The 114,760-nt window shown below is 38.5% G+C and overlaps 1 protein-coding gene across 1 annotated transcript; it reads left to right on the forward strand.

The window, feature by feature from the left end:
* Positions 1–36,620: 36,620 nt before the first annotated feature.
* Positions 36,621–109,904, forward strand: il1rapl1a (interleukin 1 receptor accessory protein-like 1a; the record flags this gene model as incomplete). Its single annotated transcript, XM_081367877.1, has 11 exons — positions 36,621–36,705; positions 68,520–68,805; positions 72,323–72,509; positions 73,168–73,321; positions 85,618–85,692; positions 102,189–102,321; positions 103,287–103,432; positions 106,244–106,390; positions 106,558–106,728; positions 107,343–107,387; positions 107,557–109,904. The coding sequence occupies 11 exons, from the start codon at positions 36,621–36,623 to the stop codon at positions 108,276–108,278; spliced, it is 2,151 nt and encodes a 716-aa protein (XP_081224003.1). The 3' UTR covers positions 108,279–109,904.
* Between the last annotated feature and the right edge of the window lie 4,856 nt (positions 109,905–114,760).

Here is a 114,760-nt window from a genome sequence, read left to right on the forward strand (position 1 = left end):
CAAAATCTGCATTCAAAAGTCAGAGATTTCAATATGAGCGTGAATATTTCTCATTAAATTCTTCCAAGACCAAGTATCTGGGCTATGCTGTAAAAATGAAAATATACTTGAGAAACCATTTGGAGTTCCTTGGATCACACTTTCATATTCACAGTGCAAGAACCCTTGCATTTACATTTATTCATTTAGCAGAGGCTTTTATCCAAAGCGACTTGCATATGAGGAATACAACGTAAGCGAGGCAGTGACATAAGAAGTGCATCGATATTCCATAGCTGTTCAGATAAGTAGAACAGAGATGACAGTGAGAAGTATAAGTTTAAGATATATATATATATATATATATATATAATAGTGCATTGACAGGATTTCAGTCAAGTGCTCACCAAACAGATGTATCTCTTCTGGAGGTGCCTCAAATATTCTGTAGTGTACTTAAGAAAATTATTTATATTGTCTTAAAGCATGATGGCGTACTGCTATATGCAATCTTTAGGATTTAGGCCTATAGTTTTTGCAGAAACGTAGGATTCTGTTTTGTTTGTAATGGTGCAATCCTTTAATTTTTATAGTGTTGGTATTCTTGTGTAGTATGTCAATCTTACTTTGTCAACATGTATCATTTTGTGTCTTTTTTTATTTCTACAAAGGACCTGAAGAGACATCTCAGACAAAATTGATTGTTAAAGTTGCGATGAAACTGAAATTGTGCCAGATCTTTTCTTCCACATTGTAAACGTGTCAAAAAATAATAGATTATTTTTTGTAAATGTAGGGTAGGGACTCGGTTGTCGATTGAATGGAGGTCAGAGAGCTTGCAGACAATTGTAAGAAGTGGATGGGGTTTAATCAGACTAAATCGTTTGAGAAAAATCTGTCATTTCATCGGAAGGTTGTTTTGATTAAAAATTATGTTATCAAAAAAGTGAAATGGGCATGGATGAACTGTTCATGAGAAGTTCAATAACATCCATTTAGAAAATAGAAATTTAATTTTAATGCTGACTTTAAATGATACAAACATAACACACAAAAAAAGCTACACTAAGTCTCACAAGCTGAGGATTTTTAAACACCGGACAGCACAATGTATTTTTTTGCCCCATCCAAGTTCATTTATAAAATTAAATATAATGTTTAATGAAGTGATTTTTTAAATGAATACACCACATTTGGTATAAATACTACTGAATGTTTAATTCTTCTACTTGTAAACCAAAATATATATTTTTTTAATCCAATTACAGGTCCTAGTTTATGCTAAATATGTGTTAACATTCTCATACACAGCGTTATATAATTTGCAGTGATATACTGTGGGACAAATGTCCTGTTCTCTGGGCTTAAATCGCTTCTACATCCTAACGAGACTCCCATCAGATGGCTTCTAGCAGTCAGACACCTGCTTATCTGAGAGTGTGTGTGTGTGTGTGTGTGTGTGTGTGTGTGTGTGTGTGTGTGTGTGTGTGTGTGTGTTAAGGGTGAACTTCCTCCTAATTAGCTGTCATTTGCTCAGTACCCATATCAGGAGGTCATGTTATCATTGGGGCTGATGTATTCTCTGTAAAACCACACCACTCCTCCAAAGGGTACATTTGAGGGGGTGGAGGGAGGCGACGTGAACTTGGAGAGTTAATGAGGAATCAGACATAATTTAAATGCAGATGTGTGTCATTAATCTTGGTGTCCTCCCTCACTCTTACGGCGTTTTATTCACTCACACTTTTAGTCTTCTGCAGCTTGCCTGATGTAATTTGGGGGGGGATAAAAGAATATTGCACAATACATGATGCATTTACGATGCCTTCAAGACCACCAGGGATTTCTGCTGAAACGCAGTGCATGTAACATTACCACTACTTCCTGTTTAGCTTCTGTGCAAACTTTTTGTCTGTTCTGTTTCTCGTCCAAGCTCGCGAACTTCTCTGTGCCCACCTACACAAGGCTGTATGGCTCGCAGATGAGAGTCGAGATAAATGTGCAGTCAGCTGGGCTCACATCCCAGAATAGACCGGTAACTACGGCGACTGTACGTTGGAGTGAGCGTACAGGAGTTAATGTATCCACCCCTCCAGTGCTCCACTCTCTCTTTTATGCTCTCTTAGAGTAATTGCAGGTAATTGACGTTCCACTGAGAAGGCCATTCCACGGTGTGTCCGTCCCTTGTCTTTCTTTGATTGTGAAGTGGATTGCTCGGGTTGTGTCACTGATAAGGAATGTGTTTAATCGATGTTGAGAGGTAGCCGTGGTGATGACATGACCCTCTCGATGGTGTACAATAATTATGCCCACCCCCAGCATGCGGCGCTTGATCGCAAACAATGTTTGATTTTTTTTTTTCACCTCTTAATTATTTTTTAATTAGCAGCCTCTACACAAGAGAGAATTGGAAACACTAAGCACCAGAGATAATTTTGCAGTTAATTACCACACACACATATACCTACACCCACATAATATAGATTTTCTGCATATTGTGTTAAATATCAATATGATATGCATTACTTTGCATATGTCATCTTGTTTGTCGGTTGCAATAACACAAGCATTCCTTTATTGGAGTGAATCGACGCACATATTTTCAGTCTTTAATCAGGCATTTTAAAATCAGTGCAAGAAATTAAAGGAATAACGGGCTTGTCTGCAGAAGATTGTATCTTATGATTCTGAATCTCCACAATCACACTCTTTATGAGGCTCTGGTTGGGTGATAGTTTCTGTCCTTCTGTAGGTGTTTGTGTGGTGATTAAGATCACCATGACAACAACGAGCAGCTGGGCCAGTGCTTAGAGCCTGCTACGTATTACCTGTTTCATATCCAAACTTATTTCAATACAAATAGATGAACAACTATTCAAACCCTCTGAGTTATCTAATAGCAAACGTTAGGCATGTATCATGTCTGATGTAATGGCAAACATCAGAATATATCTCAAATGTATATATCAGACCTGCCTGTAATTTGTATCACAGTTGTGATTAGTAATATCTGAAGTGCTTTAGCCTATATTCTCCCGCTTACCGTTTTGTTAAATTTTATTTATTTTTTATCCAGCTCATTGGAAAAATGTGCCTGTGGCATAATTTCTGCTAAATGATATTATGTTGCTTCTTGCACATTTCTCAACACTTTCGAAGTGAAAGTGTTGCACAAAAACGTGTTCAGTTTAAGTTAAAACAGATGAACATGAATATGCCATTGTTTTTATACATTAGTTTACTACCTACACCAAACCTATACAATAATGTTAATAAGAGGAGGAAATGTAAAATGAAAACACATTTGGTAAAGCAACCATGCCATTTTAGCTTGCTTCTACAAGTCAGTGAGCTCTTTTATCATGACTCATGTTTCACTGGACTGTACCAGATGAGCTACCGAGCAAGTTTGGTTATGTGATAAAATGTCAAAATGTTTTAGATTACAATTCATGCACTATAGTAAAGTGTTTTGTGGTCATAACAATCTATTGCGCAAGGAAGGAACCACACAAAAATAAGTCTTTATTAATCACTGTAATCCAAATTTGTGTGAACAGGAATAGAAGTTGTTGATGTATGTACACTCACCTAAAGGATTATTAGGAACACCTGTTCAATTTCTCATTAATGCAATTATCTAATCAACCAATCACATGGCAGTTGCTTCAATGCATTTAGGGGTGTGGTCCTGGTCAAGACAATCTCCTGAACTCCAAACTGAATGTCAGAATGGGAAAGAAAGATGATTTAAGCAATTTTGAGCGTGGCATGGTTGTTGGTGCCAGACAGGCCGGTCTGAGTATTTCACAATCTGCTCAGTTACTGGGATTTTCACGCACAACCATTTCTAGGGTTTACAAAGAATGTTGTGAAAAGGGAAAAACATCCAGTATGCGGCAGTCCTGTGGGCGAAAATGCCTTGTTGATGCTAGAGGTCAGAGGAGAATGGGCCAACTGATTCAAGCTGATAGAAGAGCAACTTTGACTGAAATAACCACTCGTTACAACCAAGGTATGCAGCAAAGCATTTGTGAAGCCACAACACTCATCCTTGAGGCGGATGGGCTACAACAGCAGAAGACCCCAACGGGTACCACTCATCTCCACTACAAATAGGAAAAAGAGGCTACAATTTGCACGAGCTCACCAAAATTGGACAGTTGAAGACTGGAAAAATGTTGCCTGGTCTGATGAGTCTCAATTTCTGTTGAGACATTCAGATGGTAGAGTCAGAATTTGGCGTAAACAGAATGAGAACATGGATCCATCATGCCTTGTTACCACTGTGCAGGCTGGTGGTGGTGGTGTAATGGTGTGGGGGATGTTTTCTTGGCACACATTAGGCCCCTTAGTGCCAATTGGGCATTGTTTAAATGCCACGGCCTACCGGAGCATTGTTTCTGACCATGTCCATCCCTTTATGACCACCATGTACCCATCCTCTGATGGCTACTTCCAGCAGGATAATGCACCATGTCACAAAGCTCGAATCATTTCAAATTGGTTTCTTGAACATGACAATGAGTTCACTGTACTAAAATGGCCCCCACAGTCACCAGATCTCAACCCAATAGAGCATCTTTGGGATGTGGTGGAACGGGAGCTTCGTGCCCTGGATGTGCATCCCACAAATCTCCATCGACTGCAAGATGCTATCCTATCAATATGGGCCAACATTTCTAAAGAATGCTTTCAGCACCTTGTTGAATCAATGCCACGTAGAATTAAGGCAGTTCTGAAGGCGAAAGGGGGTCAAACACAGTATTAGTATGGTGTTCCTAATAATCCTTTAGGTGAGTGTATGTACTGCACACTATGCAAATTCTCGAAAGCCAAAATACTGTACACCACATTGCAATGTTCGCGACAGGACAGTTTCGTACAGGAAGCAGACAAGAAGGTAAGTTTTAAGTGCTTTATTTGCAGAACGGAACGGATCCAGTGGAGAATGGTGAGTATGCAGATAACATAAACAATGGTAACTTAACTCAATGATAATAATGTCTCTATTGCAGGTGATGATGGCAGATGACAGATGAACCAGGCTGAAGAAGATCGGGAAAGCAGGTAATTATCCGGATGACGAGAGGTGAGTCTGTGTGTCAATGTTAGAGACGTGTATTGACAAGACCAGACAAAGAGTGAGTAACTGAGTGCTGAATATAAAGGTGAGCTGGTGATGGTATCCAGGTGACGGTGATTACTACTTAGAGGAGAGTGAGTGCAGGTGTGCGCCAAGGAGGATTCTGGGGAGTGTAGTGCAGAGACAGATGAGGAAGACAAGACGGTGGATGTGACATTACTCCCCCCTCCCGCAAGGCGCGACCCACACCGAAGGCGACAGAACACGGGAGGGGGGGTGGGAATCCTGGAATATTTTTTATTTTTTTATTTTTTTTCACACCTGGGATCCCCCGTGAAACGGTTCACATTCGTGCTTGAATAAGGCCGGCCGGCAACACACTGGCTGCGTGGCGTGAGCGTCTCAGCTGCGTGGCATGTCCGTTTTTATTTCGGCTCCCATGTTAACAGATTGTAGTTTGTACACTGCCTAAGTGCGCAGCTCGAGCCACGCGGAAAACGCGTGCATGCTAGAAATAGAACCGACGCCTGTTCCAGCAACGGGAGTGTTCTCTGGTTAGAGCGCAGAACAGCGGAGTTTGTGTGGACAGAAGTGCATGCCTGATCTTGTATTTTGGGTTAAGCTGCGTTGCTTTGACATTGTGGAAAATAGAATAATAGAAACAAAATGTATTAGCCTTTTTACCCGTTATTATCAATCTAAATTAATCTCGTTTTTAATTTAACTTAATTTCGTTTTTCTTTATTTAAATTTCGTTTTTCTTTATTTAAATTTCGTTTTTTCTTTATTTAAATTTAGTTTATCTTTATTTAAATTTACCCTTTACTGTGTCAGTAATTTGTTAGTCAGAAAAATATAAAAAATATTAGACTACCTTAAAAGTATTGCTTAAGTTAACAGACCTGTGTGTGTGTGCGTTTTATATCACTAGTGCAGTGTCCGTTAGGAGCATATAAGCCCTGCCCGCGTGAGGCGCGCCGCTTCCCGCTCGTGCTGTTCTGTAGTTTACTAAAAGTTTATTAATTCTGAATGTGTGGCGTCTCGCATGTCCATCTATATTGCACCAAATGCGACACTGCACTCCCTGTGAAGTCGATTGGATGAACGGTTCTCGAAATAATCAAAATGCAAATGGACATACAGACACATAGAGATTCCTGCCTTTATTAGAGAGAAGAAGACTATGTTCAGCCCCCTCTCTCCGAAGCTTCGAATATTCGATGTTCATTACGACCGAAGCTTCGAAGTTCAAAAAACGGTATTCGGACCAGCCCTACGGCCACGGCGGAGCAGACTGATCAGGGGGCCATGGCGGAGTAGGAGACCACCCCTCGGGCGGCCATGGTGGAGACGACCCCTCAGGCGGCCATGGTGGAGACGACCCCTCGAGCGGCCATGGCGGAGACTTCCCTTCGGGCGGCCATGGCGGAGACTTCCCTTCGGGCGGCCATGGCGGAGACTTCCCTTCGGGCGGCCATGGCGGAGACTTCCCTTCGGGCGGCCATGGCGGAGACTTCCCTTCGGGCGGCCATGGTGAAGCAGGCTGAGGAGGTGGCCATGGTGAAGCAGGCTGAGGAGGTGGCCATGGTGAAGCAGGCTGAGGAGGTGGCCACGGCGAAGCAGGCTGAGGTGGTGACCACGGCGGAGAGGACCCTTCGGGTGACCATGGCGGAGAGGACCCTTCGGGTGGCCATGGCGGAGAGGACTTATTTTCTTGGGGAGGTTAACGGGCTTAGGCTCCGGGTAGGAGAAGTCCAGCGGCGATGGCGGCTCTGGGCTGGACAGGACCAACGGCGAAGAGGACTTTGAGCTGGGCAGGAACAACGGCGAAGAGGGCTCTGAGCTGGGCAGGACCAGCGATGAAGAGGGCATTGAGCTGGACAGGACCAGCGGCGAAGAGGGCTCTGAGCTGGACGGGACCAGCGGCGAAGAGGGCTCTGAGCTGGACGGGACCAGCGGCGAAGAGGGCTCTGAGCTGGACGGGACCAGCGGGGAAGACTGGCTCTGTGCTGGACGGGACCAGCGGGGAAGAGGGCTCTGTGCTGGACGGGACCAGCGATGAAGGCTCTGTGCTGGACGGGACCAGCGGGGAAGAGGGCTCTGTGCTGGACGGGACCAGCGGTGAAGGCTCTGGGCTGGACGGGACCAGCGGTGAAGAGGGCTTTGAGCTGGGCAGGACCAGCTGTGAAGAGGGCTTTGAGCTGGATGGAACCAGCGGTGAAGAGGGCTTTGAGCTGGGCGGGACCAGTGACGAAGACTTTGTGCTGGACGGGACCAGCGACGAAGACTTTGTGCTGGCCGGGACCAGCGATGAGGGCTTTGTGCTGGCCGGGACCAGCGATGAGGGCTTTGTGCTGGCCGGGACCAGCGATGACAGCTTTGAAAACTCTGGCTCTGGCTCGGGGAGAATGATGCTCACAGACTCTGGCTCTGGCGGGCAGGCGACTGGTTCTGGCTCTGGATCGTCAGGGCCAATGAGAGGAGGAAGATCGCTGAAGTCATCAACCTCGGACATAGGCTTGGCTTGGCTGGGCAGACGGCTGACTCTGGCAGCTGAGCCAGGCTGAAGAAGATCGGGAAAGCAGGTAAGTATCCGGATGACGAGAGGTGAGTCTGTGTGTCAATGTTAGAGACGTGTATTGACCAGACCAGACTAAAGCCCTATTCGGACGGGACTAGTTTTCCAAACGACGTTTGAGTTACAATTCTTATCAACCTACGTCTGTGATTTCATGTACGGATTCGGACGGGACTAACATCTCTGTGTTTATTACCGAGGTAGGAGTGTCTGTTTTACATGTGGGCATTGCAGAAGATCACGTGTTCAGAATGCGTGGATTGCGTATGGTCATTTGAAATTAAGTACTTTTAAAATTAAGCACTTTGAAATATAAAGTAAAACGTCCTAACGTATTTAGTGTTTTGTAAACCTTTTATAAAAATTGTAGTATAAAAAAAAACTAAACATAGATTTATCATCATGATTTTATAGAACTGGGTTCTTATAATAAACCCACCGGAATAAAAAGTTTTAACTTACACGTTAAATATAATTTACACGTTATGTAATTAAGTGCAGAAATGAAAGTAATCTTACCTGAAACTGATATTACAGTAGCCAGTCTTAACAGTTTACGTGATTTGGCTCTTCTTGTTGATTTCATTTTTTATTTAATTTTTTCTTCGCAGTGTAGGCTACCAAACACATTTACATCCATTATCGGTGCGCAAAAAGCAGAAACTTGAATACCGGCGCGATAGTGAGAGATTGTATGGCAGTTCACGTTGACCAAAACACATAAGAAAAAGCGTTTTGGAAAAAAAATGTCCGGTAATCACAGACATTCGCATTCGTACGGGATTAGATTTCTCTGAGGACCGCCGAGTTTGACGAAAAACAGTAGGTAATTTGCTCTGGAATTTTTACAGAGGTCGTTTGGGAAAAAGACAGACATGGCAGATTCGGACAGGATTAAAATCTCAAAGTACGTCTGTGAAACAGGTATTTCTCTAACGTCCCCCTGTGAAACTAGTCCCGTCCGAATAGGGCTAAAGAGTGAGTAACTGAGTGCTGAATATAAAGGTGAGCTGGTGATGGGATCCAGGTGGCGGTGATTACTACTTAGAGGAGAGTGAGTGCAGGTGTGCGCCAAGGAGGATTCTGGGGAGTGTAGTGCAGAGACAGATGAGGAAGACAGACAGTGAATGTGACAGCGACCTTCCTTCTGCATTGTGACAAATCAACCATGATTTTTTTTACACTTTCCCATTCCAAACAGAATAAGTAGGAGTGGAAAAAAAAATGTCCAAACAAGCAATGAATTTTAGAGCAAAAACAAACTGAGACGAACTGCAGCTCTCAGTGTGAGCAAAAGGCTGAAAGGGTTAGTTCACCCAAAAATGAAAAATCTGTCATTAATAAACTCAACAATTTCTTCTCTTCTGTGTTAGTCTCTGAAAGTGTTCACGTTGTAAACAGTGCAGTGTTCCGGGTTCTACGTCAGAACGCCGGCTCATTATTGGCTGGCTCCTGCGTCAGAATCACACGCGTGCATTGTGGTGCTAACGTGAACAGCGTCAGAGACTGACACGGAAAAGAAAAAAATTGTTGAATAAAGTCTTTTTTTTTTTGCGCACAAAGTATTCTCGTCGCTTCATAAAATTAAGGTTGAAACACTGTTGTCACATGGACTATTTTTACGATGGCTTTACTACCTTTCTTGGCCTTGAAAGTGGCAATAATGTTGCAGTCTATGGGGGGTCAGAAAGCTCTGGGATTTCATCAAAAATACTTATTTGTGTTTTCCGAAGATGAATGAAGGTCTTACAGGTTTGAAATGACATGAGGGTGAGTAATTAATGACTGAAATTTCATTTTTGGTTGAACTAACCCTGAAAGAGTGCAAACCAGTAACAATGCTTAATATTTTGATTTGATTAAAGTAAAGTCCATTTTAAAGTATTTTTAACTCTATAATGTAAAAAAAAGAGGAACTTTTGGGCATATATTTATTTTTTGGTGAATTATATTAACGACATGTCATGACAACAATGTTACTTTCTACTGTTTGAAATGTTTGTCGTTTCATAATGCATATTGGTGCATTTTTTAAATAGCATGTATACAGTAAATAATGTGCAGTATGCATTGAGTATGCTAGTATTTTATTTTGAACGTAGACTTTGTTTGCTAGATTTAAGTCTGCGATATTTGGTGCTTGTGAGGTTGTCTTCCTGTTGTTTTCCACTTCAGGATCTGTTTTTCTTTGGAGCAGCTGTTGATTTCATTGTTTTAGCATTCACATATCAGAGTACATAGAGCCAGGCCATATGGTGGCGAATCACTGAGCCAGAACTAGAGCGATAGATAAAGATGGAGAAAACCACACAAAAATCCTTTACTTGCCCTTTTTCTTTCTTTTTCTTTTATCATTAGCACTGTTATTAGTCACGCTGTTGTTATGGATGTTTAAGGTGAAGGCTGATTGCTTTTGGAGTGTATTTATGCTCTGCGATGCCGAGGGTGTAGGCAGGATTGAGTGTGTGTGTGGACAGGCACATTTTTCACCTGTTCACCTCCTCTTATCCGGGCTGCCGTTCAAGGTCTCGGGTCCTCACAATGGCTCAGACACAAATGCAGGCACCCAAAGAGTGAATTGACACAGGCAATTTCAACATCCATCTCGCTGCATTTATTGACTATATACGAGAGAAGTGCTCCCGCTAGAAAGCTATTTGTACGCTTTGAAATCCAGAAAGGCTAACAATGGCCATATTTGTACTGCAAAAAGTCTGTTTGAGGAATGATATAGGCAGCTGTGAACCTTGGGTTCTGTTAAAAAGTAAAGACAGGCCTCCTCAACCATAAATCAATAGGTGTGTGTGTGTTGTTTATCTGTTTACATGTATTTGTGTGTGTTTATAGTGGTTTATTGCTCTTAAATGACAATACACTTCCATCTTTGATAGAAGGAAGACTTTGACAAAAGAGTAACTATAGCAATCTTACTCCTTTGCTTCATTGACAGAGTGACGGTTTTAATGTTTCTGAATGAAATGCGGCCAGTGAACTTTCTGAATATGTCTTAGATACGAGTTATGAGCCAAATCTGGGCTTGAGGAAGGAGTTATGGAGCCGTAACCAAGGGCATGGATCAGAGGGGTCATCTATCTCCGGGGCGGACAGGCCCTTGCCTCCGGTGTGTTTATTATAGCCTGTATATTATCAGACGCTGTGGATTCTACTGGTTGTCCCTAAAAAACTTTGAGTTCCCTTTATGGAATACGAGGAGAAATTCATAGGACGCCATTGTCTAAACCTCAAACTCAGAGCCAAATAAAAAGAAAAACAGAATAAATCTAACAGCATTTAATATCTAACAGCAGTAATATTCTGGAAAACACTCAAATGACCGAAGAATGTAGTAACAGTGAATAAACTTGTTTTATTCTAGTCTGTCACATCTGTGGTAGCCAACACAGTACACACGAAGATGAACAGGGCATTCCAAAATATAAGCTACTCTTTATTTACAAAATCAACTTGTAGGAGGAACGCAAACAACACATTAATGAGATCCGACAAAGAGTAACTGCTACATGGTCGGGGAGTATATACAGTATACCAAGGGAACCGGAACTAAACAAAGGAAGGAAACATGGGAACTAAAGGAAACACAAACATAACATAAAATTATTAATTATTATGATTAAATCACCTCTTTATGTTTAAACTTTATTTATTCACTTTTTCCTAAATTATTTATTTATTTTAAATGATTATTATTATTATTATTATTAATTCATTTATAATTAACGTATTTCAAATGTATTTGTATGGGGCCAGTACAAAAATATTCTTAGCTGAAACTCAAAGACTAAACAAATTATTGTTATAAAATTATAGCACATGCTCATTTGCTTTTTAGGTCCCTAGAAAGTCTTTTTTGAGGAAAGGAATAAAATGCAGAAGCAAATTACCACTTTTTGCTGTGGGGGTTATTTTATGAAAGGGGTTATTATATGTAATATGATAATTACATCATAATGTTTGAGTAGCATTTTTTGCAATATTCCGACCAGATTTCCCTGCATGTGGCTTGGCTGTTTAATACAAAAAGTTATACAGGAAGAGGTCTGTGAGAGTTATATAGTTTTGGACTATATGAGAATTACAAAAATTAAATGATAAAATCTAACAAGCGTCTGTCTATTTTTATTTAGTGTTAAAAAGCATGAGTCTCTGTGATTTGTCTCCCCCCCTCACTCCCTTCTCTCTTTTTCGGTGTGAAGTGCTTATTGTAAATGTTCCATATGTTCGATTAGATCTGGGCTCAACTGTAGATAGATGCTAATATAATCAGCTAAACTCCCTAAGGACTACGCACCCACCCCCTCATTATTTATATTATCTCCTGCATAGTCATTAATGTCATTAATCAGATATTCTACAAACTGATTTAGGCTAGTTGGTTTGAGAGGCACTTTGCAGGCAGTGTTTAGACAGTATTGCATCTGGGTTCCAATTTATCAGAAGTCGTAGATCGCCTTTTAGAGTCATAATGAAAAATAGCTTGTTACTATTTTTATTTTTTATTTTTATAATTTAATTTAATAACTTGCAAAGAATTTGCAACATGCTCTTTTTCCCCCAAAAAAAGTCCCAAATTACATTTTTGGGTAGTAATGATGACATGCTGCTTGATTATAAGTTTGTTCATGCATACTTACTTACTTACTTACTTATTTGTGAGTGAGTGTATGTATGAGTGAGCGAGCGAGCAATACTTTAAACTTCTTTATATTAATAACACCCAAAGGGGTTATTTACAAAATGTCTTCTTCCAGTCTTCAGATGTCATTGTATGTCAAAGCATTGAGATTTTTCCTCAGTGGAATAGCTAAACCTAATTAGCAGGTAGTGTCAACATACATTTGGCCAATTGTGTTTGGCTTCTCTGTATATTTCTTGTCAGCAGTACTTACTTGTGTCTGGGTTTAAATGCCGTGTGTCATCAGGGCAGCTAGTATTGTTGAATGTTGAGTGATTGATTCCCCTCTTTTCCTGAGAGATTGCCTGTAATGCAGATTTAAAATAGCCCACCTTTCCTTATTGGCTTTTTTATGCCGATTCTGAGCATGCAACAGTCGAGTGTTACACTTATCATCCCCCGACTGAAATGCATAATGTATTGTTTTATGGATTGCTATGACAGCGCTCGTAAGAGAGCAACGACAGAGTCGGCATTCATTAGTACCTTGAGGATGTGACAATCGAAATTAGATCCCTGTGATGTACCGGTCCATATTTCATCTCAAACCTGGAGGCCTTTCACTGCTTACATCCCGTGTTAGGTAAGCCATGCTTCATGCAAAATGCCACTGTCAGAGTGTTCTAGCATGGATTAATGTGATATTCTGCACATTCGATTTGTGCTTCTGCTGTTTCCTTGGCTTTATCCCAGGGTTTTTACCTCGCCCTGTCCCTGCTCTCCGTTCTGGGTCAGCGAGCGTGTGTTGGTGTGAAAGCAGGGCTTGTTCATTTGGTGTCACCCTGCTGTTAACCAGATACAGTTACTGAGGTTAAACCTTGTCATCTACCACTGCCATGGTCTAACAGAGCCAAGCCTGTGGTTTGTGCACAGGAGTGCTGTTAAACTAAAAGACATGCCAAAAATGGCACACACATGCGCACACACTGGGCATCAATGGTAAAGACTCATCTGGAAGAAAAACAGACTGTGAGTGTAGCCAAGCGAGTCTGCACCAGCTGATCGGTGTGTGTGTGTGTGTGTGTGTATGTGTGTGCTTGGAGATAAAGGAAAGGAACAGTCAATTTACTCATCACACCAAAAAGTCGAAACTTTGAATCCTTTGTCCACTAATGTGACACAAATCAATAAACTACACATGATGTCGATAGAACGAGTGCTGTTCTGAAACTCAACTCACAGCTTGCAGCCTCATTTCTAAATGCACGGCCAATATTATGGCACTCGGCATGCATTTTTCTGCAGAGTAGTAGTTATACATACATACAACTGTCTAAACACCATCTGCAATATTCAGAGAAGTCAGAAATGCTGCAGGAGTGCAAAAATAACCCATAACAAATTCATAGATACCTTAGATTTAAATTTTCTTGCATTGATTCACTTTCAAAAATACAGACAGGCAATGTTTAAACATTAAGAAACTTATTTCCAAAATGATGAATTTTGAATTTCAGAACTCGATGCTAGTTCAAGCATAAAATTCTATGATTAGTACATATTTGTGTTATTAAAAGAGTCATCTCTCTTCTCTGCACTGTAATTTTTACTTTTAAAGACTTTACTTTTAAATATGTGTCATGGTTGGGTTGCAGGAAGGGAAAGTAGATGTAGGATCTAGTTGCAGCAGTGAAATTGCTTAAATTGCTCCAATGGGAGGACATTTTTATAATGAATTTATGTACAGGGGCATCATGAATTAGCATCAATTCATTATACTTTTTAATGTTTTGAGATTTTTTAATACTTTTATACATCATGACTTATTTTGTAGATTTAAATAAAAATAAATGTTAAATTGGCAGCCCTACAGCTCATACAATAAAAATTTTAAATTGCGTTAATTGTTTTGTAATTAATTATTAAATGCATTATTTTTTACACGTTTTACATGTTTTAATAATTAATGATTGTTTTCCATTTAAAAAAAAACTGTTTTGATGACTAACTTTGTACATTTAAAATGTATTTTTATAATTAACCATACTAAGTTATCATGTTAAATTGACAGCCCTACAAAAAAAAAAAAATAATAACAATAGCTTGGTGAGAAAATTAATGAAGTTTCAGTCATGATTCACAGAAAATTGTCCCCTCTGCAGTATCTCTGTAATGTGATTGTGATTGTTTGTGATTCATACATAAACCAGTGATGTTGACGACATTAGATGTTCTCAAGAACATCTTTTGTGCGCCATGGATTATTTTGTTTTATTAATTTGAAATTACTTGATGGCATATTTGATGAACTGTTCCTTTAAAAGGCTCTTGTTTGACACACACATAATTACATTAACGCAGTTCTATCCCTGGATTCTGGAATCTAACGGACACTCAAGTTTGGCAAGAGCTGAGGAGTTTTATATAGACTCACATTAATCTTGTGGCCTTCTGAAAAAAAGGCCTTATTAACCCACATAACCAGAATAAGATAATTACCTTTGTTACTCTTCTTCTGTGTTTAATTCTCGGTGGGGTTGAGATGTGTGTGTGCGCATGTGTATAGGATGGATACTATAATCTATGAATTATTAATACATTATTACCTCTTGTTTAAGACATCATTTTTCTGACATTTTAATATCGCAGATGCCAAAGAACTGTTGTTTCTTTTTCTTTTTTAAGCCTGAGGGGTGTCAAGTCAGCAAAAACAAAATACGGTGCAAGAAACAGTCTGCAAGCTGCACATGAGGAATTTGCAAATATGTTGGTATTTCAGTTCACACGTATCCATGAACTCTGTGTTTTAAGCTTGGAGTTCAACCACTGAGAACAGTCTGCTTTATTACAAATGAAGGAATTGCAAAGTGGGAAGGGCTAAGATTCAGCCGATCCATGCAGATTACAGCAGTGACACACGTATTCCACTTCAGGAGCCCACGTGCTAACACGTAACACACATCAAAGTGGCTTTGATCACTGCAAACACAAACGCACTGTTGCAGGTAAACAGGGCAGAGAAAGAGAATAGCTCTTCAGAATGGATTACTAACATAGGCTGCTGCTTAGTGCATACTGTGCAGTACATAATGTAATCCACATACTAATTAATAAAAAAAACTTATTCATTTGTATTAATATGCAATGCTAAATGTTTCAAATGGCAGAATGCAGCTTGCTGCATTGCATATTTAAAAAGTGCACTGTGCAGAATTTTCCAAAAAGATAGAAAGTATAGACTCCCATATAATGAAAATCCCTTTCAATCATTATGATCCACGAGAAGAACGTGGTGGTGTCTGTGTCTACAATTGCTGTGTCCAGGACGTTTCTGGGCTGCAACCTTTGGCCAGCGAGTGTGTCATTCCAGCCAATAACAACGAGCGGTGCATGTGAGGGCGGGAATTTAACTTCTGGAACGTTTTGGAGTCTGGGAAGCCTTGCTTCTGGGAAGCCTTGCTCCTGCCTCGACACAACAATTCGTTAATGTTGCTATTGCCTTATTGACTGCTACTGTAACTTGACAGATTACTAGACAGTGTAATTACGTTTTAATGATGACAGATAGTTATTGTTTGTTAGCGTGCACTTCTGGCAGTTTTCCACCCACAAGGCGGGGCCAAGTTTGAATGTTGTGTTTACAAACAGTAACTGAAAATGTCTGCATTAGTGCACCTTTATTTCAGTAAGTGCCGTCTAGTTATCTCAGAAATAAATCTGGTTATTTTGCACCTTTAATACAGGTTTTGGTAAATATGTCGTTGTAGCAGGCAGCTCAAAATATGTTTTTGGAACTGAGTGCCCATGGAGGAGCAAAGATGGCAGGTTGCAGGTTGTGTCCTTCAGGAGCTGAATACCCCAGCTGAGCATCTGCTATTGAGATGAATGGAAATGCTAACACTCTCTCCAGGTACTCAGACCTCCCTGGGTGTAACTTATGTGTTCAGCATCAGGGACGAGATCACATTTAAACGTCAAATCACACTGTGTTCACTGTATCTTATCCCCGTGGACAAACATGACACAATTACATTAAAATAACTGGCACCAGTTAAACATTATCATATCAGAACATGCATATCTCCACTTTAGTGCTGAAATCTGTTGCTGTATCCTCATTTCCCTTCAGTCACATTATGTTTTCAGATATAGGTATATCATTTGAAAAATGTTAATACATAAGAAGTATTCAATTCTTTATCTGTCGCGAGGTTCGGCAAGGTTAGATTGTGCACCTGTCAGCTTAAAGGTCATTTTAACTAAGCTGATATTATTCTTGTATTTTTGCCAGATTGTCCTATTGTGGCACATTGTGTCATTTTTTTTTCAGTTCTTCAGATTTAAGCAGTCATTAAAATCAGTATTTTGCCCTTTATGCAGATTCAGGATTTACTTATAATTAGAAGTGTTAATTTATTTTAATTTAAAATGTTTTATTTTATTTTAATGTTAAAATATCATATAAATGTGCAGAAACAAAAACAAGTAATTCCTATGTTGATTTCCTGGAATGGCACTAGTTTGGGGGTGGGACTATCTGTTTGAGGACCAATGGCAGATAAGTGAGACTGCTTGAAGAAACCTGTTTGAAAATAGTCATTAAATTTGTCGATTTTTTTATTTCTGTCTTTCTTGCTCCACTACAAAATATTGAGACATGTTCTCTTTTGTGCTGTTTGAACTTCCCCTTTTGGAAACTTTATTGTTAAAAGTGTGTTTACACGTTTAGGTTCCCCAAAGAATCTTTAAGTGAACAGTTCTAAAAATAACCATTTTTTGTCCTAGTGTGAAAGAACATTTTAACAATCTTAAGAACCTTTTCCAATTTAAAGAACCTTTAGTGTAATAGAAATGTTCCATATGTCAAAGGTTCTTCATGGAACCATAGATGCCAATAAAGAACCTTTTTTTAAGTGTTTTCGGTATTGCATCCCTCCTCACAACCTGATAAAATGGCAAAAGACCTTGAGCCCCTGAAAAAAAAATCACGTACTTGTATGAACATTGAATTCTGTCTTAGGGAGGAAAGGCTTAAAATAGCTGCTAAAACCTCTTGTGACATTCTCCTTTCCGTTCTAATTTCCTTTAAAATTATATTCGACCCAGACACTATGACAGACAGATAGGAATACAGAGAGGCAGACTTATAAACGGCAGATAAAATGGAAGTCCATGGAAAGAGATATTTCTCGTTTATTCTAGTGTATGCTACAGTATATTTTTTGGAGAGAGACATTTAACCTTAGGGATGGTCTTCACTCATCCACTAAAATTAGCTTGAGACCAGCTGGTTAACTGTAATTGTAAAAATTCGTCAGACAAATTCTGAGAAAATATCTAGCGTCATCTGTTTGCTGAATAAAATACTGTTAAAATACTATTTTATACAGGATGTAAAATACAGCTTTAAGATACTTTTTGGGCCTACTGTGTAGGGTTTTGTAACTATAGGATTTTTTATTTTTATTTTTTCATAATACATGCTTTGATCAAACTGGATAAAAATGTCCATGAATGTTGCAATATCTCAAACCATATTTAAATGGTTTGAGATATTGCAGCATTCATGGAATGAGCTCATTTGTAGGAGTTTGCAAAGTTTTTATCCAGTTTGATCAAAGCATTTATTCAGATTTTCAGCAAATCCATTATTCATTAATTCATGATCTTTAATAAAAGAAATATTTGCATTTGCTTTTGGTGGTTGACCAGCCTCACGGCGATACAGTGTAAGCGCCCAGTCTGTGGAACCAGGTTTTATAATGTAGTGTGTGGAAAGAGATTACTGTAGATGTACAGTTCAGAATCAGCCTTACAAGAGATTGAGCTGTATGACATCAGCGGAGTGGGCAGCAGATACTGGAAGTTATAAAAACACGTGGACTGTATGCAGGAGAGAACTCTCTCCCTTGGGCAGGAGGAATATACAGAGAGGAATGTGTGTGGTTTTATGGATGAGAGAGGAGAGAGAGAGGTAAAGAAACAGGCAAAACCAGAGAAAGAGTGTGTGTTTGTGTGTGTTTGTGTTCTGAGTGGGCTTTTCTTCTGCTGTGAACCTCCTCATTGTTATGCAACTCACAGAGCAAGAGACTCACCCTGGACAGGACAGCAAAGTGTTTTGGAAAAGACTCTCTCTCTCTCTCTCTCTGTCTCTCTCTCTCCCCCCTCTCACACACATACACACCAATGCACACACCTGGGTCTCAAGGCTGTCTCTTTTCAGAACAAGCGTATAAAATGCAAACACATACAGTACATACACGCATACATAAGTTTAAAGGAATAGTTCACCTAAAAATGGAAAAGAACATTCTGTCATCATTTACTTACCTTCATATTGTTCCAAACCTGACTTTCCTTTTTAAAATGGAAATATAATGGCCCGGCTACTCTTTAACATTCAGTTAATGTAAATTCACTCTTTATGCTAAGATTTGGGCCAGTCATAAATAAATCATGATTTACTGGATGTAGATTTATTGTTATTGTGTAATTGTTATTTGCGGTTTCTCCTCTTTTTTGACATTTGTACCATATATGGTCACTGACATCGTGTTAGATATATACTGTGTGTGTGTGTGTGTGTGTGTGTGTATAATTATATTATTAAATAATAAATTATTTTTCTGTTCCCTTCCAGTCTAGAACAGACTCCTGCAATTCTCTAAAAAGGCACCAAAAAAGTACTGTAAGTGTAGTAGACTTCTGGTTTTCTGAAGTCATGTAACAACTTGAGTTTATTCTCCGAACAGATTTTCTTTTGCAGTAGCTGTCAAATCTCATTTGCATGTGCATTCAGTTATGACCAGTGGCTGTGTTTACAAGTACACCAATGGTCTGAATATTGCCAATAATCAGAGAAAAGAATAAGCAGAATAAGATTTTACATGACAACATCTTCAATGCTGGTTACTTACTTCTTGCATTACTAGGAATATGAATAGGTCTGTTTGTTGATACTGTTTTTATTTGCTTGCTTCAAATGTGTGTTTTTTTTTTAAACAAATCCAAAATGTGTTTGAACACTGATGGTGTTTCCAATCATCATTAAAACATGTCACGTAAAGCTGTAAGAATAAATTACTTTTCTTCCTAAAAGAGCAGCATTTAAGGGCCGTCACTAAAACTCTCACGACCTGGGACAACATTTTTATTTGTATGCCCCTTTTCCTTGGGCCAAATGAGTAGGCTGTACCATAAAGGACCTTAGTGGGGCCCCCCTCATCACAAAGCCCAGAACCACTTTCTCGGTTGTTGATGGCCAAGTGGCTTCTTCGATTACACTGTTTTCTGACCTGTTCATGAGTGTAACACAGCATTCATACAACACTGGTACATGCACACTTTGGTCAGAGTGGAATAAATGCAATAAGCATGCCTGTGTACTGCACATTTAAATGTGATTATGGTTATAATGATACACGCAAGTCCCGCGGATATAAAGGAACAAGGACATTTCATTCTACCGAACAACACACAAGTGCTGAATTACTTCTCATAAAGGTCAGTTTATTAGACGAATGAATGAAACTTCTATTACTACTACACTATCACACTAAACTTCATTTGAGTGTGTTGAAAGTTATAATGTTATTCAGTGTGTTAGTTTGTTATTGGCTGTATGAGACTAGCAGTAAGCTAGATCAACATTAGAATAACATACAGATCATATTCTAACATTTCATCATGTTGAGCTATATAACACTGATTAGTTTTATGTACATTTGCTCACCTGTCAAAGTACATGGAAGAGTGGCGTCTCTGTCAAGTCGAAGTTAGTCTCGGACGTGGAGCTCTTTGGATCTCGAAAACGTCGCGCTGATATTGATCCTCGTTTTAGTTCTCCTTTTGTCCCAAAGTCTGCTTGCCATGGTCCATAATGTTTGAACGAGACAACAACAGCGTGAGTGTGCCGCTAGATGCAAGGCAGTTGTCCAGGTCTGTCTCCATGGTTACTATGGCTGTAGGAGCGGAAACCAAGGATAACGCGTATATTACGTCATTGACAGGCGACAATGACCAGGGACAAGCCATTATTTAAAATTGGAATTTCTCTGAAATTAAACATTTTTTGGAACTCTAGGGATATTGTAAGTACAACCTCAGGAAAATATATCACACTGTGCAAGTGATTTTTGGATATTTTATTACAAAATTCTTACATATTGTACCTTTAAGTATCCTTCACACAAAACTATAATATGACTTCAGAAGACTTATAATGCATGTCATATGGGCTATTTTTATGGAACTTATGGTGCTTTTGGTCAGCTTTTTTGTCAGCTGGAAGTTCACTGGTCGAATATAGCGACATGCTTTCATTGTGCCAGAAGAAAGCAGTAACAATTCTGCCTTTTGTTTTCCGCAGTAGAAAGTAAGTCATGAAGTTTTGGAGCGACACGAGGGTAAGTAAACGATGACAGAATGTTTTATTTTTAGGGATGAGCTATTCCTTTAACTGAAGATGTTCCTAAATACATGCAGCCCACCAACAGTCGTTGCGCACGCATGCATGCTTGGTTTTGAGGCGGACTTTAGGACCATGGAGAGGTCTCCCACAGCAGCGGGCGCACACAGCGCGTCTTGAAGAGGAAACCCCCACAGGAGCTCTCGCTGCCGGATACCTGAGACATCTCAAATCATCCCTCTGACCGACAAGCGCACGGCGCGCCACGGAATGCGCAGGAGTGACCGACTGTCCGCTGGACGAGGGCGCGCGGTCATGGGTCCCTCTTCAGCACCTTTGAGTTCTTAATGCATTATGAAGTCATAGAGACCTCTGGAAATCCTTAAAATTCTCCTTAAGGCAGCGTCTATATTGGAATAAACTATCAGCTGGTGAATTTCTCTGTTCGGATGGATGATTTGGTCAGATTCCTCATTCATCGTGATGCGCGTTCATTCCGTTTACAAGTGTCTTATTGACTGACCGCGGATCAATTTTTGGACGTTGGCTGACGGTAAGCTCGCGGTCTGTTTTAGTTACCCATGCGAAGTTTGAAGTGGAGAGGTTTCATGGTGATGCGGGGGTGGCTAGTTGATTTGCTCCGGCTCGTGAAGATGCCTATGTAATCTAACCTTTAGAAAAAATCGGAATCTGAATGTAAATGTGGAGTTTGACGCTTAAATAATTACTCAATTTCATTGATGTTAAATTGTAGAATGAAACCTGTCAACAACACGTCCGGATCATATTTTGACTTGATTTAAAAAATAAATGGAAAATAATGTTTTGTGAAAGACAGTAAGCCGTGTTTTGCATCATTAGGATGTGATTGTGACGGTATTTCAATCGACCCCCCCCCCCCTTATTAGTATAACTGTGAAATACGTTTTTTATAAAATTTAAATATGTATATAGCTGTAATTATATAAAAGTAAAGTAGCCTACCTTTTGCTGCCTGCTTTTAATTTACTTATTTTCTAAATCAATGGATGGACAGGATGTTTCTTATTAGGCTACTGTATTACAGTAATGCGACTTTATTAAGAATCTTCATTGAGATCAATGAGAATTATAAACAAATTTAAGTAAAACTTTCGAATTGAGGGCAGAAATATGTTGCCCTGACATGAAAAAAATGGAGGAAAAATAGAAGAAGAAAAAACATTTTAATTGTTCTACAAGTTCTAGCTACTTTTTTTAGAGTAGCCTACAATATAACCTGCACATTTGTTCTTCGCATTTACCCATAGCCTACCTAAAGCAGAATTTCAGGTGGGAAATCAGTTAAAATCTCAATGTGAGCCGTGGTCTTTATACGCGCATAAAATACGAGATTTGAATCGGTGTTTTCATTCGCTACTGACTAAACTAAGGTTTAACATTTATTCCAGTTGTGCGGCTTGTGGCAAACCACTGTTACATACACGCATATATATAGATAAATAATCTAGTTTTAGTTTAGATTGACTCAAAATAAATGTAGAAAACGCAACGTGATGTGCGGCAGCGTTTGAGATGGCTTGTTTAAAGGCGGTGTTTGCGGGAGTATTTGCACCCTCCTGCGATGGTACGGACAGAACACGCGCACACACACACTCACTCTCTCACACACACTGCAGTGGCGTCTGATCACAGTCTGCAAGAGAGTGAGCGTGCGCATGAGAATCTGTGCCGACGCCGGCTGGTACACATTAGACCTCTCGTGGGCTTTTCACACTTGAAATTGCAAACCCAGGGTCATTTTTTATTCTTGGGTTAACTTAATCCCTGCTGGGTTACCTTGTTTACGGTTTTCCACAGCTCAATCACTGCCTTGGGTTAATATTTAACTCTGGGTATTGTGGTTACGTGGTTTCACACTTTTATGAGATCCATAACATGAAATGGACAAATAGGCCAGGTCTACTGCACGCAACCTGTCTGTCGTGTATGAACTTTTCGGACCAATGAAGTATTAGTCTCTTCCTCACTCTGGTTAACACGTTAGAGTCCCTGTTTTTAACATTTTCAACAATTCCCTTACACGCTGAAACAACGCGTGAGAGTTTGTGACATTAATATTTAATGAGGCAAGCAATTGTTTATCTTATGATTGGTTGACTTATTTTAAACTCGCTGGAGCGGTCTAATGCCGCATTATCGAGCTTCCCATGCTTGAAATTTTTAACCCAGGGTAAATCTTAACATTGGGTAACTTAATCTGGGGTTATTTCACACTGCACATTTGTAAACGACGAGTCAACGTATTTGCATTTTTATGGCATCGATTGGACAAATACACGCACCCAGTATTGATAACTGCTTGTCTAAATTTTTTTATGTCGCCACGTAGATTCGGCTCTGGTTGTCTTAAGCCTTATAAAACAGCAAAAACGATACTTTAATATTCTTATCTCCTGTTAACGCGTTTTGTCACAGTTCTTCATTAGTCTCTCTGAGGGGGAAAAATATAACGTGAAAGTTCGTGTGACACAAAGCTCATGAATACTTAATGAGATAAGCTCTGTTCGTTTATAATTAGTTCTCTGTTGCTAAACAACTCACTGTAATATTTCTGCATCATTTCTCACTGTATACCAGTTTATTACATGTTAGCACTGCAAAAGCCTAAAGCAGGGCTTCAAAACCCAGGGTTAAAAGCCTTGCTAACCCTCTTTGGAAATAAGTGTGAAAGTTAAGACTTAATCCAGGGTTAAAAGTGGCCTTAACCCAGTTAAGCGTAGCGTGAAAACCCTTTTGGCTGGCCTAGTGTTGCTGTTACAATCCAAGAATCATGTGAGAACACACCCAAGGCGTGTGCATTATGCTCGTCATGGATGCATATTCATAAACTCACATTGGCCTCTTTTACCTCGTGCAGCCGGAAAAATTCTCAATCGAACATGTAGATTTCCTCCGTTTGATGCATTATCAGTATAAACAAGCCAATCTCCTAATGCTAATGATTACTTTAGGTTATTTTTGCAAATGTGTGCCTAGAATACACAGATGAAATGCTAGGGAAAATTGTCTTTGACAGCGCCATTGACTCCTCTTAAAGGAACTGTCACTCAGGTTTGAATGCGGCATGGGGCACAGCCTGGGTTTATTGTGTCAGTGTATGTGGTTATAAAGAATGCATATAGTCCCATGGTGGAGCTCTTATTGCCTAGGGTGAGTTTGTTGATGGACCCACACACACTTCCCTACTTAAGTTTCCAAAGAGATCTGGCTATAGAGCATGCCATCACCAGCGGCGTTTGGATGGCCTATTAATAAACAAGGCATGTTCTGTCATGGGCTTATACTGAATGGCCAGGGGCATTGGTTAGCCACTTGTCGATAAAATCTGTGAAGAAGAATCTGCACAAGATCCAATATGTTAAAATGCACTTTGATGTGATGTGGCCATTTGACTGTGAGTGGTGCTGAAAGAACAGCTCCCTCTTTCAATGAACTACAACACATCTGTCAGAACCTTCTCTGCCTTGATACATCAGCAGGTCAACTCGCGTACCACTAAAATGACACAAACACTGACTGATGCCCCTGATCTGTGGGAAGCTAAAAGTCACGTCTGTGGCATTCTGATAAAAGCATGCATATGTCATTTAAAGCATGCTTCGCAGAACGCACTCAAATTGAACTCCGTATTGCAGTTCTGATACTGTTGCGCTTTTAAATGCAAATAGGATTGGAGAATATTTGCAGAGCCTATTGTTGCCATTAAATGGCTAAAATTCTTGGATGGGGTTAACTTTGGAAGTTCGTAGGTTTCCTTTGTGCGTGTGAGTGTTTACATGTATGATATATAGTTGTATTGTTTTCCCAGCGAATAAAACAAACTCTTGAGGCCCCCCTTCCAGTTTCTTAGGGACCACTTTACTGGGCACAATATCAATAAGAAGCCTCTCGCTATCTCTCTGTGTGTGTATGTGTGCATAATGAGGAGAGTATGCTGTGGGAAAGCCCTCATTATAAAACAGTTTGAGCTCTCAGGCCATTAAAGTCAAGCACAGCGAGTGAGGAAGCAAGTAAAGGATACTCTGGTGGATTGCTAGATGATTGAAACAATAAGCTCATTCTATATTGTCTTGTCGGTAATGGCTTCTGTTGGAATCCTTTGGGTTGAGGGCTCTTGTCAGCTCTTGTCCTGGTGATGTTTTTTGACCTGCTGTCCATGCTGATTCATCGGGTCTCAAAAGAATAGCAATCGATTAGTAATACGAGAAGAGAATGCATTGATTTGGGTTGATGAGAAGTTGTTGGGTTTTTGGGATTTCCATCGTGGTTTCCTGACCTTGATGGTGTGCTTTCCATTTGGAGTGCACCTGTGGAGGTGATGCGTCACGCATCAGAGCTTTCGCATCCCATATTTACATAACTCATGTAGGGAATTTCAATTTGAAGGATGTACAAACGACACATGCACACAAATAAAGAAGTACAATGAGTTCATTTATTTGTATATTTGTGTGGTTGAGAATATGCAAGTCGACTCACATTGATGCATGCACACAAGCTCATTTACTGCTGGTTTTCCTGTTGCTGATGAAGTCTGACATGTAATCTTTCCTTGTTTCTTTTTTTCTATTGCTCTCTCCCTCTCTATTACTGTCACTTTCTCTCTCCCTTAGGACTGTCAAACTGTCAGAATCCTCACTGATTCCCTCAGAATAGTACTGAAACCTGCAGTGTGTGAATCCCTATGAGTGTGTGTTTGTGTAGACTCAATTTAGTCTCATATTATATGATGGTAACAGGGCGTTTGCAGTACAACACGAGTATTCGGCTTTTACAGCACTTCCTACACTGATTTTACTCATAAATTAGCTCTAGATGTTCATTTATTCATTATTGATTTCAGACAGACAGTAAAATTCAACACCTGATGTTTATGGCTTCAAAGTTTCTCGATTTTATTCATATGACTTACGGTGGCCGCAATTTGAGAGAAGCCTCATTTTTGCTTCTCTCTTGCCATTTAACCTTGAAGTATAAGCTCATGACAAATGCAATGGATTCTAGGGCTGACAACCTTTGATGGAATTGAGAATCTGCCTCTATTTTCAGTTCTCTCCTTGTAAATGAGATGGTGCAGTCATTTACATTGGCGAAAGTGAGTCAGGAACCTAGTCATCAGTTAGAAAAGTAGTCCCATAATGACAGTCACGGTAATTCTGAAAGCATTGGTCAGGAATGAGCTAGAATACTAATTTCCCAGAGGAAAACAGTGAAAAAGACACATTTAAACACTGTACAGAGGAGTCCTGAAGTCTTAGACCACTAGTGATAATTCAATGAAAAACTTTTCATTTCAAATTATATTAGAATAGCATTTTGATGGAAAATTTTAATTGAAAAATTAATGACATGCAGAATGTCTTAGTGTTTTGATTTGTCCTCTTTTTGCTTTAATGACAGCAGCACTTGAGCTGGCATGAACTCCACAAGATTGTGTAAAACCTGATGATCATGTTCTCCAGCATTATATGAGAATGATCCAAAGAACATCTTGTGCTTAAATGCAAGAACATTTTAACCTTTTGTAGAAAAGAATTCACATAGTTAATTTGACAAATTTGCTCACATTAGCGACCAAGAAATAGTGCAAAATCTTACATTTATTATTCAATCTTTTAAAAATCATAGATTTCCAATGTGATCTCAGACCCCTCAGTGTGTATGTATGTGTAATATATTATTACTGTCATTGATTTACTTTATATATATATATATATATATATATATATATATATATATATATATATATATATATATATATATTTGATAGGCTGTAATTGCTGTAACTTTTGAACAAGGCAATTGTAGGAAGTTGCATATGACCACATTAAACTCACATTAAACCACAGTCTATTATGAATAGGTAACATCTTTTTGCTACTGAGATTCAAATGTGTACTCCTGTAACAGAACTCATTCCAGTACGTTGTATACATAGCTAATTAAAAACGCGGGTGTAGGGTATGATTTGGAGTTGCGTTATTATGCTAAGATTTGATTAGGGATTGGGAATTGTATTAAAAATGTAACATACTGTTATAGGCCTTTTGATATTGAATTGGTTTGGGCACTGGAGTATCATTTGGTGAGTAATGCCTCTGACAATGATCTGTACATTCTAGTATCATTTTTAAAAGTGTACTGCTCAACATTATTGGATTTTCTGCGCTTGTGAGGCTTTCCTGTTAATGATACCCTAAATGATTTCAGAAGTAATTGTCTCCTTTTCTCTTTCAATTGCATTGTTTTCACATGAGGTACATTCAAAAAGGCTTTATGAGCATCACTATATTATAACATTTATCTGTTCAGAAACTCTGGAACTCTGGAAACTTAATGAAAAATAACTGAAAACTTAATCTCAGATGAAGGAAAATAAAAACCAGACAAGTGAGACAATTGTTAACAATTGTTACTGTAATAGTACAGAGATTTAGTATTAAAATGGATGACATAACTTAGATAATTTGGCCGGAATTTAATGTGAAAGTTTGAGTTTGTATTGAAATCTCTGATGTTTCATTCCAATAACTCAGCAGATTGGAGCGCTGTTTGAGACGCTGTTGAATGCCTTTTCTGAAACTCAAGAGGGAATACTTGTGAGATTACTAGGGTCTTTTTCAGCAGACAAGTCTGAGAAGCACGAGTCTGAAACGGTTCAGCCAATAATATTAAGACAAACAGTAAACCAGAATGCATTGATTGATACTGATAACATACAAATTGCAATGGCCCCATGGCTCACTTCTAAAGGAGGAGAACATTCTTGTTACAAAAACTCATTGTTTTTGTGACACAACTTGTCTCAGTCCTTTCTTGTTTATGTGCACAAGTGATTAGAAACAGTCCAGTGAATTAAAATAAAAACAATTGTGCTATATCTATCTATGAAACATCAGCAATTTTCCCACCTCAAATTAAAAAAAAATTAGGCCTACATAATTAAATGCACAAAAAACATGTTTAGGTCATAGCATCTGTTTTTTAATAAATTCAGTTGTTGTTTATTTGGTATCATTATTACTGCTGAAGTTTTTTTTTATGGATTTGATGGTATTAGATACCATTCTTTATACCATGGTCTGGGTGAATACTCGATTCTGATTGGCTGCAGGGTGTCCATTAAAAAGTGATAATATACACCTAGGAAAGGCGTCCCGTCAATTTGCCTGATGACAGTTCTAAATGATTGCGCTGGCTCAAACTCACAGATCAACTGCTGCGGTCGGGTCGCTGTGGCCACGTTGCTTGGCAAGGCCTGTATACGGGAGATATTAAATAGTGCGCTCGACTTAATAAATAAAAACCCTCACGATTTTTACTCTAAACACATTAAAGTATTATTAATTGATTAAATATTTCTTTCTTTCGTAAGTGACCATGGTATAAGCGGGTTAATGCCCTTCGAGGTGTCCATTGTCAGGTATTAATGGACTTCGGCGGAGGCAACCGTCCGGCGCGCTCGCCGTCGTTCATTAATACCTGATAATGGACACCTCGTCGGGCATTAACCCTTAGGCTACTTAATATAATTCTAACCACTTAGCATTCAGAAATAAAGCAGTGGATTGCCGGAGCCATTGTATAAAAATACTGTTTCTGCTCTGAAAAGAAAAACAATGTTTCTAATCCCTGGCTTGTACATGTTGATTTTTTTTTTTTTTAGTATCATCCATGTTGTGAACTAATATATATTCATGCACATGTGTATATAGTTTTTCATGCATTGGAAGATAGTTTGGCTCTTGCATAAATAGCTAATTTGACTAATTTATCCATTCATGATGTGCCAGTGGCAGGTTTCCCAGTCATGGAAAGCCAGAGAATTGGAAATTGGTGATTTCCAGGCCTGGAAATCTCATGGAAGTCAATTAAATCTCAAAAGTGAGAATAAAAAACATTCTATAACTATCATTATATTCTTGTGTAGCCAACGTGAGAGTAACGGCCTTCAAATCTCACAATGCTTTTGCTCAAATAAGTCGAATCGGCAATGTTTTTCAAGCGTCAAAAACAAGTGAAATAGTCAGTAGAAATGGGAGCCCTTAAGACATCTAAACCTTTCATCATGTAAAGTCATGTCAGACGTCATTTAAATTGAAAACCTCAAGTTTCCTGCACATAGCTCTTTTCTTCTCTGCCATTGCTATCCATTATCTTTGCTAGCCCTTTGACCACCTATTATCTTGTCTTTTGTTTTGACTCCTGACTGAGAACGAGTGTGTCTGGTAAGGGGATTAGTGGTGCTGTGTCTGGAGGTGGTGTAGGAGAGCAGTAATACTCAATAATTAATCACCATCAGCAGCGCAGAGCATGGAAGAGTACTCAGGGGTCCCTTGTTAGCCGGGGCCGATCAGTGAAGTGTGAACAGTCTGCAAGCTGCTTTAACCACACACACACACACATGATCAATATTCTGAATTTCATTTCATGTTAAGGGCACAGAAAGACTGTTACATGTGTGTGACTTTTTCATGACTGTGATGTATGGTCAGGATAGAGCACCTGTAGTCAAGGTTGCATGTGCACTAACAAGTCCATGTCATAAAAAATATATATTTCAGGAGTCTATATTTGAGTCTATATTTATTGTTTCTCATTTCCTGCTTTTGCACTCACAAACACACACACACACTTGATGCCCCTGAGCATGTTCGAATTCTACTCTGATATTTGCCTGGCACAAGAAAGCTGGAACTGCCACAATAAATAATGGAGTCCACAAAGACTGATGTGGTCTTTGTCCCCCCCACCATTATTTTACAAACTCAAGCCCACACCTATAGTAACGCAATTACACACATGCATACATGTCCATTTTGCTCTGAACTGTCATATATGTAATGTCTCAAAATAGATGCGGCTCAGGTTGTCCTTGAATCATTCGTTCTACTGTCTCGTAAGTGTGTGTGTGTGCAGGTTTTTAACGGTGTGTATCTCTGTTCATAGCGCAGCACTCTTCCTCCAGGGGCACTGTTATATTTACCGCATGGTAAATGTGTTGACTGTCAGGCCTGGAGATGTGGAGAGTTTAAATTGGATTAAATCATAAAATCACCACATCAATCATTCACAGCTGGGCCCGCCGCCACACGCCTGTCCTGTGAGCGACCGTACATGTGTATGTGGATATTAGGTCCAATGAGAAATGAGGAAGACCTTCTATGTTGCCTCTAACTGGATGGTGATTGAATTGCCAATTGTGACTGGAAAAAAAGCACTGCTCATATGGACTGATTTGATCTTAAAAGTGTTCAGTCTAGAAAATGATTATGTTTCCGTGATTAACAGGTGTATGAATGCAGGTGATTAGTGTTATTTTCTAAATCAAGCATCTCAAGTACTTTTAAAAAAAGCCTTAACCCTAAGGCTTAAAATATGACACATAACTCATCCCACACTGTTTGTTTGTACCTCGAATCATGTGGCTTGTTGAGAAAAGGCATGCTGTTACATTTCTAAGCAACTAAACTTGAAATATATAGGCAAAATAGCAAGTTACACAAATGATATATTTTATATAATACATACTAAATGCAATTTCTATATAATTTGCTTATTATTTTCTTATTTGCTTATTTCTTTTTCGTGCTAAAATGGGTGAACAAAATCTTGTTAAATCTATATACTTAGATTTTGGGGTAGATTAACTTCCCACACCCCAATATGTCTCATAGCAACGCCCTGGCAACCACCCACAACAACCAAACCTTTTTTCTGGCTCTTTTAAAAAAAAAAGATCTTAGACCTTATGTTTAGGGGTGGGGTGTCACATACAAAAACGACACATACAAAATATTTACATTATCCCATGATATTGGGTTGGTCATATTTGGTTTTATATCATTTAAAGGAATTTTCCATGAAATTATAACCTTCCTATTAAATTTTGCTGGAACTTTTAAGCTTTAAAATTGATGAAGCATCATAAAAATATCAGAAAATTCAAAATCATACAATAACTTTAAGGAACACCATATAATTTAAGTCATAGTTCACTGATTATTTTCTCCTGTGGTTGATTCATTAAGTCAGTGAGTTACATAAACATAAAACAAAACATAGTCAGATTTGTGAATGAATTATTCAGATTGATTTTTTTTTAACTGGATCAACCATTTCATTGAAAAGAACAATTCATTCATGATTTAGACATCGCTACTTTTCTCATGGACAGGCCAAGGGTGGATGTCAAAAATTTTCAGTGAATAATTGCCGAAATGGGTCTGTTCCAAACTAGTCCTATAAAATGTACCCTTTGTTCCACAGAGGAAAGAAAGTCATTTGGGTTTGGAACAGAATTAGAGTGAGTAAATGATGAGAGAATGTTTTATTTTTGGGTGAACTATCCCTTTAATTAAAGCAGTAGTAAGTGATCTCATACACATTAACTGGTGGCTGTGAAAATGTGAAATCTTTATATTCTACCTTTTCTCATTTTTTTTCTTTCTCCCTCTCTCTCCTCTTTCAAAACCCTGAGATTATGTGTGGGAGAGGGATGATAAGCCCTTTAAAGAGATCACAAGAGCACTCTCTCTCTGTCGCCCCTTTGCCTTTTTAACGCAGACACACACAGAAACACAAACACTCCCACACACACACAAAATAAAGTCTATTAACCTCTCAAATGCTACTGTTCCTGATGGGATTTAGACCTTCCAGTGTCTGAATTTGGCATGCAATTTATCATCAGTAGAATGTTATTGTAAGATAATTACGGATGAAGAGGAAGGGTTTGCACACACTTATTAAGTTTACATTAATTATTTGAGGAAAAAGGGAATATAGGTGTTATTTGATTTGATATAACAAGCCTTGGATGGAAATCCAAGAATACCATATAGCTGCAGGGAGTAATTTAGAGGTCTGCGTTAAAGTGACAGGAGCAGTGCATTATGGGGGAGTCATGTGACAGGGTTGTGAAATAAAATACGAACCTGAAATGATATTAAGGCAGGGCTTGAATTTCGGTGCGGGATTGCGGGTATTGCGCATATTTTTTATCATTCCCGCAGGTCTCCCATTTATAATGCGGGAAATTCCCGCAAACATTGATTCACTTTAGCATGTAGGTTCAGGTTGTATTAGTAAATTAATCCACGCAGATGGAAAATCAAATCAGTCATTTTAAAACTGTCTGCGAGACGCAATTTCACAAACAGCGTGAGTGATTCAGCGGCGCTGCGTCTTCTATCTCGCGTCTCTCAAAATGGGTTGCACAATGCAATCGTTAAACGCGCAGCAGGCGGCGGAAATACACTCTCGCGTTTCGGGAGTCGATCGGGCCAGCATTGCATCACGAGTAACTAAAGTTTACCATTTGCACGTCTTTTCAAGTCTCACCAGTTTAAACAGTCACGCGATTTTAAACTCTTCGGTACTTGCGCGCTGTCTGAGAGATGCTTTTTTCTCTGCACACATACATAGAGTAAAGCAGCCTCACAAACAGCTCGCGGGTAACAAAAGTTATTTTTCGTGGATTATAAATCGCTTTAACAGTCAAAAACATAAGAAAATGATGTCAATTTCGGTCTTGGAGAGTATCCTCTAATCTAAACACAGTCGGTTATGTCTTAAATAAGCATAAATCGCACGTGACCGTATAATGAAAACAGGATCCGTGCACTAGCTCTTAAAGGGACAGCAGCCATATGTGTCTGTCATTAATTTGTTTGTCAAAACAACAAAACATAGCTTTCATTTTAAGGAATCAGGATTAATAGCCTATGAATTTAATTTAGTCAGGACTAAAATACTACCCAGTGTTATTTTACATTTGATTAGGCTACTTTATTCAGTCTCTGTAGTATTTCTGAATAGCCTACTAGTTTTAGACCTAAGCAAAAACTTTTCTCTTTATTTCTCTTTATTGATATCTTTATTCTATTGTATTTATTTGTGCTACTTTTTTCAATTTAATTCAAAGATTGAAATCAAGCTTCCTTGAGTTGTGTAAATTCTTAAGAACAAAATGACCCCATTGTAAAAATGCAATGAGTAGGCTAAGCATACATTTAGGCGAGATAAATGTAATTAAAAAAAAAGTCTAAACTCCCCCCTCAAATTAAAAATTCCCCCCCATAAGAATCACCTAAGGGGGGATTTCCCCCCCATTTTCCAAAATGAAATTCAGGCCCTGATTAAGGTGCTTTGTCAGCAGGAGACCTCAAATAAAACTGTAAACAGAGGTGATTATGGGTGGTTGACATATACTTGTAGTACTTGTGCTTTGAAAAATGTATTTGTCGGGCTATTAATTTCAAAAAGCTAAATGGTGATATATATATATAAAAATGCATTCGAATCCAAGCAGTAAACTCTGTGCCTCTTTATTAATGAATATTTCAGTCCAATTTGGATTCAATATAGGCTACTTCAGAATCTTGTACATAGTGTTCAGTTTCTTGTTGGCCTCTCTGATCGCTCACATCATTTGTTCTTACACTTTAAAGAGAGATGAATACACTAAATCATTACTTTTTTGCTCTTTTTTTATTTCTGACATATTTGTTAACACGTTTAATTAATTATCTTAAAATGTTTCGCACCCAGAGTTCTTTTTAATAATTGTGTATGTCCTACATTGCTTGAACATTTAAGGTTTAGAAATACTCATGCAGACAGATATATGTCAAGTCAAGTCAAGTATATTTGTATAGCGCTTTTCACAATACAGATTGTATCAAAGCAGCTTCACAGTATTAAATCAAAATACCACAACAAGGTTTGTTTCTAGTGGAAAAAACGTCCACGTTTGGTAAGGCTGATCAATAGTATTATTGATTGATTAAATTAAATTAAATATCCCCAACTGAGCAAGCCAAAGGCAACAGTGGCAAGGAACCGAAAAACTCCATCAAGTGACCTAATGGAGAAAAAAAAAACCTTGGGAGAACCCAGGCTCAGTTGGGGACCAGTTCTCCTCTGGCGTTTATGAACTAGAGGCCGGATTTAACTTTAAGATTAAAAATATTATATGAATGCCTGGCTGAAGAGATGCGTCTTTAATCTAGTTTTAAACTGGGAGAGCGAGTCTGAGCAACGAACAGAATCAGGAAGGATATTCCAGAGTTTTGGAGCTAAATGTGAAAATGCTCTCCCTCCTTTGGTGGATCTGGATATCCTAGGTATGACCAAAAGCCTCGAATTTAGTGATCTTAAAGAGCGCGATGGATTATAGGGCGATAGAAGATCCGTTAAATAGACTGCAATTAATACGGAACTTTATAGGTAACCAATGTAGTGATGATAAAATCGGTGTTATATCATATTTTCTTGATCTAGTAAGAACTCTAGCGGCGGCATTTTGTATATGTGTGTTTATTCCATTATGGAAATGGTTTGGGTTCCCCTCCGTTTTCAGGCTTCTATAACCGTTCAGATGGGGGAATTGTGTGGACGTTGTGCACAGACAGCAAACGGAGATTAAAATAGATTTCAGATATGAACACAGAACTCAGGTGATTGAGTGGCTTCGTGGGAAGGCACAGAAATCAGATAAAATATGAAAAAGTCATACTTTAATATGATTTGACCATGAAAGAAATGCTTAAAGATCGCATCTCTCTTAGCTTTGTCTCATGCATATACATACATGGAGGAAATAAAAAGCAAAAATGTCTGGATTCCAGGGAAATTAAATTTTCCACATTTTTGCTGGAGAGTAGAAAGAGTATAAGTGTGATGTAATGGAAGCCATTTGCCATTTTCAGTATGTTCAGAAATTCTGATATTTAGTTTTGTATAAATTATTAATATATACATTCATGAAATATACATTTTTCAATTTTATTTTACAGTGCAGTTGTATTACAATAGTAATACATTTATGTCTTATAAATAATAATAAATATATATATATATATATAATTTGCACGCAAGTTTTATTTATTTTTATACCGTGTATTCTCCGTGTAAATGTATGCACCGAACCGTGACGCCCGTACCGTTTCGGTTCAATACGAATACATGTACCGTTCCACCCCTAGTTCTTGCCTTTGTTTGACCTCAATGAATTTGAAGTCGTATATCTCCACCTTGAAAATGCCAACTTTTCATCGGATTGCTCCTGACTCGCCATCTCTGCTGCTTCATCAAATCTCTGTTTAGCTTGTGTGTGTGTGTGCGTGTGTGTGGCGCGTGTGCTGGCATGTGTGTAAAAATACTGGCTCTGATTGGCTACCATGAAAGACATGACTCTGCCTTAGCCAATCATAATCGCTTACCTCGTTATTAACCCACCTCCTCACTAGCTGTGCGAGCCAGGGGTGCGTTCGGATTACACAGTTTATCAGAGAATGTCTAATAGAGTTTATTCAATCAATGCATAGTAACGCACCGCATTTAACGTCCAGTAATGTTAACGGCGTTGTAACGACGGGAAAAGTAATTAGATAGATTACCCCGTTACTGAAAAAATAACGTCATTACCTAACGCCGTTCTTTTAAACGGCGTTATTCCAAACACTGCTAGTCAGTATGAACAACTAGTTTCACAAATTTCACAACTAGCAAAAATTGTCATCTGTCAGAATAAAAATTTGTACATTTACTGAATACAGTATGGGCGGGTGGTGGACAGTTGTTAAGGTGTTCTGAGTGTGTTAAAATCAATCATATTATTAAAAAGTTCTTATGTAACTGAGGTATTCTGAGTGATACTATGTGGTCAGTATGAACAACTAGATTTGTACATTTCTGATTCTGAATAAAATGGGTTGTGGGTGGTTGCTATTCTGAGTGTTCTTTTGATATGTTGCTATGTGGTTGCCAAGGTATTCTGAGTGGTGTTTTAAAGCATTAAGCCCCAAGAATTTGGTTTGGTTTACAGTGCTTTTGGAATAAGAGACATTGTTAGGCACAATGAAGAGCGGAAACAGTTATACCTGGCGAGGTTATAAAAAAAGTAAATATTTATTGATATATAATAATAATTCAGGCTATGTAGTTCTTTAGCAATATTCAGCAGAACAATTGACAAGCAACACAAAAATGCAGTGGCACAGTAATACTTATGTAATGAGATCTCAGGTGTGTTTATAGAGTATTTTACAATACTCAGCCAATCATAAACAAGGACTGAAACTATCCATTTTATAAAGTATGTTAAAAATCATTAGCATAATAAATGTTGTTAATCACTTACTAAGGTATTCTTCTTGTTTTTAGTGTGTTGTTGTGCGGTTGCTAGGTGGACTAGTCCAGGACAAACTAAAATGTCTGTAGTATTAAAAAGTCTGTATTTTTTTCCATCAGATTTGTCACCCCAAAATTGTTCAGTCGTTTAAAATTTTTAAACAGGTTTTTCAAACTCACCCTTTATAGACCTTATTCAGAGCAGCGCCATGACATATATGAAAGCGAGGCTGTGAGGGATAGACTTACTGTGTTTTCAAAAGCGGTATAAAACTCCTTGATCACTTATAATTTTCCACAGCTCATACTATCTGGGTTTTTTCGTCTACTGAAATTTCTTGGAAAGCTATTTTTGCAGTGTTTCGTCAGCAGAACAATCCAAAAACACATTAAATAACAGTACAAGCCACTGAAGAGATGTACTGTATGTCTATCCCTCGCCTCGCTTTCATTCCCATTAAAAATCAAAGATTGCGCTGCTTTGAATAAGGTCTATAGTTTGTAGTCCTGCCCCAAATTCAGAAGTTAATGTCGTGCCCCTCAAACTAACGTAGCAATGTTTGACAGCATCACTGTGTTTACCCACTTCAGGAAGTCAGCCTACTGGGTTTTAACATTGACAAAATTACACACTTCACCTTTAAATCCTGTGCTTGGCGGAAAAGCAAATGCAGGTCTGTACTTGGGTAGCTGATGGTTGTATGTTGCCAGTATGACATGTGAGGTTTCTCTCTGTGTCTCCGTCAGGCTGGAGAGGAAGATGACAGCCCTCAACCCAGTGCTGTTCCTTCTCTGCGGTGTCTCTGTGTCTCTGACTCTGAAGGTGGTGTCAAAGAGAGGCTCAGGTATGTCCAATTTCTGTCTCTCTATCTCTCTCATTACTCACAGAGGGCTTGCTCTTCGCATTAACGTGTAACATCAAATATTATTTCATGGCATAATGAAAGCTGCTATGCTAAACCGCTCTCACGGGCCATGTGACTGTACGCAGGGTACCCGCGGGGTCTTAAAAGCATTGAAAAAGTCTTAAATTTGATCATCTCAAATTAAGGCCTTAAAAGCCTTGAATTTGGTATACAAAGTCTTGGATTTCGTTACAAAGGTCTTAAATTTTGTTTTGCCTTTTCTATGATTAAGTTAATACCGTAACAAAATTAACTGTTACTAATGTAGACTAATTAAAAATTAGTCGCTTAACGTTGAGTGCACCTCGCGCTTCACGTCATAGAAGAACGCGCGAAAGCGTGCGCACCCGTTACGATGGTTACTAATCAGAGCTTTTCTGTTAAAAGAACATGTTTTCTACCCGGTCTTTTCAGTAGTGTCTGGCCACAGCCATCCACGCGCGCTCTCTCTTCATTGTTGAAGAAGCGCGGATGATCTGAAAACACAGACAAGCTGGAGTTCAGCGATCTTCATTTGAGAAGATCTGTCACGAGCCGCTTGCGCTGTTTGTGCGACTAAATCTGCGATCAAAATGCAGGCTGATATACAGCAGTGTTTTTAATGTTGATCATTATGCGAGCAAGAATGCAATGTTTCCCGATATCCCCACGATTTCAAATGTGACATTGATTTTATGCAATAAACAGTAAAAAAAAAAAAAAAAAAAAAAAAAAAAAAAAAAAAAAAAGTAACATTAAGTGATGTACTACATTTTAAACAGTATTGTCAGGCTTATTGCTCTATTTTGCAACAAAATCTGTGGCTTTGACAAAGACAATGAGTTACCGCCACCTACTGGCGATTTTAATATCATATTTTTATTAATATTAAACGTTTTTTAACATTGAATATTTATTGAACATTGTTTTATTTAAAGCATTATTTATATTTTAAAGGTATTATAAAGGTGAAAAATGAAATGGAAGAATCGATTAAATGGGGCAAATATTGTCCCTTAATGGAAAGATGTGACTGCAGTCTAAGTGGAAGAGAGGGGGTACGGCACTCTAAAAAATTGGAGAACTAAGGAAAAGGGATGTAGAATTGCACAAGTGCTACTGCTAAAGAGTGCAATGTCAATACAGCCTGTTAGCTTAATTTTAATTTCTCATAAGCTTAATCGAATTGGCCTAGAGAGAATAATTATGACATTTTCTGTCTAAAGACTATAGCTACCAAAATTAAAGTAACTGCAGTTTGACTAAAAGTAATGACTAAAAGTTGACAAAAAATGCAAACACATTTCGTCAACTAAAACTATGAAAGGCAGAATAACTCAAATGTGACTAAGACCAATAAGCATTTTCGTCTGAAGATGAAGAGTAAGAAAAGTAATCAAAAATGGCTGCTAAAATTAACATTGGCCTACACACGTGCACGCTACAACGCTGTTGCGTATGTATTAAATATGACTGATAATTTAAATAAAATGTTTTATTTAATTCAAGTAATCTACTTGTACATAATAATTTTTTAGGGCTTAAAATGTATACAGATTTGACATTTTCCCCTCATACTTCTGTCGGAATTGGTACGAAGTTGGCATTGAATTTCATTTTAAATGGTATTAAAAAGGTCTTAAAAAGCCTTGAATTTAAGTTGGAGGATCCTGGGGGTACCCTGTGTACATATTAAAGCATAATTTAATGCAGCATTGAATGGTGAAGGTCATTTTTGTGTGCTGAGACAATGTGTGTGTGTGCGCTTTCCTTTACGCGCAAGTAGGCATGTACATAATCACCAAACTGCACACACACACACAAATGGGAACACGTGTAAACACACACACAATTTGCAACAGGGAACAGGTTGGGAAGAGAGCAGTGCCAGCCCATCTGTCAGAGGTGATACTCTAATGTGTGTGTGTGTGTGAGGGAGGGTGTGTGGGTGTGGGTGTTTAAGGGAGCGAGAAAATGTCTGTGTGTGTGTGTGTGTGTGTGTGTGTGTGTGTGTGTGTGTGTGTGTATGACTGACTGGGAAAAAGAGCACAAAATGTGAGCCAAGACCACCATGTTCTCCAGATAATTAGGTGCAGGGAGGTGTTATGAGTTCAGCTGCAGTTTGATGTTCCCCAGGACCAAAATTTGTATTTCCAGATACCTAATTTTTCTCCTGGAGCATAATGACAACTCAAAAAAAGAGTTACTCAATTACTGAAACTCAATGCGTTCACTGAAAATAATCAAAAAATATGAACCCTATTTCAGTGTTGGCTAAAGGAACAGTTATTATATACAGTCTGATGGAAACTGGCTGAAGTCTTTTGAGGACAACTTCAGTACCTTGGCATAAAGTCAGCATGAAATGACATTCGCAACCCATTATACTTTAGTAAGTATCTGTATTTCCGATTGAAACAGGATATTCAAGCGGAAAAAAATGTAGAATGGGAGTTGATGTTATTTGTAAGGACTTGATTGGATTGTGAAAAGTGGACGTTACATACCAGAATAGGGCCAGCTCTTAAGAATGCTTGTATGCTAAAACAGTACGTAAATAGCTATTTGGTTATTGGTTGGGTTATCCAATTCAATCCAACATTGTACAAAAGCCTGCACAGTCGGCATAAAATGGAAATACCTGTAACATCCTATAATTCCTAAATGCATGTTAATGATATTATTAAGAACAATTTGTCCATGCATGTTTCTTTTCTTTTTTTTTTTGACCTCAATTTTTATTTAAAATGTCATAGCTCGATCTTCTTCTCTGGTGACGTATATGCTGGACCTATCTAATTATTTCGTCCGCTTAAACGTACCTGCTCCATATTTCTTTTTTTTTTCAGTAATCCATTTCACTCTGATATAAGTCTCAATATAAAATAATTTTCCGTTACATCCTTTACTTCAGTCAAGTTTTTATTATGTTGCAGTGGTTGTCTTGGCCTTAAATTGGCACATCACTGGACCCTAAAACAAGTTTCGGTTACCGATTGCATTTTTAAAACGTGTTATTCGCAGCCAGCCATGATTCATTTGTTCCATTAAGGTTATCTGATAATAAAAGGGCTACCGAGATAATGAGCAGTATTTGGCCACCATATGTAGAATAAAACTGTTTTGTTAGGCTAATGACATCTCATGTGAGTGTACATTTAAAACATGTTTCGCAAGTACTATTAATTTCTGCCAGTGTAAAACTTTTTTTAATGAGCACAATATTACCGAATGCAACTTTAAGAGTGTCTATTTGATTTCATGGTGAATTTAAAAAGCATGTTTCAGAGCACAGTCATCTTAAGAGAACGCACTTCAATGCAGCCTTGAAAAGACACATGAAATGCACACATTTGAGATCACTTAAAGCACAGCCTTACAGAGACTTTTGACCATGGGGGTGTTGAAGGTACAGTACTTAAAGGTTTTTTTGAAGGCAATCTAGAATTACAGTGGTGCTGGACTGCCACCGACCGCTGTGCGATGAAAGCATGCTGGATGTAATGTCTAGTACAAAGATGTACTCAAATGTGTACGTGCTGGCTTTCCTCTTTTAGGAATATCTGAGGACAACATCTGTGGCTTGTTGTTGATTACCACAAATAATTTTGCTGCGCTCCTCCGTGAAAAAAAGAAAGAAAGAATGTATAATAAATAATACACTGACAGTAGAAACCAGGTAAACAGCAGCCCAGCGAACAAACATTTGAAATCACACTATATTTACATAATTGAGTATGTTCTATACAAACTTTTGATTATTAATTTAAATTAAACATGGTTACTTTCGCTTGGTATCCCACAATACAATGTGCTCAACTTTCATTTGCCTTCCATTGTCCTTCCATTGTGAAAAATATTGGCTTATTATTTGATCGCAAAAGTGAATCCACTCCCTGAAGTACACATACACCGAAGTGAGGTCATGTGACAGTTGCATACAGCATGCTGTTTCACATACTTAAAAAGATTAGTATGCAGTATACAGTACATAATACTCTATGCAGTATGCAGTAAATCCATTCTGAGCAACTGTTAGAAACTGCACTCACAGGAGTTTCATCACTTATGCATGACCAGAAGTTCGTCCACCCGGAAAAGTAGTCCCACCTCAACAGGATGATTCAGACAACTTTACAACTTAGGTAACACACAGAATTCAAATAACAGTTTTAATAAAAGCACAAGCTTTATATTTTTGTCCAAGGACCAAGGCCGAAAGTAGCCTGGAATATTCCTTTAATGAAATCAGGAAGTTTGTTGAAACCAACAAGAGAGTTTTATTGGAATTTTTGTGTGCTCAGTGATGCTTCTGACTGTATTGTGGCAGAATCAACGCTTCAAAGACACTATTAAATGTCAGACACATCAACATCACTCTCCACGCTGAAGATGAAATAATAACTCTTTTCTTTTCCATCTGATCATCTCAGCAGAGGCCCAAGGCATGGCCCAAACATCAGTATTTGTGTGTGTGTGTGTGTGTGTGTGTGTGTGTGTGTGTGTGTGTGTGTGTGTGTGTGTGTGTGTGTGTTCGTGACTTTGAGCGACACAAACACACATCTCATCAGCTCAGCGTGCATTCCTCTTGATGTGTTTTAAAGGACTTCACAGCTGTAATTGAACAGGGCCATGTTCTGATTGGTTATGAAATTTCAAACTCTAATTGTCTTGCATTATGGATTATGAAGATTTGAGTGCAGATTCATGAAAAGAGATTTGAGAAATGAGGGGGAAAATGTCATCCTTAGATAAGAGGAGGGATGCTTCTTCTCTAAAGAAATTATTTAAGTTGATTTGAAGCCAATTCAATGGTGCATTTTTTATGAGATATTTGCGTATATTATTCATATTAGGCTTGTGAAAAGAACATTTGGTAATTTCAAGGAAGGGCAAGACCTCATCAAACAAACATACCTTGCAAATGAACTTCAGGGAAGACATCATGGCCAAAAGTGCCAAAAGTGCAGTCTGTTTAATGGGTTGTACTGTCTTAAGTGATATAAAATTTTCACAAACCAACCCATAACATAACAATTTTGGAGTTTTTTTTTTTTGTTCACTAGAATTTTTAAAAAGCCATATTTCATTGACTAACAGCAATACAACCCATTTCACAGACTGTAAATGAATTCCTCACAGCCTTTTTTTTGATTAGAATAAAAATAAATATTGCATCTGTCCTTACTAGTTCCCTCCTCACAAATGCTTTGTTGTAGTTATCCGTGAAATGTAGAAGATTAAATGGTGCGTTCAAGTCCTCCTGAAAAGTTGGGAAATCATAAATTAAGCTACTCAAAATTTGTGACTGAAATAGCAATGCTGTTTTATTAGCACAGCTCCGATGGCACTGTGTCAGCGTCAATTTCATGCACACAACGTGGATAAACTAAAACTGCTGTGAACTGTATGGACACTAGAGCTAGAGATTGACAATATAAATTATTTGATTTTCACTAAACATTTAAATTCTCTGCTTTCAAATTCTGTCTTATTTGATCAAAAATGAAAAAAAATCTTTTTGGTTCTTTTTAATTTGGCGTGACATCTATAGTGCCTCAGTTCAAGCGACAGAACAGATAAAGCGCACAGTAACCGATCATCTTTTTCTCGTTACTATTAATCATAGTAAGAAATAAACATCAATGAATGTCACAGGCATGTTGAAAGAAACTACAACTTACCAAAATGTATCATGTCTCATGTAATCGCTCAGTCAGTGTATCTGTCACGAACACACACGGGGAACAGGAGGATCCAATAGCAGTAGTTTATTAAATGTAATCCAATCTCGTGGTCATCCAAGCAGGGGGTCAAAATCCATATATTCCAATCCAAACACGAGAAATAATACAAGAACAGGCAAGGAAAACAGACTTCAAAAGTTCAGTGACATACAACAAGGACTCCGTAACACATACTAAACAGACAGGGTATAAATACACAGGTGAATGACAATGCTAATGGGGAATTGGCTGAGTGTAATAATGAGTGACAAGGGACAGCTGAGTGCAATGAAGAGACAAGGATCGTGGGGAATATAGTTCAATTGTAACAGACACCGTGGGGAAGGAGGACATCTAGTGGTGACCCAGGGAACAAACCCAGACACTGTGACATAACCCCCCCCTCTACGGAGCGGCTACCAGACGCTCCAAGACGTGACAGACAAAACAAAAGTTCAGGTGGGAGGTGGACTGGTGGAGGATCAGGGGGAGGGATGGGGGGCCAGGTCCATGGAGGGAAACGGGGACAGGGAGTGACAGTCCATCTGGCAGCCAGGTCGGAGACGACAGTTCATCGGGCGGCCAGGGCGGAGACTCTCCCTCGGGCGGCCAGGGCGGAGACTCTCCCTCGGGCGGCCAGGGCGGAGCGGCCAGTTCATCGGGTGGCCAGGGCGGAGACGACCCCTCGGGCGGCCAAGGCACAGGAACAGATACCGGCTCAGGAACTGGAACAGACACCACCGGCTCAGGGACTGGAACAGACACCACCGGCTCAGGGACTGGAACAGACACCACCGGCTCAGGGACTGGAACAGACATCACCGGCTCAGGGATGGGAACAGACACCACCGGCTCAGGTTCAGGAACCGACACCACCGGCACCGGCTCAGGAACCGACACCACCGGCTCAGGAACCGACACCACCGGCACCGGCTCAGGTTCAGGAACAGACACCACCGGCTCAGGAACAGACCCCACTGGCTCAGGTTCAGGAACAAACCCCACCGGCTCAGGTTCAGGAACAGACACCACCGGCTCAGGAACAGACACAGGCACCGGCTCAGGAACTGGAACAGACCCCACCGGCTCAGGAACAGGAACAGACACCACCGGCTCAGGCTTAGGAACAGACACCACCGGCTCAGGCTCAGGAATAGACACCGGCTCGGCGGCGGCCATCTTGTCCGGAGACACAGGCTCGGCGGCGGTCATCTTGTCCAGGGACACAGGCTCGGCGGCGGCCATCTTGTCCGGGGACACAGGCTCGGCAGCGGCCATCTTGTCCAAAGACACAGGCTCGACGACGGCCATCTTGTCCTGAGACACAGGCTCGGCGGTGGCCATCTTGTCCGGAGACACAGGCTCGGCGGCTACCATCTTGTCCTGAGACACAGGCTCGGCGGCGACCATCTTGTCTGGAAACACCGACTCGGCGGCGGCCATCTTGTCCGAAGACACAGGCTCGGCAGACGTGACGTGAACAGGCTCGGTGGCAGCCCTCTTGTGCGAAGACACAGGCTCGGCAGACGTGAACAGGCTCGGTGGCAGCCATCCTGTCCGAAAACACAGGCTCGGCAGACGTGCCGTGGACAGTCTTGGTACTTTCTAGGATCTTAAATAGCGTATCAAAATAATCCAACAAGCTTTCCGCCGCTATGGCAATAGCGGGATGCTCGGGCACGGCCTCAGGGACAACAGCGTGCTGCACGAGGACGGTCTCTGGGATGACAGCTGGCTGCACGGGCATGACCTCTGGGATGACAGCGGTCTGCTCGGGGACCACTATGGGCTGCACGGGTACGGCCTCCGGTTCTTTGGGGAGGTTGGAGGTCTTCCTTCTCCTCCGCCTCCGGACCACCGAACTCGGGACCACCGGAACTGGGACCACCGGACTCGGAACCACTGGAACTGGGACCACCGGAACTTGGACCATTGGATTAGGGACCACCGGAACAGTCACGGAGGAGGTCTTCCTTCTCCTCCTCCGATGGCGATGTGCAGGCTCTGGGCTGGGCGAAATCAGCGGCAGATGGAGCTCTGGGCTGGACATCACCAGCCCAGGGTCGAAGAGGGGCCAGAGTGGAAAATGGTGTCGGGATGTCCTCAAGGGACAGCTGAGTGCAATGAAGAGACAAGGATCGTGGGGAATGTAGTTCAATTGTGACAGACACCGTGGGGAAGGAGGACATCTAGTGGTGACCCAGGGAACAAACCCAGACACTGTGACAGTATCAACCAGGGAAAGACGTCAATAAAAAAGCTTGTAAACAATGTCACTAATGTTACATTTAGGGATGTCCCGATCCGATCACGTGATCGGAAATCGGGCCCGATCACGTGGTTTCAGACTCGATCGGAATTGGACGTTACCTCCTGATCAGGACTCGGATATATATGTATATATATTTTTTATTATTTTTTAACACATCTATAGTTATGCGGTGGTACAGAGTTACGCCGGTTTCACACTGCACACGTTAGCAGAGCGTAAGCAGCGCAGGAGCAGTGCATATGGTAAGCAGGAGCAGGACACGCGCGTTTTGCTTTCACACTGGCAGCGTTTATCACGCGCTGCTGAACCGCGGGTTGTGTACAGACAGAGTAGGCCTACTCTATAATGGATAAGTTGGCATTGCTTTATTTCGTTTTCAAATACATTTAAGAGAAAAGACTTGTCAAGAAGCTTATTTTATTAATAATTTCATTTATATAACTTTTGGTTCATCTTTGTTTTTATTGTTCTGGCAACAAGTTTGTTTTTGGACATTTGTTTTCTTTTTAAATTGCTGTTGGTCATTTGATCGACTGTTTAAAACACAATAGATATCATCAATGCACTTTTTGGATAAAACTGCAGTGTATTTTGGCCATGATCAATGCATTGTCACTTTAATTCAGCGTAAGCGGCGCAGCAAAAATAGACTCGGCGCCGAAACGATCGCGGCACTGCTGCTTCTGCTCTGCTCTTGCCGCGCTGCCTCTGCGTGCGGTGTGAATGCTCTAATCTGTTAACATGGGCGCCGAAAAAAATATGCGCTGCACGCTCTGCTAACGCGTGCTGCAGTAGCAGTGTGAAACCGGCGAGTGCAGTTCCTAAAGCACATTACTGGCTTTACAAACACTGTGGCACTTTTATTTTTTTATTTGTTTACATGCCTGCTGGGTATTTTAAGTTGAGGTGCTTATTGTTTATATATTAGACTTTTTTATATTTACTGTTGCACTAAGTCCAAAAGTGAAGAATTTATGTTATTTATTACTTGATTGTTCAAGCTACCTCACAGAAGTGCTCTGTTTGCCAACAGAGTTGTTGAATGTTAAAATAAGGTGAATTAAATAAAAAATAAGGAACATCCTGGATCTGTTTTTCGCTCTTCTTTATTCTTTTTTTATGTATTATAGAAGTATCGGATCGGGACTCGGTATCGGTAGATACTCAAAATCAAATGACTCGGACTCGGACTCGAGGGCAAAAAAACCTGATCGGGACATCCCTAGTTACATTTACCTCAAAGCCATTTAATAACCATAAACTTGTTAGTTAACTAGAAACAAATAACTTGAGAGTAGTATTTTGATAAATATGCACTGTATTACATTTACATATTCATTATATTTTTACTTAACCTGTTAGTGATGTCTTCGTTATTACACTTAATTCTTGATTAAATGTTTATATTTTACCAATAAATTAGAATAGAAATGTCAGGTGCGTTCAAGTCACTTTGGTCAGAGTACCTTTTCTACAAAAAATACAGCAAGGTTATTAACTCTACTTCTACTAAATTAAGAATAAACAATGTGCATCAGGTGCTTTGTTTTTATTCAATATATGAAGGTGCTGTAAACTGAATCATTTATCTATTGTAATTGTACAACATCATTTTTTTTTTTTTACATGCAACTTAGCTAGATTTACTAGTCAACTACAGATGCTGCATCCATTGTGTCCGCCTTGTTTTCTCAATGACACACCCCCAACTTGAGAACTCGACAATCAAAGAAAATACTGGTTTCCCACTCGCAATTACAATCTTTCCAACATGACTTGAATGCAACCAAAAGGTAATTTTCATAACTTTGATGCCTCTTTGGTTTGTTGCGCCAGTCATCCTCACCTTATACTGACATCTAGTGGTGTGGATGCAGCATCACACAAAATGCAAATGTTGTCAGTTACTGATACTAGTGTATAAATACATTCAAAATCAGCCTATTATGGAGACTACCGAGATGAGGCTTGTAGTATCTCAACATGGCATCCCCCATGAGGTGACCTGCGCCATGTAGAATAAAACAGTTTTTATTAAGCTAATGATAAGACTTGATCAGGGTTGCCAACTCTCACGCATTTGGTGTGAGACACACACTTTTCAGGCTCTGTCTCTCGCTCTCACGCTGCTCAAGTAAATCTCACGAGAAGCTAACGTGCTGCGCCAATGTCTCTCCTTTGGCGTATGACATCAATTTGAAAGCTGTGCTTTTGAGCCGCTCTCACGGTATTTTGATGTCATGCGCCATTCGGTCTGCGCAGTGCCGCATGAAGCTGAAGACAAGTATTGACAAGGTATGGGTTTTAATTTAACCAATGAAGACCTGCAATCTTGATTGGACCAGTCTGTACCAATCACAAGGTCACTTTATATAAGCTGCTAACCCCCACCTGCGCAACAATCACCAAAGATGTTCAGGCAGCATTGTGAAGCATAGTATTTGTGCGCACAAAATCAAATGAATTGTATTGCAAGCTTATGAATTGAAATCGCAAAATTTGTGTCAAGCACTAACAAAAACAGTAGACTACCAGTTATATATGTGTAAACATTATGGGCCCTATTTTAACTATCTGAAACGCAAGTATCAAACGCGAAACGCAAGTAACTTTGTGGGTGGATCTGTGGGCGGAACTTTGTGGGTGCTGTTGCTATTATACCGGCGGGATAAATGACTCTTGCGCCAGACGCAAATCTAAAATGGGTTGGTCTGAAGTAGCTACATTACTCATAGGTGTGGTTTGGGCGTAACGTGAAATAAACCAATCAGAGCATCATCTCACATTCCCTTTAAGAGCAGGCGTGTTTGTTCCATGGCGGATTGCTATTATAACGGCGGATTTGCCAGGCGCACGCCAGGAGCGGTTCACAGCCGAGGAGACCAACGTTCTCGTCAGGGCCATAACAGCTGCCTTTTTTTTTTACAACCCCTCCTCCCACCTTACGGAATTCTCACTCCTAGCTAAACTCAATAATTGGCAACCCTGCTTGATGTAAAGAAAAAGTTATTTTGATATGTACATCTTGCACATGTAAAACATTTTTAATGAGGGGAACTTTAAGGGTTAAGGGGTGATATAGCATGTGCATAGTATGCACAAACACATGCAAGCACACTCAAAGTGTCAGTTCGTCCTGTCTCATTAAGCACACTAGTTCCCTTCGCTCTCTCTCAATCTATGTCTGTTTTTTAAATGCTAATGATGGATTAGCCCGTGCTCTGGCCTCAAGATTTTCTCTCTTTATTCCCATGTTTGTTTCAGTTCTCTCTCTCAGGTCTCTTTTCTCCTGCTGTCATGTTAATGTGACCCATGGACCCTCTCTCATAATGAGAGGCCCAAATGAAAGGGTTCTAACGACAGAAAAGACTTCAATCCCTCTTTTCTCCATCTTAGTCGACTGAATTTTTCCATTATTCCCCCTCCGAGCTGTGAGAAAATCGCTCTCTCCCATTGGTTAACAGACCACCTGCTCGCCCAGCGAACCTGCTCGACCTCCGTCGCCATGCCAAGCCAGAGGCGGAGGTGAGATGAGAGGTATGGGAAAAGATCAGGGACGAACAGTCGTGCTATTGTCCAACAGAGACCTGCTCGAGGTTAGCGGAAACTCTGAAAGGTCAGTACACGGTCGAGGAAAGGTCAAAACAAGGGGCGGGGAGGAAGACGCCCGGTCGGCACGGTGCGTCGTCATGGAAATGTCCTTAATTTGCCTGTTGCATTCTGACTAAGACAAATTAGAGGCGGACAAAGCGTTTTTTTGCGATCGTTGATCCGAGAGAGTGGTAAGACTCCATGGGAACAGTAAATAAGAGCTGCAGTGCATTGTGGGAGATTAAAATCACTTGTTTGGCCCAAAACACATCAGCTTAGAAATATGGGGTACATAATGAGTTTATATGAATATACCTACTCAAAACAGCTATAACCATAAAGCACGTGAAGCAAAGGAGCCCCGTTCCACCTCTTCCTCTCGCTCTCTCTCTCTTTCTGTCTCTACAGAGAGCAGTAGGAAATGGAAATGCACACTTTATGGGTCTGGGTGATTGGATTTGCATGGCGTCAAGCCAGCACAAACACACACACGCAAACACACACACACTAAGACACAAAGTGTCTGAGAGAGCAGTGGTAACTCAAAGTCAACATGACAGTTTTACTGGGGTGCAGTTGCTCTCAGTGTCTAAAGCAAACAGCCATTTACTGTTGCACTAAATACCGACTTGCATTTGCCCTCAATATCAGAGAGAGAAATTACCGGCTCAAATTCAAGCAGGGAATGGGAAATTAGACACCAATATTCGAGTTTCCTCTTAAAAGAATGGCTGTTAATGGGCCTTTGCGTGGAAAGAGCCAATCGAGATTGTCAAAATGAATTTTAGATCCCTCCAAGCATGATTATATACCCTATCTCTCAATTGCAAATAACTGTTTCATCTTTGAAATTCTCATTCTCTCTTTTAATGGAAAACAGGACTTTTGTTCAGACCTCTTGGTTTTTCCATCCGAAGTCTTGTATTTATTTCTGAATGCAGTGAATTGATCATAATTAAGGCTGAAAAGCCATTTTTACAGAAGTCTGTCATGTTCAGAAGCTCTTTCTGTTTTACTGCGGCACTCCAAACTGGCTTTAGACTCATTTCGAGGTTTCTTTTGATTTGTTAATGAGAGCCTTTGGAGTCCTGCACGAGTCTGTCAATTCAGCGCTAGCCCACCTGTGGCAGGATGACAGCGGGTAGCGTACTTCTGCTTTATTGCGTTTGATCAGGCCTTTGCCAAGTCTTATTAAGATGTTCCAGTTTATGTAAGCGCAAGATATACTCCGTATTCTTAAATGGCTCTTTGTTAAAGGAGAACATTTGAATTAAATGAGATACAATGGTTAATTTAATATTACTGTAATTGACTCGAGTGGTCGGGCATTCCATGCTAATATCACAGAGGAGGACTGCCTTCTGGTTGAAAGAGAGTGAGAGAGACGGGAGGAGAGAGTAAGAGTGACAAAGACTGTGAGTGAATGTTAGGAGACCTCCAGGGATGAGGTGACCTACAATTAGTGACAGTAACATGATAACTCAAGGCCAACAGCAATCGATTAGCATATTTCATAATTGATTACAGAATATTTTCGGAGGACGAATATTGATTCAGACCTAGTTAGGGCCAATTTGGGGGCGAATTAATGAGGAAATGAGGCTTAAGACTAGACCTGTGCTTTCTCTTTCTTTTCTGTTAGATGTTGATATGCAATTATGTGAATTCAAGGATGATGGCTGCAGAGGAAAACAAATTCCATAACAAATATTAATTCCAAATCACCATGATGGAGGAGATTTGTTCAGTCCAGTTTGATGATTGTTCTTATTCTTAACTCTTATGATAATAGAAAAAAGAACTTTTGTCATACATGTATGTCTTATTTATACAAATACATCTCTCTACATTTTTTTCTCCCGTGATTTTGACATTTCAAATAGATGGAGCTCAAAGGCTCAAAAAGTTTACTTTTTATTCTCAATATCAATATTTTGAATATAATTATAGCAGCCCAAATATTATCCTAAACCACTTTTTTGTGTCATATAGGTAATAATCATATAGGTTTGGAACGACATGATGGTGAGTAAATTATGACAGAATTATTCTTTTTACGTGAAATATTCCTTTAAGCATACATTTTGTTGCATTCGATTTTCTTTTTCTTACACGTAGCCATTTTATTCTAGTGTGAAACACCAATATGATGTGCTAATCATGACCTCTCTGCTTGGAAATGTGTCTGTAGTTATGGAAACTCTGTTGTGAAGCATTTTAACAAGGTTCTTATCTAAGCAACAGAGACCCACTTAAACTAATTCTCCACCTCCATCCACCCAACCACACACACACACACACACAGCTCCCTTGAAGATGAGTGATTCCCTCAAATTTAAGAAACAAGTGCACAGAGAAAATTGCAAGTATGATTATCAAGTAAGATTATCTCTTTTTATCTAATCCAATATTATATTTTCAGTGCATTTAATTCATTTGCTCTCATGCATCTTCTCAACAACAGATGTAATAATATAAAGAACTAGATTTTTCCATCCATGCTGGAAACATATGCCAGGACATCACTATTCAGTTGGTTCTGGATAATTTGCTAGGTGTTTAGTCAAAAGTTTCTATAACATTATGGTCTCTAAATATAACTTAGTGTCTTCCTTTATTGTAAATCTATGTTTTTTTTTATTTTTATTAATACATGTATTCATATTCATACAGTCTTGTTGCTTAGAAAAAATATTAGGTAATAGCACATCTCAATAATCTGCACAATTCATGCAGCAAAGATGGTGCAGGATGAGTTGCGTGCCAAAGTTGAATAGTTATGAAGTTTAATAGTGCTAATGCTAAGTATGAGCAATATTAATAGCGATTCAAGCTTAAGCCATTACAACTAGCATTATCAGTAACAGCAACATCAACATGTTTTATTTTCCCCTTCACATTTGTTGTCATCTTCCCCCTTTAATCTTTCCTCACATGTAAATGCAGTCATGCATTGTTGTGACCAGGGAATACCACTGTCATTGGGTTCTATATGCGCTTTCATTTGTGTGTGTGTGTGTGTGTGCGCGCGCGCGCGTGTGTGTGTGTGTGTGTGTGTGTGTGTGTGTGTGTGTGTGTGTGTGTGTGTGTGTGTGTGTGTGTGTGTGTGAGCGCATTATATTTCCCATGGGGACTGTAGAGGGGAGAGAAGGAGAGGGAGTTGTTTGATCTTTAACAGGATTATTCATCCTCTTTCCCTTTTATTTATTTAATATCCTTCCTTTATGCGCAAAGCATCTGGGCAGCATTTAAAACATTAAACCACACACATCTCACTAGAGGCCCATGTGCTTTGTTTTGTGTCTTGTGCATTTGTGGTGTGTGTGGAGGCGGAATTCCTTGACCTGACAGTCCTGTAGCATGATCAATACTGCGTTAAATTACACACAAGTCTGCAAGCCACACATTTTCAAATCCTCCCCTTTCTTTAAAATCTCTCACTCGCCCTCGGACATACACGTGCGCACACACATGAATGTACATGCACGGGTCAGCCCTAGAACTGCAATTTGAACTGACTAGATGTTTGCACAGTACATGCTGTACGTCATCATGAATTAATTAATGGAATTGTCAGCAGTTTTTTTTTTAAGGAAAGGGGAATCTTACGGATTCAACAGAAGTTAAGCGCTTTTGACAGAATCTCTGAAATGCTGTTGGATACCACAGACATTTATTTAGATTCAAAAATGTAGTAATGCATTACAATGCAATTCTATGGAGAAGGATATTTTAGAAAGTCTAACAGTCAAAATATGTAGTGCTTCTATGCATTTTCTTTACAATAATTTTGTTTTAAAATAGTTTAAATCAGCCTTTTCACAATGATTTACTACTCGCTATAGCTAGTCATTGACAGAGAAACATCAATCTAGAAAGGATTTTATTGTACAAACACCTGGAAATTATTGTTTAATAGTCAAAATTTGAATGTTAAAGTGCTTTATATTATTTATTTATTTTACATGTTTGTTATTTGAGCTTTAAACGAGTTTAAATCAGCCTTTTCACCCTGTTTTAGGAGATGAACTTCTGGTTATGGTCTGCTGATGTGGTTGGATTGTTTTCTATGCAAACAGTCTCTTTCTTTTATTGTTGGATGTGTTAACATATTTCATATTTAATTATTGTGGCTGGCTATATTTTAAAACACTGTAGCCTATATTTTAGCATTTTGTTCTGGTGAAGTGCCTTACATCGTAGACTTCAGTTGTAAGTGCATTGTTTGCACATTTCATAACTTTATATTTCACAATACCCCCTTTCACTCAGTAATCCTTTACCGTAATAGCCGATTACCATAATGACTTTACCGGTAAATACAAATAATAAAAGCAGAAATATGCTGTTCACACAAGCAATGGCGTTCTGGCCATTCTACCGGTATCTACACCAAAATACCTATGTATTATAGTACCTAATTCTATTATGTCAGTCATTAGGGGTGTAACGAGATCTCGAGACTAAAATTTGACCCTGGATCACAAAATATTTATAGTCTATATTTGTGGCAATAGCCAACAATACATTGTATGGGTCAAAAATCATTAGGATATTAAGTAAAGATCATGTTCCATGAAGATATTTTGTAAATTTCCTACCATAAATATATAAAAAGTTTATTTTTTTGAGTGAATGCAGCACAATCGCCCGCCCCCCTTTCTCTCGCCGGCACTGAGTTTCAAGTGCACAAGTTAGTTTTGCAACACCTAATATTGCGAAAAGAGTAGCAAAAGTCAAGGCGCGAAATTTGAAATTGCAGTGACAGATTTGAGAAGTGCCTAATTGAGGTTGTACTGCGAATGTGAATGTAAGATTAAATGCAAATATATATTACAAGTTTGTGTCCGTCATTGTATTTCTGTGAATGGCATTTTCCACATTTGTGACTAATTGTCTGCAGCTTCAAATTCAGAATACAGGTTTGTGACTATTGTCTGCGAGTGCAAATTTCAACATTCAACTTCAGGGCCCGTATTCATAAAGAATCTTAATGCAAAGAGTAGCTCCTAGTGACAAAATTCTAAGAAAATTCTTAGAAATGTGGGCGTTTACTCTTAAATTTAAAGAAAAAATCCTAGTAAAGAAAAAAGTAATTCAGAAAGCATCTTAACCCTTAAAAGAGGTCTTAAGGTCAAAATTGTTACGAGCACGGACGAGGACTTTTAAGAGGCTTAAGAGTTTCTTTAGCAGAGGAGAAAATGGCAGAAAGACGAAGAAGGAGAAGAAATGTGTTGCAGACAATGGATGACAGTGAGTTAATAAGATGCTTTAAATTAGATCATGCATGGATCATGTTTGTGACAGATCTTTTTAGAGACACGCTAATATCTCCAATGCCATAGCGCCTGAAATGAAAGTAATCACTACATTACGATATTTGGCAACTGGGAAAATTCCATGTTTGATACATTAAAACCAACATTCAAACCACCATTTAAATAGACATGCCAACAATCAGTGTAATTAGAAAGAGTGGAACAATTTTTATCATTCTAAGCCAAGCAAATACCTTATAGGAAATCAACAGCATGGTTAATAAAATAAGGATTTATATATATAATGTGTGTGTGTGAGAACGGTCAAATAGGAAAAATTTACGCATGTAATTTCAAAGTGAAGGCTTAGAATAGACCCTATACTTAAAATCACTTTTTTCCCCTTCTTGGACAACCAACCAATCACAGTCTTCAAAAGATTGTGTCATACATAGCAAAGGGGTCAACCCCGCCTTCTTACTAAGATAAAAGTTTTTGTCTTTTCCTTACTCAGAGTTGCTCTCAGATCAGTCCCGAATTGCTCTTAAGCTAAGACTCCTACGTAAAAGTTTTTAAGCTAAATTAAGAGTTTTCTGAGAGGATTCTTAGAATCTTTATGAATACGGGCCCAGATTTTTATTTTACAAGTTTTCAGTGTAAATGTTCACGTTCAAGTACAAATATTTATTGTTCAAGTTCTCAAATTCACATCTACGTGCTCTCGAGCTTTGCTACTCTTTTACCTTCATAAGATTTCGCGTCGAGTGAAAAGCTGTCTCGCGATATCGCCATGACGGAGCGTGAGAGTGAAATAAGCATAACATATTCCACCGCTACACTCACATTCATCTCAACTGTCATTTTACTGTTTTTATAAAAAAATAAAAACCATTATAAACTAATGTAAAAGTCTGCTCTGCTCATTCAGCACAAGTAACCGTTAGTGCAGTAAGATTCACAGTTCACTGATCGCGTGACGATGGTGGAGGTTTTGTTGCACAGCAGAGCCTAAACGTCTGATAAATTTCTTATCTTGTAGAATGCGCGTTCAGCACCACTGCATCTTATACACGGAGTACGTGCGATCATGAATTTGAAAGTGAAAGTAAAACACAAGCTCCCTGATGCACGCAAATTGGGCTGCATAACGTTACATACAATAATCTGTCTCCCAATACCCATCTCTGGACTGTTTAGTTGTGGCTATGGTCTCTGTTTGCACTTCAAATATTGAGAGAGTACTGTAACATCTTGACAACAGACAAGGGAGGCGAAGTTTCTGAACTTAAAATTGGAACGCAAGAACAACTCTAAAGACAAACGCACCAGCCTCGTTTCTCTCTACCCGTCCTTTTCCGAAATCCAAACTCACCGCATTAACCCTATAACTGCCGGTGCAAAATAAAACAGCAATTTCACAACAATTTATAAAGAGCCTGTGCGCTAAAGTACTTTGATTATGGTTGCACTTGCACTTATTGTTTGCACTTAGTAAGACTAAGAGAAAACTGTTATTTATTTTCATATTTATACTGTTTTTATTTCTCTGTTCAATTTGTGTAAGGGAGTTCAGTAAGGAGATCACACACAGCCTCAATCAGAAGTTCTGAAAGCTCATAAATGTACAGTAAGGTCTGAAGAGACTCATGTGAAATCATACAGGAAAAAACTTTTACAGTGTTTGCTTATTATTTTCTTTCAATGCATTTGATAATTCATACTCAAATAGTACACCTAAAATATTTACCCAAATTTTTTGAGTGACAGGCATAAGAAGGTAATCACACGCGTTTTTGCTCTTAAAAACACGAGACACACAGAGATAGTATCCGACTGCAGAGCCGCAGCGCAATGGTCAAAGATGTCCATCTAGCGCATATTTACATAGAAAAACTATTAAAAAGTGCTTACGTTGCTTACTGCAAACAGCGCTGTCTGAGTAATCGCGTCATCTCCATAATAACTTTATGATTGGCCCAAAGCAAACTTCTTACGTTTGGACCTTGTACGTGCTCATACTGGTAATTTTCATTCTTTGTTCACACACAGCATCATGCCGGTAATTTACTGGTTATGTTACAACCTCTCATGCTGGTAAATTGCCAGAACTGATTTTTTAAAAAGTCCTGTTCACACATGATATTTTAACGTTTATTTACCAGTAATTTACCAGTAAAGACTACATGTGTGAAAGGGGCTAATGTGTAAGTGTTCAAGGGTCTTCTGCAGAGCGAGTTGATTGTTGTTGGTGTGTATGCATAGAGAGGTTATTGTTGGTGTGTGTGTCGAGGCATTGGATCATGGTGGATTAGCAGTAATCTTGGCCAGTGACACTCCCCGGTGGTCGGATCACTAAGCACACAGCCTCTCAGTCTTTCTGCTGAACACATCTCACACAGAAAGAAGCCAAACAACCTTTTTGCAGCAGCTACAAGCTTTAAACTCATTGAGGTTTGGGTGATTGACTCACATTTGTATGCACACAGTCATGGGATTGCTCAAGACAGTTGGCGTCTTAAACTGTCAAGTGATCATTAGTACCTTACTTGGGGGACACACACAAACAAATAAAAACCTCTTAGAGTAAGCACACAGTGAGGGAACACTAATCTCTTTGTATTCCATTTCATTTTAATATACAAAGCATTTTAATGTTTAAATTCCTCATCACAAATGGCTATTTTTTTCTAATGACCCTTCAGAAGAACAAAAACTCAAGTGGACTAAAAATCGAATATCTGGCTCAAGGCCAGGGCCGTGATTCAACCTCCCTAAAATGTTTTCAAGTTTCAAAGGAGCCCTTTACTTATACTGCCATTAATGACTCCATGAAATAGTTTAAGAAACACAATTTTCTTTGTTGTTTTGACATACAGTATTTCCTATTGAAACGGGTAGCTGAGGCAGAACAAATCAAAAGGCTTATACTTTTTCAAATAGCCAACTGCTTTTAAGTAGAATATCACAGCCTACCAAAACCATGATTTACTACTCGCTGTAGCTAGACGATGACAGGTGGTATTAGGGAATCTAGAGAAAATTTTATTCTACAAACAATTTAAACACCCCTGCAAACAATAGAATTTGGTCATTAATATTATTATGATTCAATTATATTGAAGTGAACCGTGACTCTTGAACCTTGGCCCTCTCACCCTCTTCCCTCGCCAGGAAAAAGTAAAATCAGCCTAAAATCAGCCAATTTACCATGTCCTCTACTAGTCATGCATAAGTTACCTTTGACAAGAAATGCAACAAGCAGTCAGCACAGTGAGTTTGAGAGTTATCACCAAATAATCCAAAATGTAATAAATCCTCATTATCCTCAAATCCTCAGTACAAATAACAGCATCATCACACAATCGATGTCACACAATCAGCGAAATATGTATATTTAGCAGGGATAACTAGCCGGGTTACAAACAAAACCTTTACAGATTGACCAGTAATTAACTGTTTTCTTAAATAAAGATCATAAAGGGATGGACATGGTCAGCAACGATACTCAGGAAGGCTGTGGTGTTTAAAGTTAAAGCTCAGTTGGTACAAAGGGGCCCAAAGTGTGCCAATAAAACACCCCCCACACCATTACACCACCACGACCAGCCTGAACCATTAATAAAAGGCAGGATGGATCCATGCTTTTATGTTGTTTACTCCAAAATTCTGACCCAACCACCTGAATGTTGCAGCAGAAATCAAGACTCATCAGACCAGGCAACATCTTTCTAATTATCTATTGTCCAATTTTGGTGAGCCTGTGTGAATTGTAGCCTCAGTTTCCTGTTCTTAGCTGACAGAAGTGGCACTCATTGTGGTCTTCTGCTGCTGCTTCTGCTTCAAGGTTCGATGTGTTGTGCATTTAGTAGTAACGATTGGTTATTTGGAGTTACTGTTGCCTTTCTATCAGCTCAATCCAGTCTGGCCATTCTCCTCTGACCTCTAGTATCAACAAGGCATTTTTGCCCACAGAACTGCCGCTCACTGGATATTTTCTCTTTTTCAGATCATTCTCTGTAATCCCTAGAGATGGTTGTGTGTGAAAATCCCAGTAGATCAGCAGTTTCTGAAATACCCAGAGTAGCCTGTCTGGCACAAACAACCAAGTCACTTAAATTACCTTTCTTTTCCATTCTGATGCTCAGTTTAAACTTCATCAGATCGTCTTTACCATGTCTACAAACCTAAATGCATTGAGTTGCTTCCATGTGATTGGCTGATTAGATATTTGTGTTAATGCGCAGTTGAACAGGTGTACCTAATAAAGTGGCCGGTGAAAAATTGGGACACCCCTCCAAATCATTGAATTCAGGTGTTCCAATCACTTTCATGGCCACAGTTGTATAAAAATCAAGCTCCTAGGCATGCAGACTACTACAAACATTTGTGAAAGAATGGGTCGCTCTCAGGAGCTCAGTGAATTCAAGTGTGGTATCGTGATAGGTTGCCACCTGTGCAATAAGTCCATTTGTGAAATTTCCTCACTACTAAACATTCCATGTCAACTGTTAGTGGTATTATAACAAAGTGGAAGCAATTGGGAACAACAGCAACTCAGCCACGAAGTGGTAGGCCATGTAAAATCACAGAGTGCAGAAGTCGGCAACTTTCTGCAGAGTCAGTAGCTACAGACCTCCTAACTTTGTGTGGCCTTCAGTTTATCTTAAGAACAGTGCGTAGAGAGCTTCATGGAATGGGTTTCAATGGCCAAGCAGCTGCATCCCAGCCTTACATCACCAAGTGCAATGCAAAGAGTCGGATGCAGTGGTGTAAAGCATGCCGACACTGAAGCAGTGGAGACGTGTTCTCTGGAGTGACGAATCACGCTTCTCTGTCTGGCAATCCGATGGACGAGTCTGGGTTTGGCGGTTGCCAGGAGAATGGTACGTGCCTGACTGCATTGTGCCATGTGTAAAGTTTGGTGGAGGGGGGATTATGGTGTGGGGTTGTTTTTCAGGGGTTGGGCTTGGCCCCTTAGTTCCAGTGAAATTAAACTCTTAATGCTTCAGCATACCAAGACATTTTGGACAATTTCATGCTCCCAACTTTGTGGGAACAGTTTGGGGATGCCCCCTTCCTGTTCCAACATGATTGTGCACCAGTGCACAAAGCAAGGTCCATAAAGAAATGGATGAGCGAGTTTGGTGTGGAGGAACTTGACTGGCCTGCACAGTGTCCTGACCTCAACCTGATAGATCACCTTTGGGATGAATAAGAGCAGAGACTGCAGGCCAGGCCTTCTCATCCAACATCAGTGTCTGACCTCACTGTGTTTCTAGAATAATGGTCAAAAATTTCCATAAACACACTCCTAAACCTTTTGGAAAGCCTTCCCAGAAGAGTTGAAGCTGTTATATCAGTAAAGGGTGGGCCAACTCCATATTAAACCCTAGGGGTTAAGAATGGGATGTCATTAAAGTTCATGTGCATGTTTGTTAAGGCAGATGTCCCAAAACTTTTGGCAATATAGTATATACTTGCTGTAGATACTGAAGTCACATTTCAAAAGATCAGATGTGTATTACAGATCAAAATTAAAAATATCATTTTAAATGTTGTTGTTTTTTACACTGTCATCCCCCCCCAAAAAAGACATTTGTGTCACATGTGAGAAGAAAAATCATATTTGGGCCACATTCAGCTGCAATGTGAACGCAGCCCTGTCACACGGAGCTTGAGAGAGATGAAAGTGCACTGCTACAGAGACCTGAGATAGGATTGTGTGAGTGTGCATGGAGGGATTCAGATGTAATTTGCATGAAATGCATCCAAAATCTTAATGATTTGCAAGCTGGTTGTTTTATCTTACACAATGGAAAGGAAGGGGAGTGTAGAGTGAGAAAGAGAGGGAGAGTTCAATCAACTTCTCATTCGTTTTCTCAACCTCCTGTTTTTCTCTGACTATTTTAGTGCAGTAGGTTGCGCAGGATTGAGAACATGTGAATGTTTTATAGGCTTACATAAGGGACCTCACCCCAGAGACAACCGACCTCGTTATCGTTCATTTAGCAGTGAAAAACAAGATAGATAGATGGGGTGGGGGTAGATGAGAGGATGAAACGAGAATGGGGAATGCAGAGGGAGAGGGGAGAGAAAAGCATGTACATGCAGAGGAACCGAGCATGATGGGATACATTTGTGATACAAGTGAATGTTGGAGAAAGAAGCATTGGGGGAAAGAACCAGGTTTCAGGTGTGCGAGTGATATGAGCTTTCGGAGAGAGAGAAAAGGGTGGAAAGGAGAAAATATAGCAGTTGATTCCAGTTTGATTCCATTTCTTTTCTTTTATCTGTTACCCAGTGTGCCTCAGGGAAGGTTGGCTTGTTAGCATCACTTGGGCAAAGAAATATAGGGATTTTTGCAGGATGAAACATCTCTCTTTCTAATTTCTTCTCTTGCTTTCCCCCTTTGCTTGCATAAAAAGGTCAGAGTTTCTTATAGCGTTGGGGAGCCGTTTAAAGCACACCTGATATTAGAGTGGAAGCTTGTCTCTATACATCTCAGCCTTCATACATCTGGAAATTGTTGCGTAATGTGCAGCCGACCAAAGATAACTGTGTGTTTGCATGTGTGCATTTGAGAGCCACAGCCCTGTGGTGTATGGGTACGTACCCCGCAGTTTATTGGGTCAGTGTGTTCAGGTTTAATATGACTATGTAATTGCCTCGTCTCTCTTTGAGTGTGTTATTAGCGTGATGTGTCACAGCCCCTTAGATTTAACCCTCATGTTCTGCTTGGGGTCTCAGAGACCTCAAGGCCATACACAAATATACTATAATATTTTAATAGCTTGAAAAATACACTTTAATTCAACATAAATTGACCCTGTCTACTTTTTTTACTTATTAAGTTCCTGGTATTATTGTTAACAATTTATCTGTGAACATCATTCCAAAAAAAAAAAAAAAAAAAAAGTTTTCTCATTTTTCTTCTCACTTCAATTAGATGTAAACTAATTGATATTGTTAACCAATAATCACATTTAGCTTATATACATAACATGTATTTGTCCTGACTCCATTATGGTATGTAATGCCCACTTTTCATAGCCCACTAACTAAATAAATAAATACAATTTAAAAATCTAAAATTTCAGCTGCCATTACTCCAGTCTTGAGTGTCACATGATCCTTCAGAAATCATTCTAATATGATTATTTGGTGCTCGAGAAACAATTCTAATTATTATCAATGTTGAAAATTGGCTTTTTTGGTAACACTTTATAAGTATAATATAATAAAGTCATGGACAATGGGAAAATGTCATTAATTAAACCAACCTTTATTAGACATTAATAGCATTAGTATTAAGTGTTCCTTTAAAAAATATTCATTCAATGGGTATCTTCTGACTGGAAATGACACAAGTAAGAGGGCAAAGACTGTAAAACATTGTGTGAGAGATTAATTTAAAATATTGTTGTTATTATTATTATTATTATTATTATTATTATTATTTTACATTTTGGCAAAATTTTCCATGTTCAAAATTATTCATATCCCAGATCTTATCGCAAAGTTCTCAGGAAATGCAATCTTCTGCACCTTTCTAAATGCTCCTGGTAACTTCTAGCATGCTAGAGCATTCTAATCAACTATAAATTGATACACCTGATACACCTGTTTGCTTGTCAGTTTCTGGTCAATTGCAAGTCATGGTTAAAACCAAGGAGTTTAGTGAGGACCTCCGGTTGCGCATTGTGGATGCTCACAAGAAAATGAAAGGCACAAAGGTATTTCCAAATGTTTTCGAGTTCCAGTGGCCACTGTGCAAAGCATTATTAGAAAGTTCAACTTTCCAGGGTTCCACACTGTAAAAAATGTAAAAGGACATGGTAAGTCTAGGAAGCCAAAAGTGACCCCTGCGCTGGCAAGACTGGTAGTGCGGGAGGCTAAGAAGTATCCAAGGATCACCAGCAAAGCCATCCTGAATAAGCGGAGTAATGCTGGTGCCAACATTTCTAGGCAGACACTCCAGCGGACACTGTACAAGGCTGGCTTCCATGGACATTGACCAAGGAGGACTCTACTTCTTCAAGACAGGCACAGAAAAGATCGCCTAACCTTTGCAAAAGTTCACCTGGACAAAGAAAAAGCCTTTTGATCATCTATTCTGTGGTCTGACAAGACAAAAAAATTGTTGTTTGGATGTAGGGATGTGGCTTTTGTTTGGAGAAAAAAGAAGCATTCAACCCCAAGACCACCATCCCCATGGTCAAGCATGGTGGTGGGAACATTGCTTTAGGAGTGTTTTTCAGCCAATAGGCGAGGCAACCTTGTAAATGTAAATGGCATCATGAAAAAAGAAGACTACATTAAGATTCTGGAGCAAAACATCAGACAGTCTGCAGAAAAACTTGGCCTGGGGACGCAGTGGATCTTCCAACAAGATAACGATCCAAAACACACAGCAAAAGTGGTCAAGAAATTGTTGGCAGAGAACAATATCAATGTTTTGGAGTGGCCAAGCCAGAGTTGAGACCTGAATCCAATTGAGAATTTGTGGAGGGAACTGAAGACCCGAGTGATGGTAAGGAAGCTTTCCAACCTCAAGTACCTGGAGATCTATGCAAGAAAGGAATGGTCCAAAAAGCGTTTGACATCTGTGATGAAAAAAGAAAGGCTTTGCCATTGGTTATTGAGAAACGGTATGAATACACATGATGAAATGAATACACATGAAATGTTTTGTCAAAATGTTAAAAAAAGAGAAGCTAATTTTCTTCATTAATATCTCTAACACAAGGTCTTACTTTCTGTTGTTACCATTTGTGTAATTTCCAGCCAGAATATGCCTGTTTGTCAAATAAAAATTCACCATAATTAAACATTTGGCCTGGGTATGAGTAATTTTGGGCTTAACTGTAAATATGTAGTTTTCTGTGATGGGCAGGTTTAGGGGTAGAGTTAGTGTAAGGGGATAGAATGTGCAGTATATTAACCATTACACCTATGGAGAGTACCCGTAAACAACATATGCCAACGTGTGCATGGGTGTGTGAATATTTTAAGGAACACTGAATATGAATGCAATGAATGTCTAAGAAAAGTTGGTTTAAGGCACTTAATGACATTTTCCCAGTTTTGGTGGGAATCTAAATTGACAACTATTTACTCCTTATAACCAATTAACAATTCCTTTACATGAGCTAATTAACAATAATAATTGTGTTAACTACAGTGACAATGAATGAATAACTCACTATTTGTATTTAGCCTATAAATATATTAACAATGTAGAGACATACTATGAATTAAGTATAAACTAATAGTTTAATGATTTGTAAGTACTTTATTACTGTATACTAAGCGTTACCCATTTTTTTGTGAAAAGGTGATACATTCCTTGCTGAATAGAATTAATAATTTCTTTAAAAAAATCATACTTATCCTAGACTGTATACATTTTTTCTGAATTATTTGAGGAATGAAAGTTCCAAAGAACATTTATTTGAAATAGAAATCTTATGTAACATTATCAATGACTTTAATGTCACTGATTAATTTAATTCATTAATTGATTCATTTAAGGATTCCTTGCTGAATAAAATTAATAATTTATTTTCAAAAATCATATCTCATATCTTATCATATCTTATATCTTATCATATCTTATTTTCAAAAATCAATCATTGATTGATTTTTATCATATCAAAAATCAATCAAATCATATATGGATCCTCTCATCCAGTCAGGACTTAGTCTTCTGATATTTCTCTTCGAATCAGACTAATTTTTCTTGAATCATGTTGTACATTAAATCATTAAACATTAATTATATCTGCAATACATTTATGTTGGTTCTGTTTTGTTTACCCTAAGGGTGGGTTACTGCTGCTCTCCCAGCTTTTATCCATGCTAGGCTGCATGGATGGGCTTGGAGTTCTTAGAACAAAACCATACCGCAAATCCTAACTGTATGCTAATTGTCTATCATCTTTAAAGAAAGTGGTCCTGACAGAACTGTTGTTTAGTGTACAGTATTTTGCTTGTGTTTGGGATGTTAGAGATATATAAAATAGGAATAAATTATGTATTATTTTTAATTATCAAATTGCATGATTAGATTCTCTGATTGGTGTACTGTACACACTGTATCAATTCACTGGTAGTTGTTTCTACAGAGGACAAATTGGCCCCAAATTGAAACAATGTTACTAAAATGGATAGGCATGCACTTTTCTTAAAAAAGAAAAAAAAAGTACATGTCTACTTTGTGGTAAGACACAGAAAGATAAAGCTTCAGTGATATCTTTCTGTTGGGATTTGATTAAAGGGATAGTTTAAAGGGAACCAATTCTGTCATCATTTACTCACCCTCATGTTGTTCCAAACCTGTATGAATTTCTTTCTTCTGCTGAACACAAAAGAAGATATTTTGAATAATGTCAGTAACTAAACAGGCCCATGTTCTTCAAAATATCTTTCTTTGTATTCAGCAGAAGAAAGAAATTCATTCAGATTTAGAACAACATGAGGGTAAGTAATGACAGAATTTTGAGTGAACTTTCCCTTTAAGATCAGATGAACTGATTTAAACAATTTCAGATTTCAATTTTAGACAAGTAAAATAAGTTGTAAACATCAAAATTGCTATTATTATTTTACACAAACATAATTCAAGGCTCCGTGACCCCAAACATAAAAAAGTAAAGTTGATATCAGTAGAACATGAAAATAAAATGAAACAGCTAGACTTCAGCACCATGGAGAGTGGCTGAACTGGAGAAAAGGGATTAATGGAGAGCAGGGTATGATGACACCTGAAGAGGTTAACTGTGTTTAGTAGAGTCATATCAGACAGTACAGTTACAGCATACTGATGCAAGACAGATGTAAGACAAAACAGTGAGAGATGGAGGAAGAAGGAGAGTGTTGTGGGAGAGAAGGGTGATGTAATTGTCATTATAAATGTAATTGATTTGGCAGAATGCACATGTCATCAAATAATTTTATTCACTATTTTATTCATTTAAAAGATTCAGCAAACTGCCATCTATTGCCTCAGCATTTTCATAAGTGACGAGCATCCAAGTTCGGCATGAAGGAAAACGTCTTGAGGGGTGTGTTTTGTACATGAGCAGTGTGTCACTAAGCATTTCCGCACAGTTTATGCTGTTTATTTTCATACCTTTCAGCATAGACGGAACACGAAATAATGAGTGGAAGTTCTGTCCTCCGCATCGGGAGGAAATGTTCTGTAATGGGTTTCACTTAATTTGAACACAATTGGGAAGTTATTACAGAGACGGATTTAGCCATTTGTGAATTTGGTCAAGGGCAATGCAGTCAAGCAGGAACACAGAGGACTTTGCTCAATGACAAGTGCTTTTCTTTTCTTGAAAAATATAATCATTTTGGGGGTGTAAGGCTCTATAATACGCCTTTGTGTTTTTAATGCTCTCAAAACAAGTAAAAGAACATTTGTGTGTGTGTGTGTGTGTTTATGAAGAGCCTGTGATATTTGCCTTTTGTTTGCTGATTTTCATGAACACTAAAAAAAAATATCCTGGACAAATTTCACCCCATAGTCAAAAGTAAAAAAAAAAAAGATGTTGTATTATGCATAAAGAAAATATAGCCCATTTTAAGAGAATTCAGATTTTTTTCATTGAGAGATTATTTTCAAGACTCATTTATCCTCTCCTAATGCTAAATCCTTTGAATTGTGAAGCATATTTGCACAATTGTATGTATACATCACACTAGTATTTGGCTAATTTTAACATAAAAATAAATGTAAAAAAAAACTTAGGATCCGGTCAAATAGAAATGGAAATAGAAAACCTTTTACGGTTTAGTGATTTTCCTGCGTGTTTTTACTGTTCAATTATTAATTAATCTTGACATCAATATAGGGCTTGAAAGATTTAATACTCGTACACCCAATATATAACGTGTATTGCTTTTGAATTGCTATAGCAGTAGTATTTGTCACAATTTGGGCTTTTTTTTTTTTTTTTTTACTTGGAAAGAAAATCAGACAGAGGCAGATCAATCATCACTGTTCAGTGCCACCAGTGCCATCTCAAATGATGTAATGCACATAAATAAAAATGTTGGTCTTGTTAGGGGCACTTTGCAAAATCACATTATTTAAAATGGGGGGCCGTTTAGAACTTGGATATTAACGCTACAGTAGATTATTTGACTGTCCTATCAGATTTTAATAGCTCTATTTTCTTCATCTCCAGAGTTTAAAAAAAGCAATTAACTGCTTTTATTACAAGCTCATGCCATCTCCTGTGTGCGCACACACACACATGCGCACAGCGATCCTCCAGCACACACACTTGCATATGCAAACATTATAAAACACAGCAGTTAATTACAACAATGAAACATAATTAGTTAGAGTATAATTACTTGCACGAGTTAACTTCTCTATAGCATCCAAGCTTTAAAATGAACTCTGATTCATATTGACTTAACATCTCGTTAATTACAAGATTTTCTGTCGAAAAATCTGCATTTCAATAGCTGAAAGATTCGACTTTTATCACAGTGGCATATGTGTGTGTGTTTGTATCTAAAGCTTTATCTGCAAAATTTTATGTTTTTTTGTTTGTTTGTTTGTTTGTTTTCAGCCTACAGGATCCTTTGTGTGTTTATGGATTAAATAATTTAGCTCAATGAAATATAATGTAACTTAAAGAGATATTGCACCTGATAAAGACAATTCTGTCATGTTTTACTTACATTGCATGTCTTATGTTTTGCTGGATGGCCCGTGACATCAAATGGTGTTTAAAGTGCCCCTATTATGCTATTTTAAAGATTTCTAATTTTGTTTTGGAAGTCTCCTACAACAGGCTTACATGCATCAAAAGTAAAAAAAAAAACACTTTCATTTTCTCATAATATACATTGCCCATCAACACATTGTTCAATTATTCTCAAACGACTCATCGGATGAATCAGTCTCTCTACATCCCTTCTTTCAGAGAGCTTACTCTGCTCTGATTGGCCAGGTGGCCCAGTCTGTTGTGATTGGTCTCCTGCGTACAGCGCCTGACTTTCATGACTTTCTGATGAGAATCAATCTACACGCTCATTACCATAACTGAACGTCAGCTCTGTCCAGGGGCTTCCTACAGCTCAGCGATTAAACTGTAAAGACAGTAACAATGACGTAAATTTTACCATATCAATCTGAGCATGAGTCCGATGATGAAACATTAGAAGAACTAGTTATTCAACCCGAGCCTCCATCGCAAGGACGACTCGAGCTGGACGTTTCTCAGTGTGATACGGTACTCAGTTTGAGGTACATTATGAGATGTTTCAACTGTAATTCCTCACCATCAGCATTAACAAGGGTATGTCCATCAACAAACCGATGTGTATATTTCTAATTTATTGCGGTGCACATGCGGGAACTATTAACTGTATCAATTAAAGTGCATATGATCGCCCAACACTAACGTGAATGACTGATGTAACATAAACATTTGTAAAAATAAATCTTGCTTCATCCTTTATCTTTTCTCAAAGTAGTAAGAACGACAGACAATCTGCATTAATAGACACAGTTTTGGGTAATAGTGGCCCACAGCTGATTAGCAGAAGTATTTCAGTACAGTAATAACGCGAGTAAGCCGATTAGCCGGAAACTTACAAAATATAAAGCACAAAAGAGGTATTTTGAACACCTGGTAGAAAATATTTACGTCAATAATTATTCATACTTACAGGTTGTGATTCTGAGGAGCAAGTTGGTCCAAATATACTGGGTACTGACCCATCTCTCAAGGGCAAGCATTTTGTGAATCCCACGTTGAACTTCGAGATTTGAGAAGCATTCGTCAGTAAAACAACGTGTTGTGGGCTGGTTAAAGGAGTAGTTCACTTTCAAATGAAAATTAGCCCATGATTTACTCACCCTCAAGTCATCCTAGGTGTACTGTATATGACTTCTTCTTTCAGACGAATACAATCGGAGTTATATTAAAAAATATCCTGGCTCTTCCAAGTTTTATAATGGCAGTGGATTGCAACTGACAGATTGAAGTTCAAAAACGTGCATCCATCCATTATATAAGAACTCCAAACGGCTCCTGTGGGTTAATAACGGCCTTCTGAATCAAAACGATGAATTTGTGTAAGAAAAATAATAATATTTAAAACTTTATAAAGTAAAATAACTAGCTTCCGGCCAAACGAACATAAGGATTCCACTTAAGTGTAAAACGCAACTTATGCGAGTAATGCGACATAGGCCTACTGCTGATATTTTCGCTACGCCATGACGCACTACACTACTTCTGCCATCATAAATTTCGTAAGTTGCGCATTAGGGGCAAGTAGACTGCGTATGGCCGGAAGCTAGTTATTTTACTTTGTAACGTGTTAAATATGAATAGTTTTCTTACACAAACTCATTGTTTTGCTTCAGAAGGCCTTTATTAACCCACAGGAGCCGTTTGGAGTTCGTTTATGACAGACGGATGCACGTTTTTGAGCTTCAATCTGTTGGTTGCAATCCACTGCCAGTGCCATTATAAAACTTGGAAGAGTCAGGATATTTTATAATATAACTCCGATTGTATTCGTCTGAAAGAAGAAAGTCATATACACCTAGCATGGCTTGAGGGTGAGTAAATCATGGACTAATTTTCATTTTACTAATCCTACTAATCCTTTAAGTTGTTCGCGGGCAGACAACGTACAACATAGGCATTTGCATTACGCAAATGTATCTTCTAGTGACGCAGAACCGTAAAACAGTAGGATTCGGACGAAAAATTACTCATAAAGATTGCACTTTCCACTTTACAACTTTGCAGAACGTTTACATTCACAAACAGCTATATTACACACTGCATGAAAGAGAATATTCGAAAAACCATACAAGGGGCACTTTAATGAAACTTTGCAAAATTCTAAAGGTGCAGAGACTTATATTTCTGTCCTCCTGTCTTTCTGCAGTGGACGGCTGCACTGATTGGTCCGTGGACTATCTGAAGTACCGGGTGTTACACGGAGAGCCGGTGCGGATAAAGTGTGCTCTGTTTTATGGTTACATCAGAGCCAACTACACCCAGGCACAGAGCATTGGACTTAGTCTGATGTGGTACCGGAGTTCTGGGTTGGGACATGGCGATTTTGAGGAGCCCATCTCCTTTGACGGGGTACGCATGAGCAAAGAGGAAGACGCCATCTGGTTTCGGCCTGCTGAGCTGCAGGACGCCGGTCTGTACTCCTGCGTTCTAAGGTGAGAGAGTGAAACGTGTGCACATGTGAATGCGTGAACACTCATATGCTTAAATATGCAAATCCACAGGGAGACACAGGCACACACTCTGCCTTTCGGACATTAGCCGGTTCTGGGAATATGCTTAACTTCCTCCTTTGATGTTTTTTGATTGTCTCTCAAAGCCTTCAAGAAAAGCGTCATGCTGAGAAAATTAGCTTGTGTGTATTACTGTATGCGTGTATTGTGTGTGTGTGTGTGTGTGTGTGTGTGTGTGTGTGTGTGTGTGTGTGTGTGTGTGTGTGTGTGTGTGTTAGGGTTGTGTGTCTGTATTTGAATCTTCTCAGGGACAGTAAAACTGGAAGTGAAATAAGTGAGCGACGGCAGAGGACAGTGAGACGTTCTGTCATCCATCAATCAAACACTGACACTCCGGCACTCTCCTATAATGCCGCAGGCCACTGTCACACATATTAAACAGTCAGGCAACTCTCCAGGGTCCTCATTTGCTCAGGTTCCAACTGACTTGAGGTCAAAGCAAATAATATACTCATCATATTCACTTTTGCATCACAAAATGTCACTCTCATTGTATATGTGTGAGTGTACAGAAAAAAAAGAAAAACAGAAAGAGAGAAAAAGAAGAACTAAACATCATACAGATTAAGGGGCCGTTTACATTTACATTGATTGTTTTCAACTAAAAACTGAAAACTTTTACTTGGCAATGGCATTTTGGCGGCCTGAAAACACAAACTTAGAAAATGGGATTCAAATAAATTTTTAAAAACGATTCTGTTATCGTCTCCGTGTAAACAACAAAAATGTGAATTTGGGAAAGCAGAGATGTCATGCACATGCGTATTTCGTGTTCAGTCTATAGGTGAGTAGTGTTTCCTAACAAAGTGACATCGCCAACTACTGACAATGCCGGCTATAGCGGCGTGATGACTCTGATTTTCAGCCAGATGGAACTGGATAAATATTCTGAATGTTCCGAATCGATCCAATCTGACTTCTGACCTGTAATGCGGCCTGAATCAGAATCATACACGGTTCGTTCGTTGACCAGAGGAGAACTGGCACTCCCACTGAGCCTGGTTTCTCCCAAGGTTTTTTTTTCTCCATTCTGTCACCTGATGGAGTTTTGGTTCCTTGCCACTGTCGCCTTTGGCTTTTGGCTTGCTTAGTTGCTTAGGGGACACTTAATATTCAACAAAATTATTGATCTGCCTGCATTGACACCATTATATAAAAACTGAACTGAGCTGGATGATGACATCAATGTATTCTCCAGAGCGGCTGTATAGAAAAACTAAATTAATACAACAAAATTAATACTTTATAACAAAAAAAAAATGAACCATCACTGAACTTACTTAAGCTGGACTATGATACTATTTTCTTCTAGATCTGCTGTACATTATTTTCCTGTTATCACTGTTAATTTGTATTGTTAAAAGCGCTATATGAATAAAGGTGACTTGACTGGCCTGGCATGCATAATACAGCGTTTTTAGTAGTTTACGTGGATCCGTGTGAAAATATGTGAAAATGCATAGGAAAAAAAATCCGTTTTTAGTATGTCATTGTCGTGTAAACATGCCCTTAGAGCAACATGAGGTTGTGTAAAGGATGACAGAATATACATTTTTAAGTGAACTGTCCTTTAAAATAAATATACATTGCATTCAATACTTAAAGGTATGGTAAAAAAAAATCCAATCTAATTTGAAATACGTTTTTTTTTTTTTTTGTATTTGTATACCCGTTCACAGCAAGAGCGATAACTATAAATATAACTATAATGGTAACTATATTAGTGTCCACAGCAACAGACATTAATGCTCTGTTTATCAAGTGCTCGCTGCAGTTATGACGTCTGCCTCTTTAAAAAGTCGGATGAATCGTGTTTGGCTGTTTTAATCAGCTAGAAATATCTTTCTGAAAGTGATTCCAACAATATTTTTCCTCGTTAGGGTGTGGACTTCCCTATTTTCACAGTATCAGAACAAGTATTCAAACGTTATAGTTATAGTCATTGTTATAGTTATCGCCCTTGGTGTAAACGCCCTTGTATGTTAGCTTTAATGTTTGAATCTTAGAATTTCTTCTTACTGCCTTTTCACATAGGTAATGAAATTTTGATGATTTATGTTAGTCAGTATGATTTAGTCAGTATGCACAGCTACTTTAGAATGAGTGACAATGGAGAAAAAACTGTTTTTGTCAGCATATTTTTGAGATTACAGCATTTACCAGCAATGAATAACAGCCTAAATTAACTAGCCAAACATTGATCCCCTAGAAACCAATTAATTGCCACTAGTTGTCACTTATGAGATTCCAGTCCAGTTAGGATGCTGCCTAAGAAGGAGGCTGCCTGTGTAGGCTTTTTTATTAAGAACCCAGTTAACAACAGGAAATAGAGTTGTTGTTGTTGTGTTTCTTTCCTCTGAGACTGTCTTTGAGCTGATTAAACCATAAACAATAGTTTTCATCAACACACCGACAGGAGAGAGCAGATATTTTAGTATTCTTTTTAGGTTTATAGGGTGATAAAACAAGACTCTGTTGACATATGTGAGTGTCTGAAAATAAAGAGCGTGTAAAAATAGTCTTTGCTATACGGCTAATAGGGCAGAAAGAGAGCTTATAGGTATTTTTTTGAGATAATTTGTTTATGCATTTTACGAAAGACAAGTGCATTGCAGGTTGCCGCCCCAAGCACACTGTAACCATGGTAACCCGGTAGGAGGTTTGAGGTCATTACACTGAAAAGGTCAAATTTCAACAAATCTTATCAGCAGCTATTAAACTCAAAGCCCTTGGACAAAACAAACACTAATGCACTTTTAATGGAGACACACATCAATGTAGAGAAGTGTGTGTTGACATGCAATGCTTCTGAGTTACAGAGTGTGTGTATAGGTGTGTGTGCATCTGAATATGCGTTTGGAGCTGTGTAATTTAGTTTGACTTTGAATTTAATGCAAACAAAATGCAGGGTCATATAATGAGAAATCTTTTTTTAAATTATTAAATAAATGCTCATTGTACTATGAAAACATACTGTAATTTTTATAACTCAATTTTGTCTCATTCCATACTTTCACATCTTTGATAGAAGTCTTCAGCAAAAAAAAAACACACATCTAGTTTAATTCTAATGGTCAAAGAGAGGGTGGAACATTAATTTTGACGTGTTTTTCTGGTGAAAAACATTAACGAACATTATAAGTGGACCTCGGGGAAAATGTAAAGTGATAAAAAATTTATGAAATGACCCTTTAAAACCTTTGAGAAAACATTTTCTATTCATTTGCTTCTCATATTCTGTCAGTAAAACGCTAATTATTTGTGTTCCATCGTGGTCAAATTACATCTATAAAACCTAGAATAAAACCTGATTTAATTTGTTAGTGTATAGGATCTGTGAGATAACACATTTAATGTCTCTGGGTGAGTATGTGTTAATCTGATTGCAGAAAGCACAGTTTTTATACTCTGTCTGTGTGTGCGTGTGTGTGTGTTACAGGAATTCCACGTTTTGTATGAAGGTGTCTATGACTCTATTGGTTGCCGATAATGACACAGCAGGATGTTATAACTCAAAACTGCGCTACACTGAGAAAGGAGAACTGGGAAAGAGTAAAGACATCTCCTGTCCTGATATCCAGGATTACGTTCAGCCTGGGGAAAAACCGCAGATAACGTGGTACAAGGTACGGTGTGAGATACTCTGTGGTGAATTCACTAAACGGTTGCGCCATTCAGTGCACAAACAGCATCTCGATAACAAACCACCTGCAATCCAGCATCATGGCACCTGTCCCCTGAGAATTTAAATTAAGCCATTGTCATTCTTTTCAGTGCAAACACACCTCCTTTTTATGTAAATTAGGGTTATTATACTTTATCTTATTCACAAAAGTTAGCGCTATTTGCCTAGGGCAATTAACAATGTGCTTTTGCCGCACATTCAAAGCCATAAACAGAAAATTATTTAAAAGAGAGTGTTTGTGTACATTTTCTATCGATCATGGTAGCAGTAATTCATCAAATGATGATCAAATTAGCATAAGAGCGTTATAAAATACAGTCGAGTGCACTTTCTGCATTTTAAAGAGCCAACTCGGGTGTCTGGATCGCTGCGTTGCGACCCGCAAGATCAAGAAATTGTGTTTAGCACTGATTTTTGTGGGGCGTGTTTGTGCCATTACTTGATTTGCATGCTGTCGGCAAGCACAGTTATTCTTATTGAATTCCCCTATGAGTTTTTTCATTATGAAAATATACAAATGTGTATACACATGCAATATGGTGCAGTCTCTTTGTTTCTTTATAGTTTTTCTCTATTTCTCTTTGCCTGCGGGTGTGCAGGAGTGTAATGTGCAGCAGTGGAGGAGTAGCGTGCTACAGAACGCAGACTTGCTCTCCATACAGGAAGTGAGGGAGGATGACATCGGCAACTACACCTGTGAGCTGGTTTTCGGAGGCTTCCTGGTGCGGAGGACGACCTATTTGAGCGTGACAGGTAGTACCGCGTGACGTCTCTTCAGTGTGTGAGAGCACTTGCTGTAATAGTCTTGTTGAGAGGGGTCGGGAGTTTTTTGGAGCGTGTGGTTTATTCTTTTTTTGTTTGGTTTCAGGCACACTCACTGTCATGCTTTTGTTAACAATGACTTTGGTGTATGTATCATTAATGCACAAGTTTTCAGTCAATACAAGTTTTCAGTCTATTCTTCACGCAAAGCTATCATATGATTTCAGAAGACTCAGAATATTGTATGTGAGTCATATGGACTGCTTTTTTGAGCTTGATAGTCAGTCATCATCCCTCATTTATATCCTTTTATGTTTCACGGATAAAAAAAAAAAATCTTTCAGTTTAGAATGAGAGTGCTTGAACCATTTCTTTCATTTTTGTTTTTTTAATTTATTTTTAAAAGACATTTTCTGTAATTGAATGTATTGTTGATGTATTTTTGCAACACAGACCGAATACAGAAAATAACAGGACAGTGTAAGATAGTGACAAAAAGGTTTTTCTTTTGTTAGTGTTCATTAGTGTAGTTATTCACTTTACAACAAAAAAGTCAATAAAAAAACAAACACTAATTATTGTAATTAATTGTACCTCGTCCCGCATTTTATGATCTACACTTTAAAACATATTCTATTAAATTTACAGTAAAAAACAGCAGCTGTGATTGCAAGAAATTCACCATATAATATACAGTGTAACAGTGAAAATGTTTCAGGTATTACAGGATGGCCTATAGGTGCCTGTATATTTTACAACTTATAACTGTATTAATACATTAGAATCTGCTTTGTACTGCAATATTTACTGATAACCACCATAATGATACAGGTTGTACATTAGAAAGCCACATGAGGAATCAGGGTTCATCGTAAATGGCTTGTCCATAAAATATGGACAACCATACAAAACATTACACATATACACACACATGACACTAAAATAATTCAATAATTAACTAAATAACAAAGTGTTACACAAAACAACCTAATGCACATTATTGGCATAAACTGTACTGTTGAACATCTGAAACTGTCCTTTTACTGTTTTTCACTGTAAATTATATGGCAATTCATAGTTTTTACTTGCAAAAATCATGCATTTGACTATTTTACGGTAAAATTGCTTATAACGTGATGTTAAACCAATTACAATTTCACTGTTAATGGTAAGATATCTTTACAGTGTTTTTCTGTAAAAATTACCGACATTCATTACAGTGTATAGATAAAATAGGCTAAAAGTATTTTGTGCAGACTTGCACCAGGCATGTAAAAGAGCATTTAGTGCCACTGAAATTATACACTGCAGCTTTAAATAATGTGTATACAGTAACCAGGGTCTTTTAATATAAAATACAGTGATGAAGTGGTTAATGAAAACACAGCCATGTTTTTTTTTCATAGGCTTTTAGCCTTTAGGATAGCCAAGAGAGGTAATGAGGAAGAATGAAGATTGAGTTTTGACACAAGGCCAGACCTGCTTTCCCATGAGCACAACTGCTCATATGTGTCGTGAGCATGTGCTCTTCCCACTACACACATTTGATGTAGCACTCTACACTCACAATAATAGAGATAGAGAGATATAGAATGACATTTATACAGACACAACACTAAGCCGGCAGTGGAAAGGTCATTTTCACCTATATTTTTACGTTTAAACATCTCTGTCTGCGATTAAACAGATTTTTATTGGCCCCTTGTGGATTCTGTCCTTTCTGCCACTATAGCAGGTCAATAAAACGGCACATACAGGTGAAAAGAGGTCAGATGTTATTCTCTCTTCCTTCCTAAACCCTCATTCAGTTGAAACCTATTAAAACACTTTGCGCTGCTTTTCCCGTGCTCATTTAAAGCCTATTTTAGGATGGCATTAGACTCTCAGGGACGATTTCCTGGATGGAACTTATAGTCCAGGACAGCAAATGATTCTCAACGGAAAAACCACCATTACGGTAAAATTTAGTCCGTAGCTTGATTTAACCCTCATCACGGAGACAGAGTTTTGATGTTAGGAGTCGTATAACAGTTACAGCAGAATCAAAGCACTATAGCTCAATTTGTTTTGAGCTGGTTATAGCAGTACGTCTCTATAATTGCTACAGAAACTTGCCTCGATGGTACATCTCTGCAGCGGGTTATCTGGTGGAGCTGCCTGTGTGCCCGAGGGAGGAAGTTAGCGGAAGAACACAGAATCATTTTCTTGTTTTTGAGTACTTACAGACAGTCTATTACTGCGGACATGGTTTTCGACAACAACGATTGGAGCGGTGGGTCTTTTTGTGCCTTTTTGTGCGCGTGGATTTCTGAAAATCTGAAGCGTGAAACTGACCTACAAAAATACACGCCCAATGATGTGAATCAGTGCTATTGTACATCCTCACTCGAGGCAGAAAGCCAAAAAATGTGTTTAAACAGTTAATCATGCACGTTGCACACACAAACAGAGAAAAAATGACTTCCTGTGTGAGCTGTATCATAGAAACTGATTATTATAGTAGTAGGAGAGAGAAATAATTCAGGCTGGTTTTTAACAGTGAATAAGTTTCCTTTCAGTACACTACCGTTGTCCTATGATATATCTGCAGGACACAGGAGCGTCATGCTCTTGTAGAGTCTGATGTCCTGCACATTGACCTGGCTGGTCTGCTGCCCTCTTTCTCACCCAGTGATTCATCATGCTTTGCCTGTAGTTGGAGAAAACAAGATAATGTTACAAAGACAGACAAAAAAAGCAAAAAGAAAAGTGTTTTTATATTAGATAAATGGCAGCAGAGAATATAAAATCATTAGAAATGGTTGAAGTGCTCAGTAATGAATACAAGCGTCAGATTTTTTTGCAGTAAGGAACACTTAATGGGACAAATCATATTTATTTTTTATATCACTTCATTATATAAGGCTATCAAATCGTGTGGGGGAAAATGTCTCTGAAACCAGCAGTTTGTGAGGGAACTTATTTATACAAATATACAGTATATATATATATATATATATATATACAATATATATGTGTGTGTGTGTGTGTGTGTGTGTGTGTGTGTGTGTGTGTGTGTGTGTGTGTGTGTGTGTGTGTGTGTGTGTGTGTGTGTGTGTGTGATTTCCCTTACAATATATATGATAAATATTTTATTTTATAAAATATTTTTTTTTCAGTGTCAGACATTAACTTTCCATCCCATTTAATTTTCTCCAGCCCATTTTATTTTCTAGCACCTTTCAGTTGATCATAACTACCCTGAAAATGAATTATTCATAATTCTGGTTATTCATTATTACTGTATTTTACTTTGGGCTTTTGCTTTGAGCATGCCTTAGTAACCACAGGTCATATAAAATGCTGTTTTTACATATTAAAGTTGGTATCATGTCTCAATAAATGAATACTTTTAAAAGAACAGGAATGCCCTTGAAACTATCAGTCATTTCTTCTAGAAAAGAAATCACAAATCTTTAATATTTTGATTATTTGCCCTAGAGAGCAATGTGATTAAAATGGAGATCAAATTGAGGCTTTTACACAAGTTACCTGCTTCTCAGATTTTTTTTTTTTTTTCCAGAGAAAAAATAAAACCCCTAGTTATCTCTAATTTGTCAATTTTTATATTTTTATTCTGCCAAGGAATTTTAGAAGAGGCGTCCAGCTTCCGGATGCAGAGCTGTGTGTTGTTGCGCTTGCTGGAAAACAGTTTCCAAAAGTAGCTTGCATTTCCTATTGCTATTTTAGTACAGACAATGTGGTTTCCATGGACACTTGCGTGGTGTCCATGCCAACGGCAGGTTTGGAGCAGTGTAAGCGTGTGTGCCCAGGAGGGACTTGCGAGAGAGTGTTCCAGGGACAATGCCAACCTTTCTTTACCTCTCCCACCTTTACCAACGGTCAGGCGAGGACAGTCGCTCAGATTCGATCCAGTCGCCCATATATGACGGAAGGGTTTGTGGGTACTGTAGGAAGCGTTGCTGAGTGGCAGAGTAGGTATTAAATGGTTACAAAATGATACACGGGTAAGAGAGTGTTTGTTTGTTTATCCATTGATCTCCATGTTGATTGGAGCCCCGTTGTCTTGAAATCCCTAGTGCAGTGGGGCTGTGATAGCACGTTCTTTACACATGCTCCCAACACCTTGCATCTGTCAAGTCTAATCAGGACAAGATAAGTGAGTGTGTGTGTTTTTGTGTAAGTGTCGGTGTGTGTGTGTGTGTGTGTGTGTGTGTGTGTGTGTGTGTGTGTGTGTGTGTGTGTGTGTGTGTGTGTGTGTGTGTGTGTGTGTGTGTGTGTGTGTGTGTGTGTGTGTGTGTGTGTGTGTGTGTGTGTGTGCGTGTGTGCGCACATGTGCCCGTAATCAGTAGAGAGTTATGTAATCATATTTAATTAAGGAATAATTACAGATGCCGCTAAGTGAGAGTGCGACAACTTAACTCTCTCTTAGTCACCCAATAATGCACACACACACTCTCATTTTTCTGCATGTTGGGGAATTTCAGAGACTGTTAATGTTTTTTTTTTTTTGTTATGTTATGTTATTTACACACAGGGCCATAGCTAGTATTTCTAAGTATGAATCCACTTTATTTCATCCTAATAGGAACATATTTTATTTTATTTATTTTTAATTTAGGTTGCAGGTCCACAGTGTCATGTGTTGTTGTTCATCTGAGGTTGTATTTAGCTCATTTTAAGACCTGCTAACCACCAGATGATTTTTTACATTTTTATTATGTCCTTATACGTAAAACCGTAGAATTCTTTCACCCAATTAGCTTACGATCCTGCACACACACACGGCAGTAACACACATTCCACCTTTTTTACATTCCACTCCAGTAGTTCTTTCCCTCAGAGCTTCCTTTTATCTCAGTTTATTTCTCAAGGACATCTGAACAGGAATAATGCATAGCATGAAAATCTCTGTCATCACTGAAAACAGAGTCAGATATTTTGAACGCTCTACAAAAGTGAATCGTATCCAGTGCAGTGTGCTGCAGTGATCGCAATGAATACGTTCTCGTGTTCTCCCATGCATCAAATCTGCCCTAGTTTCGCCAGCGAACCGTGCTCTCTGGCTAATGCTAGGACACTTTTGCAGGCTAAAGTTCACACAAGGTTTATCTTGTAGTTTAAAGCGCAGCTAAGGCTGTTAGGTGTGGGTTACATCTGTGTTCTAGAAAAGGTTCCCAGACCGTTTAAGTTGCGTGTTTTTGATTAGCTGTTCCCTTGTTTTGGGTTTATATGTAATGGAAAAATTGTGTTTCAGCAGTCAGAGGGGCATGTGAATTATTTACCCTGCACTGCACAAATAGTTATGCAATATGAACTATGACAGAGAGAGATTAAAAATAACTGTCTGGGTCCTAGATCAGAATCAGAGGCGTTTTTTTCTGAGGAGGCAAAGAAAAAAAAATGCCACAAATGAATTATTTCTTAATATTGACTGAAATAATATTTATTGTATAGGCTAGTAGTGCTCCACATATCTGCATGAATGGGTCAAACTGGAGAAAATGGACCGACTAATTACAAAGTGAATTATTCGCCCATTCGGACGACATCCCTTTCTGTCAGGTTAACATCAAAATAGACTTAAAATGACGATCTATGAATGAGACTGTTTTAGGGACTTATTATCTCTTACCACTTATCTCGGTTAAATTAAAGCTGCACCTCCCTGTGCGATCATTATGAAACCTTCGGTGTTTACAGAGAATATGTTGACTGATGATCCAAAAAGAAGATGACCGTTAATAGCCAAACAACATTTAGAAATAACAAAATAGAAAGTTCAAAAGAACAGCATTTTTATGAAATAGAATAGAATATTTTATAAGTATAGTAATTTTTTTTTATTTTGAACCGTAGTGTATATCAATAATATTATCAAATAATTTATTATCTTTTTTTATTTAATAATAGTAATAATTTATTCATTTAATTATAATGATAATCATTCATATTAATATTAATATTGCCTCATTCCAATTATCTAAAAAAAGTATACAATTTAAGTGCGTGTGTGAGTGTACAGTGGCCCTCAAAACTATTTCGACACTTAAAGCCATATTATGACACAACGATTTATGAATGTTATTGCATGAGGCATTGCATCTATTTTTGCTATTACTTTCAATCAGCTGATTGCAAGATCATTTTAATGGAGCTTAGAGTCAGTTCCCATCAGTTTCACACAGGTGCCTCTAGTGATGCTGTGTCCCATTCAATTCGTAAAATCAGAATGTCCAGAATGTGCCTGGAAAAGTGCAATAGAGCGGCACTCGAATTCAGACTTCCAACTTGGAAACGTGCATCTACTCTAATGAATAGACATTTATACATTTTTAAGCATGGCCAGTTACCTTTTGAGGCTACATACGTGCATGCGAGCGTTTTGCGAGAGTTTGAATGTGCTTACGTGTGTTTGTGGCCGTGTGTGTGTGTGTGTGTGTGTGTGTGTGTGTGTGTGTGTGTGTGTTGGCGAAAAGGAGTTGTGAACCTCAGAGGGATCCTGCGCTATCACACCTCTCCTACTCGCAGTCTGTCAATATATCAGTCTCAAACTCCGTGAACTCATCTCACACACAGAAGCTACTCTACGGATGTGTGTGAGTGTGTGTGAAAGAGAACAATAACACACACACAGAGCATGAAGGAATTTAAAAGCGGATGGATTCTTGTAGTTTTTTCTGGGTTGTAGCTTCCCCCCTGCTGAGTGTAACCAGTCTCCCCACCGTGCTGGCTTGAGTGTTTTTATTCCTCTCCTCTTCTGCATCACGCTATCCTTCCATCACACTCATCCCTTGCTTCTAAGCCAACCCACATTTCCACTCTATCTCTCTCTTTTCATCTCTCTCTGTGTTCTCCTCTCTCAGGGACGGATTCACTAAACAGTTGCGCCTTTTTTGCATCCAGTATTTTAATGCAAAAAATAGCTGCTTATTCACTAACTATCACAATCAGGTTTAACTATTTTGATTCTTTTTAGTGCGAAGACCTCCTTTATATCTAAATTCAGCACCGAATTTGTGGACGTTAGTGAATTGGGCGCTCAAACAATGCAGACAGTGTTCGCAAATAAATGGTGCTATCAGTGGCCGCAATTCAATCTTAGTGAATTCTCCTCTCTGTCTTTTTACTTTTAGACATGGAGACGATAGCATCTTCATATTGAGGGTGTTTGTCATGGTTGTGGGTTCGAGTCGTGGTGACACTACATTGCTCATTGCTTAGATTAGCTGTGTAATTGTTCTACCAGACAGCAAGCAATTTGTATGGTGACTCATCCTGTCTCTCTTTCTCGCCTTCTCTCTTTTCTCTCGTCCTCTCAATCTCTGCATGTCCTCAAGCTGCGTTTAAAGCATGTTATGATAGTTACAGTCTTGACAGGCTCATTAAAGACTCTCATATTCTCAAAAACAAATTATTTTAAAGGAATAGTTCACCCTAAAATTAAAAATGAGTTTTCATCATTTTCTCACCCCCATGTTGTTTCAAACTCATATGACTGACTTTCTTCCATGGAACACAAAAGGATTATTCTAAAGGTTGTGCTAGCTCTATTTTCCATGCAGTTACAATGAAGGTCACAAGCTTAAATAAAGTACCATAAAAGTGGTCTATAAGACTCGTGAGCTGTATTACAACTCTTCTGAAGTCATTTGTTGGCTTTGTGAAGAAGAAACAAGCCAAAATCGACGTTGTAATTCACTTCACCTTATAAACCACTGAAACCGGTCATAAGCTTTATTCAGAGGTAATAGTTTACCCCCACCACCCACATAAAAATCCCCAGCTGAATTACCGACCGTTTTTTGACAAATACCAAGGTTGTGTGGTAATTTATTTGCTGTCCGAAAGCCACATCTCTGCCTTTACTAAAAGAAATAAATCTGTTGTAAATCCATTTTGACTACTGCGTGTTAAAAGTACTTTTATTTCTGAATTTATTTTACTTGTCAACCCAGTAGATGGGTCAAAACTAAGGGGTTGCGTTAACTTATTTCTGCTAATTAATTTACATATTTTTAAAATTACATCTATTATCCCTTTACAACAAATCTAAATGTGTTTAAGGGATAGTTCACCCAAAAATGGGTGTCAATTTTGTCATTACTTAAACAACTTGATTGTGAGTACATTTACATAACAGGGCTCAACGATAACGCCGCCTTCAGGCCGCAGTTGAAATCAGCTCCGATACGGCTTCGAAACGACCGGAAGTCATTCATTTCCTATGGAGATTCGCAGACCGCATGCGAATGGGTCCGAACCGGGTCCGAACGAGTGCGGTGCGAAAGAAATCGTGTCAGTTGGTCATCCGGATGCGTTCAAAAAATTTAACTCTTGCAAAAGGCTACGGACGGTTCCTATCCGACAATTCCAGCGGAAGTTAGCGTTGCTGTGGTAGCTGCTACTGATAAACAAACCTGAATTCTTAACTTTTAATAAAATAAATAATGATTTTATAACGATAAGTTGTCATGTCATTTTTTTTTTTTTTCATGATTTTCTAACGTTATTAGGGCAGTTAATACAATTAAAAGCCCTATATACCACTATTTAGCCGACCTGACATGTCGACGTCCTGGGCAACTTTCCTCCACGCAGCAGCCTTCCGATTAATGTCTCTATAAAACTCATCAGAGAGATCATACAGAATTGTACATCCTGACACTGACAAAATCAACCGTTCTAATCTCTCCGCCATTTTTGTTCTACTCCCGACGCTTTTCAACGGTGTAGTACGACGTCCGCTGGGGGCGTATTGCGTTATGGAGCTAATTTCAACTGCCAGTGTGAAGGCGGCGTTAAGGACTGAACGACGCTCGTGACTAGTTGACAGAACTGTCACTTGCCCGATCGGGCCAGTGCTGTAGGGGTGGTGACTATATATCGTCAATGATATTGTTTTTGTTGATTTAACAATCTGACTTTATCGAGTATGTCCCTCTCATTACAAAAACCAAACAAAAACACACCTATTGAGTGCACGCACACACTACATGAAGTAACGTTAAGGCCTATTTATACTTCTGTGTCGAACTCACGCCGTAGCTACGTCGTAGGCTGTGTGTAGCGCGCGTACCCTGACGTGCACCTCTCCAAAAATGTAACAACGCGTCAACGCAGACAACGACAGCAGAAGTATAAATGGAAACCAATGCGTTGCCTACAGCTAAGGGGCTTCGGCGTAGGTCCAACGCAGAGGTATAAAACAGGCTTTAGTCTGGTAGATTAGACTAGAGCGCGTGCACATAGAGTGTATGCTTTTGCGGCGTGATTTAATCAATTAAAATGCATTTAGAATGCCCCCAGATTGAAGATAAGGGGGCAAAAATGCCTCTGTATGTCTTGTATTTTTATATAATTTAATATAGTTAACCAATATTACACGAAGAGCGCCGTTTTTCTCCAAATATCAGCATGATTACAAATGTGACTGATTTTATACAGAGTAACTTACAGTTTAATAAACAAGTTAATATTAAGTGACTTACATTTTAGACATCAAATCGCCCGTTTCGCTCTATTCTGCCAACGAAAATAGTTCCAAAGAAAGTCCACAGCACAGTTTTGCGTCTCTGAGCAACACACAAGTGTGCATTTTTACTGAATGAATCAGCTTTTCGAACGAATCTGCTGAATCAATGATTCAATGACTCACTCATTAAGACACTTATGCTGAGTCCCAATTCGCATACTATCCGTCCTAAATAGTATGCGAAACTAGAATTAGTACGTCCCAAATTGTAGTATGTCGAAATGAGTATTCCAAAGATACCCGGAGGGTCTATTATTTCCGGTTAGAATTCGAAGTGCAGATCAATGCACACTCTAACGGCTAATATTGCCCACAACCCATTGCGTGCGGGAGGGAGGAGCTTTGCGGTGATGGTGGTGATGTAAACCTGGCAGTCGGATGCAGCAACGGAGATGCGCCCTCAGTTTTTAAGTGTAAAAATTCAAATGTTTAACCCTAATTAAAGTTATATTTTATTGTCTCGTAATATTAATGGGTTTATGTTGTGCCAAAAAAGTACCGTGTTTATCTTGTAGGGTCCGATGAAGATACCGAGCGCCTCATTGCAGGCTACAAAACAATAAATAAAAAGGCTTGTACAGTGTCATGCAAGTGTCTTTTTTTATGTATTTCTTTTGATGTTTGTGTCTGACTTATTTGTAGTAATACTGTGGCTGTACAAATGTTAACTTTTATCAGTCCAACCAAAGAAACATGGTTACTACACTTTTACTATAGTTAAAGCATGGTTCATTTTCATCGGGGTATTTTTAAGTATTATACATAAGTATAAGATTAAGTATAAAATACGTTAAACAATAGTTACACTATAAACTTTAAATATTTTAACTCAGAAAATAAGTAGCTTTCGTTACACACATTTGCACATGAACGTCAGAACCAGCCGCCTCACAAACGACCTGCATTTGGTTGATCTACGACGACGACCTGCTTCACTCCTCAATTTGGTAAAACACATTGTAAATGTATTGTGGAAAAAAAGATGGGAATATTAAATAAAATTATATTGGATATATAAGAATGAATGAAATGTAAAATGTTTTGTTAACAGTCGCGGTGTGCGTAACTAGGCAACCACGTTCTCGTGTACGTTGCATGATGTCATCGAAGTATGTCCCAGAACGTGCATACTCTTTTGCTACACACTCAAAAGTATGTACTTTTTCATCACAAAAAAAGTACATACTTTTAGGTCGTAGTATAAGTAGGCGAATTGGGACTCAGCCTTAAAAGCTTCCTTAACGAATGAATCAGCCGTTTGAATGAATCAGTTGAATCTCAATGGCTCACTCATTAACAGTGACTTGCTGCCACCTCTTGGCGGATTTAATTCACAAATTTAAAGTATCTTTTCATTTTTTAAATAATTTGAAATAACAGTATTTAACGTTTTATGTTTAACATTTCAAAACATTATTTATGCATCTTTAACTGCTCTTCAGATTAATTTTAATAAAGGTTGATCCATAGTTATATAGTTACATTAGATTACAATTTCTCCACCTGAAAATATCCTGTTTAAACCTACATAAAAAACCTGAAAAGCACTGTTTATTTAATTTATATGTTTGTTCTGTTGTATTTATTTGTGCCTTTGCTCGTAATTTGATTATTTGTTCCCATTGTTTTACTTAGGCTACTGTTTAAATGAGTTAATCTAGTAGCTTTTGGTGTCAAATAACGAGAACAATACTAGGCTTGTTTTATAGGGCCATTTTCTTTTACTCTTTTTTTTTTTAGTTGTGGGGCCCGGGCGATCGGGCCAGTAGAAAAAATCCTTAGCGTTGAGCCCTGAAGTAAAAAAAATGTCATGTTTTGGGTGAACTCCCTTTAATATATTAGATTATCCAAAATTAAGCATTACCAGATTACAATTTGTTATTTAATGTTTTTATTTTTTATTTTTTCAGCATAAAACTAAATTGTGATGTGCACCGTTGCTATGATACTGGTTTTCTCATAATGTGATTTAAGTCACACCATCTTACTGTTCTAATGTGCCCATTTCCCTTATAACTTTAACAGGGAAATGTGCTGCATGGGTCAACAGTGAGATGTGTATATTCTGGAAGCATAATTCATTAATTTGCTGTTTGCTATCCGTCAGTCACCCGGAATAATCCGTCGGGAGGGGCCAGTGCTCTTTCCTCCACCGAGTGAAAATTGGATTTTGGATGAGCGATCGCGCGGCTTAAACTTCCACCAGCTCGCTGTCTATTAAGTGCACCCCCCACGTCACGCTCACACACACACACACACACACACACTCACAGCCCAGAACCAATCTGGAGCTGCGACAAAAACACAAATATACATCCTCGAGTTTTAAGAGTTACATAAAGCCTAATGCAAACGCACATGTATGCAGTGGCATGGTGCGTGTAGTATAACCTACAGCAATCCTGTGCTTGGGAAAAGCCAACTGAACAAACACAGTCAGCATAATCACCAGAGAGAAAGACACGTACACACCTCTGACTCGAAGGAAATGAGCTGGAATTTGGAGCATCATGCCCACATGGGGAGAGGAAGATCTGGAGAGGGGGGGAGAGAGGATGAGGGGGGGTTTGGGTAACAACAGAAACGAGAGAACTGGGGAGACCAAGACAATTCTCGCTGAGATGTTGATAGCAAGATGCTGGAGTTTACTCATCCAATCACGAACGTGTGGGCTGAGAGAGGGAGAGAGTGTGTGCTTCATCAGAGGTGCTTGATGTCACTTAGTAAAAATAACGCTCTGTGTCTGTTTCAGCTCCTCTGACTGAAGAGCCCCCCAGGATTCTGTTTCCCTCTGAAAACAAGCTTCTCGCCATGGATGTGCAGCTCGGTAAGAACTCCTTCCGTTTGTGTTTGTTTTTGTGTGTGTGTGTGTGTGTGTGGGTGGGGGGGGGATGGGTTTGTTCACAAAGGCATGTGCTATTTTTGAGAAAACATAGTATGTAATATGTACACTGTGCACAGTATGCAAATATTCTGAATGCATGTAACCCGAATGACCTGTTACATTTGTAAAAATATGCAGTATAGAACCAGAGCACATTGCGTGGAATATTGTATCCCATGATGCATTGCACTTGACTTGACCTTTTATTTCCAGGGTGACAAAAGAACTGGAGGCGATATCAATCATGGTTTTTCACGATTTGTCTGGTTGATTCGTTTTTTTGATGGGTAATGATGTTTAAAAATGAACAAAAATAATTATTTGTTTCCGAGATGCTGACTGGAATGCTTGCTGAATTAAACATTCAACCAAATTCAAACAGTTGCGCCATTTTAGCCAAAGTGTTTCTGAATGAAATGCTTCGTCTGCTTGTCACATCACCCACTTCTCAAAATAACCAGGGCATCTTGAGGGGGCACCAGTGACGCATGGTGCTTCTGCTTCTGTCAAGTGCTATACACTTTATCAGTGTACTCTACCATTCAAATGTTTGGGGTCTGTAATATTTTTTTTAATATTTTGGAAAGAAGTCTCTTATGCTCACCATGGCTGCATTTATTTGATCAAATATACAGTAAAAATGGTAATATTGCAATTAAAGTGTTAAATAATGGTTTTAAAATGTAATTTATTCCTGTGATGGAATTTTCAGCATCATTCATCCAGTTGTCAGTGTCACATGATCCTTCAGAAATCTTTCTAATATGCTGATTCAATACTTAAGAAACATTTCTTATTTTTCAAATTATTATTAACATTTCTTATTATTACATGTTAAAAACATTTGTGCTGCTGAAAGGTTTTGAGGAAACAGTGTTACAATTCTTTTTAGGATTTTTTGACGAATGTAAAGATTAAAAGAACAGCATTTATTTTAAATATAAATCTTTTGTAACATTATAAATGCATTTTCTGTCACTTTTAAGCACCCTTGCTAAATTAAAGTATTAATTTCTTTCACAAAACAAAACTCACTGACCCCAAGAATTTAAATGGTAGTGTATATAATGTATAGTTTGATATATACTATTTTTACAAAATCATCAGAATTTGATGCAATTAAAGTTAGCATCAAATAATGTTTTGTTTAGCACATTATCACTTACAGAAAGCTGGCAGTATATTGAATACTAGGCTACTTTAAAAATGTTTGTGAACACTTTCTACTGATCATGGCAGCAGTTAATTAATTAAATAAGTATGGAATTATCTAGTAGAGTGTTATAACCAGGCATATATCCAGGTGTTTGGTGCAGTTGAGTGCATTTTTGGCATAAGCCGAGTTGCTCTACAGTCCCAGCAAAATAACCCTTAATTGTGGTTCTCTGCTGCACCCTTCACAACTTAAACTCAATTTTTGCTGATGGAAATGTGCACAGGACAATTGAAGTGCTGTAACTGAATCAGGTGCTAAAGCAATAGCAGAAAGTGCATGCAAATAGTGGGCACAATTCATTTTTAATCCATGAATTTTCCTCTTAATGTGGTGTGCTATTTCCACATACTATCATTTTTAAATAGGCTACCGTGCAATATACTGCGGAGTAAGCCGTACAGTAGAATTCCATTCCCAACACAACCGGTGTGGTTTTTGTATTTGCATTGTGTTTGTGCAAGCAATTGTGTAAGTAAAACAAGAGTGATTGTGATGGATTTACTCACAAAAACACAAGCAAAACCATTTCAACAAATGTGTGATATGTTTCTGTTATTGAAAAGACGTCAAACTGTTACTAAAGGAGACTCGTCGAGAATGTTTAAACTCATGCCATGCACAGTTATGCACTAACTCAGCAGTAGCAGCATGTGTGTGTGTGTGTGTGTGTGTGTGTGTGTTGTTAACGTTTGAGAAAGGAGTTCCCCTGCTAGACAGATAGCTGCTATAGTCAGCATTATGATGCTATGTTGTTTACGCTCTGAATGGAAGTCGTTCTCATAAATGCAAATCCTCTATGCTAATTATCTGCTGTTGTCTCCCAACAATAGCCGCTCCATATGGTGCCGAAACATTCACTGGGCCTTCTTTTGGATTTCACTGTATGTGTGTGTGCTGATCCGAGCTCTTTGTGCATGTTAACACACGCATACCATCCGTTTTAATATATGTAATGGAAGGAGATGTGCTTGTACGCGCATGTGCGCTAGTCTGTTAGCGTGTGCATTGAACTGAACCGTGTGTGTGTGTATGTGGTGGATGGAGCAGCGTCTGTTTGTTTGGCGTAGGCTCTGGATCCAGGCATGTTGGAAACAGGAGCAGATTGGAACATATTGTGGCAGCGCTGACCATGTTCTGCCTTCAGAATGAGCAGAGAGAGAGCAGGACACCACTCATCGACTGGAGACACACTGAAGAGTGACCACATGATGAGTAATTTTGAGGCTTAGACGTGTGTGCATTGTGGGCAGCTTAGCAGAATAATAGAAACCATTTGAGTCAAACTTTGTCGTATTGTGATTGTGAATGTTGTTGTTGTTGAAACTGTTCAGTTTCATCTCTCTCGTTTCTCAGTTCAATTTCAATTCAATTGAAATCTACATTTTTCTGCATCATGGGAACTTTTAGAATTTTAATTGAAATAGTTACAGTTAACTAAAATCATTGTTCAGTCCATTTTAATGTCGTCTTGGACTTGTAATGACACCTAGTGGCGAGGATGTAGCATCACGCAAAGGTTTTCAGTTACCGTTGTAATCAAGCGGGAAGGAAGTCGACCGGAAGTTAAAGCCGGCCGCGTGCCACCATCTTGTAGCAGAACTTCACCTGCTGTTAGCATCCCATTGACTCCCATTTATTTTGGCGTCACTTTGACAGCGAATAACTTTACATATGAGGCGTTTGAAGACTCCATTTGTCCATTATTTATTTCTAAAGAAACACGACAATCTATAAAATGCTCCATTACCTTGTAGCTTATGTTATGGCCCCGTAGAAGCAGTTTTTGTAAAAGTAGGCTAACGATTGCGTCATAACCACGCGACTCTCTGTCGCACAGTAGAGAGATTACCGTATGGACGGGAGGAGAAGCTCGCAGGCAATCGGGGAGACGTGGAGGCAAAATGACAAAATAATTACCGTATATACCCGACTATAAGACGACCCTGAATATAAGACGACCCCCCCCCCCATTTTCCAGACTTATTTTTGTGGAAAAAATCTGGTTTTCAACAGAAAATAATTTTATTTGAAAATTGCAGTGATAATTCATTCTCTCTCTTCCAGCGCGCCTCTCTCTCTCTCTCTCTCTCTCTCTCTCTCTCTCTCTCTCTCTCTCTCTCTCTCTCTCTCTCTCTCTCTGCGTCTAGCGCACCTCTCTCTCGCTCTCTCTCTCTCTCTCTCTCGCTCTCTCTGCGTCTCGCGCGGCAGAGAGGAGCAGCGTTTTAATTCAGTTAAACACAAAATGTTGCTTCTCTAATTTTACATGCAAGTATAGCCGAAATCATTTGTCTTAATGGGTCATGTTTCAGTCACTATTTCATATTTATTCAGTTGTTCCTTCTCCCTTTCCCCCCGTGATTTTGTCTATATCGCGAATATAAGACGACCCCCCATTTTTCAGCGAATTTTTAGGACAAAAACCTCGTCTTATATTCGGGTATATACGGTAATCAGAATACCTAGCAAAAGTTTCTCTTGCTCCTAGCTCATGGACAGCTCCTACTCACGCTCTCCGTCTCTGCAAGATTCGGAAGGGAATGATTCAGATTTCTCTTGGCACAGCCACTAGAAGACAGACGGGTTGCTCACGTCACATCTACGTCGTCAAGCTCTGTTTGAGTCGGTTTGAGTCTGCGCGTCAGCAACGGAAGTCCTAAAAATTCGCTAAAAATGGGCTTCACTTGTCTCAATTGAGTTCCAATGAGATGGCTCTGTCCACTTCTTATACTGTCTATGGTTGTAATGCACTTTTTTCAGTCAGCCATGATTAATTTGTAAAAGTATTAATTTGTTTATGTATAAAACTTTTGTAATTTTGCAAATTTCTTATTTCACCTTTAAAGGTACACTGTGTAGGAATTTCTCCCATCTAGTGGTGAAATTGTATTTTGCACTCAAACGAATAGTGCTCTCTAGCGCCTCGCTTTTTCAAATGCCTGCCGTGTTGCAACTACGGTAGCCGTTATGTACCAAGAAGCTATGACAACATGTCTTAAAATAGCATTTCATCGAGTTTAACTACATGTTCTACTGTTATGCTGCCTATATATTGAATTACACAACCAAGCAATGAAAAAAAGCTTGTAATTTAGACCGTAACATGTCGGGAAGAAAGCAGGCAACTTCAGCGTCCCTTTAAAAGTCTTTCTCCTTCATTAGCTCTTTCCACCTGGGAAAAGCTATCCCGATATTCACCCTCGTTTTTTTATTTCGCCGGTCACATTTCCTTTTAAATCCTATTTTTTCCTTTTTTGGCGACGAGGATTCCTTCTCCTGTGGCTCGGCATAAGTATGATCCTGCATTATGAAGTACCGTGCAGTGCAGACTTTCAAATTTGTCGGGCCAGTGACAGGCGCCTCTCACTGATCTCCTTGTCCGTTTCAGCTGGTTTCAGTCATGTGACGCTGGCTCTGAACGAAAACGTGTTGTGGAAACACGTTGAGGTAGGCTAGTGCTTTTTGTCCCTCTCTGCTATTATAGTTTTTCAAAATGGCGGAGAGGCTTCCATGTCGTGGAATCCTCAGGAATCAAACTAAATTAAGGCAACATTAACTGAACTAGACATTTAGAATAATGTAAAGAAAAATATTAAGTATTCCCAAAATATTTTTTAAAGGGGTCATGAGTTGCATTTTTCTTTTATCATTTTATAATGTTTCCTGAGGTCCACTTATAATGTTAGTATTATTTTTACATAAAATTTTTTCATGATTTAGAATTATGATTTTAGCCCTCTGATTTGAACTCTCTGGGCCCTATTTTAACGATCTGAAACGCAAGTGTCAAGCGCAAAGCGCAAGTAACTTTGTGGGCGGGTCTTGGGCGCTGTTGCTATTTTCCCGGCGGGATAAATGACTCTTGCGCCTGGCACAAATCTAAATGGGGTTGGTCTGAGCGTCATCTCACATTCCCTTTAAGAGCAGGCGCGCTTTTTCCATAGCGGATTGCTATTGTAACGGCGGATTTGCCAGGAGCGGTTCACAGCCAAGGAGAGCAACGCTCTCGTCACGGCCGTAAAAGAGAGAAGTTACATTGAAATGGAGAAACCCACCCAAATTAACTTCGGTTAAACAGGCATATGATAATTTGGGTAAATGTGTAAGCTAGATGTATGCTTTTATAATAAATTGTCTATCTATCTATCTATCTATCTATCTATCTATCTATCTATCTATCTATCTATCTATCTATCGTAATAATGTATGATTTGCAAAAATGAAAACTGCTGCTTCTGTGTAGATGAGAGAATCAAAGTGTATGCGCGTTGTGCACACGCTACATTGATTATGGCCAAGCATGCGCCCTTAAAATAGCATATAAATAACATGCGCAACACGCCACTGATTTTAAACTATTTTTTCCTGGTTAGTGGCGCAATTGTTTTCTAAACCTGCAAAATAGCATGAGGGAACGTTTGCGCCGGAACACGCTTCCTCTTTGCGCTGAACCGCCCAGGGGAGCGCAAGTGTATTTCTTAGTTAACCGACGTGCGTCTCTGGAGGGAGAAGTCCGCTTTGCGCGGGTGCAAAATAGGAATGATACATGCGTCGGTGTACAAAGTCAATTGCGCTGGCCGCTGGGTGCAAGATAGGGCCCTCTGTTTGAAGGGGCGTGTCTACTGTAAGACTTCAATGTAAACGCCCACTGCTGTGATTGGCTAACATCTTGCATATGAAATAAGTATTACATGTCGAACTCTCTCGAACACTTTTACTATTTTTTTTTTACTATTACAGCTGTCGAGATTAACTAATGGAGAAAAGTGTTGATTACAGCATTATATTTCGATCTACTCCTGTTGCATGAAAGGTTGCAGTGATGAGCAATGTACACGATGACCTACTGTCTGTTGAGCGCATGAATACAGTGATCGATTTCTGCACTCTCACGAATGCTTTCATCATAACTAACAGTTCAAACATAATGTAAATAAGAGTGTAGATAGCATCATTGATTATAACAGGAGTTTTAGCCAGAGATTTACTGACACATAATTGGCAATAAAACAATTTGAGACAAAGAACGTCTTACTTGAACCATTACATATCAGAAAACACTACACAGACTAGGCATTAGAAGTAACACAGTAACTTACATGTTGTGGCATTACTGTCGAGTCCATAGCTTACAGTAAAAGTCTGTTAGCAAAGCCTGCGCCAAAATTCCTCAGTGAAATGTACTAAACAAAAAAATTATGATGCACTGAGACATTCACATAGTTGAAAATAAATAAGCACTTTCCTAGCATTAGGATCCTTTGGAAAGTAATGTTATTTTTAGTCCAGTGATCCAGTATCTCGCCTCTCATTGACATTAACGTGCCAGTGGGCGGGGCCAAAGATGTGATGACGCAGAAGCAGGCATTGGTTTTCTTCTGCAGAGGCGGTCTTTCGTTGCACTATTACATCATAATCCGAAACAAGTCGTTTTCAGAGCTTGTTTTCAATAAAAGCTATTTTTGGACGAAAAAGTAGGTTTTGATTTCTGAAACTTACAGGATGTTTTTACAGTACAATGACCTCTTTCATGTCAAAAGATCAAGGAAAATTAGATTTTTCAATTCATTACCCCTTTAAAATGAACCAGTAATTACGTACTCAGAATCTCAAACATGAGGCGTACAGATGTAAGTTGCAGGTGACATCTAATGAAAGAAATTTAGTGCCAGATGGAAATGAGAGAGAGAGATTTTCAAGGAAAGAAGAGTATTAAAGAGCGAGTGCGGAGGTTCTGGGAGATGGAGACAGAATTCTGAGCTGGTGGAAGAATATTTAATGCTTTTAGAACGTTTCATGAGGGAATCACTCCTCGCTGAGCACTTCCTGCAGAAATCTTATTGGACACGCACAAATACAGACACACACACACACACACATGCAAACTTACACACACAGTTTTATAAGTATATTGCAGGTAAGAGGATATTGCTGGTCTAATACTAGTTATTTCCAGCATTTGTTGATGCCACTGTGTAATACTATGGGATATGTATGATGTATATGGCCATTACTTTGCTATAAACATGCTTATTATGAGAGATGAGCTATCGAAATCATTTTTCATGCTCCCTGCCATAGACGCGGAACAGATGATGATGTGAGATGATGGGATGATGAGTGAAGGAGAGAGAGAGACGGATAGAGTGTGCTGTGTGTGAAACAATCACATCCAAACATTATTAATGACAACAGGGGTACTCACACACACACACCTATGTGTGCACACACACGTAAAAGCACAACTCAAAAATCGGAAAGGGGAAAAAACGAGACCGAAAGAGACTGGGCTGATTCACATTTAACATGGAAACAGGGAAAAAAGGTGACCTTTCTCTGTCTCTTTGCAGTCACTCTGTCTCTTTGCAGTCACTAGCCAAGCTGAACAGATATAAAGGAACAAATACAGGAAAGATTTGACTATCTATCTATATTTTATACATTGCATTGGACTGATGAGAGTTTATCTTAACCCTCATGTTCTGTTTGGGGTCTTAGAGCCCCCAAGGGCTCGAAAAATGTACCAATAAACATTGAAGTATCAGGGTGAAACACCATTGCTTGTTCTAATCTTATGAGATCTGATTATAAACAAAATTTCAGCTTGATAACATGCATCAACTGTCCTTTATGAAAAATTGCTTCATTACTTTTGTTTAGAGTCTCAGAGAACCCAGATACAAAACAGTAATAAATGCAATGAATTTTCACATGCTAACATTATTTGTTTTTTTATTATTATTATTTTTTTGACTGATGTACACTCCTGTCAGTTTTTTTATTTTAATTCTTTCATTCTATTTATTTATTTATTTATTTTTTTTTATTTTTTTAAATGTTTTTAAAGAGGCCAAATCAACATTGAACTGCTGTGAAGTTACTGTAATGGATGCTAAATAGATTTCTGGAAAAAGTGTAGGGAAAAAAGCTTTTTATATATGTGTGTACTGGGTTGAGATTAGGGTAGATTAACTTATTTAATTGTTAATTTTATAACTACCACTATTATTGATGTTTATGGGTCAATGACATGACATGCATATTTTTGTGTCCAAGTTCATGATTTCCTTTTAATATAATTTGATAAATGAATAACGTATCACTTATTCTATAAAACCTATTTAGTTTGAATTCATTTTCAGTACATTCAAATAATAAATATTATTTTTGGTGCCAGTTTTATCTTAAAACCCTAAAATGCCAGGTGGAGCAACCATGCATCCACATAAATGAACTGACTAAAAAGACTATTTAATAATAGGACATTTAAAAAATTAAATACTATGGCTTAATTTTATGTTTGAAAACTTTATTTTTTTTATATATAAATATCAATAGTTCTAAAGCTGTTGAAATAATAAAAAAACGTTTATCTGGGAATTTGTATATTCCTAAATGTTAGGGTGGCACAACTGCAAACGTGTCTTTTTTATGAATTGACAAGTTTGTAGATCTCTCTCAAATTCAGATCAAAATAACTACTTTCAAGAATGAGTAGGTTGGTACACTTATATTATTTTCATATGTAATTGAAATGAAGAAAAATATCCAGTATTCAGCATATTCCCTGTCAACCATGTGCATTCTTGATTTAAACTAACAAATAATAGGTAAAAGTGAACAAATGGCTGAAAAAGATTGTGAATAGTTATAGTATTGAATGCATTTACTGGTATAATTGTATGATTATTTTTCTGTATTTAGAAGTAAAATCAGATGCTAAAGATACTAAATCCCTAGCCACTAGAATTCTATAACTATGAATTAATATGAATAAAATAAAAATGTGTTAGGCACTGTAGACACTCTAATGGTTACTTTACTAACATTTTACAATACAATTATATAGAATGTATATTTAAAAAATAAAATCTTTGTTCAAAAACATTGTTCCTGACTCAGAAATATGCATTACATCAATTTTGAAAGGATTTTTAAAATCTACCCTTTTTTAAGATTTATTTGTCATTGACCCTTATTTATGTGAGTCATTGGGGTTTTTGTGTAAAAAGAAAAAAAACAAGTCAATCTCAAATGAACATGAGGGTTAACTAAACATAATTTAACTTGATTTAAATGTATTCGCTGTGTGCCTTTGCTTTGCTTCCTCACAGATGGCACAAAACACACACAGAGAAACACAGACATACTTAAACGCAGAAGTGGGGAGGATTTGTGCAGAGGTATTCAGAGAACTCTTCTTAATATTAATCACCCTCGCCCAAAATAATACAGTTGTTGCTAAGCAACCATCGGGAGATGAGGGCATTTCTCTAAATAAACATCTAAATTTATTATTGGGTAAGATTGGCCACTGATATCATTAAAGGAACAGTACAAAAGCAGTTGATATGTGCAAAAGCTGTGTTTCTGCTGTTAGGATGTTGGCCTTAATAGCCTGGAACCAGATATTTGTGGTTTACTAGCCCATTTTCATCTATCTGGCCACAGCTGTGGATTAAATGATGAATTAAATGATTATTTTTGTGCCATTTCTTGTTAATTTAAATCTAATCTTTGTTTAATAAACATTTGTATGTAATGCGCAGTAGGCAAATGAGGGATCGTAACAGCCAATGAGCGGCAGCTTAGTTATCCGCTTCACATTTTTGAGCACATACATTTTCAGCTTAATTTGAGAAAGAGAGAGAGAGAGCACAAAAGAGGAATGACTTGACAGAGAAGTCGCGTTATCTCTATTCTGAAGTGTTCAGTCCAACAGTCTTTTGTCACACATTTTTGGCCCACAAGGCCATGGTTTCTAATCATGCGTATGACCCTGATAGAGCCGCCATGACCTTTCATGCACTAGCAATTTTTGGTATGCCCTTTAAAAGGAAAGTTCACCCAAAATTCTGTGATCATTAACTGACCCTCCATGTCATTCCAAACCCATATGACTTTCATTCCGAGAATTTAGCTTAATATTTGAGAAAAATGTTTCAAACTACAATTAGGAAGAAATCTGTAGGATATACTGAAGGATGTAGTGCAAGTCTGTTTGCAAGGAATTTTGCCAAGTTGGCCCCAATGTGATCCATGTCAGTTGGCTAATAAGCAAGGCTTTTACTAACTGAAATCGCGTTGTTATAGGAATGTAATGAATAATTGTCTTTTATTTAAGTGTAATGTATAATGTGGAATTTGATGATATTGAATATTGAAAAACCATATGATGATATTATGCAAAGTTATTACAAACCTAACCTACGTAGATAAGTTACAGAAGAGAGACTTGAATGGTTGACGATTCTTTCTTATAGGAGACAATAACTTTATTTGTAGTGCACTATGATCTTTAAAACTTTGCAGACCTTTTACATTCACAAACAGCTATATTGCACACTGCATGAAAGGTAATATTCAAAAAAAGTATAAATGGGGCACTTTAATGGTTTGTTGATTTTTTTTTTTTTTTTTATAACTGAGCATAGATACTGATAAGCAAGAGAAATTTCAGACTTAGTCTGACAAGTTATAGTCTTGTGTTGGTTTTAATTGGTTATTTTGTTTTATTTATCTATTTGTTTGTTTGTTAGTAATAACTAATAATTAAATTTGCCAGTGTTTGTGATTGAACCCTATATATTTCACTTTGTGTTTGGGTAATTTCCAGTTTCAGAATCATTCTGGTCTGACGAACAAAAATAAATGCTGGTTGGTCATATGTGTCATCCAGACAATATCTTACTTTCTAAGTGGGCTGGTCCTGGCCAGAATAACAGCAAAATGGACACAGGTTTTATGTAGATAGTCAAAAGTCTCTCATGTGGCCGAGGAGAAAATGGCATGGGTGTTGTAAGGCATTTATAACCAATCATCTGTTCTTGCATAGAGACACAACAAATACAGTGTCATTTCACTTTCTACTTGAATCTGTCTCTGCACCTCTCTTTGATTCTTAACCCTTGACACTATACCCTCTGCGTCTCTCTATATTGTTTGATCTCTGTCCTTCACTTTAATAAGAAGAAATCCTTTCATCTGACATTCCACAACAACCAGCCTCCCTTCTGCTGAGGTTTAGTTTCAGGCGTAGCTTAAACCATACATAAACCTCCTGTCAGTCTGTTAACAGACTCTTACTCACCTGCATTCAGAAAAGAGGAGTATTAAACACAAACACATTCACACACACTTGCATGTGTCAAACACAGAGCATTTCACAGTCAGTCATCTACAAACTGTTAGGAGTTACACATACTTGAACAAACTGTCATTTTTATTTATTTTCCCAGCCTGAGCTCGAAGAATAATCAGATCAAATCATATTTGCAGCCCAAAAAACACCTCATTTGTGTCCATCCTGGCAGTTTGTCAGATATCCAGAGTTTATTATCTTTCCTTTGGGGATTTGAGTGCACAGTCCTCATTGCTGGAATGAAACTGAAGAGAATGTGAGTCCTATTAAATACAAATATAAAAATATATATTTTAAAAGAATAGTTGACCCAAAAATCACTTACTCACCCTCATGTCATTCTATATCTATATCACCCCTCTATATCTATTTCTGAAATATCATGTGACACTGAGGACTGCAGTAATGGCTTGGCCATTATAGAAATAAATTACATTTTAAACTAGAAAACAGTTATTTTAGATTGTTGATTTTACTGTATTGTTTTTCAATGCATTCCTGGTGAGCATAAGAGACTTCTTTCCAAAACATAAAAAAAATGTTTTAACCACTTATTAATGGTATATATATGTATAATATATAGCCTATAAAAAAATAAAATAAATCTGTCAGAATATATGGCCACTTTCGCTAACCAGCCAAACCTTGAACCTTGTTTAAAGGCAAACTGAATTGGTTCTCACATTTAAATGTATTGAATTGACTATCCTATTGACTCCTCAGTCCATCCTAATGTGATTTAATCTCCAAAACTGCCTACCACAGTTAATCAGCCTTGTGCTATAGTCACATACCAACAGGAAGTCATGTGACGCATGCGATTTCCACACATGATCTCCCAGGGGTCTGATGGAGTTTGATCCCGCTGTCAGCAGAAGAAAGCTGTACAGAGAGAGAGAGAGAGAGAGAGAGAGAGAGAGAGAGAGAGAGAATGCTGAGAGAGAAGAATAGAAGCAGTGGGTTGAATACGTAAGGGCCTGCTGACGTGTTGATATATCTGGATTTAGATTTATTTTGGAGATTGAAACAGATCCTCTGGAGAAATGCCGCCTGTGTGTGGGGGAGGGGACACATATGTGTCAGTGTGTGTGCTTTTGGACCATTTTAAAACCGCTAGAATAGTTAGTGCTTAAATTGAATGTGTGTGTGAGTCTGCGATTTATAATAGAAAACTTTCTCTTTGTTCACGAATCTCCCTTTACAATTCAAATGTGCTCACAGCTCGAAAAAGTGGATTAAACTGCAATAATTGTCTTTTCTCTCATTTGCACACTCTTTCAGTGTCAGACACACACGCTGTAACATCGGTGAGAGAGGTGCTGAGGCAGGGTCTCTATTATGACATCAGAAAGAAAGGATGAGGGGAGGACAGGGAGTATGAAAGGATCTGCGGAGGAGTACCTGTTCACAAAGCCCTATTCTATACAGATAATTAAAGTCTTACATGTCCCCGTTGGGTTGCACTGCTGAGGAACAACTCAGCTGAAGAATTGGAGGAGGGGAGAAAAAATATGGATACAAAGAAATCTGTGCATTCAGTCTGCTAAAGCAGCAGTGCTGTGAGATTTATTCTTTAAGTGAAGTGAATTCTCAGTGAAGGTCATAATGTTGACGTAGGTCTCTATTCGTTCATTCGTGGCTGTGTGTGTGTGTGTGTGTGTGTGTGTGTGTGTGTGTGTGTGTGTGTGTGTGTGTTTGCAAAGGAATGCTTGGTAAGTGTTTCGGCTGTGTTGGTAAATGGAGCGAAACACCGCAAGCTAACAACTCAGTACACTTGCCTTTTCATTCAAACATACTCAAAACAGCACAATGGCCCTGGATAGAGCTTAGAGCTCTCTCTGGTGGCAGACCTTATTAAACATCAGCTTTTTCTAGCTGCTTCCTAAATGATGTATTGAAATTGCTCTATTATTCCATATCTGTTGTGCGTTATCCCCTGATTAGGAGGCAGACGAGATTGTGGCGATAACAGAGGAGACAACAATTTCTGAAGGAAATACCAGAGCTTGCAAATGAATATTGTTAAAGTATTAGTTAAGCTTGGGTTTACACATACATAGTTCATCAGAGCCGCTTTTGCTGTTGTCATGGCAATCAGCACATACACTGCTGTACACGAGAATAAACACACAACGCATGATTAGACCAATCAGAATTCTCTTTGCAAATAGATGTAAGAAAGAAATCCTGAAAATTGTGCATCTCAGTTTCAGCAGCACAACATTGAATATAGTAGGAAATATTTCTTGAGCACCAAATCAGCATATTATAGTGATTTCTGAAGGATCATGTGACTCAGAAGACTATAGTAATGATGCTGAAAATTCAGCTTTGGCATGACAGGAATACATTACATTTTAGAATATATTTAAATAGAAAACAGTTATTTTAAGCTGTAATCATATTTCACAATATTGCTGTTTTTACTGTATTTTTGATCAAATAAATGCAGCCTTGGTGAGCATAAGAGTCAAAAACATTAGAAAATCTTACCAACCCAATTACTTAGAACGATAGTGTAGATAACTGTCTAAATAACAGTTTGGGCTAAAGTTATGTTGTAATACCTAGAAAAGTAAAAAAAAAAAAAAAAAAGCTTTAAAAAAGCTTTGAAATTTCAAGGTTATAGAGCATTAAGCATTTATAGATCATTAAGGGTTTGAGAGAAAGATACAAAACCAGAAAACTTGAGAGACCTTAAAGATTGATGATTCAGAAAGTTTCAATGGATGTCTGTCAGATTATTCAGCATCCACTATGGAAAAAAAAGTCAGGTTGATCAGTTAGACTAAAAGATAGTACAGTCAGACAGATATACTAAAGGACTGATTTGAGTCATTAAAAAAACTAACTCAGGTTTGTACAATAACAGTATTTTAATTGTATGCAGTTGCTGGTGTTCTGAGTGGTTGTTAGTTTGTTTCTTTGTGGTTGGAGCTGGTTGCTTGGGTGTTTTAGTGTGTACAGTCCCACACAGGGGCTGCTCCTAATCCAGGATCTTGTCATTTTGAGACTGGAGTACTGCAGTGCTGTTTTGGCCAGCCTTCAATCTAGTGCAATTAAGCCTGCACTATTTAAGAACACGCCAATGTGCTTAACAGGCCGACGTCTCACCCCTCTCGGTCTTGCTCCACTGACATCCTAATCAAATTCAAATCTCTTTTCTCTGCTCTTTTGCAGTTATACTTCTGCTCTAGCTTTTGTTTACTCTTGCAATTCAGCATTGTGGCACTGCTAATGTTGCAGGCTCCTGAATGATAAATAGCTTGTGTTTTCCCTTATTTAAAAGTCGCTTTGGGTAAATGTAATTGATTCAAAGGTCTGAAACTGTGAATGTCTAAACATTAGCATTCTGTAATTTGTGTTTATTATTATATGTCAACAACACATCAAACCCAGTATCAGTTAAATTTCTGTGACGTGATGTCATTCACAGTGTGCGTGAATGGTGCTGTTTTACACACTCATGGTGTCAGTATCTCTTTGATCAGATGCATGTACTTCACATCCTGGTGAGAGACAGACACTATTTCTGGGTTGTTTTGGGGGCCTGGAGCAAGATTTTCCCTGGTGCTGGGCCTTATTCGTTGGTAGTCTAAAGACATGCCTAATTAACGTCATACAACTGACAAACATCACAACCTTAAGGCGGAAATACCACCTCAACCGCAACTAAAGAAAGATAGAAATAGCACTTCAAACCACTGAGGATAAACATGTTCATAAAGTAATAAATAAACTCTAAATTTTGGAGGATTGTAGTTCTCAGTTTTGTGTTTTAATTTTTAATGCAATGCTGATATATTTTTTTCTATAACCCCCCCCCCCCCCCCCCCACACACACACACACACACACACACACACACACACACACACAAATTAGCTTGAGATCAAATAATAATTTCCCAATCCCTTAGGGTTCGCAGACCCCCATTAAAGACTCTTGCTTTACAAGTGTAGATCTCACTGATACTGAAGCTTTGAAAGTGTTTAAAAGTAAACTTAAAGAAATTCAATTAAAAGCGAAAGGGGGAATAAGTACATTTTATATGCTATCTGAAGGAAATACTGTACATCAATCATTTGTACACTATGTAAATACTTTAAAACAAGGATCTTCAACCTTTTTAAGACCAAGGATGGATAGAGACAGAACAGGAACCTACTGTTACACATTGTAGTGTAGCATTTTAACTGGCTTATGATCATTTAAAGTTATACATTATAAGTTTGAAGCATATTTTGTATAACACTTTTTCACACACACACACACACACACACACACACACAAAAATGTGTGTGATCAATAATTGGCTCACTCCTTAGGTTCATGGACCCCATGTTAAAGAGTCTTGTTTTAGCAGAATAAATCTAATGCTTTAAAAGCTTAGTTCAACCAAAAATGGAAATTCCATCATCATTTACTCATCATCATGTCATTCCAAACCTGTATGACTTACTTTCTTCTGTGGAAAATAAAAAAAGATATTCTGAGAAACCAAACAGTTTGGTTCTTACGTGTCAATTTGTATGGACAACGAAAATACAATGGAAGTCAATTGGAACTGAAACTGTTTGATTGCCAACATTCTTCATAGCATGCTTTCTTTCTTTTCTTTAAAAGAAAGAAATGCATGCAGGTTTGGAACAACATCATAATTGTGAGTAAATGATGATAGAACTTTCATTTTTGGGTGAACTATCCCTTTCAGGGTGTTTAAAAGAAATGTTATAGAAATTAAATTCGAAGAAATTAAAATAAATTGCATTTTATATGCTCTCAGTAGGAAATAGTATACTACTATAGTGTATTGTCAAGAAAAACATGATTTTCTTCCTTTTTCTAAGCACACTGGTGAGTCTCATTAACCTACAATATGCCATTGTGAGCTTGTCAGCTGCCATTGATTACATGGAGACCCCCTAGTGGCCGGTGCAGGGAAATTGTCTCTGGCTTCACAAACACAGTATGGGCCCTACATTTTCTTCCATAAGACAACAATCCCTGGGCAGAGAAACAAGTGAATACAGAAAACAGAAGTTTGATATCAATGTGTAATCACAAACCTCCCTTCCCCCTTGCAGGAAGCATGCTGAACCTGACGTGCCGAGCCTTCTTTGGGTACAGTGGGGACATCAGTCCACTTGTTTACTGGATGAAAGGAGAGAAGTTCATTGAGGACATGGACCAGAGTCGCATTCGAGAGAGTGAAATCAAGTAAGGAGGAACACAATGGAAGTGAGAGTAAACTTGTTTTGCTGCAAAAAAAAATAGCCCATGTGCTAAATTAAGGATGTCTGACTGAAAAACATGTGCAAACAGGAGAATTGCAAGAACATTGCGCATTAGGTGTATAGAAGCAGCTAAGACTAATATTTTTTTTTCATCAATATAAAATATTTTAAGATTTATATACAGTTTGTGATGGTTTAGCTGGTGGATCATTTTATTCTGGCTATTTATTAACAAAAATAACATTTTGGCCATACTTTTGAGTTCAGTGTAAAATACCATGGTAAAAGAATAAAGTTATAATTCAGTACCATGGTATATATCAAAGTTCGAATGTATTACTATTACTGTTCCACCTCACTGATTTTTAATGGAATTCAAGAAACAGTTGCTTTTAAAACTAGCTCCCACTGTGAAATCGCTTATTCAATACGATAGATGGTGCACTGTAAAGCACACTTTAAATGTTCACTGAGATGTCGACAGTACATTTTCAATTACTGATATCACAAGCTTGTATATGAGCCTATTTATATCTAGCAGGGGTGGTCGCTGTGATGACACTCTATTATTAATTCCCCTGTCTGAAAGAGAGCTGGATCAGAGCGGCTCTGAATACATCCTAATAACACAGCAAAATGTATCGCGCACCATGCATTTGCATTTACATGCAGTTAGGGAGCAGCGATGTCAGCATCTTTTAAATGAAATTTCAGTTTCAAATGATTCAGCCAGGACAAACAAGACTGAATGTTTTGTTATAATTAAATGAGAGCCCCATTTTTTGAGTGCTGACCAAACTCAAAGCCCTTCCTCCCAAAATGTCTAATCTCTACAAGCTGCTCAGTCTAAAATTTATCCCCAAAATCCTGTTAAAAGGGGCTAATTAAAAAACTTTGATTCCACAGCCCATGGTGAACAATGGCTCATTGTTTCGTTCTCTCCACCAGGACCGTCAGAGAACACCTGGGTGAACAGGAAGTGTCCATTACTCTGACCATAGACTCACTGGAGGAGGTAGATCTGGGTAATTATTCCTGTTATGCGGAAAACGGCAATGGGAGACGACAAGCCAACGTACAGATTGGGAAGCGAGGTAACACATTCAACTGAACGCACATGAACTCAATCGACTGAGTCATACCAGCTGCTTCTCGGTTAAAGGAACAGTTCACTCCCTAATGAATATTCTGTCATTTACTCACTTTAATGTTGTTTGTATGACTTTCAAGAGATGTTTTGAAGAATGTCAAGGCTGATCTTCTTCAGCAGACATTGACCAGGGGCTGTCATATTAAAAAAAAAAAACATAATAAAATAAATAAAATTTACGCCAGTCTTGAGTGTCACATGCTCCTTCAGAACTTATTCTAATATGCTGATTTGGTGCACAAGAAAAAATTCTTATTATCAAAACAGTTGGTCTGCCTGAAAATGCTGGTATCTACCCGAACTTGTTTCTTTAGTCATGGCTGCCGAAGTTCCTCGGTTTGAAACCAAACTGGGTCTGGTTAAATTGGAGGGAGCTCATCAAATCTCTATACCGAACACTAATGGCATGGGTCGACTCTGTCCACTTATTGTTCGGTTCCAACTTTCGGGGAAAAAAGCTGGTGTTGGTTGCCAGTAGACGTGCGATGCAAAAAGCAGAATCTCGTTTTATCAAGATTTCTCTGCCGCCATTCAACGAGTTCTACACAGTACGACAAAAGCTACAGCAGATGGGAGCCCAGAATGTTATTCGGTATCCAGCTAAATTGCGGGTGATCATCAGTAAAGTTACTAAATTCTGCGAGTCCCCTGAGTGGTTAGTATTAAAAATCACATTCCGGGGGGCGCCACAATACGACCTAAAGAGTCATATGAATGAATGAATGAATATTGAACAATAATAACATATTATTGAAAATTATTACATATTTGTTCTATCAAATAAAATCAGTATTTTGATAGACCCTAGTCACCTACTGTGACCATACTTTTGTGCATGTATTTTCGTTGTATGGAAAAGAGCAGCTTGGGCTTTCTTCAAAGCCACGCCTTTTTTGTCCCATAGAAGTCAAAGTCATACAGGTTTGGAATGACATGAGGGTGAGTAAATGATGACAGGATTTTCATTTTTGGGTAAACTATCCCTTTAATGTGCTGTGTGATTTCTTTACATAAACAGCACAGCATGTTCCTGTGTCTCCCTCCTCTTCTCTGTTTGTCTCTTTCTTTCTCTCCTTTAGGGAAATACATCAGCATCTAAAATTCACTCTTTTTTAAAGAGAGCTGCTTTGAAGGCATCCTATCTTCTCTTTTAATGGCAGTTCAGAGGAGGAGACGGCTTCAGCAGTTCACACACATTCTCTCCCTCTCAGCCCAACTCAAAACTCATTCAACTGTTCTCACACACACACAAATGAAAAAAACACACACTCTCTCTCTCTCTTTCAACTCGTCTTAGCTGTACACACACATTTCTGCAGATAATCTCAAAGCCACACACACACAAACCAAATCTTCCATATGCACCCCCCTCTCTCCTTCAGCTCATTGCTGAGCACACAAACAAACATGCTTTCACAATCTTTCAGCTTCTCTGAAGCATCTGAGTATATCTTGCGTATTTTCCTCCATTAGCTGTAGCGCAGAGGAGCTTTGAACAATATGAACATCATTAGCACTTAATCATTCTGAAGTCATTTTGCATTTCTCACCCCTTGTGTATGTCCTTAGCGCAGCATGAATTTCCACGCTGGTCCAGGCTGGTTTGGTGCTGATCTGACTGGTAGATTTGCTTGAGAAGCTAATTGACAAAGGAAGTTTTGCTGGTTTACGTCGCCAAGAAGCCTGATGCCAGCAAACCTAGAATCCTATGCTAGGGATCAGGAACCATATTGCTCAAAATTACTTAAGTCTTAAATTAGATTTGAATTTGAACTGACATTACCATGGTTTTCAAAACAGATGAAATAGTATTCTAGACTTGCAATGTTCCTGTAATAGACTGCAACAGTTGGGTTCTGTAGGTAAAACTCCCATTCATTTTCACCACTGGGGAATTGTTTTTAACATAACTTAAACCTTCAAAGACAGACCTACTGTAAGCTGCGAGGTTGTTAATTGATGGTATATGTTTTTGTTTGAGCCACCAGCCAGCATTCAACTAACAGAGAATCTCCACCAATCTAATATTTAATTCGATTTTCATTCACAATGCTTCATGGAATTGTAGTTCTACCAGAAAGACTCAGGAGGCAAGAGAACATATGAATAAGATTTATTTAACAGTTGTATGCAAATTAGTATCAAATAGATAATTGAAATGATAGGCCCCGTCCGTAGTCCAAATCCGGAGGGTAACGGAAACTTGCAGTTCCTGCCTGGAGATGAAGGCAGGGGCGGAGCCTTCACCCGATGGATGGACAGGGACCAACCTGGTGGTGGTGGGGAGGAGGGGCGTGAACGCTGGCGTCAGTATCTGCCAACGTAGTAATGGGTGTGAACCGGACTTATGTAGTCTAGATGTCGAGTGATGATTGGTGATGATATACAGTATATATGGTGATGATGATGTATATATATGGGAAAAATACTTCCGGAACCAAGGCTGCTGAAAAAGTGTATGGGCACTGCTCTATACAGCTACAGCATTTATTTAAAAAAAAACAGAGAGGCCATTATATGAGATGCTATGTAACAATACCATGTTTATTGGACACAAATATGATGGCAATACCATGATATTCTTTGATTTGTAGTATGTGGAATTGCTGCTTATCCCAGCACTCATGCTACCGGCATAGTAGTTTTACAGGCTGAAGAGTTTAAATGCGTGATATGTTAATGTTAATGTGTTCTAGGATGAATTGTCAGCTTATATAATTTGATTTTGTCTCTCTTTTCATTTTGTGTCTCTCAGTGGAGCTGATGTACACTGTTGAGTTGGCTGGTGGTCTGGGTGCGATTCTTCTGCTGTTGGCGTTGTTATTGTCTGTGTATAAATGCTACAGGATTGAGCTGCTGCTCTGCTACAGGCATCACTTTGGTGGGGAGGATACAGACGGAGGTAAAGCCACACACTCCCCCTACAGGAGTAACTGAGCACAACACTGCAGCAATTACATATTTGTTGATCCTGATTGTTACTGTATGTAATTAGGACTCTTTTTTTTTTCATCAGAATATTATTTTGTTAAACCTTCTAATTTCTTTCTTTCTTTCTTTTCTCCTCAGAAAATAAGGAGTATGATGCGTACCTGTCCTACAGTAAGGTGGAGCTGGATCAGTGGGGTCAGGAATTACAGGAGGAGGAACGCTTTGCTCTGGAGATTCTCCCTGATGTCCTGGAGAAACATTATGGATACAAACTCTTCATCCCTGACCGAGATCTCATTCCTACCAGCAGTATGTGCAGAATGTGTGTTTTGTGTGAATGCATGTATGTCTTTGTTAGTGTGTTTGTAAATGTTGTCTTAAATGTGTAAAACATTTTCATTTGCACAAACCAGATGTTCACAGACATTTCTGAAATAATCCGAGAAATTAACTTCTTGTGAAGTTTTAGGAGTATATTCAGAAACCCACAACAATCATAAAAAAGTTGTATGGACAGATTTGACAGAGCTAATGAAAACTCATTCATAATGAAGTGTGACATTTTCATCTCATAAACATGGTAGCAGCACTGGATTTACCTTGCTTCCTAATACTGCAGAGTAATTGAATCATTTGTAATTAAACTCCCTCATCAGCATTAATATGATCAGAAAGCCTTATGTTGACTAGAAAAAAAGTTAAAAAACAAAATAACTTTTAGTCTTCAAACTTTCTGTAGAACCAAACAATAATTTAACTATTATTAATATTCCAAATGTGGGCAAGTACCAAACTAATAATGATATATATGTTTTATTAGCCATCAGAGACCGTTTATGTAACACTGTGTTTGTTTTGGTCATATGTCAGGTGTTTTTGCCCTGTATGTGTGCTTTGTCTGAAAGCTGAATGTTTATGTCCAGGTATGAGCAGTCAACTTTACCAGGATGACACACATCTTCTTAGAGGTACAGCTTTGTTTGAATGCAAAAACACGCGCACACACAGATTGTTGTTCATGAATGACTGTGGTTGTTGTGTCTTAAATGTGTGTTTGTCTTCAAATGTGCATTATTTTCAGCCCTCACACCAGTGATTTTGGAATTACAGTTTCTTTTTTCTTTGTCTGTCATGCAGCTTACATAGAGGACGTGTCCCGCTGCGTAGACATGAGTAAACGTCTGATCATCGTGCTGACCCCGAGCTACGTGCTGCGCCGCGGGTGGAGTATATTTGAGCTGGAGTCCCGTCTGCGCAACTCTCTGGTTTCAGGGGACATTAAAGTGATCCTGATTGAGTGTGCCGATCTGCGAGGAGTCATTAACTACCAGGAGGTGGAGGAGTTAAAACAGTCCATTAAATGCCTGAGCGTTGTGCACTGGAACGGCCCGCAGAGCAACAAGCCCGGCTCGCGCTTCTGGAAGCAGCTCCGCTACACCATGCCGTACCGCCGCCCCCAGCAAACCCTCACCAATCACGCGCTGGACGCCGGCGAGCCCGGCCCCTTCGTCGACCTGCAGACCGTCTCGGCCATCTCCATGGCAACGGCCACGTCCGCCGCCTTGGCTCCGGCTCACCCCGAGCTGCGCCCGTCCCTGCGGAGCTCGTACCGCTCGCACTCGCTGGCACGGCAGAAACACTCACACTACCGCAGCTACGACTACGAGCTGCCCTTCACGGCCGGAGGCACTCTGCCACCCCAGCACACCTACTGCAACCTGCCCCTCACCCTCCTGAACGGCCAGCGGCCCGTCAACAACAAGACCCTGCGCCAACACAGCCTGGATGAGCACCACGCCAACAACGCCATGCTCCCGCTGCTGCCCAGAGAGACGAGCATCTCCAGCGTCATCTGGTAAAGACAGAGGAAGTGAAACGCACTCAGTATGGGCCACCTGGCACACGGGGGACTAAATAAGCTGGCATACAGCACAGGACACAATGAGGTTAGTGAGTTCCTGTGAGCAAAATGATCGTTCTGTCCACGCTAAGTGGGTCTGAGGATGTGAGTCTTCTTTTGGGCATTGTTCCAGCTGCGAGGGACGACGTAGTGCCATATCTGTAGGCGTGAACTGAGCATATAAAGTGAAGACTAAAATAAAGTCACACCACACGGAGGTATACAGGGTCTCGTGTAGATGTTAGCGTTATATTTGTAGCAACGCTGTCTTCCTGTCTCCATGTTTGGTTTGATCACGCCATCTATTTTTACTCGTTAATGCTCGATGCTTTTGTTTCGTCCCTTTTTCTTCTTTTTTAGGTTGGACAAGGACATTTGATTGAGATTTTGTTTTTGTGTTTTTACCTTATTTCCTTTTGAAATGGACTGAAATATTCCTCGTTTGATTTTAGCTACTGTCGTTCTGCTCGGAAGCTACTGCGTTTTGTTCCGTCCCTCTTTCTGTTGTCCAATGTAAGGTATGTATTTATGGTTTTAATTGCAAAATTTTCACGAAGGAAATATATTACAAATTATGCAAAATATACGAAAGCCTAAAGGGGTCGACGGAGGTGATCAGAGAGCGGTGCTGTCTTCTCTTACAAGAGGAACAGCATTATTTCTCAAATATTAAGTGGATTTTAAAAGACGAGAAATCTATTTTTATATCTGAAGAGTGCTGTTTCTCTCTAATACCACAGGGTCATTGGGACAATGGGACTGAAGACTCTCTTATTTGTGAATTTGGGTATTTTATACAGTTTGCTACATTGTTCTCATCTGTGGAGGAAAGTAAATGTTTTATGTTGACTTCTGAAACAATAATCAGCTGCATTTTTGTTTGTATTTTTTTATTTATGTTCATAGTGTAGGACTTTTGATCCACATACAGACCTTTTCACCTTTCTTTCACATTTCTAATCCGTTTAACTCTCAGTCTGACGTCTAACTCACTGGTTACATGCTTGTCTTTTTCTCCTCTAGCTGCTGTGTAACTCAGATACATGCTGGCATGTTTCACAGAGGGACACGGGCCTGTAAACTCGCATTCTAGAATAGGGTATCAAATAATCTCTGCTTGAACACATACCATATGATTTAATAAATGCCCAAAGTCAACATATGTTTGTTGTATCTCGTCTAGAGGTTTTACTGATCTAGGGGTTTTCACTTATGGCAGCATGTACTGATGACTCTAAGGGGGAAAAACACAAAGCTAGAATCAGAATCAACTGGTTTGAAAGTAAACAGAGGTCTAACTGTAAAAAAAAAAAAAAAAAAATAATAATAATCCTATTTTTTCTCCTATTTTTCCTTTGATTTTTTTTTTTTAAATTCATTTGCAAAAAAAAAATGTTTATAAAAATAATTAGAATTATGTATGAATGTTCACCTCTTGAGTATGCATAGAGACTAGTTGTGTATCCTGATTTGAATATTTACTGTATTATGAACAAAAGCTATCACAGAGAGATGTGTGATCTCTCTAGAGGCACAATCATTTTTCTTTTTATATTGTTTCTCACTGTGTACAGTAAAGTCACAAACCACTATAAGCTGGTCGGTGAAATTTTGTGTGTGTGTGTGTGTGTATGGTTGGAGAGGAGTGTTAGGCCTCAGTGTATTGTCTGAATAAGACAATTTTGAGAACCAAACTCAAGGTTCTAGGTGAGTTGCTAAAACTGAATATCACAATTATGAGCAAAATGCTAAATACTGGATACTACAGTCGAATAGGCAAAAAATATGAAACATATGCATATGAATGCACCTCTTTAAAAAAAAGAGAAAATGAGATCTAATATATGCACTTATTTATTTATTACTACAAACAGACTGACATATCTGAAAAAATTTTATTTTATTGTCATAGAATGGTCTTTGAAACTGGCTGAAAGCATGCAGACAGATACCATTTATAAATATTTAATAGACTTTAATTAATCACTGAACATAAGCAGACATGGAAGCTTGTTTCCGCCACAAAATAAAAAAAATTAAATGATAATTGTGACTTTTTATCTCAAAATTGCGAGTTTACATCTCGCAATTCTGACTTTATTTCTCAGAATTGCGAGATATAAAGTCAGAATTGCGTGAAATAAAGTCACAATTGCGTGTTATAAAGTCAGAATTGCGAGATATAGTCGCAATTGCGTGTTATAAAGTCAGAATTGCGTGAAATAAAGTCACAATTGCGTGTTAGAAAGTCAGAATTGCGAGATATAAAGTCGCAATTGCATGTTATAGTCAGAATTGCGAGGTATAAAGTCGCAATTGCGTGTTAGAAAGTCAGAATTGCGAGATATAAAGTCGCAATTGCGTGTTATAAAGTCAGAATTGCGAGATATAAAGTCAGAATTGCGAGATATAAAGTCGCAATTGCGTGTTATAAAGTCAGAATTGCGAGATATAAAGTCACAATTGCGTGTTATAAAGTCAGAATTGCGAGATATAAAGTCAGAATTGCGAGATATAAAGTCGCAATTGCGTGTTATAAAGTCAGAATTGCGAGATATAAAGTCAGAATTGCGTGTTATAAAGTCAGAATTACGAGATATAAAGTCAGAATTGCGAGATATAAAGTCACAATTGCGTGTTATAAAGTCAGAATTGCGAGATATAAAGTCAGAATTGCGAGATATAGTCACAATTGCGTGTTATAAAGTCACAATTGCGTGTTATAAAGTCAGAATTCTGACTTTTTTCTCGCAATTGCGACTTTATATCACGCAATTGAATTTTTTTTATTTTGTGGCGGAAACAAGCTTCCATATTGACATGCAGTATGGACCAAAGTAAAAACGATCCTTAAAATAGTAAAGTTACATCACAACAGCAAAATTAAACAGGATCACTTGATTACTGCCAATGGTAACAGTGACATTCAATTCAACTAACTATGAACAAAACATTTATAGCATTTGTTGTCTAGGTTAATGTTCATTTATAAACATACTGTTGTTCACTGTTAATACATAGTTCATATTTATATATTAGAAATGTATTAGTATACATAAATGAACATTATAGCAGTTTCTGATATCTAATGAATTAACAAATTGAACCTTACTGTAATGTTTAACCAGGATTTCTAAACATTTTGCACCATTAAATGGTGTTTGTTGCTTTGGCTTCATGTGGATGTAGTCAGTGTTGCTCTGAAAGTCTATTATAGTACACAGTGACCTGCTTCACATCCTGTGCTGCCAGCTTGAGCACAACTTTCTAATCATGGCTCCTTCATCTTGGTGATATTAATGTGTAAAGAGCTGTTATCAAACCAGAAGACACGGCTGTCAACATACTGGAAATAGACTATTTACATCCTTCTGGCAAGTGAGCAAAGCTGTATCATCAGCTTACTTGAAAGGAGCAGGTCACTGTTGTTCCATTGAACTTCACTGCTATTAACATGATATAACAGGGGAGATACAGCTGCATACATCCCTGAGGAACGCCAGTCGGATGAAGTGCTGTTCATACGGATTTGCTGAAGCAGCGCTTTGATGCAAGGACCAGCCCGCTGTTGACATTTACATCACGCAGTAGGTACATTGGGGTGTGCCTGTCTGTATTAAAGCTGGAAGAGCTTTAGTTTTGTACAAATGCTAACTCGATAACATGTTAGCTCGATAAGCAAATTGCCTGGTGCCCATAAATGAAAATTCTTTACATGTAGATGGTCTATCCATTTGAGATGTACCATCAATGTGCCAAATGGCATTAAAGGATTTTTGCTCAAGGAGTTTTTGGTACAGCGAAATGAGGGATGTCCTTCCAGGTCAGGGTTATAACTTTTTTTTTTTTTTTTTTTTTTTTTTTTTGAGTAAACATAGATCCTAGTTGTGCAGTACACCTTTAAAACCTTCCCTTTCAGTCCGTCCTGATCCTAAAACTTTCAAACCTAAGCTTTTAAAACTACTTCAAACTTTCAGGCAAGGCCTGTCAACCCAATATTAAAAGTTTGTCTTGGTGTACTCAACTTTTTCTAGTTTAATAACTTATAAACACATTAGAAATGTCAGTAAAGAGAAAAAATAAATTATAGGTTTTAGTATTTTTTTATTCAAAGCCACAAGAACAATAGGTATTACATAGTCACTATTAACAACACAGCTACCAGACAAATAAAGTTAATACATTTCAATGCTTTTTTTGTTTTTAGGTTGTTCCAAAAGGTTTATGAATAGTTTGATGTCGCATAAAATTTAAGACATTTGTTTTGCAAAGAGCTCACTTGTTCTCATGTATATGATATTTTCTTAATAAAATAAATAGGCTAATTGCATTGTGTTGTTCTTATTCCAAAATGTCATTCTTAAAATAAAAAGTACACAATTTTCTATTCACTCCATTTTTCTTTTACTATGACCAAATCCATCTAAAATAATAGTTAAATTTACACTCATTTGTACACCGCTTTTCACAAGACATATAGTTTCAAAGCAGCTTTACAGAAAATGCACAGGTCTACACTACAGTTTATAGAGATCTGTTATCAGAGGTGACTGTGTCCAAGTAATGTGCATATTTCAGAAATCAGCTATTTAGTCTACACTTTCTGAAGAGACTTTAATTGCTTTATGTGATGAACAGATTTAATTTAGGCTTTTATTAACATTTAAAAACTGATCAGCGGACAGAAGCTCAACCGAACATGCTGGACACAAGAACAAACCTCATTCATTTGTTCTTGTGGAACCTCAAACGTGAGAATGAACCTCATTGGTTCTTGCACGTCAAGCAAACTTGTTTACAACTGATGTGTGAGTTGATGAATGCTTATATGTGAATAAAAGCCTAAATTCAATCTGTTCATCATATAAAGTGATTGTGTCTCTTCAGAAAATTTTGGACTAAACCACTCAATTCATATAGATTAGTTTTTTACGATCTCTTCATGAACTTTTTAAAGCGTCAAAGTGGTAGTTGCGTAGCTGTCAATGGAGGGACAGAAAGCTCTCAGATTTCATCAACCATCTCTTCATTTGTGTTCTTAAGGTGAACAAAGGTCTTACGGGTTTGGAACGACATAATTAAGGGTGGGTAAGTAATTAAATGACATAAGTTTCATTTCTGGGTGAACTATCCCTTTAAAGCACCCCTTTGAGGAGACAGGGATAGCAGGTCAGAGTAATGGGCGTGCCGAAACAGAAAGTAACCCCTTTCGTCACGCCCATTACTCCAACTTGCAGATACTCACACTTGGCTTTGTGGACAACATGTGTGATTCACAGTAGACGGCGATAATGCACAACTTCTGTAATGAACCACCGTGAAACAAAGAAGAAGAGGAGGCTGACCCGTTTAAGGCCCTGTCCCAAATGGCGCACTTCATGTGGACTTTCAGTCTCGTGGACTTAAATTGTGCGTGCTCGCCGAGTCTACGAGTCCGTAGGCCGTCCCACTCTATACTGGTCTGCACTACATGACGTCACCAAAGTGTGGACTCTGAGGAAGTCCACAAGTCCGGAGTGTGCCATTTGGGACAGGGCCCATATCCTCGCACATGAATCTCCGCCGAAATATGCAAGTGCATAGGCTGTGTTATTAGAGTTTCAATCCATCCAGATGTATTAAATACAGACTGTTTCACGGACATAAGCTTGCGAACATGCAGATTATTCGGTGGTTCTGGAGGAATTGTTTGTTCATGTAAGTTCATAGTGCATTAATGTTAACAAATAGCCTACAACATTTGATTTTAATTAGTAAATGTTGAAATTAATATGATTAATTTCATTCTTTGATTAAATAATCAAAGATTATTGTTAATTAGTTCGTGTTAACTAAAGTAGTTAACTAATTAACCTTATTGTAAAGTGTTACCAAGAAATCTGATTGAATAGTTTACTTTTGTTTAATTGGCGATTTTTCACAAAATGTAATGACATTACAGATAGACCAGATTAGAGAAAAATAAAACCAGTCTCGAAATAAGTAAACGCTCTCTTAAACAGCTAAATTTGATTTTTTTTAAAAAAGGTCACAAAAAATAAAAAAACTTGAGGTATGGAGAAATGAAGCCTCTTAAATCTCTTAAATTTAAGTGTCGAACAGCGCCATCGTGTGGAGTCCCGAGTGCCATAACCCCGAGTGCGCAATGCATGCAGCTTCATTTGTGTGATCCATTAAACACAAATAAAAGCCCGACTACGCTAAATGTGTGTAGTTTTCTGATAATATAATTTACATATTGAAGTGTGGCAATAAATTAAATGTAGCAACTACAATAATTATAATAACACTTATACCAAGTTCTGTGCGTACTTTGGTAAAATCCTGCAGGCGACAAGAAGTAGCCTAGGCCTACACGATAAACTGCCTGGCAAATTTTTGTGCACAAAGCTAGATTATGCAGGCTGAGTATAGCCTATAAATGAATTAGAATTGTGATAA

Source organism: Scardinius erythrophthalmus, assembly GCF_964197995.2.
Source record: "Scardinius erythrophthalmus genome assembly, chromosome: 6".
Taxonomy (NCBI): domain Eukaryota; kingdom Metazoa; phylum Chordata; class Actinopteri; order Cypriniformes; family Leuciscidae; genus Scardinius; species Scardinius erythrophthalmus.